General features: G+C 43.4%; 1 protein-coding gene across 2 annotated transcripts; it reads left to right on the top strand.

Moving 5' to 3' along the window:
- Positions 1-49,368: 49,368 nt before the first annotated feature.
- ACVRL1 (activin A receptor like type 1) lies at positions 49,369-131,049 on the top strand. 2 transcript variants are annotated; one of them, XM_075852238.1, is made up of 10 exons: positions 49,369-49,646; positions 80,179-80,284; positions 85,816-86,049; positions 89,520-89,719; positions 94,091-94,184; positions 100,334-100,480; positions 101,731-102,006; positions 102,979-103,176; positions 110,104-110,234; positions 129,450-131,049. In XM_075852238.1, the coding sequence occupies exons 2-10, from the start codon at positions 80,230-80,232 to the stop codon at positions 129,582-129,584; spliced, it is 1,470 nt and encodes a 489-aa protein (XP_075708353.1). In that variant the 5' UTR covers positions 49,369-49,646; positions 80,179-80,229; the 3' UTR covers positions 129,585-131,049. The 2 variants fall into 2 exon arrangements, with proteins under 2 accessions (XP_075708353.1, XP_075708354.1); XM_075852239.1 differs by lacking the exon at positions 49,369-49,646 and adding an exon at positions 56,214-56,303.
- The last annotated feature ends 13,130 nt before the right edge of the window (positions 131,050-144,179 follow it).

The following is a 144,179-nucleotide window of genomic DNA, read 5'->3' as shown; positions in this document are numbered from 1 at the left end:
GACTTCAATGACCTTGTACGGCCCTATAAACCGGGGAGCAAACTTCTTGGACGGGACCTTAAGGCACAAATTTTTAGACGATAGCCACACCAGATCCCCGACCATAAACAAGGGGTTAGCAGAACGTTTTCTATCTGCCTGAGTTTTTTGTATGCTCTGGGACGCCTCTAGGTTCTTCTGAACCTGAGCCCAGACTGTGCACAGTTCTCGATGAACGACCTCTACCTCGGGATTGTTGGAACTACCAGGTGAAACGGAAGAGAACCGTGGATTAAACCCAAAATTACAGAAAAAGGGGGAGACCCCTGACGAGTTACTGACCCGGTTATTAAGGGAAAATTCGGCGAGGGGAATGAATGAGACATAATCATATTGACAGTCAGAGATAAAACACCTTAAATATTGTTCTAGAGACTGATTAGTCCTCTCAGTTTGGCCATTAGTTTCAGGATGGAAGGCAGAGGAGAAGGACAGATCAATCTCCAACTTTTTACAGAAGGCTCTCCAAAACAATGAAACAAATTGTACCCCTCTATCAGAAACAATATTGACAGGGACCCCATGGAGACGCAGGATGTGTTTGACAAACAAGGTAGCTAACGTCTTAGCATTGGCTAGTTTTTTGAGGGGCACAAAGTGGCACATCTTACTGAAGCGGTCTACTACAACCCACACCACCGACTTGCCTTGAGATGGAGGCAAATCAGTGATAAAATCCATGGAGATATGGGTCCAAGGTCTCTGGGGAATGGGCAAAGAACATAGTAAACCCGCTGGTCGGGACCTGGGAGTCTTGGACCTAGCACAAACTTCACAAGTGGCGACGTAGGCCTTAACGTCTTTAGGCAACCCAGGCCACCAATAGTTTCTGGCAATGAGGTGCTTGGTACCCAGGATGCCTGGATGGCCAGATTGTGCAGACATGATTTTCCCTAAGTACCCTTAGCCGGAATTTCAGGGGAACAAACAGCTTGTTCTCAGGAAGGCTCCCGGGAGCTGAACCTTGATCAGCCGCAATTTCAGAGACTAAATCAGAATCAATAGCGGAAATGATTATACCTGGAGGCAAAATACAAGCAGGATCTTCCTCCGAAGGAGGGCTGGCCATGAAGCTACGTGACAGTGCATCAGCTTTAACATTTTTAGACCCAGCCCTATAGGTAACCACAAAGTTGAATCTGGTAAAAAATAACGCCCAACGAGCTTGTCTCGGGTTTAGCCTTCCGGGCAGATTCTAGGAAAACCAGATTCTTGTGGTCGGTAAGGACCGTTACCTGGTGCCTAGCCCCCTCCAGGAAGTGGTGTCACTCTTCAAATGCCCATTTAATGGCTAAGAGTTCGCGGTTGCCAATATCATAGTTGCTCTCAGTGGGTGAAAACTTCCTGGAGAAGTAGGCACAGGGACGGAGATGGGTGAAAGACCTGGTACCCTGGGACAAGACAGCCCCCACTCCCACCTCGGACGCGTCAACCTCCACGATAAATGGCTCCATTTGGTTGGGCTGAACCAGCACCGGGGCCGAGATAAAGCACTTCTTAAGGACCTCAAAAGCCTGGACAGCCTCAGGAGGCCAGTGGAGGAGATCAGCACCTTTGCGAGTGAGATCCGTAAGAGGCTTAGCGATGACCGAGAAGTTAGCAATAAACCTCCTGTAATAATTAGCGGACCCCAAGAAACACTGTAACGCCTTCAGGGAGGCAGGTTGGACCCATTCCGCCACCGCCTGGACCTTGGCGGGGTCCATGCGGAATTCATGAGGAGTGAGGATTTGACCCAAAAATGGTATCTCCTGCACCCTAAACACACATTTTTCGGTCTTAGCAAACAGTTTGTTTTCTCGAAGGACCTGGAGCACCTTCCTGACATGCTCAATGTGGGAGGACCAGTCCTTGGAAAACACAAGTATGTCATCAAGGTACACTACAAGAAATAACCCCAGGTAGTCTCTTAAAATCTCATTTATGAAATTCTGGAAGACCGCAGGAGCATTACACAACCCAAAGGGCATGACGAGGTATTCGAAATGACCTTCGGGCGTGTTAAACGCAGTCTTCCACTCATCCCCCTCTTTGATGCGGATAAGGTTATACGCCCCCCGTAGATCAAACTTAGAGAACCATTGGGCCCCCTGAACCTGATTAAAGAGATCAGGAATCAGAGGAAGGGGATACTGGTTCCTTACAGTGACCTTATTCAAGCTTCGGTAGTCAATGCATGGCCTAAGACCACCATCCTTCTTCCCTACGAAGAAGAAGCCAGCACCTACCGGAGAAGTAGAGGGGCGAATGTAACCCTTGGCCAGGCATTTCTGGATATACTCTCTCATGGCTTCACGTTCGGGACAAGAGAGATGAAATATCCTACCCTTAGGGAGCTTAGCTCTTGATACCAAATTGATTGCGCAATCATATTCTCTATGAGGAGGTAACACTTCGGAGGCCTCCTTAGAGAAAACATCGGCGAAGTCCTGAACAAACTCAGGTAGCGTGTTCACCACCTCAGGGGGAGAAATAGAATTAACAGAAAAACATGACGTCAAGCATTCATTACCCCACTTGGTAAGGTCCCCAGAATTCCAGTCAAACGTGGGATTATGCAACTGCAACCAGGGAAGGTCTAAAACCAAATCGGACGATAATCCCTGCATTAACAGTACAGAGCACTGCTCCAAATGCATGGAGCCAAGAAGGAGTTCAAAAACAGGGGTATGCTGTCTAAAATAACCATTAGCAAGAGGAGTGGAGGCGATACCCACTACCGGGACATGATATTAGCAGAAGACCCTGAATCCACGAAGGCACTGCCGGTAGCAGACCTACCACCAAAAGAGACCTGAAAGGGAAGCAAGATTTTATTACGTTTCATATTTACGGGAAATACCTGTGCGCCCAAGTGACCTCCCCGATGATCACTTAGGCGCGGAAGTTCTCCGGCTGCATTCTTACGCTTAGGACAGTTGTTCACTTGATGCTTGTCATCCCCACAGTAGAAGCAGAGACCATTCTTCCTGCGGAAATCTCTACGTTGTTGGGGGGACACGGAGGCCCCGAGTTGCATAGGTACCTCTGAGTCTTCCGGGGAGGAACGAAGCAACGGAACCTCGGGAGGCATCATGGGGGAGTCAGAGGAGAAAACATCAAGACGTTCAAGTCGTCGTTCCCTGAGACGTCGGTCAAGTCGTACCGCTAAAGCCATAACCTGGTCTAGGGAGTCAGAAGAGGGATAACTAACTAGCAGATCTTTCAGGGTGTTCCACAGACCCAACCTAAACTGGCACCTTAAGGCAGGGTCATTCCACCGAGAAGCTTTGCACCACTTCCTAAAGTCAGAGCAATACTCCTCAACAGGTCTCTTACCCTGACGTAAGGTCACCAGCTGACTCTCGGCAAAAGCAGTCTTGTCAGTCTCGTCATAGATGAGTCAGAGAGCAGAAAAGAAAAGATCAACGGAGGAAAGTTCAGGGGCGTCAGGAGCCAAGGAGAAGGCCCATTCTTGGGGCCCTTCCTGGAGTCGGGACATAATTATACCCACCCGCTGGCTCTCAGAACCTGAGGAGTGGGGCTTTAAACGAAAATAGAGCCTACAACTCTCCCGAAAGGAGAGAAAAGTCTTCCGGTCCCCTTAGAACCGGTCGGGCAACTTGAGGTGGGGTTCAAGAGGTGAGGTGAGGGGGACTACCATGGTAGCATCAGGCTGGTTGACCCTCTGAGCCAGGGCCTGGACCTGTAGGGAGAGACCCTGCATTTGCTGAGCCAGGGTCTCAAGGGGGTCCATAGTGGTGTCAGGGACCAGGGTAGACTAGGTATTGGTTTGTGATTATGTAATGACGGGGGTGGGGAGACAGACAAGTGAGCCCTAATCTACCCACCACTCAGTCCCTGCCTACTTGCAACGACCCGCCCTAGGCGACGGGGTACAACTGGGCGACGGTCCCTACGCTTAATAAGTGCACGACAGACAAACAGACATGGGTACACAGAGCTAGGGGGAGAAAGGGGCAGTTGTCCACGGCAAAACCATGAGCAACAAGAGAAGTGAACAAGCCGAGTCAAACCAGGAGTGTACGAGGTACCAAACGCAGAGCAGGAGAGTAGTCAGCAAGCCGGGGTCAATATGAAGCAAGGACAATGGTACAAGAAGCTGCAGCAGGGCCTGGAAACCAAACTAGAAGAATCACAAGCAAAGGAGGAACAGGAAAGGCAGGTATAAATAGACAGAGGGCGGGAGCTAGCTCCGTCTGGCCAGGCTGTGATAGGTTCTCCCACTCCTAAGCCTGCCACCCTGAGTGGTGGAAGATGGAGTCAGTCTCACAGACATAGAAGCAGGTGCAGACTAATTATCTATGGGCGTTAACCCCGAAGCTGTGCCTGGCAGATCCTTTACAGTGTATCTGCCAAATGCTGCCAACTGAGCCGCTGGACTGCATTTAGCGACACTTAAACTGGAAAACTGGATTGTTGAAATAAGCACGTGGAGAATTCTCTCAAATTTTAAACCTAGCGGTATTATTATTATACTAATGTAGTATTATTATAGTAGTTCAAATAACTAATTGATTAACAATAATTTTGTATTGCCCGTCAACTTCCCATTTTTTCTTACCCGGCCGAGTTTGAGACCCCTGCTCTAGGGGGAAAATGTTTTTTTTAACTTTTAATATTTGTATTTATTTTTTGACACAAAAAAACAACTTTATTTAACTCATTTTTTGTAATGACGGGGTAGGGATACAGACAGGTGAGCCCTAATCTACCCGCCACTCAGTCCCTTTCTACTTGCACGGCCCGTCCTAGGCGACAGCGTACAACTGGGCGACGGTCCCTACGCTCAATATTTGCACGACAGACAAACAGACAAGGGTACACAGAAGCTAAGGGAAATGGGGCAGTTGCCCATGGCAACACCGTGAGCAACAAGAGTAGTCAACGAGCCGAGTCAAACCAGGAGTGTACGAGGTACCAAACGCAGAGCAGGAGCATAGTCAGTAAAGCCAGGGTCAATATGAAGCAGAGGTCAATAGTAACAGCTGGAACAGCAGAGCCAGGCACAAGACAGAATCACAGGCAAAGGAAGAGCAGGAAATGAAGGTATAAATAGAACGAGGGCGGGACCTAGCTCCGTCTGGTCAGGCTGTGATAGGTTCTCCCACTCCTCAGCCTACCAGCCTGAGTGGTAGCAGATCGAGTCACTCTATCAGACCTAGGAGCAGATGCAGACTGATTAACCACGGGCGTCGACACAGAAGCTGTGTCTGGCAGATCATTTACACTGAGCCTGAATATTGGTGCAGCCACGCCTCCCTACCAATCACGCTTCTCCCTGGTTCAACTCACTTAAGGGACATTGAAAGAGACTGTAAAGGATCTGCCAGGCACAGCTTCGGGGTTAACTTCCTTAGGTAATGAGTCTTCACCTGATTCTATCTCTCTGAGACTGACTCCAGCTTCCACCACTCAGGCTGGCAGGCTTAGGAGTGGGAGAGCCTATCGCAGCCTGGCCAGACTCAGCTAGCTCCCGCCCTCTGTCTATTTATACCTGCCTTTCCTTTTCCTCCTTGCTTGTGATTCTTTCCGTGTGGTTTCCTGGCCCAGCTACAGCTCCTAACAATTTGATCCTGCTCCATTCTGACCCTGGCTTTCTGACTACTCTTCTGCTCTGCGTTTGGTACCTCGTGCTCTCCTGGTTTGACTTGGCTCGTTCACCACTCTGTTGCTCACGGTGTTGCCGTGGGCAACTGCCCCTTTCCCTTTGCTTTATATTCCGTTGTATGTTTTGTCTCGTGCACTTACTGAGCGTAGGGACCGCCGCCCAGTTGTACCCCGTCGCCTAGAGCGGGTCGTTGCAAGTAGGCAGGGACAGAGTGGCGGGTAGATTAGGGCTCACTTGTCCGTTTCCCTACCCCTATCATTACAGAGACATAGGAATCATTGAATGTACTATCTTTTGTTCTTGAATTTTATATGATAATCTTGCTAGCCCTCACATCCATCAGGGTCCATCCATCAGTTCCCCTTTGCTCCTGCTCTCTCCAGTACCCAGGCAACTGATTTCTGATGTTTATATGGCCTGCTGGTGATACCTGGACCCATCTTACTAGCACACCAAGACTTCCCTACTACAGAGCCTTGTCTGACCCCATACAGACCCTCCTGTACTATGCTGGATCTCTTCCTGCCAGGAGGGGTCCCCCCCCCAAGTGGTCTTTCCTCCTTGGGCATCATTAGCCAGGGGCACAGCTCTATTTCTGTTTTTCTCATGGGTCCACAGGACTGCATAACACCACCCCTTCATTTTTACTTTGCAACAGACTTTCTCTCAATGTGGCAGGGCCAAAATGTTATCCAGCCAGTCCCACTGTGAAGATCTAATGTATGCATAAATAAGGGCATAAAATGGGGAGTCAGCGGGAGGTGCCCACTTGTGTGATTGCCTCGATGGTCACTCTTTTGCTATTCTGATTTGGAGCGAATAAACACTGGGTCTCAATTAACTTCTCGATTTTGCACTATAGTACTGCCAAGACCCATACAGCTTCGTCTATGCCCAGACGCAAGCCATCCACCTCACGCTCTTCTTTAGCATCCATTTCAGCATGTTTCCACCAAAATACTATGGTGACACTTGCCCCAGATGGCAATGGAGATTTCTTAATCTCCACCCCACCACCCACAGGAGCAACCCAACAATTGTATGAAGTTTAACCTTCATATATACTCTAAGTCACAATGCTACCTGTACTAAACACCAAAAATGTTTCCCTTTCTGGGAGTTTAGCAATCCATGGTTCCCAGATCTGTTTGGATTTGTGCAGTTTTCTTTTTTACTTCAAAGCTACTGCTCATTAAAGGCGAGTTGCTAGGGTCTTAAAAGATATGGGGCACAAGCACGAGAGATATATTCGCCCCGGGAACATTTTTATTTTTTTTACATATATATCGGAGATAGCATATCTATAAGACTAAAGGCCCTTTTACACTGGCTGATAAGTGGCCGGTACAACTGAGCTCCGATCAACGAGACATTGTTGATCAGCACTCATTTGCTCCTGTCAGACGGATCTATAGATGGGGACGAGTGGTCGTTACCCCGATCGTTCGTCCCTATCCATTATTATCATGATAGCAGCGCGTCTCCATGTTTACACAGGGAGATGTGCTGCCGACAACGATAATATTTTATTCGTTCATCTGCTGATCGTTCTCCTGTTTACACAGGGCAAATATCGTCAACGAGCGTTATATAAATGCTCGTCTACATGATAATCTGCCAGTGTAAAACCCCCTTAAAGCTCCTATATCTACACCGCTGGATAGAATTGGATGCATTCCCTCAGCAGACAGTATCATACATGATAAGCTTAGATACATGGCCCCAGCCAACAGTTTCATACATGATAGACTTAGATACATGGCCCCAGTAGACAGTATCACACATGATAGGCTTAGGACTCATTCAGACGAGCGTGAATTTCCTCCGTGTGCTGTGCGTTGAAACAACGCAGAGCACATGGACCCATTGATTTCAATGGGGCTATTCACATATGCGTGAGTGTTCACGCAGCGAGTTTCTGTTGCGTGAAATTCACTGCATGTCCTATATTGATGTATTTCCCGCACCTGGCCGCCCATTGAAGTCAATGGCTGCGTGAAAACCACGGACAGCACACAGACGAGGGAATATATACGGTGCTGTCATGAGCTCCAAAAATCAATTACCAGTAAGTAATTCTTGTTTTTCCATCGCTCATGACTAGTAGTCATCAGGGAGGGACAACAGCATCTGCTCCAAAAAGAACCTGCAGACAATCATGTCTAAAAAAAAAAAAAAAATATGCAGAGAGCTCCACGTAGCTGCCTTACAAATTTGAGAAATAGAGGCTCCTGCTTTCTCAGCCCAGGAAGTGGCCACTGACCTGGTTGAATGAGCTCCAAACCCTACTGGTGGAGGCAGAGATAAAAACACAAGTTAAATGTATTGCCTGCTTAATCCATATGGCAATGGATACTGTAGAAGCCTTACTACCTCTATGAGGTCCCTGAGATTTTCATCTTTACCCCAATGAGAAGTAACCTCTAGATATCTCAGAAGACATGTCCTGACATCCAGGCAGTGGAATCTTTCTTCCTGAATGTTCTCTGGGTCAGGAAAGAAGGAAGTTGGAATGACATCATGCGAAGTATGAAACTTTGAAACTACCTTTGGAAGGAAGGAGGGGAGAAGTTTAATGATCACCCTGTTATCCAATACCTTAGTATAAGGGGGGGGGGGGTGGGGTGCTGAAAAAAGGATAGGCCATCAATAGCTGATGGGTCGGGGTCCAACTACCGAGCGCTGCTTCCCCTTATTTTTACTTGCTCACTGTGAATCGTCGACACAGATGTAGCGCATTCACTTCAATGTGAGAAGGCTGCAATTCTGTGAATCGCCGCTACATCTGGGTCGACGATTCACAAGTGAGAAAGTAGAAATGAAGGGGAAGCAGCGCTGCACTCCCTTCAAAACAGCTTCCTTTTTCTGCAGATTTAATGAATATAATACTTAAAGGTCTTTCTCAGCCCCTAAAAATTGATGGCCTATCCTCAGGATAGGCCATCAATAGCTGATGGGTCGGGGTCCAACTACCGAGCGCTGCTTCCCCTTATTTTTACTTGCTCACTGTGAATCGTCGACACAGATGTAGCGCATTCACTTCAATGTGAGAAGGCTGCAATTCTGTGAATCGCCGCTACATCCGGGTCGACGATTCACAAGTGAGCAAGTAGAAATGAACGGGAAGCAGCGCTGCACTCCCTTCAAAACAGCTGATCGGTGGGGGTCTGGATAGTTGGACCCCGACCCATCAGCTATTAATGGCCTATCCGGAGGGTCAGTGAAAAATTATTGTTAACTTACCTGCTGGCCTCACTTGCTTCTGGTTCTGCTTCCTCATTCCGGTCCCTGTTTTCCGGAATCCAAGATGGCTGGTGCTGTCTCAGACTTAAATATAGAAAACATTAACTGCAAGTCTGAGACATGGCCCCACCTTCTTCACTGCTCTCAAAAGGACAAGCACCGATGATCTCAGCGCTGTGTCCATCTCTTCTGACACTTGTCCTGCTGGCTTCTTGACAGGGTTTCTGGCTGCAGCAACATCCTCATTGACAGCGCGTCAGTGGAGGACGGAGGAAGACAGCGCCAGTGTTGGCATGAATCATCTTCTGTCATACACTTCTCTTTACAATGCCCAGTTGGTAAAAAGTTGAAAAGCGCCCAGTTGTCTATTAAGAAACGAATTAACATAAATCTAAAATTGTTCATAACTTGGTCAAAAATTATCGTTTTTCAAAATAAAAACTACTGTTGTTATCTACATTACAGCGCCTATCACATTATGTAGGAGATAGGGCACCTATAATGTGGTGACAAAGCCTCTTTAAGTATATCACATTGTATGCTTGTAACGGTCTTATATGTTTTATTGTCTGTTTTTTTTAAAGGTTTCCGTGTCTTGGACTACGTTGGATTACCGTGGGACAGAATTTTTACCAATAAAATGGTCAAAGTGGGCTGTAGAGGAGGCAGCACGTCCTTTCTTGTCGCGGTTCCACCTCTGACCACCCATCGAAATCAATGGGAGGCAGAAAAAGCATTTTTCGCTGCGTTTTTTGTCTGCTGTCCTCAAACGCAGCAAAAAACGCGGCAAGATAGTGTGGGTAGGTCAAAATCTGCCTCAAAATTTTTCAATTTTGAGGCAGATTTTTTCTGCCTGCAAATTAATCTGTGTGAACAGGGCCATACATAATCAGCACTTTCAGACACTTTACTCACTGTGCAGGAAAACAAAAGGAATGGAGGATCCAGCGTAGTAGATTAAAGTAGAACAAAGTTCCAATTTTATTAGGAGTATTTAAAACGAGATTAATCCCGAGTGCAAATACTGAGAGATTGATAGAAAGGTGCCTACGCGTTTCAGACGCACACCACGTCCTTCCTCATGGCTTATTGAGGAAGGACGTGGTGTGCGTCTGAAACACGTAGGCACCTTTCTATCAATCTCTCAGTATTTGCACTCGGGATTAATCTTGTTTTAAATACTCCTAATAAAATTGGAACTTTGTTCTACTTTAATCTACTGCGCTGGATCCTCCATTCCTTTTGTTTTCCTGCATTCAACACCGTGAGCCGTCACGCAGATCCAGGCTCATATTGCAGAAAACCTGCAGTCAAGGTGAGCTGGAGGATTCCTCCCACAGTTTTGTTTACTTTACTCACTGTGTCAGAAGAGCTGCTGGCTCCTGTTCAAGTCCTTGTTGTCAGGCGATGTCTTCCAGGCGATGTCTTCCAGGTCCAGTCCTTCACCTCCAGCCAGGCTCCAGAAAATGGCGGGGATCGGAGAACGCCTACCGCCGCGCTACAACTGGACTTCTCCCCCTCTCCTTACGCAGTTACGGTCTGGAGGAGCGGTAAGTTGTGTGTGCGCCGGTGTCCGTGTGTGCCCGCAGGTGCGTGTGGTTGCACGCGTCCGTCCGTAGGTGCGCGTGTCGTTTGCGGGTGCGCGCGGGCGTTCGCGGGTGCGCGCGAGCAGGCGGTGTTTGACAGCCCTCACGACATTCTTTTGGTGAAAAGAACGGGCCCCATTACAGGGGTCTGTTTTTTTCTGCCAAAGGCAAATCGAGGCAGTTTCCGGGCCCCCCTTTCAATTAGTTTTTGGCCGGGCCCCTTACACCAGTACCCCTAATACTGTCCTGATGGCGGCCCTGCTTACATATGCCCCCACATTATAAACTGAAATACCAGTAATATCCAAAATAAAACTTCTACCAAGCAAAATACACAATTCAAAAGCCAAATGGTGTTCCTTCCAAGCCTGGCAGTGTGCCCAAACAGCAGTTTCTAAACAAATATGCTTATCTATAAATGGGTTGTGTTTCTTCAGTGGCACAAGCAACATATTTGGCACTGAAATTATATATCTATGGAGAAATTGCAATTTTCACTCCACAACATCCATTGCGCGTTACTGTCTGAAAAACACTTGTGGGGTCAAAATGCTCACTACACCTCTAGATGAATACCTTGAGGGGTGTCGTTTCCAAAATTGGGTCACTTCTTGGGGTTTCCTCTTACTATTTGAGCTCAGCACCCCTGCAATTGTGTTCCAATGCTGCGTAAATCCCCAAATAATGCCTCAAATGCACACGGTACTCAATCCTGGGTTCTGTCAATAGTCCAGGCAAAATATTAGGGCCACATATAGGATGTTAATAAAATCAGGAAACGGCATAAAAATACAAGATCTGTCTTTTCACAGTGGCACAAACTAAAATGGCATATGGAAAAATTGTGGGTTTTTTTTTTTTCCGCTCTGGAACATTAATTGCACACTACTGTCTGCAAAACACATGTGGGGTCAAAATGCTCACTACACCTCTAGAAGAATTCCTTGAGGGGTTGTATTTTCAAAATGGGGTCACTTCTCTAGGGTTTCCACTTTACTGGGACATGGCACCTGCAACCCAATCTAGCAAAATCAGCGCTTTAAAAAACCATATGAGGTCTATCGTGCCATACTCGGGATAAATTGCGTAACAAATTATAGGGTGCATTTTCCCCTTTAGTCCTTGTGAAAACAAATTTAAACTAAAACTACAAATTATTAGCAAAAAAATGTTAACAGCCCAATTCTAAAAATTTGCTGACACACCGTTGGGTCCAAATTCTTACTATACCCCTAGATGGAGTCACTTCTGAAAACATGATTACAGTACGGGACAGTTGTCCGGCAGCGAGGCAGGGACTCCTAGCGTCGTACATAACTATGATGCTAGGAGCCCGGCTCCCTGCACTGTGTTCGGTCCGGTACTTGCGGCCGAAATACGTCCGTCAATTACGGACGCAATGACCTCGTGTGAACATACGCTTAACGTGGAGTTTAATTAGACATCTATGGGAGTTATGGGAATAGCCGAGCAAAGAAATCCTGTGTTTATGCCATAACAGCCTATAATGGGGTTGCCCCATCTAACATATATAAACCCTAATCATTGCATAAGAAAACAAAACTTTCTATTGTACTTTGTGCTTCATTGGCAATTTCAAGATATCTGGTTGCAATTAGGGTTGTCACGATACCAGAATTTGGGCTTCGATACTGATACTTTGTGTAGTGTTGTGATTCTCGATACTAAAATGATACTTTGGCAAAAATAATTTTAAAAAAAAGTTATTACATTTTCTGATGTGAGGCACGTGGTGTGATGAAGTTTGAACCTCCATGTGCCTCACATTAATAGTAATTAACCCCATCATGTTTCTCATAGTCATGATGGACAACATTGGGTTAATGTGTGAGGCACATGAAGGGGTTAATGACTATTAATGTGGGGCACATGGAGGTACTAATTTCATAACACCATTAAGAAAGAAAGCAGTTTTGTGTTTTTTACTGCGTACACATTATAAATGACGCTATAAATTTGTTGTGCAGGTTATTACGGTCATGATAATACTGAATATGTGTATATTTTATGTATTGAAACTTTTATTTTAATGTTTATTGTAAAAATTGTTTGTGTATTTTTTTTATTTTATTTAACATTTTTTTTTAACTTTAATGCAATAGCATATATCTATATACTGATAGTACACAGGCAGTTGTTAGGACATGCCTAAGCATGCCCTAACAACAGGAAATATGGTCAGACAGCCTTGGGGTCCTTCAATGGAACCTGGGCTGTCTGTCCTTATATGGTATGTCCCTCGATCGTGTCACAGGGATTCCAAGGGGCATCACCCTTCTAATTTACCCCCTGAATGCTGTGGTCAGCTTTGATTGTATCATTCAATTAGCGGCGAAGATGAGAGGTTTCTCTGATCTCTGCCGTTATAGCGGGGCTGCGGCTGTGTAACACAGCCATTGCCCCCCTCCTGACAACACGTGTGCAAGCGTGGTGAGCATGAGGTGATACGTCCGGCGCTGCACTAATAAGCGACATTGAAATAGTATCGATATTTCGATGCATCGTTCAACCCTAGTTGCAATTGTTGTATATAGTTAGAAAATATAGTTCAGATAGTGTAAGGCTATGTTCACACAGAGTTTTTTTACAGGCAGAAAATTCCGTCTGGAATTGTGAGGCAGATTTTGATCTGCCTGCACGCCGTTTGCCACGTTTTTCACTGGCAAAAAATGCAGCGAAATATGCTTTCTCTGCCTCCCATTGATGTCAATGGCAGGTCAGAGACGTAAATGCCCGAAGATAGGGCATCTCACTTCTTTCTCCCGTGAGACGGCTTTTCCGCTCACGGGGAAAAAAACGCCTCTGCCTCCCATTGAAATCAATGGGAGGCATTTTCAGCCGTTTTTTGGCGTGTGAATTGTCCCTTAAGGTCTGCAACGGATCTGTTAGAAAAAAAAACCAGTAGAATACTTTTATTTGCAAAGTCACTTTATTTATTACTATTTTTTTGCATTTGAGCAATAAAAAAATAACTTATTAAAAAAGAGAACATAGCATTTAACCTCTAGGCGCACCAGGACGCAACTGTACGTACAGATACTGCGTGGTTCCCGGTGCACACTGTTCGGGAAATGGGAGGTCAGCTGTCTCCGACAGCTGACACACCACTCTTGCCGGCCAGCCATTCATTGTCGCTGATTTCAGCAATTAACCCCTTAAATGCGGCGAACTATTGCGATTGCCGTATTTAAGGGGTTTGTAGCAGATCGGCAGCCCCCACGATGCAATCGCAGGTGTTGCCGATCGTTGGCATGGCAACTGGAGCCCAGACAATGGCCGAGGTGCTGCCATGTTCGAAAGCCTATGAGGACCAGCCTCAGGCTTCCTATTATGTCACTGTAAGTATCAAGCTGACTGTTAGAACACGTTACACTACCTAGGTAGTGTAATGTACTCTAGCAGCGATCAGTGCTGCAGGACTTCAAGTCCCGTAGTGGGACAAAAAAAAAGTTACTAAAAATGTTTTATTAAAGTGTAAAAAAAAAGTACACATATTTGGTATCACCGTGTTCGTAACGACCCAAACGGTGAATACCGCAATAAATAAAATAAAAAACAATGCCAGAATAGCTATTTTTTGGTCACCATCCCTCCCAAAATATAGAATAAAAAGTCGCATGTACCCCAAAATAGTACAAATAAAATCGACAACCTGTCCCGCAAAAAACAAGCCCTTACACAGCTTTTTTGACTGAAAAATAAAAAAGTTATGGCTCTCAGAATATGAAGACACAAAAAATTATGTATTTTAAGAAAAAAAGTAATTTTATTGTGCAAACGCTGAAAAACATAAAAAAACTATATACATATGGTATCGCCCCGTATTCGTATCGACCCACAGAATAAAGTAAAATTGTCATTTATAACCAACGGTGAACACTAAAAAAAGAGTAAAAAACAGAATTACTTGTTTTTGGTCACCTTGCTTAGCAAACTGCTCATTCAACCAAAAAATAAAAAAGTTCTGGCCCTCAGAATGTGGTGAAACAAAACAAATGTTTTTTCCGTTTCGTCTCAACAATTTTTTTTTTACGATTTTTTTAACAAATATTTTTTTCTTTGTAAAAGTAGTCAAATATTTTTTTAAAAATATATAAAGTTGGTATCACCGTAATCATATTGAGACACAGAATAAAGATAAGTTGTCGTTTTTACCGCATGATGAAAGCCGTAAAAACAAAACCCAAAAAACAATTGAGGAATCACAGTTTTCCAATTTCTGCACGCAAAGAGCTGTTTTTTCAGTTTCCCAGTACATTATATGGTACGTAAAATAGTGTCAATAGAAACTAAAGCTCCTTTAGTTATGGCTCTTGGAAGGAGTGGAGTGAAAAACGAAAATGAAAAAGCAAAAAATGGATCAGTCCTGAAAAGGTTAACAAAATTTCTAATGAGAAAACATTTATGACCACATATGTGGGGTATAGCCGTACTCTGGAGAAATTGCTTTACAAATGTTGAGGTGCTTTTTATCCGTTGTCCCTTGTGAAAATTAAAAAATTCAACATTTTAATGGAAAAAATGTTGATATTAATTTTCACGGCCTAATTCTAATAAATTCTGCAAAAGACCTGTGGGGTCTAAATGCTCACTATACCCCTAGATAGGTTTCTTAAGGGCTGTAGTTTCCAAAATGGGTTCACTTTTGGGGTGTTTCCACTGTTTTGGTCCCTATGGGGATTTGCAAATGCGACATGGCGCCGCAAACCATTCCTGCTAAATTTGAGCTCCAAAATCCAAGAAACGCTTCTTCCTTTTTCAGCCCTGCCGTGGGTCCAAACTACAGTTTATTACCACATAGCCGTAATCGGGAGAAATTGCTTTACAAATGTTGGGGTGTTTGTTCTGCTTTATTCCTTGTAAAAATTTTAGTTTTTTCAGAAACAAAGTAGATTTTCATTTTTACAGATTAATTCCAATAAATTTAGCAATAAACTGTGGGGTCAAAATGCTCACTATACCCCTAGATAAATTCCTTGAGGGGTGTAGTTTACCAAATGGGGTCACTTTTAGGGGGTTCCCACTGTTTTGGCACCAAAAGACCTCTTCAAACCTGCCGTGGTGCCTAAAATATATTCTAAAAAAAAGGATGCCCCAAAATCCTCTAGGTGCTCCTTTGCTTCTGAGACTAGCGTTTCAGTCCATGAGGACACTAGGGCCACATGTGGGATATTTCTAAAAACTGCAGAATTTGGGCAATAAATATTGAGTTGCGTCTCTCTGGTAAAACCTTCTGCGTTACAGATTTTTTTTTATTACAAATGAATTTCTGAAAAAAAAATTGAATTTGTACATTTCACCCCTACTTTGTCCTTTGAAACGCCTGAAGGGTTAAGAGACTTTGTGAATGCTGTTTTAAATACTTTCAGGGTGCAGTTTTTAAAATGGGGTGAGTTTTGGGGATTTTCTACTATATAAAGCCCTCAGAGCCACTTCAGAACTGAACTGGTCCCTGAAAACATATCCTTTTGAAATTTTCTTGAAAATGTGAGAAATTGCTGCTAAAGTTCTAAGCCTTGTAACGTCCTAGAAAAATAAAAGGCCGTTCAAAAAACGATGCATAAATAAAGTAGACATATGGGAAATGTTAACTAGTACTATTTTGTGTGATATTACGATCTGTTTTACAAGCAGATACATTTAAATTAAGAAAAATTTTTGGGTTTTTCACAAATAAATAATTTTTTTCACTAACATAAAGTACAATATGTCATGAGAAAACAATCTCAGAATCGCTTGAATATGTAAAAGCATTCCCAAGTTATTACCACATAAAGTAACACATCAGATTTGAAAAAATCGTCTCTGCATCAAGGCCAAAACAGGCTGCGTCCTAAGAGGGTTAAATAGTGAGCAACACACATTAAGGCCTCATTTACACGAGCGTGTGCGTTTTGCGCAAAAACGCAGCATTTTGCGTGCGCAAAAGGCACTTGACAGCTCCGTGTGTCATCCGTGTATGATGCGCGGCTGCGTGATTTTCGCGCAGCCGCCATCATAGAGATGAGGCTAGTCGACGCCCGTCACTGTCCAAGGTGCTGAAAGAGTTAACTGATCGGCAGTAACTCTTTCAGCACCCTCGACAGTGCATTCCGATCACCATATCGAGTAACCTGTTTAAAAAAAAAGAGGTTCGTACTTACCGAGAACTTCCCGGCCGTTGCCTTGGTGACGCGTCCTTGGTGACGCGTCCTTGGTGACGCGCCTCTCTTGACATCTGGCCCCACCTCCCTGGATGACGCGGCAGTCCATGTGACCGCTGCAGCCTGTGCTTGGCTTGTGATTGGCTGCAGCTGTCACTTGGACTGAATTGTCATCCCGGGAGGTCAGACTGGAGGAAGAAGTCGGGAGGTATCGGTAAGTCAGAACTTTTTTTTTTTTTACACGTTCACGTATATTGGGATCGGAAGTCACTGTCCAGGGTGCTGAACCAGTTTAACTCTTTCAGCACCCTGCACAGTGACTGTCTCCTGCCGGGTTCGGTCAAAACGAGTTCGGCCGAACCCGGTAAAGGTCGGTTCGCTCATGTGTAAGACACTCCGTTCGGATGTTTGTAAACAGAAAAGCACATGGTGCTTTTCTGTTTACATTCAGTTTGTCAGCTCTTGCGCGAATCACGCAGTTCGCACGGAAGTGCTTCCGTGCGACCTTCGTGGTTTTCACGCACTCATTGACTTCAATGGGTGCGTGATGCGCGAAAAACTCAGAATTTTAGAACATGTCGTGAGTTTTACGCAACGCACTCGCGCTGCGCAAAATTCACGCATCGTCTGCACTGCCCCATAGAGTAATATAGGTGCGTACGACACGTGTGAAATGCACACGCGTCGCACGCCTAAGGCCTCATTTACATGAACGTGATATACGTCCGTGCGACGCGCGTGCTTTTCACGCGGGTCGCACAGACCTATACAAGTCTATGGGGGCATGCAGACGGTCCGTGAGTTTTGCTCAGCGTGAGTGCGCTGAAAAAACTCACGACATGTTCTATAATTCTGCGTTTTTCGCGCATCACGCACCCATTGAAGTCAATGGGTGCGTGAAAACCACGAAGGTCGCACGGAAGCACTTCCGTGCGAACTGCGTGGTTCGCGCAAGAGCTGTCAAACTGAATGTAAACAGAAAAGCACCACGTGCTTTTCTGTTTACAAACATCCGAACGGAGTGTCTTAGACATGAGCGAACCGAACTTTACCGGGTTCCGCCGAACTAGTTTTGACCTAACCCGGCAGGAGACAGTCACTGTGCAGGGTGCTGAAAGAGTATAAACTGTTTCAGCACCATGGACAGTGACTTCCGATTCCAATATACATGAACGTGTAAAAAAAAAAAAAAGTTCTGACTTACCGATAATTCCCGGCTTCTTACTCCAGTCTGACCTCCCGGGATGACAATTCAGTCCAAGTGACAGCTGCAGCCAATCACAAGCCAAGCACAGGCTGCAGCGGTCACATGGACTGCTGCGTCATCCAGGGAGGTGGGGCCAGATGTCAAGAGAGGCGCGTCACCAAGGACGCGTCACCAAGGACGCGTCACCAAGGCAACGGCCAGGAAGTTCTCGGTAAGTACGAACCTCTTTTTTTTTAAACAGGTTACTCGATATGGTGATCGTAATGCACTGTCGAGGGTGCTGAAAGAGTTACTGCCGATCAGTTAACTCTTTCAGCACCATGGACAGTGACTGATGTCGACTAGCCTCATCTCTATGATGGCGGCTGCGCGAAAATCACGCAGCCGCGCATCATACACGGATGACACACGGAGCTGTCAAGTCCCTTTTGCGCACGCAAAACGCTGCGTTTTTTGCGCGCGCAAAATGCACACGCTCGTGTAAATCAGGCCTAAGAGTGATGCACCCATATTTCTCCCATATGCAGGTGTGGCAGAGTCATTAACAGGGCTCTGAAACCGTGTTCCCTTTTTTTTTACACATTCATATGGGTAGGAAAAAGGAACACAGGGGCATCATAAATGTGGTGTTCCTTCCTCAATGTATATTAAAATTTGCAGGACTTTTCTTTTAACCCCTTAAGGACGCAGCCACTTTTGGACCTTATGACACAGCCTCATTTTTTAAATCTGACATGTGTCACTTTATGTGGTAATAACTCTGGAATGTTTTTACCTATCCAAGCGATTCTTTTCTCGTGACATATTGTACTTTAAGTTACTGAAAAAATTTGGTCGATATATTCAATATTTTTGTGTGACAAACACCAAAATTTAGAGAAAATGTGCAAAAAATTAGCATTTTCTAAATTCAAATGTATCTGCTTGTAAGACAGATAGTTATACCACACAAAATAGTTACTAGCTAACATTTCGCATATGTCTACTTTAGATTGGCATTGTTTTTTGAACATGTTTTTATTTTTTTAGGACGTAACAAGGCTTATAAGTTTAGCAGCAATTTCTCACATTTTCAAGAAAATTTCAAAAGCCTATTTTTTTTAGGGACCTGTTCAGTTCTGAAGTGGCTTTGAGGGCCTTATATATTAGGAACCCCCACAAATCACCCCATTTAAAAAAAACTGCATTTAGAAAGTTTCTTAACCCTTTATGCGTTTCACAGGAATTAAAGCAAAGTGGAAGGGAAATTTGCAAATTTCATTTTTTTTTGCAGAAATTCCATTTTAATCCATTTTTCCTGTAATACTGAAGGTTTTTACCAGAGAAACACAACTGAATATGTATTGCCCTGATTCTGAAGTTTTTAAAAATATCCCACATGTGGCCCTAGTGCGCTACTGGACTGAAACACCGGCCTCAGAAGCAAAGGAGTACCTAGAGGATTTTTGGGCCTTCCTTTTCTTAAATTATATTTCAGGCACCATGTCAGGTTAGAAGAGGTCTTGTGGTGCCGAAACAAAGGAAACCCCACAAAAGTGACACCATTTAGGAAACTACACCCTTTGAGGAATTCATCTAGGGGTGTAGTGAGCATTTTGACCCCACAGGTGTTTCATAGATTTCATTAGAATTGGGCAGTGAAAATGAAAAATTACATTATTTTCCAATAAGATGTAGCTTTACCTCAAAATTTTTATTTTTTTCAACAAATAAATGAGGAAATGCACCCCAACATTTGTAAAGCAACTTCTCCAGAGTACGGAAATACCAAACATGTGGTCATAAACTGCTGTTTGGGCAAGCGGCAGGACTCGGAAGGGAAGGTACGCCATTAGCTTTTGGAGCGCTGATTTTGCTGGATTCATTTCTCTGCACCATGTCGCATTTGTAAAGCTCCTAAGGTACCAGAACAGTGCAAACCCCCCAAAAGTGAATCCATTTAGGAAACTAAAAAATTAAAAATCTAAGGAGGTATATTTTGAAACATTGTTTCATGCACAGGCCGGGATTTGTGGGACACGTCTCACATTGGTATGTGATGTCCTTACGAATGCCTCGCTTGGCGCACACACAGCATTTTTTTTGGGGCTTCTGTTTTTTTTCAGTGGGGGGGATTTCTTTGGGGAAATACTGGCCGGGAATTATCTTGCTGACGGAAGAACCCGGATGAACTTCCCTCCCCTTCCTGGTCACCAAATATCAGGGACTTGATGACTTTTTCCTGAAATTGCAGGAACGTATCCCCACTGCCAGCGTATCTGCAGAGGCCAAAGGCGTTGTATGCTGCCATCTGTGTAAGATGCACAGACAGCATTTTTATACCATACCCTGGTCTTGCGCATGGCGATGTATGGTTTTATAACCTGGTCGGACAGGTCAACGCCACCCATATGTTTGTTGTACTCCTGTACGCAGAATGGTTTGGGAACTTGGGTGGTGGATCCGCGTACAGGGACAAGGCTGCCTCTGCTGTCGTGTATGCTGGTCAGTATAAGGACGTCCCTTTTATCCTTATACTTCAGGAGGAGCAGATCGTCGCTGCAGACAGCTCTGCTCTCTCCTAATTTTAGGATCTGACCCAGCAAATTTTTGGGGAGGCCCTTCTGATTTCTGCGGATTGTTCCGCACGCCAAGGTGGATCTGGACGAGAGAACTTTTAGCAATGGGATGCTGTTGTAGAAGTTGTCCAGATATAAATGATATCCTTTGCTGAGCAAAGGATGGACAAGATCCCATACAATCTTTCCACTGATTCCTAGGAAGGGGGGGGCATTCTGGGGGATCTATTTGGGAGTCTTTTCCCTCATAGACCCTAAAAGAGTACGTGTAACCGGTGGCACTTTCGCACAGCTTGTAGAGCTTTATGCCGTACCGGGCTCTTTTATTGGGTAGATACTGCCGGAAGTGCAGTCTACCCTTGAAGCTGACTAGGGATTCATCCACCGAAATATTTTGTTGGGGGGTATAAACTTGGGAAAAAATTTGGGAGTAGTGGGCAATTAATGGTCTTATTTTATACAGCCTATCAAAATGTGGGTCCTGAGGGGGTGGGCACTGGCTATTATCATTGTAATGCAGGAACTTTAGGATGACTTCGAATCGCTTCCTTGTCATTACTGTGCGGTACAGGGGGGTGTTATATAAAATATCAGGGGCCCAATAGTTTCTAATACTGGGCTTTTTTATGATACCAGAACTTAAAAATATGCCCCAAAACTTCCGCAATTCCACTGGGTTTGTGGGGGTCCAATTTTGGCTTCTCCCATAATAAGAGTCGGGGTTCTGGGCGATAAACTGTTCCGCATAAAGGTTGGTCTGCTGGACAATTAATTCTAAAAGGGAGTCTGAAAAAAAAAGTTTAAAATAATCAATGGGGCTGAAACCGGTCATTTCAATTTGAATGCCTGAGGGGGCTGTAAACTCAGGCACCTGGGGGGCATAATTGTCTGCAGCTTCCCAGGTCAGCTCCGGCAGAGCAGGACCTACGGCTCTTCTGCGCCGACTGGGGGGTGCAGACTCAGAGTCACTGGATTCAGAGGAAGATGGAAGCACGAACTGCTCTTCACCTTCACTCGCGCTGTCCGTGTCGGAACACAGCATTTCATATGCTTCCTCGGCTGAAAAGACTCTTTTGGCCATACTAATAAACTCTTGCTACCACTAACGGGCAATTTTTTTTTATAACTTTTTTTGAAAATTTTTTTTTTACATTTTTTTTTACATTTTTTTTATCAAAAAATAAACCGCTACTCTCAACCATGGAATGAGAACAGACTCTGCTGTATTCAATTAGTAAGGGTACCCTACCTACCAGGGGAAAAACTAAATGAGACGTGGCATTGCTACCTAACAGGGAACTTGGGCAGTGGGCAATCTAGGGACACAGCAGGGCGATGGCGACCGGGTACTGCGACAGGTGACAGATCACAGCACGGCAGAAGGACACTGTGGGGGACTGAAATTATATATAATATATATATATATATATTGAAGAAAATATATATATACAGTGAAGGAAATAAGTATTTGATCCCTTGCTTATTTTGTAAGCTTGCCCATTGTCAAAGACATGAACAGTCTAGAATTTTTAGGCTAGGTTAATTTTACCAGTGAGAGATAGATTATATTTAAAAAAAAAACAGAAAATCACATAGTCAAAATTATATATATTTATTTGCATTATGCACAGAGAAATAAGTATTTGATCCCCTACCAACCATTAAGAGTTCAGCCTCCTCCAGACCAGTTACACGCTCCAAATCAACTTGGTGCCTGCATTAAAGACAGCTGTCTTAAATGGTCACCTGTATAAAAAACTCCTGTCCACAGACTCAATTAATCAGTCTGACTCTAACCTCTACAACATGGGCAAGACCAAAGAGCTTTCTAAGGATGTCAGGGACAAGATCATAGACCTGCACAAGGCTGGAATGGGCTACAAAACCATAAGTAAGACGCTGGGTGAGAAGGAGACAACTGTTGGTGCAATAGTAAGAAAATGGAAGACATACAAAATGACTGTCAATCGACATCGATCTGGGGCTCCATGCAAAATCTCACCTCGTGGGGTATCCTTTATCCTGAGGAAGGTGAGAGCTCAGCCGAAAACTACACGGGGGGAACTTGTTAATGATCTCAAGGCAGCTGGGACCACAGTCAGCAAGAAAACCATTGGTAACACATTACGCCGTAATGGATTAAAATCCTGCAGTGCCCGCAAGGTCCCCCTGCTGAAGAAGGCACATGTACAGGCCCGTCTGAAGTTTGCAAATGAACATCTGGATGATTCTGAGAGTGATTGGGAGAAGGTGCTGTGGTCAGATGAGACTAAAATTGAGCTCTTTGGCATTAACTCAACTCGCCGTTTTTGGAGGAAGAGAAATGCTGCTTATGACCCAAAGAACACCGTCCCCACTGTCAAGCATGGTGGTGGAAACATTATGTTTTGGGGGTGTTTCTCTGCTAAGGGCACAGGACTACTTCACCGCATCAATAGGAGAATGGATGGAGCCATGTACCGTCAAATCCTGAGTGACAACCTCCTTCCCTCCACCAGGACATTAAAAATGGCTCGTGGCTGGGTCTTCCAGCATGACAATGACCCAAAATATACAGCCAAGGCAACAAAGGAGTGGCTCAAAAAGAAGCACATTAAGGTCATGGAGTGGCCTAGCCAGTCTCCAGACCTTAATCCCATCGAAAACTTATGGAGGGAGCTGAAGATTCGAGTTGCCAAGCGACAGCCTCGAAATCTTAATGATTTACAGATGACTGCAAAGAGGAGTGGGCCAAAATTCCATCTAACATGTGTGCAAACCTCATCATCAACTACAAAAAAACGTCTGACTGCTGTGCTTGCCAACAAGGGTTTTGCCACCAAGTATTAAGTCTTGTTTGCCAAAGGGATCAATTACTTATTTTTCTGTGCACAATGCAAATAAATATATATAATTTTGACAATGTGATTTTCTTTTTTATATAATCTATCACTCACTGGTAAAATTAACCTAGCCTAAAAATTCTAGACTGTTCATGTCTTTGACAGTGGGCAAATTTACAAAATCAGAAAGGGATCAAATACTTATTTCCTTCACTGTATATATATTTTTTTTAACCAGTGGGCACCAAAGGGGGTGATCACTGGTTAGTGGGCAGAAAAGGGCAGAAAAGGGGCAGATCGCTGGGTTTTTTGGTTCTTTGTTTCACTTCTTCACTGTATTTGTTCTTGTCTCCGACTCTCACAAGCTCTCTGACAGGAATGAGCGTGTCAGAGACGGAGATGCCGGCAAACCACTGCTCCTGCGCTGTGGTTGGCCTGTCAGTACTGACTGGCCAATCACAGCTCGTACCAGCAGGGGACCACTCTGATTGGTCCTGTGCCCGTGAGTCCTGCTCGGCAACTGTCTATGACAGTTGCGATCGGGACGCTGTCACCATGACTGTTGACATGGTGACAGTTTGAAGCTTGGGGGCGTAACTGTACGCCCGAATGCGGGAAATCACTTGCATTTCGGACGTACAGTCCCGCCCGTGTGCGGGAAGGGGTTAAACATTGATTATGCTTTATTTACATGAATCTGGAAAATCCCTGTATTTGCCTATAGGATATTACTTATTACTTTTTCCAATTTTAATATATTTTATTTAATTATGTAAGCAAATTTAATGGAAAAAAGAAAATGAACACAAATTCAAAATTTGTTAACTGGTACGTATATTATGAACTTGTAAGGAGAGTCTAGCTAGCAGTCCATGGGAGCGGAAGTGCTCTGCTCCTGCCCACACCATCAGCATTTTGGCCTCATCCACCCTTATCAAGGACCATCTATGGGCATAAGTCCATCAGCAGGACCAGACACTGCTCCTCTTCCCCTCCTGCAGGCCCCCAATCCGGCCTCCTGCCTCCTCATTACAACTACAGGCAGCAAGCCCTCTCGGCGCCCATCTCTCCTCTTATAAACCCCATTGATGGGGGGCACAGCACCCTGCAACCACCGCTTGAAGAGGCTGCATGCCAAGACCCAGATAAGGCCTCCTTAGCAATGCGGCAAAGCCCCATGTGGCTGTGAAGATTAAAGCAGTCACAGTTCAGCAACAGGGATACCCTCATTATAGACCACTGCACCTTCTCTTCCCTCAGCCCTCTAAACCCACTAAAGAGCAAAGACCACCCTTAAAATTAAAGGGACAGCTGCAAAGGATCCAGGCCCTAGCAGATGGCAAGATCCCTCTATTGATGCCCCATCGTCTCAATTTGCTAAAGTCTCGTGGGCACCATCTTTAGAATCGAATTTGGAGGAGTCTGACTCTGCCCCCACCCCGAAATTCTCAGTTGTGGAAAAACTACATGCTGCAACTTCCTAAAAGTGATTTCAGAGCGCTTATTACTGAGGTCTAAGAAGCCTCCTGCTCTGAAATTGAGGAGGTCAGGAAGGACTTACAACACATTGCCTTGTGATTAGATACATGCCTCCAGACCGTTATTATCACACAGTCTGCCACCTTGTGTGACATCCAATGACACATTGAGCATCTAGAGAATAGGAGGTGCTGGAACAATATAAGGTTGCGTCGCCTGCTAGAGGCCACAAGAGAGGAGTGTGCGCAAACTAAGAGATATATATATATATAATTGTTTAGTTACATTTATATTTGTATTTCTATACTTGCATCTAACCCTGGAAGCCATCTTCATCCTTCTTCTGGGAGCATTAAATTAGACAGGGCCCACAGAGATCTAATAACCAAGTGTACCTCCTCTTAACTGAGGGATGTCATATGCTGTGTCCATGACTTCCACATCAAGGAAGAAACAATGGTGAAAGCGAGAAACGTAAGGAACTTTACGTTTCATGGTGTCTCCATTGAACTTTTCCCTGATCTCTCCTAGGTCCCTCTACAAAAGAGGAGACTTCTAAACCATCTAATCACCACTATCTGAGACCACAGTATAGTTTACCACTGGGGCTTCCCTTTAACCTTGACAGCCGGCAAGGATGGAAGTTCAACCACTTCTGTGACTTGGGGATCCCAGTGCCAAAGTTGCAGGATTCGGAGTTGAGCTCCCCATCGCCATTTCTGTACACTGGTGTGGCAGGCTGTCCGCTCCAAGCGACGATGACCCCTATCTTAGGGCTCACCACCTGCTCATTCCCTGCTAGCAGGCGCCTCTAAAGAAGCTTCGAACAGATAAATGTGCAGAGCACAAAAGAGTCCCCAATTTCCCAGCTGCTATAGAATTGTTGTATTAATTAAAATATAACTTTTATTGTTTAAATTAGAAACAAGTTGCAGCAGATAAGGTAAATAGTTGTACAATAGTTGGTTAGATTAAAATGTCTTCAGAGCTGGTTAGTCTAACGTTAGAGATCTAATGTGTGTTTAGATCTCAGTGTGTCAGGCCCCCCGACATGTTTCACTGCTACAGCCCTGAAATTACCCCCTGAGGACGCTGCTGTAGCAGTGAAACATGTCGGGGGGGGGGGGGGGGCTAGCGCTTTTTTAAAATCATTGCTGGTCTAACAAAGGAACTCCACTACTGTGTCATATTAGAGGCTGCCCGAGCAGTCTGCAGCTGCCGTCCAGCCTGACACACTGAGATCTAAACACACATTAGATCTCTAACGTTAGACTAACCAGCTCTGAAGAAATTTTAATCTAACCAACTACTGTACAACTATTTACCTTATCTGTTGCAACTTGTTTCTAATTTAAACAATAAAAGTTATATTTTAATTAATACAACAATTCTATAGCAGCTGGGAAATTGGGGACTCTTTTGTGCTCTGCACATTTATCTGTTCGTCTATTATAATCATCCCTGCCAGCTGCTAGGGTCTCTATTAATTTTTCTAAAGAAGCTTCAGCCCACTATATATGCGATGCCTCTTCTAGATTTAATTTCTCGCACCATTTCTTAATTGGTCCCCCTAACTTTTTTTCTCTCTTACTGAGGCCCAGCAATCTTTTTTTCTACCGTATTATGGTGGGGACGGGAAGTTACTGTACCAGACTAGTTTTATACTTACATCCCAATCCCTCTGGATTACTGGTTAAGCCTTGCCTGAGGGACCTCCCATAGCAGTTCTCTCCTAGCGTGAGAGTTGCTTTGTACTGTAATTTATTAGCAGGTTAGATTTCTTTCCCACTCCAGGTTGTTTATATCTGAGAATAGACATACTATATCTTGTGCTTTGATTCTTACATAGTAAAGTTATATTCTGTTTTCTTATCTATGGATTTTGTCCTTTCATTGGTCTCCACCCTCTTATATTTTCCTTCCTACTTTGTTTCCTCCAATGCACTTAGTGACAGTAGGCACAATCCGATGCGAGAGCAGCCTGATGGACCACCAATCAGGAGACTCTTGATCTTGGCGTCCTGGGACCCTTACATCAAAGAAAGCTACATTTACTTTTTGTCTAGACCCCTCTATATCCAGGGGTTATAGTGAGATGTGTCACACTAAATGTTAAAGGGCTTAATACTTATACAAAGGGATGTCTAGCCCTTTGGGCAAACGTGACTTTTTTACAGGAGATCCATTTGAACAATTCCGCATTACTGAATACCCCTACCGTGTACTGTTACTACCGTTTAAATGAAACACTAGGTAAAAACTCTTGGGGACTATCCTGGGGACTGCCACCTGGAAATCTTACGGCAAAGTCCATAGCTGGCCTGCGCCAACTCAATAACGGTCTAAGTCATGCATTTTCTCTGCATACTGCCATACTTCTTTTGCACTGCAATGCAACATACACCTGAGGCATAGCTAGGTTCTCCAGCACCCGGGGCAAAGATTCTGTTTGGTGCCCCCCCCCCCCACCTCTTTCCCGACATCTCCTGCCCCCTCGCCATGTTTGTTTTCTCTACCAATCAATGACGTGTCATTTCTTTTCCACATTTTTTTTATGTAACTCGAGCATAAAAACATTTGTACATTTTACAAGCAATATAGTTCTATACACAACACCAGAACTAAGCTACTTACATATATACAGCACCAGAACCAAGCTCATTACATATATACAGCACCGGAACACAGCTCATTACATATATACAGCACCAGAACAAAGCTAAGTACATATATACAGCACCAGCACAAAGCTCATTACATATATACAGTACCAGAACCAAGCTCAGTACATAAATACAGCACCAGAACCAAGATCATTACATATAAACAGCACCAGAACAAAGCTCAGTGCATAAATACAGCTCCAGAACCAAGATCATTACATATATATAGCACCAGAACAAAGCTCAGTACATAAATACAGCTCCAGAACCAAAATCATTACATATATACAGCACCAGAACAAAGCTCAGTGCATATATACAGCACCAGAACAAAGCTCAGTACACACATATATATATATATATATATATATATATATATATATATATATATATAACACCAGAACCAAGCTCAGTACATATATAAAACACCAGCACAAATACAGCTCAATTTAGTGCAACCCCTGCCATATAGGTTTGCACTAAATTGCATCCAGCACCCTGCATGGCCCGAACAATGGTAAGGATATGCTGGGAGTTGCTGTTTGACAAAAAAAAAATCATATCATAATCATACCACCCATCATCTCGCTGCAGATCATACAGTGACTACAGTACTGATTAGAGGCAGAATAAACATTTACATTAAGTGACTCACTGGTGACGTCTCAGATTCTAGTTCTTTTTCTCCAACCAGTGCACCCATGATGACTTCTCCTGGTCACAGCCCATTTCTGCAGTTTGCCGCTCAGATTTCCTCAGCTTCTCACTTTTCAAACATTTCTACACCTATAAACAAAGATAAAGTTCTCAATATACCACACGCTACGCCCCTAAATATAATAGTACCATACACTGCACCTCTAATTATAATAGCACCATACACTGTGTCCCACACACACACCGTGCCCCCTGTAGATAGTGCCTGCCATAGAGCCCCCTGTAGATAGTGTCCCCCATAGAGCCCCCTATAGATAGTGCCCCGATATAGCCCACCCCTGTATATAGTGTCCCACATATAGCTCCCCCTATAGTGCTCCGCAGATAGCCCACCCCTGTATATAGCCCTCCTGTAGATATAGCCCACCACTGAATATAGTGCTCCACATATAGCCCACCCCAGTATATAGTGCTCCACATATAGCCCACACCTGTATATAGCCCCCCTGTAGATAGAGCCCCCCATAGATAAAGCCCCCCATAGATAAAGCCCCCCATAGATAAAGCCCCCTGTAGATAAAGCCATCACCCGTAGATAAAGCCACTCCCCGTAGATAAGGCCACACACTTTTTTATTAGAATAAAAAAACAAACTATACAAACTCACCTTAATCCCATTTCCGCGCCATCCGGTGGCAATGGAGACCTGCTCTCTTCTGCGCAGGTCTCCTGGGGTTCAACGACGCAAGCAGCGCGATGACGTGATCGCACCGCTTGCGTCTATGAAAGGCGCTGATTGGCAGGGCAGAATGGCTTTCCCTGTCAATCAGTGCCTTTCAACAATGCAAGCGGCGCAAAGTATTGCACTGCTTCACTCGTAGAAAGGTGCTGAATGGCCATTCATTGGTTCTAATTGTACCTGTGTCCTATAGACGCAGGTACAATTATAGTGCATGAGGGGGTGGCGGCGGCTGGTTTCAGTGGTGCCGCCGACCCCTCGGAGAGGCAGCAGGCTGCCGTCATGGACAGTGCTGCTCTGGCACGCCCGGACGGTGCGGCCCTGGCACCCTCTCTAAGTTGCGTCCGGGGCACATGCACATGCCCCGCCTGACCCCCCAGCTACGCCCTTGTCATACACCAACAAGCCTGCATTGTGTCGCTGAAGTCTGTTCCCGATATGCTGTGTGACTCTTCATCACTGTCCCTGAGATATGACCCAAGTGCCGACTAAGCTAGCTGGGGACCACCATCCAGGTACGCTTGTGGGCTTATAGTCTAATACTAAGCACTGTGATTATCTGACATCTTATAATATCCATTCCCCTGAGGCTATATCCTCCCTGAACACTCCCGGTCTCGGAGAAGAGCTCCTGGATATTCATGAAGAATTGCTGAACAGCAAAGCATTTGGTCCTGATGGATTTACATAAATATTATAGTACGTTCCAGGAGGTTCTCTCCCCAAGATTGGTTTCATTGTATAACTCCTTTTTGCAAGGCTCTCCTATTCTGCATTCTCTTCAATACTTGTACATTACTAAAACTGTATAAGGACCCTGCAGACTGTGCAAATTGCAGGACAATTTCCCTCCTAAACTCAGACCTGAAGATATTTACGAGGTTATTTGCTAATAGTTAGAAATGAGCAAATTGATTATGCATAAATCTAATTCAGTCCGAATTTCTCAAAGGTTTCGGGTTCTGCAAAATTGAAAACTTTTGGGGTTTGTGGCGCACGATTGGGGGGGTTACCTGATTTTTTTTATATTAAACTACAGAACGCTGCTGATAAAATATTAAACTTTAATATGTTTGCTAAAATCAAGTTCTACGTTTGCTCGTGCTATATGTAAATGTCCTACCAGTGCTGAGGAGAACGGCACCCTGCTTCTTTACATGCTCATTCTGCCAGAGGCAGAGCTTAATTGGAGCCAGTAAAAATCACAATACAATCTTTTCCCATTTTTTTCCTAAAGTAATGAAAAATATATACATAATTGGTATCGCTGTGTCCGCAAAAGTCTGAACTATTCTAATATAATGTTATTTAACCTGCACAGTGAACGCCAAAAAGAAAAAAACTGAATTGCTGTTGTTTGGCCACCTAAGCTCCCAAAAGAATGGAATAATAATTTTCAAAAAGACAAACATTTTATCAATAAATACTACAGCTCACCCTGCAAAAATTGAGCCCTCAAACCGCTCCATCAATGGAAAAATAAAAAAGTTATGGCTCTCAGAATATGGCAACACAAGGCAAATTTTTTCTTAAAGAGGCTCTGTCACCAGATTTTCCAACCCCTATCTGCTATTGCAGCAGATAGGCGCTGCAATGTAGATTACAGTAACGTTATTATTTTTAAAAAACGAGCATTTTTGGCCAAGTTATGACCATTTTTGTAATTATGCAAATGGGGCTTGCAAAAGTCCAAGTGGGTGTGTTTAAAAGTAAAAGTCCAAGTGGGCGTGTATTATGTGCGTACATCGGGGCGTTTTTAATACTTTCACTAGCTGGGCGCTCTGAAGAGAAGTAACATCCTCTTCTCTTCAGAACGCCCAGCTTCTGACAGTGCAGATCTGTGACGTCACTCACAGGTCCTGCATCGTGACGGCCACATCGGCACCAGAGGCTACAGTTGATTCTGCAGCAGCATCAGCGTTTGCAGGTAAGATCGACTTACCTGCAAACGCTGATGCTGCTGCCGAATCAACTGTAGCCTCTGGTGCCGATGTGGCCGTCACGATGCAGGACCTGTGAGTGACGTCACAGATCTGCACTGTCAGAAGCTGGGCGTTCTGAAGAGAAGAGGATGATACTTCTCTTCAGAGCGCCCAGCTAGTAAAAGTATTAAAAACGCCCCGATGTACGCACATAATACACGCCCACTTGGACTTTTACTTTTAAACACACCCACTTGAATTTTTGCAAGCCTCATTTGCATAACTACAAAAATGGTCATAACTTGGCCAAAAATGCTCGTTTTTTAAAAATAAAAACGTTACTGTAATCTACATTGCAGCGCCTATCTGCTGCAATAGCAGATAGGGGTTGCAAAATCTGGTGACAGAGCCTCTTTAAGGCTGGATACATACAGGTCAAAAATGCTGCAGGTTTTCCATGTGGAATTTCTGTGCGGAAAATCCGCAGCGGATTACAGTCCCAGCCATTTAGATGAGATTTAAAAAAATCTCATTCACATGCTGATGAACAATTTCCGCGGGGAAATCAGAGCATGCTGCGGATTTAAAAATCTGCAGGGTGCTCATTCAGCCACTATACATAGAAGCTGCATAACGCAGCTGTAAGTCGAATTTGCCAGTCAGCTGGCGTTGACTGACAGCCAGGCTCCCGCTTCAAAGGCCAGGATCAGCCATAACTCTCATCCCGGCCGTTTAATATCGACTGCAGCATTTAAGTGGTTTGACAGAGGCGGCGGCTCGCAATTGCAGTTCGCTGATGGGGTGCCATGGCAGCTGGGGTCCTAACAATGGCCCCATGCCTGTCATGGCTATATGCATATTAGGCCATGCCAGAGGCACCTCCTAGTAGACTGCCTGTGAGTTTTACCAAAGCTTTATATAAGTGTCATGTAGCGGGTAGTGGACCCACTAGGCCGTACCGCCGTAGCGGGGAGGTAGCTGGCCAAACAACAGGAAACCCCAGAAATACAATGTCCCGCAGAAGGTTACCTGGATAGTCCAGACAGTGGCCGCAGCTCTGGCACTGATGGAGATGGGTGCAGCAGATAACGCCAAATGTGGCGGATGACACAAGTGCCTCCGGACGTGGCAGATGACACAGGATGCGGCGGATTCCTCTGGACGTGGCAGATGACACAGGACGTGGCAGATTCCTTTCGGACGTGGCAGATGACACAGGATGTGGCACGACTCGATACTAGAGGCACAGCATGGGAAACAGGAACAGGTAACATGGCACGGGTAACAACTGGAACGGGAAACACTAAGGGACCATTTGCAAGACAGACTGGGAAAACTAACAACGCTCAGGCAAGGATCACAAGGCCTGGGGCCTTCTTATAGACCAGGAAATAGTGGCAGTGATGATGATGATGACGATTTCCTTTGTGAGCGCGCTGGCCCTTTAAGGCCGGGCACGAGCGTGCGCGCGCACCCTACGGGACACAGCAGACCGGAGCGGAAGTGAGCGCTGGCGTCTCCTAGGAAGGAGATGGAGACCAGCGCTCACGGATCCATGGCTGCGGGCGTCGGGACGTGAGTAAACCCGACAGCCCGCGGCCATGGATGCTACAATAAGCGATCAAAAGATCGCATTGTGATGTCCCCTAGTGGGACTAAATAAATAGTTAGTTAAATGTTAATAAAGTTTATTAGAACAAGAAGTGCACAGTATAAAAAACAACAACATTTTTTTCTATAAAAAGTCATTTTATTTTGTAAAAGTATAAACAAAAAATAAAAAACTACATATATTTTGTGTGGCCGCAATTGTTACCACCTGAACAATGAGTAAATTATGTAAACTGTAGGATGAATGGCATAAAAAAAAAACCCGCAAAAAACAACGATTGATTTTCTTTTCCTATCTCCCTCCCCAAAAAAATAATAACAATAAAAGTGAATCAATAATATTGGTTACTAAGATCATTTTCCCCCATACATTAGCATCTTGTCAAATGACCGCATACAAGATCTGATCAGCAGACAAACAAGAGTTTGCTTGATCATCGGCTGATCACTCCCCTGTTTATATAGGGCAATGATCGTGAATGAGTGTTCGTATGAACGCTCATTCACCCAATTATTGGTCCGTGTAAAAGGGCCTTGATTACAGAGGATGACAGGCTCCAAGAGATTAAAATTATCCTATAATGAGGACAAACAACAATGCAATGTTATAGTATAGTATGTGTTTCCATGCAAGGGCAAATGCACTACACTTAAACTCTTTCTAAATAAATTAAATTTATTAGATAGTGAAATCAAAGTGGCAAAAATGGTTCCTGTGTGATTTGTGAAGGTGTTTTATTTGCTATTTGGTTATGGGGGCTCACAGGCATATAGCCGCTGAGCCAGGGACTGTTGCAGGAAAAGGGTTAAGCGAGGGTTAATGTCTCCCTCCCCCTCCCTGGTACTTGGGTTGAGTCAGAGTTCGGTAGGGGGCGTTAGGGGAGGAGAAGGGGTGGGCTTAGGGTAATGAGAGAAGGTATATAGGGGCTGGTTACCTGTAGTGCGGACCCTTTGAAAGGATTTTTCTTCTGGACATGGATCGTACTCAGCTTCTTCAGGCACTGCGCGCCACCATCGCCCCAGAAGGGAGCGACTGGCTGCAATCCCTGCTGAGGGAGTCAGCTGAATCTGCTCCTGCTCCTTCAACCGGGCGGCGTCGTTCGGCACGGGCCTCTCGTCCGCCAGTCCAGTTCTCTCCCTCCACTTCTGGTGAGGTGCGGCCGGCGGCGAGGACTGTGAGCGCGGCATGTGTGCCGGCCCCTCCCTCGTCGGTAATGCTGCCTCGACAGTGGATAAGGAGCGTAGACTTGAAAGGGGTGTGTTGAGTAAGCCTAGGGTCGTGCGGTCGTTCAATAATTGGGTGCAGGCCTTTGCTATTTTGGGGGGGGGGGGTGTTTAGTCAGGTCCGGCCTGAGTGTGCGGGGCAGTTGTTTGTGTATTTGGATACGATTTTTAGTGAGTATAAATCGCACGGTGGCACGGCCTGGTGGCGGTACGATGAGGAGTTCCGTCGGCGTCTGGCGCAGAGGCCGGAGGTGGGGTGGGATACGAAAGCGACTGATGTTTGGTTGCGCTTGATGATGGCGCAGCGGCCCTTTCAGCCCGCCGCCCCGCCTCTTCCCCTTCCGGTGGGGGCGGGGTTGGCGGGGGGGTTGGGGGTGTCCGCCGAGCAGGAGCCTGTTGGCTCTTTAACGAGGGACACTGTAGATTTTATGCCTCTTGTAAATTCCGGCACGAGTGCTCCTCGTGCGGAGGTTCCCATGCAGCGGTCAGGTGCTCCCGTCGAGTGGCGGCGGGCGCCTGCCCTGTGGGTGTTGGTCGAGGGGAGGACGCCAGTGCGCGTGTCCGCGATGCTCCCGTGGTTAAACCGGTATCCCAAGATGGCGGAAGCCGCTCTGCTTAGGGTGGGTTTTTGTTTTGGGTTCTTTATTCCGTTTACTGCTCAGGCGGACCCGGTTATGTCACGGAATTTGAAGTCGGCGGAGGAGTTTCCAGACGTCATTAGGGAAAAGGTGGAAATGGAAGTGGAGCTTGGCCGGATGGCCGGCCCATTTTCTGCATTGCCCTTCCCGAATCTTCGGGTGTCGCCCCTAGGGATGGTTCTTAAGAAGGAGCCTGGTAAGTTTAGTCTGATTCACCATCTGTCCCATCCTAAGGGGCGGTCGGTGAATGACGGGATTGACAGTGATTTGGCGACGGTCTCGTATGTTTCGTTTAATCGGGCAGTCGAATTGGTGTGCCGGGCGGGGGCCCTTATGGCCAAGTCAGATATTGCGTCCGCTTTCCGCTTGTTGCCTGTTCATGCGAATTGTTTTCATATGTTGGGCTGTGCGTTGGAGGGGTTTTTCTATTATGACATGTGTTTGCCGATGGGCTGTTCAATTTCTTGTTCTTATTTTGAGGTGTTCAGCTCATTTCTGGAATGGGCGGTGCGGGATCTCACCGGTTCTGGGTCGGTGACTCATTATCTGGACGATTTTTTGTTTGTAGGGCCCGGGTCCTCGGGGCAGTGTCAGTTTTTGTTGAGGTCCTTTCAATTTCTCGCTCAGCGTTTCGGGGTCCCCCTTTCTGAGGAAAAGACGGAGGGACCGGTGTCGGTGTTGTGTTTTCTGGGCATTGAAATCGACTTGGTTGCTATGGTCTTTCGCCTCTCCGCGGACAAGGTGGTGAAATTGCGTGCCGCATTGGACATGGCTTTGGCTGCGCAGAAGTTGGAGTTGCGGCAGATTCAATCGTTGTTGGGTTTGTTGGTCTTTGCGGGTCGTATTATGCCCATGGGACGGGTGTTTGCCAGGAGGTTGTCCCTAGCTACAGTGGGAGTTTCGGTGCCTTCTCATCATGTTCGTATTTCCAGGTCTGTTAAGGCGGATTTGCGCGTCTTGCGCACTTTCTTGGAGGACTACAATGGGCGTACATGTTGGAGGGCACCTTCCGTTTCCAGCGTGGACTTGGAATTGTTTACGGACGCAGCTGGAGCGGTGGGTTTTGGGGCGTTGCTGGGTTCAGCGTGGTGCGCAGAAGCTTGGCCCGATTCCTGGAAGGACAAGGGTTGGTGTGAAAATTTGACGTTGTTGGAACTTTTTCCCATAGTGGTCGCCGTTGAATTGTGGTGGGTGCGCCTCTCCAACAGGTCTGTGGTGTTTTGGACGATAATATAAGTGTTGTTTTTGCTGTTAACGAACTTACTTCTTCCTCAGGTCCGGTTTTGGCTTTGCTCCGTCATTTGGTGTTGCGGTGCTTGCAGTGTAACATCAGTTTTCGTGCTCGCCATATTCCAGGTGTTCATAATGTGGTTGCTGATGCCTTATCTCGTTTTCATTGGCAGGTTTTTCGCTATCTTTTCCCGCAGGCGGAGCGGGAGGGGACCAGCTGCCCGGAGTTTTTGTGGAGGCTGCTGGATCGGAGTTAGTGCCGTTGGTGAGGTCGTCCCTGGCACCCTCTACCTGGGCTACTTACGGTAATGCGTGGAAGGAATGGTTGAGTACTGCGGGGGATAGACGGGTGGGGGATGATCCGGTGCTGCGCACGACTGTAACGTTGGAGTATTTAACAGCTTTGCGCGAGCGTGGTGTTTCGGGGGTGGTAGCTCAGCGGCGTCTGGCCGGGGTTGCTTTCTTTTCCAAGTTAAGGGGGTGGTCGGACGTGATCAAGTCCTTTTTTATTTTGCAAGCCTTGAAGGGTTGGAAGAAGTTGGCCTCCAGGAGGGAGTCGCGTCGTCCGGTGTCCTTTTCTTTATTGCAGGAACTGATAGGGGCGCTGCCGGCGGTTTGTTCTTCTTCGTATGAATCTGTGTTGTTTTCAGTGGCTTTTCTCGTTATGTTTTTTTGGGGCTTTGCGGATTTCGGAGCTAGTTCCGATGGGGGCGTCTCGGCCGGGGTGTTGCTTTTTGAGGATGTAGTGGTTTCATCGGTGGGGGTTCGCTTGCGTATTCGTCGCTCTAAGACGGATGTGTTTGGTCGGGGTTGTTGGGTTTCGCTTCGGCCTGTTCCGGGTTCGGCTTGTCCCGTGGCGGCGGTGTCGACTTTCTTGGGGGTGCGTAGTGGAGGGGTCCAATTTTTATCGCATTCGGATGGGTGGCCGCTTACCAGGTTCCAGTTTTCTGCTATTTTCAGTAAGCCGTTGGTCCGGGTCGGTATACCGCCGGGTGAGTACGGTACTCATTCGTTCCGTATTGGGGCGCCTACGATGGCCAGCGAATTGGGGTTATCAGATGCGGCAGTGAGGCGCATCGGTAGGTGGAAGTCGGCCTGTTTTGCTGGTTACGTTCGCCCGGATCTTATTTTGCATTAATTCAGTTTTCGTTTTAGGTTCCAGACCATCGGTGTGGATTGTCGGGCACTCCTATGTGTTCTGGGCGGAAAGGAGGGCTGCCATAGGCCCTGGTGGAAGATGGTTGGGCTTTGCAAGTGCCGAAATCTATTGGAGGGGCCTCCGGGGCCTGCGCTGGTTGCAGGCACTGCCCGAAGTGGTCGACATCAGCCGGCATCGGCTGGTACCAACTGTTTTGGTTGTGCATTTGGGAGGCAATGATCTGTGTTCGGTTAGGTTGGGGGAGTTGATCTCGCTGATACAGTCGGACTTAGAGAGGTTCGCTTCCTTTTTTCCCCGGTTGGTGTTAGTCTGGTCGGAAATAGTTCCTAGGTTGGTGTGGCATGGGGCGCGGGATGTGAATGCCATTGAGCGGGCGAGGTGCCTCTTGAATACCAGGGTGTCCCAGTTCGTACGAGCTAGGGGAGGTGTGGTGGTTTGTCATCGGGAGTTGGAAGGTTACAACAGGGGATTGTTGCTGCCAGATGGGGTGCACCTGACGGACATTGGGCTCGATATTTTCTTGTCGGGGTTGCAGGATGGGGTTGAGCAGGCTCTGTTTTTGTTGGGGGTCGGTGAGCCGTGTAGTTAATGAGTACACGGTCACCTGGTGGCGGTAGTAGAAGGGGATTTACCTACATGTCCTTGGTTTAGGCAGGCATACAGGTTGTTTATTGACCTATGTTAAGGTCATTGTGTTTATATATTTTGTAAATATGTTATTTACATGTTTATTGTATTAATAAAGCTATGGCCGACCCCCGGATCAACTCCACTTTAAAAGAGAATTACATGTCGGTTGTTGTATTATTTTAGTATGGGGGGGAGACGCATGGGTTAAATGTTGCTATATGCATACAGTCTTGACTGGGATTATTCCTGACTATGTCATTTGATCACTACCTGTACTGACCCCTGCCTGATTACCATTTTGCATGTACATCACCAGCCCTGGCCTTGGTCTATTTCCCCTCAAATCCATATTTATTGATAATAAAACAAGGTTAAAGGTATGCCATATGGATATTTGAATCATATGGGGATTTTATGTATGTATTATATTTGGCTATTTACTTTCTCGTTCTGACAGGGCGATTTAGATAATACACAGGGGCAGTTGCATTGTGGGGGTCACACTTTTCGGGGCAGTTGCTCTGCTAGCAGGACCAGTACTTTAGGGCCTGAAAAAGGATACCCCCCTTCCCATAAATATTGTTTGTTTAGCTTAGTATATAAACTACTGTAGCGCCTGCGGCAGCTGGTCTCAATCACCTCAGCAGCCGCTAGCCTCCTTGTTCTCTGCGCCGGCATCTCCCTGCTCTGGGACAACGGCGTACACTGCTCCCTTCTCCGCTCTCTGCCCGTAGGGTGCACGTGCTCACTCCGTTCTTAAAGGGCCAGCACGCGCACCAGGAATATTGACCTCAACCTATCCTACCACACCTTGAAACTCTGCCCACTTCCTCATTGCCTGAGCAATGTTGTGTCTTACCCAGTGTTTGTCTGCAAAGGTCCACTAGCTGTATCCTGTATCCCGTATCCTGTATTACCGTATCTCGTTTCCAGTATCTGTGTCCGGTGTCCGAGCCTAGTCAAGTGTCTGAGACCACTGCACTATCTGTGTCCGGTGTTCGTGTCAAGTCAAGTTTCCGAGATGACTTCCGTGTTCAAGTCGTATGTCCTTGTCAAGTCAAGTGTCCGAGACGACTTCAGTGTTCAAGTCCAGTGTCCGTGTCAAGTCAAGTGTCCGAGACGACTTCAGTGTTCAAGTCCAGTGTCCGTGTCAAGTCAAGTGTCCGAGATTACTTCAATGTGCAACTCCGGTTATCCAGCTATCCAGTAAGCCTGCTTCCGATTGTCCGGTACAAACCAGCTTCCGATAGTCAGGCAAGGAGAACCTAGAGAGGGAGTTTATCATAAAGTCTACTTCTCCAGCTGGAGCTGGATTCGTCTTCGTAGAAAAGAAAGATGAATCTCTCTGGCCATGTATTAACTACCGTGGTTTAAACCAAATCACTGTCAAGAACAAATACCACTTGCCGCTAATCTCTGAGCTCTTCGACAGAATTAGTGGGGCCAAATTCACAAAGTTGGATCTACACAGGACTTATAACTTGATCGGTATCCGCAAAGGTCACGAATAGAAAACCGCATTAACCCCTTCCCGACATTTGACATATCCATATGCCAAAGTCGGGTAGGGGAAGTATGAACCCGCTCCATACGATACGGGTGTCGGCAATTTGTTGCAGCCGACACTTCAGAGTAATGAGCGACAATGTGCTTGAACGTGATCCCGCTCGTTTCAATAGCGACTGCAGCATTTAAATCGTTAGAAAGAGGGGGGCGACACCCTCTAACAGCTTATCGCGACCCCGGCAACGCAATCGCAGGGCACTTTGGTATCCGTAAGGACTTTATTTCTCATCATTACTGGTGGCCCACGCTGCCCAAACATGTTGTGGAATATGTCTCTTCATGTACCAACTGTGCCCAAATCAAAGCTAACCATTCGAAACCTGTGTGTCTACTCCAACCTCTGCCTGTTCCTGATGGTCCTTGGCAACAAATTGCCATGGATTTTATTACTGATCTTCTTCCTTCTGCTGATTGTACCACTGTCTGGGTCGTGGTGGATCGTTTTTCCAAGATGGCACATTTTGTTTCTCTGTCTGGCCTTCCCTCAGCTCCTCGTCTGGCAGATTTGTTTGTTCAACATATTTTTAGTCTACACGGACTGCCCCTCCATATCGTGTCTGATCAGGGTGTACAATTCACGTCTAAGTTCTAGAGAGCCCTGTGTAAGCTCTTGGATGTAAAATTGGACTTTTCTTCTCCATACCACACACAATCCAACGGCCAAGTTGAAAGGATCGATCAAGTGATATAAAATTATCTTCGTCATTTCATATCTTTTCAACACGAGTGAGTCTACTGTTTCTTCTCCATTTTTTATGGTTTACAGCAAACATCCATGTGTTCCTCTTCCTATACCTGCTACATCTTGCAGATGCTTTCTTCAGGTCTGGCAGCAAACCAAGTCTGCGATCCCGCAGGCAGTGAATCGCATGAAGACATATGCCGATAGGAAGCGAAGACTTCCTCCTCACTTTCTTCCCGGAGTCAAAGTCTGGTTGTCTTCAAAAAATATTTGTCTGAAAATTCCCTCCTACAATTTTGCTCCCAGAATTCTCGGCCCCTTTGAAGTTCTGCATCAAATTAACCCTGTGTCTTACAAGCTACTCTCAAAATTCCCAACTACTTCCATGTATCTCTCCTGAAGCCTGTGGTCCTGAACTGGTTCAATAAATCTCCTGGCTCTGCAATTGCTCACAGTGGTTCTTCTGATGTCTTCTAGGTCAAGGAGATCCTGGACTACAATAAGGTAGGAGGGAAGACCTTCTACCTGGTGGATTGGAAGAGTTTTGGTCCTGAGGATAGGTCTTGGGAGCCAGAAGAGAATGTGGATGCTCCAGCACTCATCAAAAAAATCCTCTTACGCTCTGTATCTAAGAAGAGGGGGCGTATGGGGGGGGTACAGTAGCACCAGGGGCCGCTGGTCTCACTCACGCCAGCAGCCGCCAGCCTATTTGTTCTTTGTGCCGGCGTCTCCCTGCTCTGGGATGCCGGCGCACTCTGCGGTCTCTACTGCTCCGTGCCCGTAGGGTGTGCATTCACGCTCGCCCCGTTCTTAGAGGGCTAGCGCGCACCAGGAATATTGACCCCAACCTATCCCAGCACATCCTGGACTTTAAAAGAAACTCTGCCCACTTCCTCATTACCTGAGCAATCTTGTGTTTTACCCAGCATTTGTCTGCAAAGGTTCCAGTATCTGTGTCCAGTGTCCGATCCTAGTCCAGTGTCTGAGACTACTGCACTATCTGTGACCGTGTCAAGTCAAGTGTCCGAAACTATTTCAGTGTTAAAGTCCAGTGTCTGTGTCAAGTCAAGTGTCTGAGACAACTTCAGTGTTCAAGTCCAGTGTCCATGTCAAGTCAAGTGTCCGAGACGACTTCAGTGTTCAAGTCAAGTGTCCGAGACGACTTCAGTGTTCAAGTCAAGTGTCCATGTCAAGTCAAGTGTCCGAGACGACTTCAGTGTTCAAGTCAAGTGTCCAAGACGACTTCAGTGTTCAAGTCCGGTTATCCAACACAAGCCAGCTTCCGATAGTCTTGTACATTTCAGCTTCCGATAGTCCGGCACAATCCTGCTTCCGATAGTCTGGCACAAGCCTGCTTCCGATAGTCCGGTTCAAGCCAGCTTCCCAGGTACTCTCGCCCAAGTATCTGTCACAGACTTTCCGTTTGACCAACTGCTCCTCCACTACGGCGGAGCGGCCCTGTGGATCCACATACCCCATAGTCGTGACAGCTGCACATTATCCCACTGAATTTGTGTCTGATACGCCACTGTTTGGAAGACTGTCTGCAATTAATCAGAGGATTCAAGACTTGAGAATACAGTGATATGTGACATTGCTCTTATGTTTAAATCCAATGGTTGACCTATTATATAAGTACCTATCAGAATAATTTATTTTTTGGAAATTCTTTATTTTTGTTGACCCATGAGGTCCATTTTATAACATAAAGGGAACATACAACAAGGTAATGTACATTTAGAATACATAATCCAAAGGCAAATGTACAGAAAAAACAATAAGTACATTGTTATATAATGGCATACTGAATGAAAAAGAGGGAATAACGACAAGGGAACACGAATCTCTAAAGTGTGGATGGAGCTAAGCTCCCAGACAAGAGAATGAAGAAAGAAGGGGAGAGCGGAAAGAAGAAGGAGAGGGGGGGGGACCCTCCACAGAATCCCACAGACCAGGGTGTTATTGCGGCCGATTAAAAGGATGCGGTTCTCAGATGATGTCTTTATAGAAGTTCGAATCCTGAAAAACCATCCATTGGGCCCAAGTTTGGCAGAACCTGGAGCTTGAGTCGTGGATAACGGATGTCAAGTCCTCCATATGCATGATGTCGTTAACCTGTGAAACCCAGAGGGATAGTGTTGGGGGAGATGGATCCTTCCATCTTAGTGGGATGCAATGACGAGCTGCCATCACTAGAAAGTGAAGCAGGGAACACTTATACTTGTTCGCTGGAATGTCGCAATGATGAAGAAGGAAAAGGGCCGCATCCATAGTTACATTTGTATTTGTAACTTCCATTATCACCCTCTTTACACCTTCCCAAAATGGGGTAAGGAGAGGACATGACCAGAAGGTGTGGAGGAGGGTACCACTGTCTTGCCCACATCTCCAGCACATAGGGGACACTGTGGGGAAGATGTTATGTAGGCGGGCTGGGGTCCTATACCAACGTGAGAGTAGTTTGAAGCTTGCCTCTTGGTATCTTGAGCAGATGGAGGTTTTTTGAGCCATAAGGAATATACGCTGCCCTTGTGCGGGGGAGAAGGATATCCCCAGGTCCTCTTCCCATTTTGACATGTATGTAGGAGTGGGCATATCTGGGGGGTCCATGAGAATTCTGTAAATAGCGGACAATGTATGTCTAATCGGGTCAGAGCCTGTGCAGAGGGTCTCTAGTGGAGTTTTTTCCTCCTGGTAGGACCTAGGGGATGGGATAGACGTCAAAAAGTGTCGCAGCTGCAGCGCACGCCATTGTCCCAACGGAGGGAGATCAGCAATCTGGGCCAGGTCTGCAACAGAAAGCCATTCACCATCCTTTAAGAACCGATCTGCACGATACCATCCCAAGGATTGCCATATACGGAAAATTGGGTCCGTCAAGCCAGTGGGAAAGGATGGATTGCCCAGTATCGGAAACATAGAGGAAGGGAGTGGCAAGCAAGATGCCCTTACCGAGGGGAGAGAACAGCATACTAGTGTTGGGACTATAGTAGGGTGATGATGGAGATGTCTGAGTTGGCTACGGTGCAGCCATGGAAGGGCCGATATTGGAATAGAGTAAAAACTCTGCTACAAAGACACCCAAGACTTAACGGTCGCATGTCTGCACCAATCAACTACCCGAGCAAGATGAGATGCAATGTAGTAAGTGCGGACATCAGGTAATGATAGACCCCCCCGATGCCCTAGATCGGCATAATAACGTGCGGGACAGACGTGGAGTCTTACCATTCCATACAAACTTAATCTGAAGAGAATTGACCGTCTTAAAGAACTGTGTTGGGATGGCTATGGGAAGGGTTTGAAATAAATATAGTAGCCTAGGGAGAGCATTCATTTTGAAGATGTTACAACGGCCCAACCAAGTAAAGGTACCTTTGGCCCATCTGGCACAATCTGCCTTAAGCTCAGCAAGGAGTGGAGGAAAATTTAGTTGGAAGAGATCTCTCAGGTCTGCTGTTAAGCGAACCCCAAGGTATTTCAACGCTGTTGGGTTCCATTTAAAACTGAAAGATTGTTTTAAGGTTGTGGAAAGATGAGGTGAAAGAGAGATGTTCAGGGCCTCGGACTTAGAGAAATTAATTTTAAAGTTGGATAAACTTGAAAACCGTTGGAATTCCCGCATGAGATTAGGAAGGGAGACAGTTGGATTGGTCAGGAAAAATAGCAGATCGTCTGCATAGGCCGCCACCTTGTTAGTTGAGGTATTCGTTTCTAGTCCCTTCACATCCGTGTTTGCACGTATATGGCGTAAAAGGGGTTCTAGTGTCAATATAAATATCAAGGGTGAGAGGGGGCAACCCTGTCTGGTGCCGTTGTGTATAGCAAATTCGTCTGAGAGAAGGCCATTTACTCGAACTCGGGCGGATGGGCATGAATATAGCGACATTATCCATCCCAGCATATGTGATCCAAGGCCCAGACGTGAGAGGGTTTCTTCCATAAAGGTCCAGTTAACTCTATCAAACGCTTTTTCCGCATCTGTAGATAAAAGCATAAGAGGTATATTGGAGATTTTGGCCTTGTGGATCAGATTGATGGCTCTAGTTGTGTTGTCTTGTAAATCCGTCTGGACCAGGTGCCTTTCCTGTTCTGGAGTGTTTTAAAGCGTATGAGAGTTCTTGTGTGGTAAGTGGTTCTTCCAGGCTAGTAATGTGATCTTCCGATAAGGCAGGTAGACCAGAATCCGCGATATATTTAGAAATTTTAGACCTGAATTCACTGGATGTCACAGACGGATTGGTAGAGTCAGTATTATATAGGGCAGTGTCAGGATTCTGTTGTTGTACTGCAAAATTACCACTAGTGGCCGCTGTTTTACACTTTGAAGAATTGTGCTGCACCTTTACTCCTTACCACTGGAGGCTGCTGTTTTGCCCTTAAACTTGCCCTTAACCAAGATGGCAAATGTTGCATCGTGTGAACCATCTTGTTTCCTGTTTGGGCCTACTTCAGACCACATGGAATACCAAACAGTGCTTGAGTATTGTGTCTTGTTCCAGTCTCCTGCTCCTGAGAACTGTCTTTGCCAGACTGTTCCTACTTCCTTGCTGCTACTACTACTACTCGTGTTCCACCCGCCAAGCACTGTTCCTGGGGACGTCTCACCGGGTTCTGCACTGTGCTCCGCTCGCTACTTCTGACCATAGGATTCCAGCAGTGTTCGCCAGTATCGTAACAGGCAGCGTAGAAATCCCGGAATGCGGAAGCTATGTCCAACGGCAAACGATGCCGTGTTTGTGAGGGGGATACTATGGAGGGTATGTAATTCTGGGTTTGTTGGGTCCGCAAGGCTCTAGCCAGAGACCTACTACTTTTGTTGCCATATTCGTAGTAATGACGTTTACATCTAGAAAGCGTAGCCTTTGCTCGAGCCATCAATAAGGTTCGCAGTTCCTCTCTTTTACGGAGGAGGGCAGTCCTACACTCCGGGTCATGGGAACGTTTATGTGCGATCTCAAGTACTTCAGTTTCAGACAGCAAGCGGACCGTGGCCACCGCCCTTTCTTTTTTCCGACGTGCACCATGTTTAATAAATATACCCCTGATCACGCATTTATGCGCCTCCCAGATAATGCGAGGGTTAATGGTCTCTGTGGCATTAGTTGCGAAGTAGTCAGCTATATTACGTTGGATATCAGCAGTAACCACTGAATCCGAGAGAAGCGTTGGGTTCAGTTTCCACTGAGATTGGCGGTATAGAGGGGAATGTAGAGAGAGGGTCAAGGTGACTAATGCATGGTCTGAAAAGGAAATCGAGTCAATGTCGGCCGCGCGTATAGAATGTAGCGAGTGATGTTTGACGAAAAAAAGATCAATTCTGGAATATTTGTCGTGTACTGCGGAGTAAAAGGAAAAGTCCCTATCTGCTGGGTGTAGGAGACGCCATGTGTCCACTAATTGGTGTTCGTGAAATGATTTCATAATGCGGCGCAGATGTGCCCTCGAGAATGAAGAAGAACCTACGGACGTGTCTAGTGCGGGATCCAACGCAACATTGAAATCCCCTCCCAGGACAATGGTACCCTCCCCAAACTCCTCCAGGGCATTCAGAAAGCCAACAAGGGCTGTGCATTGACCAGAGTTGGGTAGGTAAAAAGAGGCAAAAGTGTATACTTGAGAGTCAATAACTCCTTTGATCAAGAGCATTCGTCCCACTTCATCACTGCGAGACCCCCTGAACTCCCAAGGAAGAGATCTAGAGATCAAAATGCTTGTCCCCCTGGATTTCGTGTCCGGAGAAAGACTATGATATGCATTGGGGAACCATGCGTTAGAGAGTTTAAAAGGTTTTTGCTGACATAGGTGCGTCTCTTGGAGGAACGCCACCTGTATATTTTTGCCTTTCAGCAAATGGAAAAGTATGGATCGTTTTCCAGGGCTGTGTAACCCCTTGACATTTATTGAGCCAATAGTCAGGTCCGTTTGTGTATGCTGCGACATATCTGTCCTGGGCTGCGGTGGAGGGGGAGAGGGAGGGGAAAGCAAAGTAAAGGGCAAGAGGAGGACAGATAAAGATAGGAGAGAAAGAGAATAAGACGATACACAAGAAAGAGGCCCGCAGGCCGACTCCTATACGGTGTAAAAACCTGTAAAGGAAGGTTGTTAAATTTGTGGGGACCTGGAAAACCACCGCATACATAATCATCAAACAGTAAACCATTTCTTCCATCGCCTACCATTGGGGAGGCGACGGAGGCACAATCAATGATAGAACCGACGTGTATCTCTCAGCTACTACTAGCCAAGGGAGGTTAACCCAAAACCTGTGCTAATAGCCATGACCTCTGATGAACAACCTATAGCGACGCCACACCCTTCTATTTAAAGAGGCTCTGTCACCAGATTTTGCAACCCCTATCTGCTATTGCAGCAGATAGGCGCTGCAATGTAGATTACAGTAACGTTTTTATTTTTAAAAAACGAGCATTTTTGGCCAAGTTATGACCATTTTTGTAGTTATGCAAATGAGGCTTGCAAAAGTCCAAGTGGGTGTGTTTAAAAGTAAAAGTCCAAGTGGGCGTGTATTAGGTGCGTACATCGGGGCGTTTTTAATACTTTTACTAGCTGGGCGCTCTGAAGAGAAGTAACATCCTCTTCTCTTCAGAACGCCCAGCTTCTGACAGTGCAGATCTGTGACGTCACTCACAGGTCCTGCATCGTGACGGCCACATCGGCACCAGAGGCTACAGTTGATTCTGCAGCAGCATCAGCGTTTGCAGGTAAGATCGACTTACCTGCAAACGCTGATGCTGCTGCAGAATCAACTGTAGCCTCTGGTGCCCATGTGGCCGTCACGATGCAGGACCTGTGAGTGACGTCACAGATCTGCACTGTCAGAAGCTGGGCGTTCTGAAGAGAAGAGGATGTTACTTCTCTTCAGAGCGCCCAGCTAGTAAAAGTATTAAAAACGCCCCGATGTACGCACCTAATACACGCCCACTTGGACTTTTACTTTTAAACACACCCACTTGGACTTTTGCAAGCCTCATTTGCATAACTACAAAAATGGTCATAACTTGGCCAAAAATGCTCGTTTTTTAAAAATAAAAACGTTACTGTAATCTACATTGCAGCGCCTATCTGCTGCAATAGCATATAGGGGTTGCAAAATCTGGTGACAGAGCCTCTTTAAGTATACAAGGCTGCTATAACCGACTATCAACCAGAAATTCGACCTCTTAACTGCTAAGAGGATTTGAAAATTTAACACGCAACTGATGTAAGCCCGGCAAACATCGCATTTTAAAATTATCAGAGATACCGACTAACAGAATCATATGGAACTCCCCATATCCCGCATTGCAAACCTTTGTCTAATATATATATAACCAGCAAAAGGGTGTGGGTGGGGGAGGTACCAGTAGGCTAAATGCCTCCAGCGCTGCAGGTGATAGCTCATCCTCTAAACAACTTCGGACCCACACACCTCATGTGGCGGTCTATAATTGACTTTTAAACTAATACGGTATAAGCAGCACGTATTTCCTGAGGGCTAAGTGAAGGCCCCTTGCGGCCATTCTATCTATACACGAAACCTGAGTATCCTATGAAAAAACTGGGCAAAACACTTAGTTGCAAAAGAGCCCTTCTAGATAACCATCAAAACATTATGTGAGCAAAATAACATTTGACGACCTTAAGTCCCTTGAGCAGCAATGCTGCCGGCGGCCTAGCAAAACATTGACAAATAAAAGGATATTAGCAGGAAAGTCCTCTTTAAGCCTCAGGCGGGACCCGGCGGGAGAGGTCGATTAACGGCAAATGTGGTGCACCCGGGATGGATCTGCTTCGTATGGGCTGGTTAGTCCTGTTGAGGCGACGACGTTGAGGTTGTTCAATTCTGTCCAGGGCTAGCCAATCCGGGACTGGGAACGGCTCGATCTGAAGAAATCGAAATAGGCCCTCAAGATCCGAGGAGTGGCGCAGGAGATAGAAGCCAGAGTTGTTCTTCACGACAACATGGAACGGGTGTCCCCATCTATAAGTGGCGCCTGCGGAGTTGATTTTTTCAAGCAGAGGATGTAGGAGCCGTCTCATATAGAGTGTCCGTGGGGAGACATCAGGGTATATAGTAACCGTACTTCCTTCAACTGAGACCGGTCCATGTGACCATGCCCCCCGGATAATTGCATCTTTGTCGGTATAATAGTGAAGGCGACATAACACGTCGCGAGGAGAGGACAAATCGAGCGGGCCTGGGCGCGAAACTCTGTGAATTCGATCTAGGAGAAAAGTCGCTTCTGATGGTCGGTTAGTGAGCTTGTTGAATATAATAGATACTCTAGACACCAGCTCATCTCGTGGGCCGAGGTCTGGAAGGCCCTTCAGACGTACATTGTTTCTGCGTCCTCTGTTCTCCTGATCATCTAATTGAAGCGCCAAGGATTGTAAATGTGTTCTAGTATCCGTGGCAGCTTTTTCCAACGCAGTTACTCTAGAGTCAATGGCCGACACAGTATTCTCAGATGTAAGCGCCCTAGAATCTAGTCTGACCACATCCTGACGCAGGTCAGCTATGTCTTGCTGATGTGCCTGCTCAACCCTGGACACCAAAGAGTCAAGATCCTGTCGGGTGGGGAGGGCTTGTATCATCTCCCTCAGTAGTTGTAGGTCAGCATGTAAGCCCGATGGCCCAGCCTGAACTTCAGGGGCATATGTGTGTGGTATAATGGCGGGCAAATCTCTCACTGATGACATGTTGAGGGGAGAGACAAGGCTTACCGCATCCTGAGTGCTGCAGCAGGGAGGACTCGTATCAGCAGTCGTGGCCGCTTGTGCTAACTGCAACAGGGGAGCAGGAGGAGAAGGAGCCAGAGTGTCTGAGGCCGGATGTGGCGGCAATGCGTCCGCCATTGCTGCTCGTTCGTCCGCGGCCGATTGTGAGGAGGAAAGAAAGCGATCCATGCTCTTGCAACGGCCAGAGGAGCGAGGTAAGGACCGGGAAGTTCCAGGGCAGGTTCCCCTTCGTTTTCCTGGCATCGCCTGCCGGTTTTACCCGGGAAAGATGGCTGGTATTCAGCTGCTAGTGCGGAGCTCCCCCAAAACGCGTGCTCACGGCTCCATAGCTAAGCCACGCCCCCCATCAGAATAATTTATGACTCTCAGAAGAAACACTGAGCATGAGAGAATTGGCTAGAATCTTATCAGCGTACTCACCATTTTGGCGTGCATTTTAAATGGTTAACTGGTTATAACTAGAAATAGTTTTTAAGTGATTGCATTAAAAGTTATGTTTTATTTATATCAGACTTTTCCACTGTGAATAAAATCATATGGAAGTCCATTAATAGTGACCCTCGACATTTTCATGGTAAAGACCTTTAATTGCATTATGTGAAAGTGGCATTCCAAAGGTCACACTTTGGCGTACATTTGGCCTATAGAAAACAATAAGATACTTCACAGACACAATAAAATGTTTTCAAAAGGAAAGCAAGAAAACCTGGTGTGAAAGGGGCCTGGGCATTGATTTAGGGCTGAGTAGAGTCTGATCGTAGTGTCTGCCCCCATGATCACTACATTATCTCACACATCTACAGTTGTGGGTTATTCTTCCAGCATTTAAATACATATATGTGATGAAGTAGTATTAACATTATATTAAGGAATTGCTCCTTGACATATTTGTGAAGGTCCATCAAGGGCTAACCTAAATTTAGCATCCAAAAAATAGCAAATTGGATGGCAGATCAATTTTATTTTTTAAAAATGTTACCATTTAATTTAATTAAAACATTGGGCAGTTGCTTGAAAAATTTAAAACTTGATATTCAAGAGCCAGAGGCATACACATGCCACATACAATGTAGATCATTTCATCATGTGGATAGATGGCAGCTCCAGGACCTCTTAGTCACTTCTCATTAATCCATTTCGTTTGAGCTTTCACATCGGTGGCTGGACTCTGAAAAGGGAACTGTGTCATGTGTTGCATCCTGTATTTAACAAAAAAAAGACCAACAGGAAGTGCCGGGATTGGTAGCCAGAAAAAAGGACTGTTTTTAGAGAGAGGAAACTAAAGACATTAAAAAGGCATGACGCGGGTGTACATAGTTATAATGAAAACCATGAACAGGCACTGAAAGAAACTTCCAGCAGGAAGAAGGAATCACAGACGAGAGCTGAGGGAAAAAACCTAAATGGATGAATAAGGCTTTTTAATGATCTGCCTCCCAGTTCCAGCTGCTCCTGTCGCTCCTCAAGCCCTGTGCAGGTAATGTAGACTAAAGTTCTCTTCTTCTCAGACCCCCTATCTCTAATATCTCAGCTCTGACTTGTAGACAGGGCAGCTGCCCTCTGCCCAGAAGGTGACGGACATGATAACACACTCCCCGTACCCATCTGCTGGCTGCCTCACAAAGTGTCCACAGACCTTTTTATCATATTCCTTGTCTAGTACTCAATTTCCATACTATGGATATAAAGCCGTTAATATATGTGTAATGGATATGGATGTTACTAGAACTACCTTACTTGGACACATTTATCATCTAATGTTCCCTTTAGGGCTCATGCACCCAGCCGTATTACAGCTTCATATATTTCTTTGGAGAAGGCTTTCCTGATCATATACGACAGGATATAATTCCGTCCTTGACACAAAATATAAGATTCCTGCACGGAGACGTAATACAGCCATGTGCACTGAGCCTTACTAGATGGTTCGATCTTAATTAAGCAAAAACATTTAGGAACCCTGAATTTATTCCTCTCACAGGCCAAGATCACATATATGGGAAGCCCGGACTAGTGGAGAATAGCATCACTAGAGCTACTGTGTTTGTGGGGGCCGTTTATTTTTATTTAAAAAAAACAAAACTATTCTATGACGTGTTACCAGAACTATTTCTATAGAAAACTGCATCTTTACTACCACATGTAAGGGTATGTTCACACGAGGGCGTCCGTAACGGCTGAAATTACGGGGATGTTTCAGCCTGAAAACATCCCCGTAATTTCAGCCGTAACGGCATGTGCAGGCGCTTGAACGCCGCATCCATTACGGACGTAATTGGCGCTGCTATTCATTGGAGTCAATGAATAACGGCTCCAATTACGGCCAAAGAAGTGACAGGTCACTTCTTTGACGCGGGCGTCTATTTACGCGCCGTCATTTGACAGTGGCGTGTAAATTACGCCTCGTGTGAACAGACAAACGTCTGCCCATTGCTTTCAATGGGCAGATGTTTGTCAGCGCTATTGAGGCGCTATTTTCGGACGTAATTCGGGGCAAAAACGCCCGAATTACGTCCGTAATTAGTGCGTGTGAACATACCCTAAGGCCTCCTTTGCACAGGGTTCATGTCTAGCTTCTAAAACCGCATGGAAAAACACTAGCGTTTTTTAAATGTAACATGCAGTTTTTGCAGCGTTTTTACATGCATTTTGGTGTTTTTTTTTTCATTTTGTGTCGTTTGGAAATACATTTTTTCCTGCCTCTTTTGAAGTTCTATAACAAAGCTTATGGAGAAACATCCACCAACACTAAGCCTAAAAGACCCTGCTTAAAAAAAAAATGGGCCACTGACCCCAAAAATACAAACAAAACACCAAAAAACAAAATGCTGTGTATGTAGGCTCTCTCTTTTTTTTTTTTTTTTTTTTTACTATAGACTTTAGACTAACATCTGGCAGCAGCGTTTTTGGGAAAAACCCAATGCACAAAAAAATGAAGCTAAAATCGCCACTGAAAATGTGTCAAAATGATGTACGTGATTTAAAAATAAAAAAAATAAAAGTATCACATAGCATTGAAACAGAAGTAATGAAGGCAGATAATTATTTGTCTATTTTAAGCAACGGGCATCAAAAACATGTCTGTTATGTATAATAGAAAAACCAATGATCACCAGAAAAGCAAAGCCCTGACCCGCTGTGAAAATCATATAAATGGTGCAATTGTTATATTGCATTCGCTAATCTTGTTTGTTTTAAAATATATTGATTTTTGTCATAGCATTTCAAATATCGCCTCATGTTATTTAACTGTATTTTTTTATTTGCTTTATGTATAACAAAATAGCATTGAAATAAGGACTGATGCAGACTACCATAATAAGACTCCATACAACCTCAGAGTTGTACAGAGCGTATATGCCCCCATAGCAGTCTACTGTATCTCCGTATGCCTATCATTTCATATGGAGGTTTTTCTGTCAGATTCCATTGAATTTGAGAGCATTGGACGCCGTCTAATGCTGTCAAAATTATTGGATGCCGTATTACAGAAATATTCTCAGTGCCGCGAGGAGGCACCATTAAGTGGTATACTGAGAGTCCTATGTCTCCTAGTGTACTCCTGCCCTGAGTGCCACATATCCACATTTTCAGGTGCTGAATGACAGACAAGGACTGAATGTACTAGTTAAAGTGTAGACATATTTGTAACTATTGATGTTTCCTTTCATTTAAGAATAGACTTTGGCTTTTGTATTTTATGGTCTTTGTCTTAGCCTGTTGGCAAACAATGGAAAAATAGGCGTTAAATAAGGATTACTCTAAAGCAATAATATTCTAGGCCATTGGTTAACGTAGACAGATTTAGTCGGAATATTTAAATAGTAATTCTCCAATAATGTTATTGTCTGAACAGCCCCACATAGCAGCAAGCTTGTTCCTATAATAAGTCGCAGGACTAAAGGAAATGTTACTTTCCTCACCATTGCCCTGCGAGATAGTAGACTGTCATAAAACAGACTATCTGCTGACAGCTGGAAAGGGAAGCCCTTGGGAATTCGGATAGCCCTTGGTTACCCTGCTTTGCTACAGGGTTTCTCCTACTACTAAAAGGAGTTTTGTTAACATGAATACTATATAAGCAAATGTGAATATTCACTGTCATGTATGTTCACTAAAGGTGCTCGCACTGTGAGTAAATGAAATGTGGAATAAAGAAAGGAATACGTAGTGATCACAGTCTCAAACTAAATTTAGTGTTTTAATCCATCTGTATTCTAATGTCCATTCATCACAGTTAAATAAAAGAAAGAATGTACATTGACTATTACGGTTCATTCACATGTCCTGGTATCGCCAGAGAATAAAAGAAAACACGGAAAAAAACGTATATAAGACAAGTCATCTGACATTGTGTGACCAAACTTATGAAAATCCCATCGGTATCCTGCTATACCGCCGTGAAATATATTGGGGGTCATGCATCAATGCAACAACAGCACTTCCCTGGCATATGACCTTGTTCACACAACGGAATTCTAACGCTGATTTCGATGCGTTTTCTGTGTGTCTAAATCAGCATGAATTTCGTCAGTAGCAAGGCTACCATTGATGTCAATAGGAAATTGCTCTGTTGTTCAGACAGGGTAGAATTTTCAACGAGCGGAAAAGCATACAGCCTCGCTAAAAAAAAAAAAAAGTGACAGGTCACTTCTTGACGAGATTTCTTCTGCATATTCCGCAATGAAAACAGCGTTGGAAGCCACAAGCAGATTATCCCCATTGAATTGGGGATAATCTGCATGCGTAAAACACGGCAGGAATCTGAGGGTCAGTCTCGGATTTCTGCCACGGAATATTGGCAGAATACAAGCCAGATTTTTCCCTTGGAAAATCCGTCATGTGAACATACCTTTAAAGAGAACCTTTCACCTGCCCATACATGGACAGGTGAGTGCAGCATGTAATAGGGAGGGTTGTACAAACACTGTCTCACAATACATTTTTTTCCTATCCTCCGTTATTTAGATATCGGTGCCGTTATGTTTGGCACCCGATATTTAAACGACCCCCTGAACTCGCTTTCACTCACTCACTCATTCACGCTCTCACTCACTCTTCAGCTCTCGACAGACAAGGACAAGACTGTGTGATCTCTCGCGAGAGATCACACCGTCTTTGTTCAGCCTGCCTGCCGAGAGCTGAAGAGTGAGAGCATGTACGCGCATGCTCACAAAACTACAAGCTGCGCGTGCGCGCGCACACTCTCCTCTCTCCAGCTCTTGTTTTGACAATGTCCGTAGCTGATTGGACAGTGTCACAGCAATGTTACACGCCCCCTTGTCAATTACACGCCCCCTTTGACAGTTAAGGGGGTTATTTAAATATCGGGGCCCAAATATAACGGCACTGATATCTAAATAACTGAGGAGGATAGGAAAAAATTTTAAACTCCCGCAGGGTTTGTGAAGCCCTGCCCATTACATGTTGCACTCAGCTGCAGATGAAAGGTTCTCTTTAACTGTAGTAAAAAAAAGGGTCTTCGAAAACTGGTTTGTGTAAAAAAAATGGGGCATGGTTTTTCGACCACTGATTTCCTAAACATTTTCTTTTTAGAAGAGTGGTGGGGTACACCTGGTACAACCTAACATTATTGAGTATCGTGTGCTGTATTCCCCAGCAGGTGTACACTGTGTTGGAGAATACAGGACATGGTAGACTAGTTCTTTAGATTGGCACAAGGTTCACTAGTATATAAATGTGCCTCACTGTATGGTTGCATTGAGAAATAAGTTTGATCTGCAATTTTAAATGCGTCTTTGCATACTAATATCCTACAGTATGCTATATTATTCCAATTAGCTAGGCCTCACAGCTCCTTTATTCATATAGTTATATGTCCTGACCAACAATTCTTGACTTTAAAGGTTCAAATACTTCAGTCAGCTTACCTGAATAAAACTCAGACAACTGTTGTGGTGAAAGGCCATAGCAGCCATATTTATTAACATTTTCAATCAAATATGCCAATTCAGCATAATCATAAATATATAAGTATAACATATAAATATCCAATAAACAAATAATAACATAATGGCATATGTCAAAATATGGGAGGGAGGAAGAGCTCCTAGAAGGCAGTCTTCAAAACAAATTTTACCCTTGGCCGTCCATACCTGACCCAAAGGCACCGTATATAATTTGTAAACTGCTCCTGGGGACTCCATCCCCCCAGGAACTCCACCTGGTGTATTTTACACCAATCTGATGCCCGCCCCTTTTCGTGCACCTTACCATCAATTTTCTGCCTCCAAGGAACCCCTTCTCCCCGCAACACAAAACAACCGCTGCCATGACAAGAACGCTCCAAGCCCTAAAAGAAAAAAGATGTTAGCACAATAAAATAATCAATAAATACAATTCCAAGGACGGGAGGGCGGGAACTTATCCCTCTGTGCGCCAAACTGCCTCACTTCCTCATTTAAAGAAAACCTTTCACCTCCCCAAACATGTGCAGCTGAGTGCAGCATGTTATAGGAAAGGCTTCACAAACCCTGTCTCATGTAAAATTATTTTTCTAACTCCCTCCGTTATTATATTTGGCGCCCGATATGTAAAGAAGCCCCTGAACAGTCAAAGGGGCGTTTCTAACTAACTAAAAGGCAAGGGGGCGTGATGTCTCCGCTCTGCGTCAAAGAAGTGCATGTCACTTCTTTGGACATTTTTGGAGCCGTTTGTCATTGACTCCATTGAAAAACAGCTCCAATTACATCCGTAAAAGACGCCGCGAAAAACGCGAGTACATGCAAAAACTTCTGAAATTCAGGAGCTGTTTTCGCCTGAAAACAGCTCCGTAATTTCAGACGTATTTTGTTAAGACATGTGAACATACCCTAATACTGTCATTTAAGGAGATGAATATCAACAACAGACTTGCGTAAGACTGACACATATGGGAATTATTGTAGATTAGACAGCAATGCAGGCCAGTGATACACCCAATGTTCAGATGTAAGCTCTTTCATGCTGTAAATATTTTAGGGAATGAATTTTCCACAGTATCTCTTCACCACAGAAAACATAGTACATTGCTGGCAGTATAATAGCTTTCACATGTTTTACATTTTCATTTTAGAGTGTGAGGCTGGTTTCATACGTGGCATATTTTTTCTGCTGCGGATTTGTCGCAGCGAATCTGCTGCTAAATCCATTTAAATTCTGCATCTGTTACATGCAGATTTTGCAGCGCATTCGCTGCAGCGGAAAAGTACGCTACGTGATTATCAAGCCTAAACCCCACTATATTGAAAGTTGTGGAATCTCCTGTAAAAATTGTAAAGATTGAAATTCTGCGGACTTTGGATGTGGAAAATCCAGCGGTATAGATGTGCAAATGTTGGTGCAGATTCGGGGCAATTACGGAACGAATCTGCACCAACATTTGCATATTTGACAGATAATTCAGTTGTTGCAGATATCACAGCGGACTTGCCACAGATTTCATTTTTTGCACTGCAAAGGCTGAAATCCGTAGTCAAACTCTGCTTCTTCTCCGCAACATAATGTGCATGCTGCGGAGGGAAAATTCTGCACCGCAGCCTATGGTTCGCACAGTTATTTTCCGCAACATCTGAACTAAGTTTCCTAACAATGTATAGAAGCAAATGTAAAAAACGGCTGCTGCAGAATTCCACTGCGGACTGACTGCAGCGGAATTCAACAGCAATTCCGCCACGCCTGAATGTGGCCTAATAGATGCAGATTTTGCAGCGGATTAGCTGTGGCCAAATCTGTGGTGGAAAAGTATGCCACGTATGAATCAAGCCTAAGGTACATCTACTTAGTTGCAGTGGGCAGGGCCGCCATCAGGGGGGTATTACTGGTACTCCCGTCAGGGGCCCGGCCACATGGATGTAGAAAAGGGGCCCGCCGGGCTGCCGTCGCCCCCCCCCCCTCGGACTGTTGCCCCCCCACCCTCGCAATGCTCACGGGCCCCCCCTTGCAAAGCTCACGGGCCCCCCCTCGCAACGCCCGCGGCACCCCCCTAGCGACCCCCCCTAGCAACACTCGCGGCAGCCCCTGCATACCTGTTGTAGCTTCACTGGAGGGGAAGATGCAGCATGTGCTGAAGCTGCGTGTGGAGATCCCGCCCCCCAGCCAGCTCCTCTACACTGCCGACCGGACCTGCAGGCTGGTGAGTATTTTCCCCTATCCTTCCTGCTTCCCATCCCCCTGACCCCATTTGTAGATTGTATAAAGTTGGTTAAAAAGTTTTTTGGTATTTTTTCGTTTTCCTAGCGTTTTTTGCCGCGATTTTCGTAATCGCGGCAAAAATGGCGCAGTTTTGCCGCGATTATATAAAAATCGCGGCAAAACCGCGTGATTTGTGCCGCAATTACGAAAATTGCATAAAAAAAAGATATAAAACATGAAAAGTGCTGTTAGGATATATTCTCACAGTGCGGTCAAGTCACGTTTTTGCAAAAATTGTGGCAAAAAAATGGGATTTCACCGCACTGTGTAACTAGACTAAGGCCTTATTCAGACGGCCGCATTCGGTCCGTGACATACGGAGCGTGTATCGGCTGTATCTCACAGGCTGACCACAATTCATGGAGCCGGACTCCTAGCATCATAGTTATCAGTGTCGCAAAACTCGGCAAAAACGGCCCGAGAACGCCTCCCATTGATTTCAATGGGAGGCGTTGGCGTCTTTTTCCCGCGAGCAGTAAAACTGCCTCGCGGGAAAAATAAGCGACATGCCCTATCTTCGTGCGCTTCCGCCTCTGACCTCCCATTGACTTCAATGGTAGGCAGAGAAAGCGTATTTCGCGCTGTTTTATGCCCGCGGCACTCAATGGCCGCGGGCGAAAAACGGCGCGAAAATCTGCCTCAAAGTTCCAAACGGAATTTTGAGGCAGATATTCCTCCCCCAAAATACTCCGTGTGAACATAGCCTAATGATGCTTTCAGTACGGGACCAGGGACAGTATTCCCACGGGAAGGGAGGGACTATGATCATAGATAACTGTGATGCTAGAAACCCGGCTCCCTGAACTGTGGTCGGTCCGGGAAATATGGCCGATACACGCTCCGTATATCACAGACCGAACATGGACATCTGAATAAGCCACTTACTTGTAGGGATGTCACAATACCAGAATTTGGACTTCGATACCGATACTTCGTTTAGTATTGCAATTTCGATACTTTTGGCAACAGTAATAAAAAACAAAATTCTTCCGTTTTCTGATGTGAGGCGCGACGTGTGATGAATTTTGAACGCGCCTCACATTAAAAGTAATCCCATCATGTTTCTCAGTCATAATTGGTTAATGTGTGAGGTACATGATGGGGTTAATTACTATTAATGTGAGGAACATGGAGGTTAAATTCATCGCACCTCGCGCCTCACATTAATAAGTGAATGAAAGCCGTGTTTATTTCATTTTTTTACAGCGTACACATCATAAATGATGCAAAAAAATTGTTGTGCGTTCCATTACTGAATGTGTATATTTTATGTATTGAGACTTATTTTAATGTTTATTGTAAAAAAGGTGAATGTGTATTTTTTTTAAAATTTTAACAATACTTTGTTTTTACTTTATTTTTAAACTTTAATGTACTGACATAGATCAGATATACGCCAGTACATTAGCCTGTGGACGGATAGTACACAGGCAGTTGTTAGGACATACTTGGGTATGTCCTAACAACATGAAATATGGTAAGACAGCCCTGGGGTCCGTCAATAGACCCTGAGCTGTCTGCCCATATATGGTATGGCCCTCGATCGCGTCACAGGAATTCCCTGTGACGCGATCCAGGGGCATCCCCCAGCTCATTTTCTCCTGAATGCTGCAGTCAGCTTTGATCGCAGCATTCAGGGGAATAACGGCGGAGATGAGAGGTTTCTCTGATCTCTGCCGTTATAGAGCGGGGCTGCGGCTGTGTAATACAGCCATTGCCCCGCTCCTGACAGGAAGTGCGCGCGCAAAACGGACACGTTCGTGTGAATAAGGCCGAAGGCGATATTCAGACCAATGTGTGTGAAATCAGACGTGAAGAACGGCCGTTTTTTGTGGCCGATTTGCAGCCGTGCGGGACCCGTTTTCACAGACTTGAGTCTATTGAGGGATCCGTGAAAACGCACAAAAATAGGACATGTCCTATTTTTTTACAGGCCCTTCACACGATCCGTTAGAACAACAACCGTGTGAATAGCCCCATAGAAATACATGCAGCCGTGTGACGGCCATTAAAAAAACGTCCTTCACGATTAACACGTTAGTCTGAATAAGCCCCAACTCATGTGAATGGGGTTTGTCAGAACGTCATGCACGTGCAGCATTTCACCCCACAAATAATTTTTTTTCAGCTTCCCACTACATTATGCGGTACAATAAATGGTGCCATGAAAAACTACAACTTGTACCGCAAAAAACAAGCCCTCAAGTAAAAAAAATTATAGCTTTTGGAAGGTGGAGAGGAAAAAACAAAAGTTAAAATCCAAAAAATGGCTGAGGAGGGAAGGGGTTAAATAAGCTGCATGCCTATTAGCCCTTATTCACACGACAGGGTTTCCCGGCCGGGTGACGGCCGTTCATAAATCAGCCGTCATCCGGCTGCAGTAGGAACAATAGACCCCTAAAGGGCTATTCACACGACCGATTTTTTGACGGGCCGGGAAAACCGGCCGTCAAAAAATGGGACATGCCCTATTTTCGGCCGTTTACCCGGCCGCCCGGCTCCCATAGAAGTCTATGGGGCCGGGTAATACACGGCCATCACCGGAATGTGTCCCGAGTGATGGCCGTGTCTACCGTCGCTCGCTCTCTCCTCACAGCGTAGAGTGCATGTGAGGAGGAGGAGTGTATCTCATTCAGAAGAAGCGCTCTATGCTGGAGGTAACACTGTGGGGGTACTGCTGTAGCGACGTCCCTGCTCTGCTATGTGCAGGGGTACTGTGTGGCAGGGCTGAGGTGTACAGCAGGTGGAAGGGGGCGCTGTGCTGGCTCCCTTCCCAAATCGCCCTGGCCCGGCGAATCAGCCTCCTTTCCGCCCTGTTGCTTCTTCAGGCATCGCTACAGCTATAGCAGCCATACGGCTGCTAGCAGCAACACCTACCATGGCCGATGGCGCCGCTAGCAGCTGCTGCGGCTGCTACTGCTGTAGCTTCGTCCCTGCTCTGCTATGTGCTAGCCCCACTTTAGCTCCCTGAAGGAGCGGAATCCCTGTGTGTTCGGGTATTCCGCTCCTGGACAGAGCGCTTGATGTCTCTGTCCATATCTGGGCAGTGACATCAGGGGAAACTCCTGAAGCGGAATCCCCGAACACTCTGTGATCGGGGATTCCACACCAAGAGAAGCCAGTAACGTTCAGTGTCCATAAATGGACACAGACGACGGGGGCTTTTCCTGAAGTGGAATCACCGGCCACATGGGGATTCCCCTTCAGGAGTTGCCCCTGATGTCACTGTCCAGATATGCCCGGCCCGGAACGGATGCAAAACGAATGCAAACCGGCCGGGGAGAACGGCGGGACACTGTCGTGTGAATAAGGCCTTAGGGTATGTTCACACAATTAGCAAAAACAGTCTGAAAATACAGAGATATTCAAGGGAAAACAGCTCCTGATTTTCAGAAGTTTTTTAAGCAAACTCGTGTTTGCTCATCCACTTCTCTTCGTTACCACCCAGCTTCTGGCAGTGCACAGACACACAGAGTGTCCTCGCGAGATCACGCTGTGACGTCACTCACTTCCTCCCACAGGAACTTCATCGCGTCGGACGAGCTAGGACACGCTGTGTGTCTGTGAATTGCCAGAAGCTGGGTGGTAACGAAGAGAAGTGGATGATGCTGATTCGTCCGCATCATACACTTCCATTCACAACGCCCAGCTAGTGAAACAAGTAAAAACGCCCAGATGTACACACACAATACACGCCCAGATGTACACACACAATACACGCCCAGATGGACATAACTTTAAACACGCCCAGTTGTACTTAAGAAAGGCTCATTTTCATAAATATAAAAATGCTCATAACTTGGCCAAAAATGCTCGTTTTTGAAAAAAAAAAACGTTACTGTAATCTACATTGCAATAGGAGATAGGGGTTTGAAAATCTGGTGACAGAGCCTCTTTAAGGCCCCTTCACATCGTATTGTTGCCCTAAGTTTATCGTGTAGTCAGGAAATCTCCTACCTTACAGTATAAACAACGTAGATGATAATTCACAGGGCTCCATTATGTCCTTTTAGCCTCCGGGCTGGTGGACGTCGGTTTACCTTCTTTTTGAAGGATGAAATGGCGTAGTAAACTTTGTTATTCCGGAGTCCCCAGGCAGCATCACAAGTGCTCTACCCGTGGATTTTGTCCCTGGGAGCTCCTGACATCACTGTCCATATATGTAAAGTGACATCAGGGGATTCTCCAGGGACGGAATCCCTGGCCAGAATGTTGCCGACGCTCCGGCCGTGTACTCAGGCTTTGTGCAGCTTCGGACGTCACTTTATGTATATGGACATCAGGAGCAGCGCCATAGTCCCTGGGCAAAGCGCTAGTAGAAGGCTCCAGCCCTGTTAATGGACAGTGACTTCAGTAGTTTCCCCTGGGCCATTCCCCAGGCGACGTATCCCACTATATGCCATACAGTCGTATACGTTTTAGCTAAATAGATCAAAATCCGGAGCATGAATCGGTCACTGCCGGCTCCATGGTTTCCTTCACTGTAATTGACATCTGCACCAAAATCATTTAATGCGAATAACGTACAAACGTGAGCGCCACACTTTCCGTTGCCCACCCCCGGTAATGGAGGGGCCCAGACATCATGGCTGTATGGGGCCCAGAAATTCCTGATGGCGGCCCTGGCAGTGGGTGTACACTGCATGTGTGTAACATGCAGATTTTACTGTAGATTTTAGCCTTCATAGTGTAGAATCTGCTGTGTCAATTTGCAAGAGATAATTCAGCGAATTTTAAAATCAACACTACAGGTCTATTTCTACAGGTCTGAGGAAAAATTCTGCAGTGTGTAGATGAGATTTGTTCTCATCCACATGCTTGGTACTGTAATCTACTGCAGATTTTCCAAGCACAAAAAATCGACAGCATTTCCAATACGTGTGCACTCACCCTTAGGCCTCATTTACACGAGCGTGTGCGTTTTGCGCACGCAAAAACCGCAGCGTTTTGCATGCGCAAAATGCACTTAACAGCTCCGTGTGTCATCACCATATGATGCGTGGCTGCGTGATTTTCGCGCAGCCGCCATCATTATGACACTTTGTTTGGATGTTTGTAAACAGAAAAGCACGTGGTGCTTTTCTGTTTACATTCAGAGTTTGACAGCTGTTGCGCGAATCACGCTGTTCGCACGGAAGTGCTTCCGTGCGGTGCGCGTGATTTTCACGCACCCATTGACTTCAATGGGTGCGTGATGCGCGAACAGCGCACAAATATAGGACTCACGGACTGTCTGCACTACCCCCATAGACTAATATAGGTGCGTACGACACGCGTGCAAAGCACGCGCGTCGCACGGACGTATATCACGCTCATGTAAACGAGGCCTTACACTGCCAAACCTCCCTTTTTCTGTTGGCCTCAATGTAAAAATATGTGGTTCATTACAGAGTTAAAAAGAATAGCACCTAAAAGTTCAGTAGATTTTTTTTTAAATGGACACACGTGGAAAACATTTATGCATTTGTGTAATTAAAGTGTAGCTAAACATTTAACAAACTTCTGACATGTCATAGTGACATGTCAGAAGTTTTGATTGGTGGGGGTCCGAGCACTGAGACCCCACCAATTGCTAAAACAAAACAGCTAAAGCACTCGTGTGAGCGCTCAGCCGCTTAGTTTCTGCTCGGCTTTTTCCGGATATCCGATGTATTGGATTATGGGCTCATACGCTCAGCTACATTGATTTCCAGAAAAAGCCGAACAGAAACTAAGCGGCTGAGCGCTCACGCGTGCGCATCTGCCGCTTAGTTTTAGTAATAGGTGGGGGTCTCAGTGCTCGGACCCCGACCAATCAAAACTTCTGACATGCCACTATGACATTTCAGAAGTTTGTTAACGTTTAGCTACACTTTAAGCGCTAGCCCGGCAAGGAACCACATATATATTTTTGGCTGATGGTTTTGGATCATACCATGAAACCCTTTCATATTTCTCATTCTTGCCATCTTTAAAAAATGACCGGTCCCCATAGATCTATATAACAGTTTTTTTTGTAAATCAATCATCAATTTATATAGTAATATAAGGCCGGTTTCACACAATTTTACTGTAGACAGTACAGTTAAGGTTCATTTACACAAACAGATATTCGTTTTATGCTCGCATAAACAATTATTTTCACGATCAGCAAGCTAGTCGTTCAGTCGCTGCACCTATTTACATTAAGCCATTATTGTTCATGATCATTCCTTTAGTGGTGGAATCTGACCGATTATCTGCTCATGTAAATGGGCCTTCATGCCCGCATCCCCTGCATTTTTACTGAACTTAGATTATATAGGGTTCTTTGGGGCTCTGGTTCCAGGGTTTGTGTGGTACAGCCGTAATTCAGACACTAAAATGTGTCAATATTACAACTATGTGAATCCGGCTTTAATCCTTATTTAAGCTGTAAATACCCCATGGCTATCAGCGGGTTCTAGTTCAAGTCCGGAGCTCATTCATGCTAGGGAAATTCTCCACCTGTGAGTTATTGACTTTCTCCTAAGAGTATGGTCCCACGTAGCGTTGTCTGCGTGCGGACGAAAATCAGAGCATGCAGCAGATTTTAAAATCCTCAGCATGCTCATTCTGTTGTAGATGTTCCCAGCGGTTTTCGCCCTTTTCAATGAAGAAATGGTGAAATCCGTGGAAAACCCGCGGCTTGGGATTACTGTAAAAATCTACTATGGAACAATCCGCCATGGCCATGTATATTATGTTTTTTTACTTTCATAAAAGTTATGCTGTCATTTAAGGAGTAAGGGCGGGTTCACACATAGCGGAATTTCACTTAAATTCCGCTGCGGACACTCCGCAGCGTTAATCCGCAGCGGAGCCGTTTCTCCATTGACTTTCACTTTAATTTAGCAGTGTTCGTTTACACGATGCGTACAATTCCGCTGCGGAGCATAGGCTGCGGAGCGGAATTTGGTGTCCGCAGCATGCTCTGTCTGTTGCGGAGCAGTGGCGGACTGGTTGCGGACTCATGGCGGAATTTCTCCATTGACTTCAATGGAGAGTCAAAATTCCGCAATGAAGTCCGCAGATCTTATGTGTGCTGCGGAGCGTATTGTTTTTACTACCATGACATTTCTTCATTCTGGCTGGACCTATGTATTTCTAGGTCTACAGCCAGACTGAGGAAGTCAATGGGGCTCCCGTAATGACGGGAGCGTTGCTAGGAGACGTCTGTAAATAGTCACTGTCCAGGGTGCTGAAAGAGTTACGCGATCGGCAGTAACTGTTTCTGCACCCGGGACAGTGACTACCGATCTCAATATACATGTATCTGTAAAAAAAAATATAAGTTCATACTTACCGAGAACTCCCTGCGTCTGTCTCCAGTCCGGCCTCCCAGGATGACGTTTCAGTGTAAGTGACGGCTGCAGCCAATCACAGGCCAAGCACAGGCTGCAGCGGTCACATGGACTGGAGCGTCATCCAGGGAGGTCGGGCCGGATGCCGAAAGAGGGACGCGTCACCAAGACAACGGGCGGTAAGTATGAATTTCTTTGACTTTCACTAGGGAAAGTGCTGTCCCTTCTCTCTATCCTGCACTGAATAGGGAGAAGAGAAGCACTTTTCCTGCAGTCCGCAGCGGCCAGTCCGCATCAATTTTCTGCACATTTTGTGCAGATCCGCTGCAGAATCTGCAACGCAGATTCTGTGCGGCATTGATGCGGACAGTTGCGGAGGAATTCCGCCATGTGTGGTCATGCCCTAAGACTGACACATATGGGAAATGTTGTAGATTAGACAGTAATGCAGGCCAGTGATACACCCAATGTTCAGATGTAAGCTCTTTCATCCACCAGTGAGTTATTGACTTTCCGCTAAGAATACGGTCCCGAGTACGGTCCATACTTCACCCCTGTTTTAAATATTTGTGCCCAAACTGTACATCTGTGTTCCTCCAATTTCATACTTATGGAGGACTTTTCTCATTGATTCGGATGTAATCCCTGAGAAAAAAAAAACCATGGCATGTTCCCCCTCATATCATATTGTGCTGCTATGAGGGTCCGTGCACCCGCCTATGTCTTATGCTGCAACATTACTGAATGAGAAACATGCCATCCTGTTCAACTTTTCTTTAGTCCTTACAATGCTGTCTGTAGAGAGTGATCATTTTCTAATTGACAGATCCGCTTTTAATAAGGAATATAGGCTGCTGTTTATGGCAAACTGCAATCTATGAATGGGAGTCGGGACACTGCCTTGACTGATAGGGAAGCTGCTAAGAAATGGAATTCTCTCTGCTGCCCTGCTATATGATTGGACCGTTCATAATGCTGAGTGATTTGCCCTTCTTCATTTACGAAAATGTTTTTGTAGGACATATCTTTTTAAATTACAGTGCCATTTCCAGATGACCTAACAGATAGGAGCAGTACAAACTATATATAACATCTGATAATAAAACCCAATATAATATCACATCAAACCCCAAAAATTTTTTAGTCATGCACAGTACAGTAAAATGTCTATAGCATGTCACTCAATGGTCTGGAAATCCCCAAACAGTCCCAGATTCAGTTATAATCAGGAATCATCTCATTGTCTGGAATTTTCAGGGTCCAAACACAGAAGTAAAAACATCAGAAACTTCGGACCAGCATCAAAGAGTGACTTCAAACTGTTTTGCAGAGTCTAGGTATTCGCTATTATGTCTCCATAAACAGGGAAAAAGTAAAGTAAGTATCTGGGAACGGAAAGGAGGCTCAGCAGGGTAAGGAATATCTATGGTTACTCAGTATACAAAAATGAGTATAAAAAAAGTCGCCTTCATTTTTGACTGTGGCACCTTACCAGAGGAAATAATTCCGAGAACCCCTTTCTGCAGATTTAGAGAATATGTGCCAGTCCACTTTTAATTGCTTCATATACTCTGTTGTTATCATTGCAAGCACATATTGAGGTAGATTTACTCCTACAATATAATATTATTTAACACGCATAGTGAACGCCGTAAACAAAAAAAGTAAAACGCGAGAATCACTGGTTTTTGGTCACCTCACCTCCCAAAAAAATGTAAGAAAAAGTGATTCAAAACTCGCATGTACCCCAAAATAGTACCATTAAAAACTACAGCTCGTCCCGCAAAAAAATAAGCCCTCATACTGCTCAATCAACGGAAAAATAGTTAAAGTTACGGCTCAGAATTTGGTGGCACAAAATACGTTTTATATTTTACAGTTAGTTTTTTCCTTGTAAAAATATTAAAATATAAAGAAACTTTATAAATTTGGTATCGCCGTAATCGTATTGGCCCACAGAAGAAAGTTAACATGTTGCTTTAATTACACGGTAAACATTGTAAAAATTAAGCGCAAAAAAACATGGAGGAATCGCTGTTTTTTTCACTTTTCACTTTTTTCACTTTCCACCCCACTAAGATTGTTTTCCTAGTACATTGTACATTATATGATACTACAACTCGTTCCGCAAAAATCAAGCCCTGATACAGCTGTATTGGAACAATAAAAAAGTTATGACTTCAGGAAGGTGGGAAGGAAAAAAAACAACAGCAAAATGGCTGCGGCGGGAAGGGGTTAAAGGGGTTTTACAGCAGATAAAAGTTGATGGCCTATCCTCAGGATAGGACATCAATAGCTGATGGGTTGGGGTCTGACTTCCGGGACCCCCACCGATCAGCTGTTTTGAAGGGGCCACAGTGCTCGTATGAGCGCTGCCTCCCCTTCATTTCTTCTTGTTCACTGTGAGTGTTCGGCACACATTTAGTGCCGATTGACAGGTATTGCAGTCTTCTCTCCCATTCACTTCAATGGGAGAAAAGGCTGTAATACCTGTATGACTGTCCCCATACTCGTTCCTTGTGAAAGGAGAAAATGAGCGCCAATCAACGAGCTGTCTTGTTGATCAGCGATCATTTACACGGCCCAGGACGAGCAGCGTAAGATGACCTTTACTCTCACGCTGCCTTATAGATGTTCAGCTAAGCTGTTAGGGATGTGCCTGTTGACAACCTTGTCAGTTTCCAATAAACATTATTTTTGAATGGAGTAGTAAACTATAATAATAGAGCCTAAAACTCAGGATCAGTGCAAGGTAAGAAATGTAATCTATATACAAAGATACTAAACTTTTTTGTAGATTTTACCTACATACTTCGTAAAATGATGTTCAAGGATTAACATACCCATAATAAAATCTGAAAATTACAGCTAGCCTACATTGCATGAAGTAAAAGTGTAATTAAAATAAGTGAAGACATTAAAGACGGTATCAAAGAGTGTGTCTCGCTGCTTCACCATTCAGTTAAAATTATATCAATGTGGTACCTTACTCCAACCAGATTTTAAAAAAACTAACAGATTAAAGAGGCTCTGTCACCAGATTTTGCAACCCCTATCTGCTATTGCAGCAGATCGGCGCTGCAATGTAGATTACAGTAACGTTTTTATTTTTAAAAAACGAGCATTTTTGGCCAAGTTATGACCATTTTTGTATTTATGCAAATGAGGCTTGCAAAAGTCCAAGTGGGCGTGTTGAAAAGTAAAAGTACAACTGGGCGTGTATTATGTGCGTACATCGGGGCGTTTTTACTTCTTTTACTAGCTGGGCGTTCTGACGAGAAGTATCATCCACTTCTCTTCAGAACGCCCAGCTTCTTGCAGATCACGCTGTGACGTCACTTCCCCAGGTCCTGCATCGTGTCAGACGAGCGAGGACACATCGGCACCAGAGGCTACAGTTGATTCTGCAGCAGCATCAGCGTTTGCAGGTAAGTAGCTACATCGACTTACCTGCAAACGCCGATGCTGCTGCAGAATTATCTGTAGCCTCTGGTGCCGATGTGTCCTCGCTCGTCCGACACGATGCAGGACCTGTGAGTGACGTCACAGCGTGATCTCTCGAGAACACGCTGTCTGCACTGCCAGAAGCTGGGCATTCTGAAGAGAAGTGGATGATACTTCTCGTCAGAACGGCCAGCTAGTAAAAGAAGTAAAAACGCCCCGATGTACGCACATAATACACGCCCAGTTGTACTTTTACTTTTCAACACGCCCAGTTGTACTTTTGCAAGCCTCATTTGCATAAATACAAAAATGGTCATAACTTGGCCAAAAATGCTCGTTTTTTAAAAATAAAAATGTTACTGTAATCTACATTGCAGCGCCGATCTGCTGCAATAGCAGATAGGGGTTGCAAAATCTGGTGACAGAGCCTCTTTAAACTGAAACAACTGTCAGGCTGGGTTCACACGACCTATTTACGGACGTAATTCGGGCGTTTTAACCTCGAATTACGTCAGAAAATACGGCTCCAAAGCGCCGGCAAACCTCTGCCCATTCATTTGATTGGGTTTTACGATGTACTGTGCCGACGGTCATTTATTTTACGTGCCGCTGTCAAAAGACGGCGCGTAAAAAAGACGCCCGCATCAAAGAAGTGCATGTCACTTCTTGGGACGTAATTGGAGCCGTTTTCCATTGACCCCATAGAAAAACAGCTCCAATTACATCTGTAATGGACGCTGCGAAAAACGCCTGCACATGCCATTACGTCTGAAATTCAGGAGCTGTTTTCTCCTGAAAACAGCTCCGTAATTTCAGGCGTATCGAACGTGTACGTGTGAACATACCCTTAGCGGTGTCTAGAAGAACTCGGAAATAACCACCATATGTGGTGGCTCTGTCTAAACTTCAAGCCTTTTTGGACAGAGGTCATATCTCTTATTCAGAAGATATTCTCTTTTAGTACGTCTCCCACGCCGATAATTCTTCTAATGAAAACATCCACCTCCCACCCATGACAAAATACAACTGAATTTTTTTTTCATACTTTCGTTGGCAGCTAAGACTAGGATTCCCCTGAAGTGGAATAATCGATCCCTCCTTCTTTAGCACGTTGGCTCCATAAAGCTGATCACGTTTATTATATGAAGGAATTATCGGCCTGGGAAACTCAGACTCTTCATATATTTCAAAAAGTGTGGAAACAGTGGGTAACATACCGTTCTTCCGTTTTTTTTGTTATATATAGACTAAGGCTAGCCATACACATTAGATGTATGTCGGCCGAACGCGCCGATTTCTGCGGGACCGGCCGGCTAATGTGTATGGTGTCCTCCCGACTCCCCCTCCATGGCAGATGTTGGGAGAAAGAAGGGTCGGGCATGTTGAATTTCAAGTCTGACAGCAGCTTTCTCTCTGAGAACACATGAACGCTCGGCCAGGCATACATGTGTATGGGGAAGTCGGGAGGGATAGCTGTCGGCTGAACAACCGTTCGGCCGACAGCTATCTAAAATGTAGGGCCAGCTTAACTGTTATTATCCGATTTTTCTCGGATTGGTAAAATGAAATTAATACTTTCATGTACCTGTTCTTGACTCTAAATCCCCTCCTATATCCTCTTTCCAAACTTTATCCCTCCTGAAGTCTAAAGTATAACTTGTTACTGTGTAACAAGTTGTCCAGTGACATTGCCATTTTTTATGTGTAAAACAGACAGAAGATGATATCAGTAACAAAAATATCTTTTGGAATGTGATATTTTCTGCTGGTGTCGCAATGCTTTAACTTTGGCTCATGCCACAATACTGAGATGGAAATAGCACTTACTACAATTTTATATATACACAAAAGCCTTATCAATTGTAATTCAGCTATGAAGCTCAGACACTATAGTCACACAACACTGTACGAGTGTTCTATAAATACAACACCCCCATATGCAAAAAAGGATCATATGGATCTACTAAGGACAGCTTTACACACTGAGATTAGATTTTTTGTTATTTCCAAATGCTAGTTACTACATGTCAAAATGTTTTAATGATCTGTAGCAATCACTTACAAGTGATGATAATTGCCGCCATCATATCTGAAAATATCCTGAAAGGTTCAAAATTTTCTTCTGTTTTGTGTCAATTGTTGTTGAGATTTTTTTCAGTCTTCGGCATAGGAAGGGCTGGCCTCCCATCATCAATCTCTGATTCATTTTATAAATCTATCTATATATCTAGATAAAGTGTCAGTCAGGGATATATCACACAAGAATCCACTTATGTACATTTCCAATATTTTTGTGTATCTATCAAAAAACGTTTTATCATATGTCATACAATGACCATGCCCCAACCCAATGAAATATGTTGCATGCTGCTTATGTATATGGAATAAGTATACAACATTGCCCACCACCAGCACTTTTTAGAGATGAGTCCCCATATCTATGTCATTTTATTATAATGTCAGATAAGGCCTTATTCAGACGTAGAATAAGTTCGTGTGATGGCCGTTACAACAACGACCATCACATAGACGCATGTATTTCAATGGGGGCTGTTCACACGGCCGTTGTTTCAACGGACCGTGTGAAGTATCTATTGAAAAATAGAACATGTTCTATTTTCTTCCGTTTTCACAGATCTCTTCATAGACTCAAGTCTATGGGGATCCGTGAAAACGGGACCCGCACACGGGCAACGCGGATGTGAAAAACTGCCGTTTTTCACGTCCGAGTTCCCCCACGTCTGAATAAGGCCTAAGTCTACAAGCAATGTTTGAATAGATTTGGAACGAAATATGCAACTAATTATGATAAATATAATTTAAAATGAACACAGATTTTGGAATTTTACATAAACATCTTACAGAATCTGCAATGTCCTAAATGACAGTAGAAATAACACCGAAACGATTAAAGCTTAATCTCTGAGGAGCCTAAATATGGGGCTAGACTTGTTTAATGACCTATCTGCCTTTTTTTGGTATGTAGGAACTATGTGAGCCTTTGCATACAACAGACGTACCATATTTAATTCATTACATGGGAGATATGATTTGGATGGGACTGGAGCCAAGAGCTAGCAATAACACAGCTTGCTACAAGAACAATCTGAGCAGCAGTAATATTCTAAACACGGCCGGGATTGTGGGAATAATATAAAAATGACTGCTCTGAAGTCATTCCTCTGTATCTCTGGCTTTAATCACTTATTTTTGAAGGTTGTGATTACATTGACTTAAATGCATGGGAAACAGCTGATCGGGGTAGGCAGATCAATACATCATCCTGTCATCTACGTGCGCATGTTCTGCTTGGTCATATCATGTTACTGATGCCTTATTAGTTTCATTGTAGTGTCATATATGGTCGCTCGCTCATGATGGTCGCTCGCTTGTCATCAACTTAGAAGATAATTGTGCTGTAAGTGTGCCTTTAAATACTTGTGAGGCCTGAACGTACAGGGTTAACCATATTTTCCTGCTTCTGCTCAGATTCAGAGCAGTTCAGAGTGCGTGACTGAAATTCTCCATCACTGCCAAAATCTAAACAATCTTGATTCCTGAACTTGCTTCCCCAGAGACAGGCGGGTGCCTCAATTCAATACCAGGAAGCCTTGGACATCTAGACTTTTTTTCATACGTTTTAAACAATACTTTTTTCATTTACAAATACTTTGGTACGGCCATTCTCTTATTCTAGCACACTAGGGTGGGTCTGTCTACATTTCCATTCTTGCAGTGGGCTTTGCAATGTACAAATACTACAGTACATATTGTCAGCTCCCTCATGGCTTTTTTTGTGCAGACTGGGGCTGTTATGTTTGTCTGTAGATGGAGGTGATAAGGACGTCCAGCAGACTAAGCATGTAAGCAACATGTCTGCCAGCTGATGACATCATCACATAGTTTAGCTACTAATATGTATATTTATATACTCAATTCTGAGTGCTATTGTTATAGATCCATTCGATATAAATAATAATAGGAATTTTCACTGAAAAAAACTACCATCTGACACCCTAAAGCAGCATGGTGGCGCAAATGTCAGCACTGTTGACTTATTGTACTGAGGTCGTAGGTTTGGATATGACCTCTGGAAACATCGGCATGCAGTTTGTATCTACTCTACATGTTTGTACGGATTTTCCACACTCCAAAAACATACTGATAGAAAAAATGGCTTTGTATGATACTAGCCGCAGTATGGGAGTCTGGGACTAGTCAGGGACTGATGTGAGTAAGCACTAGTTGTGAACAGTGGAGTGGATTATGTTACCACAATGTAAGCAACTGGAAACTGTCAATAAATAGGCTAGTTAGAGTAATGCACATTGCGTGTCTCCATGTGTAGCATCATCCTGTGAAAACTGTGTTACAGGAAAGCTTCATTTTACTTTTGAGGAAACATAACAAAAGCAAATTCACCCAAACGTATTTACCTCACATCATTCCTACTGTCACGATGCGTGGGTATGTGGACCCACTAGGCCGCACCGCCGTAGCAGAGTAGCAGCTGGCTAAACAACAGTCCTAGTACAAGAGTACCATTGATAGTCCAGACAGTAGCGGAGGCTAGGCACAGATGAACTTGAAAACAGATGACACCAGACAAGGTGTGGGAGAGCAGGCGTGACAGTTGGCACAACACGACTCCAACACTCTAAGGCACAGGAACCAGTATAGCACGGGATACAGGATACAGGTAGCAGGGCACGGGAACAACGGGAACAGGATAACACTAAGGGACAAATTAGCTAAGACTAACATGGGTAAACACAACAACGCTCAAGCAATGAGTGAAAGGGCAGAGCCCTTTTTATAGTCCAGGGTGATCATGGGCTTGCACCCTAAGGGAACCAGCATATCGAAGCAGAAGTCAGTGCTGGCGTCTCTCAGGAGGGAGATGCTGCCCAGCACTCACACGTCCATGGCCGCGGCCGTCAAGGGGTAAGTCAGAACGACGGTCTGCGGCTATGGACGTTACATCTACCATTTACCAGGGATTCAGATGTGGGAAAATTGCATATATTACAGCTCTTAGGCCTTCTTCTGTTTTGTATGAACCCGGAATAGGGCTGACCCTTCATCCAGAGTCATTTGAAGCTTATTCTCTATATGCTCCATTGCATTCCGAATGTACGGAGATATTCTCTCCATGCAGCATGTCTTATCTATCTATCTATCTATCTATCTATCTATCTATCTATCTATCTATCTATCTATCTATCTATCTTTCACACGGCAGTATTTAGGTCAGATTTTGCATCTGTATTTGTGAGACACAACCAGGAGTGGTTACAAAACACGGAAGAGGTGTAAAACTTTCCATTATACTTTTTCTCTGTGCAGGTTCCACTCCTGACCTTGGCTTATAAATACTGAAGCAAAATACTGACCTAAATACTGACATGTGAAAGTGGCCCTAGTGTGCAGTCACACATGGCAGATTGTAAAAATCAGTTCCATTCTGAATGTGGTTGTTTCTGCGGCAGGTGGATGGATTTCTGCAAGTTCCATTCAGATGAAGGAAACAGATTTTCAGTGGCAGAAATTGCTGCAATAAAATCTGTGACTTCATCCTTATTGGAACCATTACCATTAGATGCTAGAGTGTTTCTATAATAATATAATTTAACCTGGAAGCTGTGGGGAATTTACAATTGCTTTGAACTTGTGTTGCTGGACCATCCAAAAGCTGTCATTTCCAAGTACTGTGATGGACCACAGACTGCTATAAACAAGGCCCAAGGAATTTCAGGTACGCCCTAGCCCCACAAGTTATAATGGAAAACTATCCTCACGATAGGGACCATTGCGGATAAAAACATATATAAGGGAGCATACGTATCCTGGTGAATTCCTAGTCTCTTTTGTGAGTCAATAACATCATATATCAGTACATGTCTCATGACTTCTTAGCTTTTGTTGCCACGTCCTTCGGTGCGCGTTGGCACCAGGAAAAAAGGGTTTTGTTTTGTCCTTAGTTTTAAGAAACAAATTCTGGTAATGAAAGAAAACCCAAGCACGTTTCTTAGGCAAGGCTCTGAAAAGGGAAGTTTGACTTCCTCCAAAATTTTCAGCACTCTGCCCACATGGAGCCTCATTGTCTTTTACATAAATAGCTCAAGAAAAATAGAGAGAAGCATTATCTTTGTGTTGGTATTATAATTATCAGCATAATTTTCTTCATCATCATCATTACTTTTTAGGTACTGTCTATAGCACTGACATAGTATACAGTACTTACTGTAAAGTGAATTTACAAATAGCTTTCTGAGACAACTAGCCCAGTCTAGTTCTACAGTAGTCACAACAAGGACTTCTGTTTAACCCTCTTCCTTAGAGCACCTGGTTTGGACCCTTGCATTTTCAGGTAATTTTATTCCCATTTTGCTGCACCTAAAACATTCCATCTGCTATAGCTGTATTTGGCTGGTGAATTATAATTTGGGTGCCATATAAACTATGCAGGATAAATAATATAATGCTGAATTAATATTTTTGGTGGAATACTGGGTTACAATCATGGTAATAAAGGCACCTGAATTCACACATTGGCATAGCTATAGTGGTTACAGAGGAGGAATCTATGCTTTGGAAGCTCTCCATGACACACTGAGTACAATGTTGCTCGCAAACGCTGGACTATGGCCACTATTAGGGCATGGCCAGACGTGGCGGAATTGCTCTGGAATTTCACTGCGGCCATTCCGCTGAGGAAATCCGCAGCAGACATTTTCTCCATTGGTTTCCACACCTTTTTAGTTAGATTTGTGCACACATGGAGGAAAACTCCGCTGCGGACCATAGGCTGCGGTGCGGAATTTGGTGTCCGCAGCATACACTGGCTGTTGCGGACATGTTGCGGACTCATTGCGGAATTTCTCCATTGACTTCAATGTTCAATGTTTTAAAAGAGAGCAGGATGTACTCTTCACCTGAATACGCAACGGCTAATCCGCATCAATTTCCTGCACATTTAGGCAAAGCCGCAACAGAATCTGCAACGCATATTATGTGCGGCATTGATGCGGACAGTGTCGGCAGAAATACGCCACGTCTAGCCATGCCCTTACAGGAACCATTGCTGTCATCAACAGCAAGGAGGGGCCAGTCGTAATATACTTGCTGAGGTACCCGCTAGTGACTACAGCTCCAAGGTCAGACTAAATAGTTATTTGAAAGTAGGTGACCAATGAGGGTGAGCTACCTGGCATTGCTCAAATCTTCTTTTACTGCTTATTGCCAGTGATATGTCACTTCCAGACATTGTGAATATCTAATGATGTAGTAGAGTTCTGATTTTGTTCAGTCAATTTGTAACGCTATTTTAATGCGTGCTGGAAAACGAGTGTTTGGGACCACTGCTTTAGCTGGTTATTCTTTAAATTCTATACCGTGGTGAACTAGAGATGTGTCCACCCTTACTTTTGCTTGAATTTTTAGTTAAGGACTCCAATTTATCATGAAACCATTTCAATCCAATATCATGACATGCTAGCCAAATCTTTGACAGGCTGCAATTCACATCTAAACCACTGGGTGGCCACACATATGGCATAGACATTTCGTGAAAGAGTATCGCAAAATTTTGTTGTTGTTTTTTTTTGAAAGCTAGTCATCTTGCGAAACACATTTCAGGATATGTTGAGATAAAAGGAAAGGTAAGGAAGGACACATATGTATCATACAATATATTTGTGCTTGTCTTTTTTTATAAACTGGTCTGAGACTGTTGTCAAACCAGAAGTGTGCAATGTGGCTAGCACCAAATGTCCCTCATAGGGAACGAATGTACTATTATGTGGCCACTGATATGTCTGACACTGTTATATGGGAATTAATAAAACTACATCTATTCCATGGGCACTGATGTTGTTGTTTGTATTATAAAGGTCATATGTCTGCAGAAACTGTATTTTAGTGTTTGAATTATTCAAACTATTCACGTATGTCTGGATTTCAGTGTCCAGTTTAGTAAATCTATTTAGGGGCATCATTAAGGAAATCACATGGTCTGCTCTAAAGTTTTTCCCAGATGATAAAATCTGAGCAGCACATGGTGTAAATAACAAAAAAGGAACATCTACAATGCTACAATTGTATTCAGTCTAGGCAATCTTTTGATCTAAATACATCAGCTGCACATATCTCTCTCATGTCTTGATAGTTTGCTTGCCAAGTATAAGTGTCCTCTTACAGGGCCCGACGTGGGCCGTGTAAATGACTGCCGATCAGCGAAACAGCTCGTTGATCGGCGCTCGTTTGCTTCATTCATCAACGATAATATTTTAGGCTGCTTTAAACAATACAAACAGCCGATGAACGAGCGTTTGCTCATTCATCAACTGTTCATTGCCCTGTTTGCCCGATAGTTGTCCCGTGTAAAAGGGCCTAAAGTGTAAGTAAAATGGTCATGACTTTGCACCGTTAGGGTATGGTCACACGTAGAGTAAATACTGCAGATTTTTCTGCAACGTATTTAATTGCGGAAAATCTGCAGTGTAATACAGTATCAGCAGAGTGGATGAGATTTGAGTAAGGGTATGTTCATACGCTAGCTGTCATTTACGGCTGAAATGACAGCCTGTTTTCAGAAGAAAACAGCTGCGTCGTTTCAGCCGTAAAAGCAGCTCCTCATAATATACGAGGCGTCTGTGACGCTCGTATATCTTGAGCTGCTCTTCATTGAGTTCAATGAAGAACAGCTCAAATTACGTTGCAAAGAAGTGCCCTGCACTTCTTTGCCGAGGCAGACAATTTACGCGTCGTCGTTTGACAGCAGTCAAACGACGACGCGTAAATAACAGGTCGTCTGCACAGTACGTCGGCAAACCCATTCAAATGAATGGGCAGATGTTTGCCGACGTATTGTAGCCCTATTTTCAGGCGTAAAACGAGGCATAATACGCCTCGTTTACGCCTGAAAATAGGTTGTGTGAACCCAGCCTAAATCTCATCCACATGCTGCGTAAATACTATGCAGAAATGAATGTTCATAAATTGACCTGCGATTTGTTTTTTTATCCGCAGTATGTTAATTTATGCTTCAGAATCACTGCCTTTCTGTTGCGGGTTTTCCCCATTGAATTTTACCCTGCTCTCTATTCTTCTCCGTCCAGGCCAGCCTCCTGGGATGTCGTTTCATCCCATGTGACTGCTGCGGCCAATTATGGGAAATTCCACCTGAAGTACTGCATCACAATTTGGTGCAGTTTTTTGGTCGAAATTCCCTGCGGGGTCCAGGGCGGATACACTGTGTACTTTTACGCAGCATATCAGCCCTGCCCTGTTTGAACATACCCTTAAGATCCCAAAAGATTGAATAGACTGCATGGATTTTCAGCTGCTGACTATTTAAACAAGGATATTTTCATTCACTGACGCCAAGTAGAGATCATAGAAATGACAAGGAACTGGCGCACAAAGTATATCAAGTTGTGTATATTTCCATAGACAATTATGTTTTCTTGAAGCTCTCTCGCCTTACATATGCCCAGACGTGCGTCTAAACCAGACATGGGCAAACTACGGCCCGCGGGCCACATACGGCCCGTTAGGCTTTTTAATCCGGCCCGCCGAACTTGTCCAAATCATAGTAAAAACCTCCTTTTTTTTCCCCTTTCCCTGCAATGCCCACGTTTTCCCAATAGATGGCGCACTCAAAACACATTGACCGTTGTTAATTAACGCCGAAGGACGGATATATCCGTCCTCAGCAGCTGCTAGTTCGCGCAGGAGGACGGATATATCCGTCCTGTGATGGCGCGGGTACTGCCAGTGTACCCACGCGATCAGCGGCAGGAGCACGGCTGTTATACACAGCCTGGCTCCTGCTGCAACTGCCGGAATCGAAGCGCGCTCCGATTCCGGCAGTTTAACCCATTAAATGCCGCTGTCAATAGTGACAGCGGCATCTAATGTGTTTGACAGAGGGAGGGAGTTCCCTCTGTCACCCGATCGGCGCCCCCGCAAACAAATCGCGGGTCGCCGTCGGGTTTCCATGACAGCCGGGGGTCTAACAAAGACCCCCAGGTCTGTCTTCCGCAACTGCCTGTTTGGCGATGCCGGAGGCATGACCTAACAGGTTGCCTGTCAGTTTTACACTGACAGGCAATAATGCTTTGGTATACTAAGTATACCAAAGCATTATATATGCGATCGGCACATCGCATAGTGAAGTCCCCTGGTGGGACTTAAAAAAAAAATGTCAATCAGTTAAATAAAGTTTGTTGAAAAAAAATAAAATAATTACAGTCAAAATCAAATAAAACTACTTTTTTTGCCCAAAAAGTGGTTTTATTCAGTAAAAGTGTCAAAACAAATAACACATACACATATATGGTATCCCCGCGATCATAACAACTTGACCAATAAAATGAACACATTAATGAAACCGCCGGATGTACGGCGTCCAAAAAACCCGCAAAAAACAACGGCAAAATTCTCTCTTTTCTCCCATTCCCCCCATAAAAAATAAAATAAAAGTTAATCTATAAGTCCTATGTACCCCAAAATAGTACTAATGAAAACTACGCATTGGCCCGCAAAAATCAAGCCCACATACGGTCACATCGACGGAAAAATAAAAAAATGACGGCTCTTGGAACGCGGCGATGCAAAAACAAGTAATTTTTTTCTAAAAGGGTTTTTATTGTGCAAACATAGGAAAACATATAAAACCTTTACATATTTGGTATCCTCGTAATCGTGCCGACCCGTAGAATAAAGGTAACATGTTATTTATGCTGCATAGTAAAGGGCATAAATTTATAACGTGAAAATTAATGCTGGAATAGCTGCTTATTTTCAATTCTCTCCTAAAATAAAGTTAATAAAAGTTAATCAATATATTGTAAGCATCTAAAAATGGTGCAATTACAAAATACAACTCGTCCCGCAAAAAACAAGCCCTTATACGGCTATGTCGACGTAATAAAAAAAAAGTTACGACTCTTGGAATGCGACCATGAAAAAACAAAAAATAATCCTTGGTCATTAACGTGCAAAATGGCCCGGTCATTAAGGGGTTAATGTGGCGCGTATCTCTCTTTATTTCACTTTAATTTTCACTTCGTTTCACGTCACCATTAAGCCCTTCGGTTTTCAAAGAGTACAATATCAGCCGTCACTTTGCCACGAAGCATGCAAACTATGCTAGCAAGCAGTCAACACAAGAACGGGCGGCTACTGCTCAGAGGTTGGCAGCTAATTTACAGAGTCAACAGAACTTTTTTCTTGATAAATCACAGTGCGTATGTTATTTTAATCTATTTACATTTCCTCCTCCCAGTATCTGCGAAATAGTATGTAAATGCCATATCTTGCATATTCCTTGAGACAAATTTATTAACTGATAAGGGCTATTTTTCACATTTGAAAGACAGTTAATAAATTGGGTTGTAGTGTTCTTACTGTGCTATGAGGTTTGCACACACTACATTTAATGCTTTAGTATATCCGGCCCAAACACTCCCTCCAAATGCTCCTGGCCCGGCCCCTCTGTCAAATTTTAGAACCCATTGTGGCCCGCGAGTCAAAAAGTTTGCCCACCCCTGGTCTAAACAGTTGCAAATTCTGCCATTGACTGTCATTTAAATAAATATGCCGCATGCTATAAAAAAATTGTGTATACAGTTTTTTTCAATTTTTAATAAAATCGAGTCTGTGGGATCACAACATTATACTGGTCATCCTTTTGGCATCTGTTTGACGATAACAGTCCATGTCAGCAAGATCTTCCTGGTGTATACGACCCTGCACCTCAGATTTCTCTCTAAAAACTACATTCAGGCAACAAATGGTCACTGCTAAATTCCAAAAAGTCAAGGCAGAAAATCATTTTAGCAGTAAATTCATTGCTTCAGTGCCCAAGTGATCGCTTTTTTGTGCTTTTAGAAATATGAAGACTGGCAGATGTCTTACTATACGTAGGTGTCAATGAGTGATCTGCCTGTACGTAGCCACAGTTTATTATATCTGACTCATACGGCATATTGTAATCGTATTAGCCAACAAAGTCATCTATTTGGTAATCAGCACAGGGTCTAACTTTGTTAAAGTCAGTGTGAGACTTGATATGAGAAAGATAATTGAGGAAATCTTATTGAGACTTATTTACTGGAAAGAGCAGTTCCCTTCACACCACAAAGCAACAGTGAACAGGTAATGTAGAAAAATGGGGTTAAACGTTCCCATATGAAATTTACCTCAAATTAATATTATAAACTGTATCATCTGTCGAGAGATTGTGCTATTTTCCACTGACAAATAAGGGTATGTTCACACAGCTTACTTTCAGATGTTTTTCGGGTCGTAAACGGCAGAAAGATCGGAGGTAGAACGCCTCCAAACATCTGCCCATTGATTTCAATGGGAGAAATGGCATTCTGTTCCGATGGGGTTTTTTTTTTTTACGCGGCCGTTTTTAAAAATTTCCACGTAAAAAAAAACGCCCGCGAAAAAGAAGTGCATGTCACTTCTTGAGCCGTTTTTGGTGCCGTTTTTTATTGACGCTATAGAAAAACAGCTCCAAAAACGGCCGTAAAAAATGCCGCAAAAAACGGCTGCAAATCAGGAGCTATTTTCCCTTGAAAACAGCTCTGTATTTTCACATGTTTTTTAGTAAGCGTGTGCACATACCCTCATACTGACAGATCTGGCACACCTGCTTCTCTTGGTTTTTTGTCTCATGGACCAAACCCAGAATCAATGAGTGGGATAAGGACTGTAGTGTGCCAGGAACCAGGGCAGCAGACAACAGTTGTTTTGCAGAAGGGAACAGAAGGCACAATTATGAAACAGTATTTTTTAATGACTTCCTTCCTGACGAAGAACACAAATTAAAATTTTCATTTAGGGTGCAATTAAACAAATAAGTGTCTCTATGTGAATCCAACGATTTTACAAAATAATTGGGTAAAGGAAACTTGGCAGTGTTTCTCATACATCATGAAATCTTTATTTTCTAGCTCAACCATCGATTACTTAATCCCTGAGCAAAGTATTGAAATATTCTCATTTTATTTAGGCCAGTAGAATGATAATGAGAAATGTATATTTTTTTTCATGCAGGATAAGCTCTCTTGACCACGGCTGAGCAAGTACAAAAATAAGCCCGGCAAAATGCTACAAAGAAACATTTGGGTGCTTTCACTGGCAATTGTTACTTCTGCAACGGGTAAGTAAAATACATTTCTAAAATATCCCAATTCCTCCACTAGCCATTGGAGTACAGTGTCTTTTGAAGCTTACTTTTTAGGGACATGGTCAGCAGTGTCGTCTCATTATCATTAGATGGTAGGCATTGAAAGATAGGTGACAGCTTTCTTATACTGCTAAATACCGAAATAACTGGGGTGTCTCCCGGGCGACACCTGCAATAAGGGGAGACTTTCAGGCCCCACTTTCATTTGAAAACTAGCGCAAAGCAGCTGCAGAGATGGGAGTAGCTGCAGGAGGTCAGCGCAGACTGGGCTCATTAGGTTGGTGCTTTCTTGTTGTTTTAGGGGATTTTATGTAAGGTATTGTGACTGGCATGTGGGTATTATGGCTCGCATAAGGGTCATTGTGGATGTCATGGTGGCATTGTGGTCATCTCAGGTGGCATTGTGTCTGGCTTTAGAGTCAACTTGCCTGGCATAAGGGACTTTGCGGCGATCATTGATAGCATTGTGGCTGCCATAAGGTATATTGTCGCTGTCATGGGGGGGGGGTCTACATTGGGGTATGTGGTGTAAGGGAGAGGAGCCAAAGATGACTGGTCAGAAAACTGTGTATGATCTTTACTGCATTTACCAGTCTGGTGTATTATAGTAATCATTTTAATCATTTTACAATAGTTTTTTTTTTTTTTACATTATCTATATGTTTAGCGGTATAGCATACATAATTATAATAGGGAAATTATTTTAGCTAGGGGGAAAGTGGGATATATGCCTTTGGGGAAAAAAATTGAATGCGCATAGTATTGCCCTACAACACAAGAAGGTGTGACCTCCGGGATCCCCACTGATCAAGACAATGAAGGGTCTGCAGCACAGAATGAGTCGCTGTGACTTGTAAAAAATTAAGGGGACTGATTGCAGGAGTGTCGCAGCACCATTGTTATTCTGATCAACTGGGGTCCCGGACGAACCCTTTCCCTCTTTGTATAATTTTTCATTATAAAATTATAAAACTTGAATTACATATAATCATAGGCTCTGGTTTTAGCCACATTTTAGTGTCCATATTACATCCGAAACACCCAAACTCCTCCCAGTTATGTGCAAACAAATTTAGATCTGTAATGAAATCTAAAACCAGGTTCGCAGGGGTCGGATATGCAGTGTAAAACTACACAGCATGTCCGACCTAGAACCTGCAGCACATTCCAGTCCGAAAATCCGCACCAGATTGTGGTGCAGTTTTTTAGGCGGAATTTCCACTGCAGAAAGCAGCACTAAAAATAAACCAAAAACATTCATACTAACCTTAGTGGTCGTGCAGTCCGGCCCCCTGGGATGACGCTGCAGCCCATGTGACCGTTGCAGCCTGTGATTGGCTGCAAAATTCACATGGGATGAAACGTTTTAATATCCCCATTTAATTCAATGGGTACAAGCCGCAACAGAAAAGCAACGAAAATGCAGCATAAATTTACATTTATGAAAGTTTTTGCTGTGTTTTCTTTCCACAACGTGGGCATGAGATTTTCTAAATCTCATCCTCTTTGCTGCTACTGTAAATGCTGCGGAATTTCCGCACAGAATTCCGTTGCAGTGTTTAGACTACGTGGGAATCTAGCCTAAAGTTATCTGATTTCAGTTCAGTAAAACAGTGCGGTGGGTCAGGGTGTTGTAGGCTTGCGGCTGTAATAAGGACCCTAATGATGGCCCAATGCTGAAGAACCAATAGCTTACCCACAATATGACATTTAAAGGGAATGTGTTGTTAGAATTTTTTTTATTTTTTTAGTTAAACAATTATTATTTAAGTGATTACACATTGTTTTATTTTTTTTAATTTTTTCACAAGTCAGGAAATATAAATTAGATTCTAATTTTTAACATATCCATGTGCTGGTCACTAGAGGGAGCAGTACCCAAAATTGTAGCATGGTCAATGTGGTAAAGCAGCCTCATTGCTTTATGCTGCAGATTTGGGGTAGACACACTCTCTCTAGTGTCCTCACACAATCCCCCATCCCTTCTTCTGGCTAGTGCCAAGAGAAGGAGGGGTTTGAATCTTCAAACCTCCTACACTGTGTGCCGCCATTTTCTGAGCGACTGCACAGTGTAGTAGGATTAGATACAGTGCTGAGCAGAAAGTATCACACGAACATAATACACACATCACATACACGAACATAAATTACCTGCCGTCGCCGCCTCCGCTGGTCTATGCACCTTTTCCTTGCACCTTCGCTTCCTTGAACATATGGCCGGAAGCCGCGGCCGGAAGTCGTCATCTTACTGTCCGGCAGCGGCTTCCGGCCCACCTGAAAATGGCGCCGGATTTCGCTCTGCGAACGAGCTTTGTTTTGGTCTGTGTGGGTGTGGCGCATGCGCAGTTCCCACACAGACGGCGTACGCTTCTGAGAATGGAATGGCTCCTGTTCGCATTCTCTATGGGGTTGTATGTGCCGTATTCCATCTCTGTATGTGTCGTTAATCGACACATACAGAGATTTTAAAAAAAATGGCGGCCCCCATAGAGAAGTAAAAGTAAGAACAAAGTAAAAAGTAGAACACGAGAACACAAATAAATAAAATTTATGTTAACATATTAAAAGCAATATGATAAAAAAAATAATTCATGACACCTTCCCTTTAAGAGCAGACTGCTTCAGACACAGAACAGTATAAACTGCAGAGCCTTTAGATCTTAGCCCTAACAGTGGACTTTTATGCTATGGATAGTATATATATTAGCTTAGGTGGTGACAGATACTGTTGGAAAACTGAGGTGACAAAGTCCATTCAACATCTGAAGCTGGCAGACATATCCCATGTCAAGCAACACTTGGATAAACAGTAAGGTCAAAGCAAGAGAGTCAAAAATAGATAGCACTAGGCATTTCAAAAGGAGACTTTATGAGTGATTTCATTCTCCAATGTTCTCTGTCTGTAACAGTCAACAATATTTCAAACCACCGACCAACGATCAGTAGTTTAAAAAATCTAATAGACATTTCCATCAAAACAATTATCTTAGAGGGGATGCCCTATTTGGACAATTCCTTTTCATATTCGTGTGTGTGCGTGTGTGTGTGTGTGTGTGTGTGTGTGTGTGCGTGTGTGTGCGTGTGGACACTACGACCTGGCACGTCATGTATTTTACAGATGGCTCACAAATTTAAGAATCTGAAGGCTTATTACTTTCTTTAAACAAAAAACAATAAACCAAAAAACTATCCAGGACATGGCAAGCACTCATCTAGGTATAAAGATCAAGTATAAAAGTATATGGGAAATAGATTTATTTATAACCGTCTCTGATGAAGTCCCAGCTGGGATGAAACGCGTAAGACATATGTACGGTGGTGAGAGACGTCATCACACCGTTTCCTTCGGGCGTGGTTGCCTGTAGCTCCATGCCACAAACCACGCTTGGTTTGTTATGCACTATACTGGCTGGCATTTTACAACCTTGTTCCTGAAATTAAGAGAACTAACCTCTGCTATTTACGAGGAACAGGACTTAATCCTAAAAGGATATTAACCCGCGGCTCTACAACCTGAAGCAAGTTACTGATCTATCCAACTGTACTTTATTCAGTGTATATATATATATATATATATATATATATATAGCAGAAGAAAATTTGCAGCACTCCAACATGAAAAAAATGGTGGTTTATTCAATCCAAACTAACAGCAACGTTTCAATCCTACAATAGGATCTTTATCAAGCCTAGTGACACATCTACTCAGCAAGTTTATATATGTTTGAGACTCTTTTACATAATTAGTCTCATTATAAAACAATCAAATACAAAGTGTATGAAAACAAACATCATATATTGTGTACGGTATCATCATAAACATAGACATGATACAGAAAATACAGAAGTGTGTATGTGACATCGTGAATAACAATACATAATAACAAAAACATTAAAAACAACTGATTACATTATAATCATTTATGCAGCAGTGGTGTAAAATCCATTGGCATATCCTCACTCACCAATCAGAACTTCAGACTCAACTACTCCATTCAAGTGTGTTACAGCACTCTGCTGCATCCCTCGTGGTAATTGAAATTCGACACATCAGTGTAATCCCCCGAGGCGGAAGTAAATCATCACTCCGCATATTTATATATAGATATATTTTCCAAGTGATCGCAGTTTTTCATCCAATGATTGTAGTGAATTTTCCTGTCCTGTCCGGTTATTATATTAACCGGCTAAATTTTCACAAATTGATATTATATATATCTACGTGTGTGTGTGTATATATATATATATATATATATATATATATATATATATATATATATATATATATATATATATATATATATATATACGGTTGTAATTCCTTGCTCTAACTAAATTTATTCCTGGCCAGGTAGTTTTTAAATTGTGTTTCTATTACTGTATAAGGAATTTTTATGGGAATTGGTTCGCCAAATTTCCTTCTTTTTTCTACAAATAAAATTATTATATATTTTCATACCATATTATCTATAAATAAATTTACCATATACTTTTATACTTGATCTTTATACCCAGATAAGTGCTTGCAATGTCCTGCATAGTTTTTGGGTTAAAGAGGCTCTGTCACCAGATTTTGCAGCCCCTATCTGCTATTGCAGCAGATAGGCGCTGCAATGTAGATTACAGTAACGTTTTTATTTTAAAAAAAACGAGCATTTTTGGCCAAGTTATGACCAATTTTGTAGTTCTGCAAATGAGGCTTGCAAAAGTCCAAGTGGGTGTGTTTAAAAGTAAAAGTCCAAGTGGGCGTGTATTATGTGCGTACATCGGGGCGTTTTTAATACTTTTACTAGCTGGGCGTTCTGATGAGAAGTATCATCCACTTCTCTTCAGAACGCCCAGCTTCTGCCAGATCACGCTGTGACGTCACTCACAGGTCCTTCATCGTGTCAGACGAGCGAGGACACATCGGCACCAGAGGCTTCAGTTGATTCTGCAGCAGCATCGGCGTTAGCAGGTAAGTCGATGTAGCTACTTACCTGCAAACGCCGATGCTGCTGCAGATTCATCTGTAGCCTCTGGTGCCGATGTGTCCCCGCTCGTCTGACACGATGCAGGACCTGTGAGTGACGACACAGCGTGATCTCTCGAGAACACGCTGTGTCTGCACTGCCAGAAGCTGGGCGTTCTGAAGAGAAGTGGATGATACTTCTCATCAGAACGGCCAGCTAGTAAAAGTATTAAAAACGTCCCGATGTACGCACATAATACACGCCCACTTGGACTTTTACTTTTAAACACACCCACTTGGACTTTTGCAAGCCTCATTTGCATAACTACAAAAATGGTCATAACTTGGCCAAAAATGCTCGTTTTTTAAAAATAAAAACGTTACTGTAATCTACATTGCAGCGCCTATCTGCTGCAATAGCAGATAGGGGCTGCAAAATCTGGTGACAGAGCCTCTTTAAGTTACTAGGACGGCATCGTGTGGCATTCTAGACACAAATCTTTGGGTTTTTTGGATATCTTTTTTCTACCTTTTGTTATTACTTTCTTTACAGATATTCTCTATTACAACTGTACCTGTCAAGGGGCTCACTGCTTGGAAAAGACCTGTGTTGGAAGGACATGCTTTGTGACAGAGGAGATACTGAGTGACTCTGGAGATATCTACAGAGTCCGAGGCTGTTTTAATAGCAGTATAAACGAGCAATGCTATAGCAAGACAGAGATTACACGAGTACAGTGCTGTTTTTTCGATTTCTGCAATGAAAATATCACCATCTTCAAAACTGGTACAGTAACTCTCATATTGCCCGAAACAGTAGATATCCTTAAAACGTCAAATACACTACTATTGTTAGGGCATTTTTGGTTGATATAAAGATCCATGCAAGAGAAACTTTACAGATCATAGAAACTATTTGCAAATCATACACTATAGACTGCACCACTATTTTCAGAACATTAAGGACCATCATCACTATGTGTGTTTTGATGGCCAAACTTTCCTTTACGTATGGTTTATTCATATATTGGCACAAAACCTGTCCACCCAACTCTAATAAGCAGATAACTAATGCAGATAATCCAAATCCATAGCTATAAAGGTCAGAAAGAGCTGCTGGTAGATAACTTTCTTTGTAGAGGACAAGAGCTTTTTCAGTGTCCCGTACAGTACACACAATATAGAGTAAAAATAAACTCGAGACACCTTCACCCGGTGTCCGAAGGAACAGCTTATCCTGCCACAAAGAGCAATACGGTACATGTAGTACAGGCAGAGAGTGGTACAGTACATATAGTACAGGTAGTGAGCAGTGCAGTACATGTAGTATAGGTAGAGAGCTGTACAGTACATGTAGTACATGTAGCAAGTAGTACAATAAAGGTAGTACAGGTAGAGAGCAGTACAGTACATGTAGTACAGGTAAAGGGCAGTACATTACATGTAGTATAGGTAGAGAGCAATACAGTACATGTAGTACAGTACATATAGCACAGATAGAGAGCAGTACTTTACATGTAGTATAGGTAGAGAGCTCTACAATATATGTAATACTTGTAGAGAGCAGTACTGTACATGTAGCACAGGTAGAGAGCAGTACTGTACATGTAGCACAGGTAGAGAGCAGTACAGGACATGTAGTACAGGTAGAGAGCAGTAAAGTACATGTAGCACAGGTAGAGATCAGTGTAGGACATGTAGTACAGGTAGGGAGCACTACAGTATATATAGTACAGGTAGAGAACAGCACAGTACATGTTGTACAGGTAGAGAGCAGTATAGTACATGTAGTACAGGTGGAGAGCACTACAGTATATATGTCACGATCTGTGGGTATGTGGACCCACTTGGCCGTACCGTCGTGGCAGGATAGCATCTGGCCAAACAGAGTACCAAGTCAATGTCTATAGTTCAAGTAAGGGTACCTGTGGCAGCTCAGACAGTAGCGATGGTTAGGCTTGTATGGGACCTTGGCAGCAGCCACTAGGTGAGGTAACACAGCAGATGTGATCGGAGACACAACACGACTCCAACTCTCTAAAGCACAGAAATAAGGTAGCATGGGATACAGGATACAGGTAGCAGGTACGAGAACACTGGGAACTGGAAAACACTAAGGGACCATTTTCAAAGACTAACACGGGTAAACACAACAACGCTCAGGCAATGAAGGAAGGGGCAGGGCCCTTCTTATAGTCCAGGGTGAGTATGGGCTAATTTACTTAATGTGCGCACGCTGTCTCTTTAAGCCTACGAGACATAGTAGAATGCATCGAAAGTGAGCGCTGGCGTCTCCTGAGGAGATGCGGGCCAGCGTTCACAGATCCATGGCTGCGGCCGTCGGGAGGTGAGTAATCCTGATGGTCCGTGGCCATGGGCATTACAATATGCAGTACAGGTAGAGAACAGTAAATGTAGAACAGGTAGAGAACAGTATAGTACATGTAGTACAGGTAGAGAGGACTGCAGTATATGCAGTACAGGTAGAGAGCAGTACAGTACATATAGTACAGGTAGAGAGCAGTACAGTACATGATGTACAGGTAGAGAGCGGTATAGTACATGTAGCACAGGTAGAGAGCAGTACAGTATATGTAGTACTGGTAGAGAGCAGTACAGTACATGTAGTATAGGTAGAGAGCAGTATAGTACATGTAGTACAGATACAGAGCAGTACAGTACATGTAGTACAGGTAGAGAGCAGTACAGTACATGTAACACTGCAACATACCTCTAATTATATGTGCTGCAGATTGGCATTTCTGGGGCATTTTTTTTCTTAGAATATTTTATTTGAATTTTACAATATACCAAGAAATAAAAAATGTGAAGAAACACAGTATCAAACAAAAAAAAAATACAATCACTCAGCGTAGACACTACAGTTTATTTGGAGTAACGCATGTAGTACAGGTAGAGAGCACTACAGTAGATGCAGTACAGGTAGAGAGCAGTATAGTACATGTAGTACAGGTAGAGAACAGTATAGTAGATGTAGTACAGGCAGAGAGCAGTACAGTACATGTAGTACAGGTAACGAACAGTATAGTACATGTAGTACAGGTAGAGAGCAGTACAGTACATGTAGTACAGGTAGAGAGCAGTACAGTACATGTAGTACAGGTAGAGAGCAGTATAGTACATGTAGTACAGGTAGAGAGCAGTATAGTACATGTAGTACAGGTAGAGAGCAGTATAGTACATGTAGTATAGGTAGAGAGGGTTACAGTACATATAGTACAGGTAGAGAGCAGTATAGTACATGTAGTACAGGTAGAGAACAGTATAGTACATGTAGTACAGGTAGAGAGCAGTACAGTACATGTAGTACGGGTAGAGAGCAATATAGTACATGTAGTACAGGTAGAGAGCGGTATAGTACATGTAGTACAGGTAGAGAGCAGTACAGTACATGTAGTACGGGTAGGGAGCGGTATAGTACACGTAGTACAGGTAGAGAGCAGTACAGTACATGCAGTACAGGTAGAGAGCAGTACAGTACATGCAGTACAGGTAGGGAGCGATGTAGTACAGGTAGAGAGCAGTACAGTATATGTAGTACTGGTAGAGAGCAGTACAGTACATGTAGTATAGGTAGAGAGCAGTATAGTACATGTAGTACAGGTACAGAGCAGTACAGTACATGTAGTACAGGTAGAGAGCAGTACAGTACATGTAACTCAGCAATATACCTCTAATTATATGTGCTGCAGATTGGCATTTCTGGGGCATTTTTTTTCTTAGAATATTTTATTTGAATTTTACAATATACCAAGAAATAAAAAATGTGAAGAAACACAGTATCAAACAAAAAAAAAAAATACAATCACTCAGCGTAGACACTACAGTTTATTTGGAGCAACGCTATTGTACAACTTCAGATATAAAACTGTCAGATCTGTTTTCTTTTTACTTTTCACTGTTTACAATATACATTGTGTAATTTACGCATGGTTCTAGATTAAATTGTCTTTGGCATTTTAAATTGCGGCCACTGTAACTTGAGGGTCAACAGTACTTGGATTAAAAACCTAATATACAAAAAAAAGCAGCTTTCCTTACTCTATTACATGTAGGGAAACAATTATGTAGTGAGGGTGGCTGCGTCTTTCAAGATGACGTCCATCACTTCTATGTAACGGTTGAGTTGTCTTTTTTAGTTATACTATGTTTTTATTCTTTAATTTGAATAGCTGCAAAACATTGTTTGTGATTTGATGAGTTACACATAAGTAACAATATGTTTCTTTTCTACAGAAGTAGAAGAACCAGAAGTGACAAGTCTCCTTCTAGTGACTGTCCTCCCCATAGTTCTCTTTGTGATCTTTCTGATGTTCTTTGCATTCTTATTCTGTAAAATGAAGCAAAGCAGCCGGAAGAAGTCCTTGCCAAAACTCATTGACTTTGGCCATGAAGACATTGTTAATGCATCAATAGTTGGTGACAGCACATTAGGGGTGAGTCATTTGAAGGATGTTAAAGATAATTCTATGTAGAAGTATTTTTTCTGACTGTGGTTCTAATCATTCTTAGAGCAGTGTTTATACTTTTTACAGTTCAATATTCTGAGTGGCCACCATTTAACATGAAAATATCAAAATATATCTGTTTCTACTCAAACAGGGAAATTCCATATCTTTATTTTTATGCACAAGATGCTTTTCAGAAAATTCATTTGAGCACAATATAAGGACTTTGGATTACCAATATAATGTATTTATGTATGATGCACTGTACACAAAGTTATACACCGATCAACCATAACATTTAAAACCACCTGCCTAATATTGTGCAGGTCCCCCTCGTGCTGCCAAAACAGCTCAGACATGTCGAGGCATGGAATCCACAGAATCTCTGAAGGTGTCCTGTGGTATTGTAATGGGAGGCTTGGGTGGTGTAAGACAAATGCAGCGTAGTCATGGAAAAAATAATATCGAGACCAGGAGTGATGGCAAAGCTAAGTCTTTACCCAGACCGGTGTTGACCTACAACACTGCTCAAAAGAAAGGCACAGTTCTTAAATTATACAGTTTTCAATTGGTTCAGGCAGGCTGTGATGAGTGGTTTACCAGAAGAACAGCCATGGACACTCCGCTCGGATACAGGGGTAAATCACAGGGGATTGCTTCACCCTACGTGCTTGCTTGCTTACTTGTTGCCTGCAAGAAAGCTTCTGCCACAGTCACCAGCCAATATCGCTGTCTCTAACAGGGAGGCTGCTGCCCAACACCCGACCGAGAGTATTCTACAACATGTGTGGGGGGGGGGGGGTTACTGTCAGTCTCCCACCGATGCTCCACAGCCACTCACGTTTAGTGCCTTCACTCGTGCCACTTTGTATCACTCTCAGCACAGCAGCTTACAGCACAGCTCCTTCTCTATGGGTACAGCCTGCGCACTGAACACCGTTAGGCGGGAACAGCGGCCTTATAAAGTACAAGCACCGCCTCCAGCATGAGAGCACAGCGTAGCTATGCTGGTCTTGACCTTGCTGCTGTTATGGAGCGGCAACCCTCCAAACAAGATGACATTCGGAACATTTCTCCCAGTGCCAAGCAATTTTAAAGTCACAGTAACATCCAATATTGCCTGAAGCTGCAAAAAGCAAACCACATTGTGTGAACATAACTTATGCCACGTCCTTTGGGATAAACACTCCTGGGAAGGGAAAAACAACACACCAACATATGACATATTTAAAGGAACAGTGCCCATTTTCTTGGCACACCATATTTGGCACAATATGCACAATAAAAAATAAGTTCACTCTCACATTCTTACAGTATCTGGCACCAAGTTGTTAGCAGCAGATCCTTTGAGTCCTATAAGTCGAGAGGTCTGGCCTCCATGGATTGGGCTTGTTTTTCCAGCACGTCCCACAAATGCTCAATCGGAGCTGTGTCCGCGTCATCACTTGAGGGTGTCAACTGTATTATACAGCCAAAACCCCTCTCTAACGACCAGGATAAGATAGAACTTCGATCCTAGCCTTTTAACCCATTAGTTGCAGTCAGTGCTGACTGCGGCATCTAGCTGGTTAGACAGAAAAAGGGGAAGTCCCCTACTGGGACTAAAAAAGTTCATAAAAGGTTTTAGGAAAAAAAGAAAAGTACAAAAATAACAAAAAAAAACTTTTTCCCCTTACAAAGTCCCTACCAACTACACATAATTGGTATCCATAATGACCCGTAAGATAAAATTAACATATTATTTATCTCGTGCGGTAAAAAAACAACTTAAAAATTATGGCAAAATAGTTTTATTTGTTCATCCCGCTTAACAAAAAATGGAATAAAGAGTGATCAAAAAGTCCTATGTACCCCAAAATGGTACCAATGAAAACTACAAGTTGTCTCAACAAGTTCAGTCGATGGAAAAATAAAAATTTTATGGGTCTGAATGCAGCGACACAAAAGCAAATTATTATTTTTTTAAAAAGTGTTTTTATTGTGTAAGATCAGGAAAGCATAAAGAAAACTATGATAATTTGGTATGGTCGTAAACGTAACAACCTATGAATAAAGTTATCGTGTAATTTATAGCGCACGGTGAGCGCTGTGAAAACAAAACCCAAAAACAACGGCAGAATTGCTGTTTTTTTACCACTTTCCTCAACAAAATTGATAGAAGTTATGTGATACATTATGTACCCAAAAATGGTGCTATTAAAAAACACAACTCGCCCCCCCCAAAAAAACAAAAAAAAAAACCCTCTTACGGCTACGCCTATGAAAAATATAGGGTTATGGATTTTAACATTTGGAGATGAAAAAACAACTAGGCTGTGTCCTTCAGGGGTTAGGAGCAGCATTGTATGGGGACAGGTCCACTCTACTATTAACCCTGAGTACAGAAGACTCATAGTTCATGAGGGGAGCTCTCCCCTTGCTCTTTTTCCCAGTGACTGGCAGCTGCTAAGTATACATGCAGATACAGGGCAATCGTCGATCACTGCTTTGAGAAGCGGGGGAGCGCTCCCCTCATGAATACAGAGGAAACATAAGGATGAGTCGGCTGCATTCTGCGAGAGCCTCTATTAGCCAATATTTTTTTCTGCCGTTTTGGTTAATAGTACAGCAAACCTGTCCCTATACCGAACAGGGCAGCATTGTATGATGACAGATCCACTTTGATGATTTCACATGAAAAAAACAAATACAATATATCCCAATAAATAACTAATTCATGAAAAAATACAATAAAAGATGTAATGACATGCTGGCAAAAATAATAAAATTAATTGCTTTTATGAATTCATGTTGTACAGTATATCGAGCTATTCATAATAAGTTCATGAATGTAGATGTGTGAGAAATAAGTTCTCTGGTCCTGCTTCTCCATATCACATAAGAATAAGGATCTGTTCACACTTGTTTTGGTGGGTTCCATTGGGGCTTTATAACTTTTGACTGCAAGATTGCAAAATTCCCTAAAGCTAGACAGAACACGAGAGACCCCATTAAAGTCAGTGAGGTCCGTCGGTGATTCTTTGTATCTATTGGACTGTAAATTAGTCATTGTGTTTTGGCTTCCATTATAAATCCTAGGTGTAAATGCATATTTAATACATAAAAATAATTGTCAGACAACATGGCCAAGTTATAGTTCAAACCAGTATTTATGGACATATTCGACCTAAGTCTAGTGTAAAGCAGTTAGTTTAATGATCGACATACATACACACATACCAATTTTCTTTTTTACATAATTTATGTTAAAATTATATAATAAATGTATTCTGCACTATGAGAAAGTTATTGTCTTCATATAACTAAGGCCCTGTTCACATCACGTTTTGGCCTACCTTTAGCGTGCATTGGGAAAGCTCCCTAATTACACGCTAAACGTGTCCATAGGGCTCCATTAGCTTGAGAGTCCAAAAGAGTGTCCTTTTTTCTTCAGTCGGGCTGGTATACGTTGGTATATCTTATTTTTGGAGGATGTAATAACGTAGTATACTACGCTATTCCATCCTGAGGGATCCCGCAAAAAAAACATATACCGCACAGTATACATTTTTTTTACATGGAAGCCTGTGTGTGATGGATGCCATTGTATGGCATCCATCACAGGTATATGTTAAACATATACTTTGTGGAGCTTTCCCAGGGCTGTGATCCCCGAGAGAGCATCAGGTAGAACTCGGCCCAGGGATTCCAGCCCCATGGAAGCCCCTGACATCACTGTCCATGTATGGGGCTTTCAACTATGGAGTTCCCAGCCAGAGCACCGGTAGCGCTTCGGCCAAGCACTTTGGGAATGGAGAAGTGCCTGACATCACTGTCCATGTATGGACAGTGACGTCAGGGGCTGCTCCAGCAGCAGAATCCCCGGCCAGAGCCATTCCGACATCTCAAAGCCAAGGGCATTGCCGAGACAGTAGTCCGGGACTCCATATTTGAAAGCCCTTGACATATCACTGTTCATATATGGACAGTGACGTCAGGGGCTTCCCCGGTCTCAGCATTTAAAGTAGCGCTGTACCTAGGGATTTCAGGTGACGTATCCCACTGTATGCCTATACAGTGGGATACATTGGTATCGTCTGTCAGAGGTATACATAGGGACTCCTCCCAGCGTATACCGTTGACGGAAGTGAAAAAACGTGATGTGAACAGGCCCTAACATTGTAATCCTCCTAAATTTCATCTGTGCACCTTAATAAAATTATTTTTTCATTAGAGTTACTGCTTTTTTTAGAATATAGAATTTAGCAGCTTCCTCCACATGCTGATAGGTGATTGACATTTCACGTGACCTCACACTCTTGATGTCTATGATGATCCACACTGTGCATAGTATAACTGGATATGACTTCATTTTGGCAGGATCTCCTGGACTGCACTACTGGTAGTGGCTCAGGGCTTCCATTCCTGGTACAAAGAACTGTAGCTCGTCAAGTTACACTTGTGGAATGTGTGGGTAAGAGACAAAAATATAAAGTAATAATTGTCAAGACTGATAAGACAAGGGATAAAAATAGAGAGGTTGCCTCGGGTTTCACTCTATTTGCCTTTCAGCTATATACCTAGCTGCCTCATGACTTTTTAATTTTTTTGATGCATATATGTTGAATATATTCCTTGTTTTGGATTTCTCCCGACAGTCTGAAAAAATGCAGCAAAACGTCTCCAACCTAAAAGAATTTCTTTACTCAAGGTCCTATTAGACAGAGCTATTATCGTATGGATTTTTGTATAATCGTTCAAATGTAAGAGATAATTGCCATGTGTAATAGCGTGCAACGATTGAACTACCACATCCCCTCATCTAATCAGAAATCTTAAGATTTGTTTTAAAAAAATGACTAAAGGCCCTTTTACACTGGCCGATTATCGGGCCTGTGTAAACGCTTGTTCATCAGCTGATCGTATCGTTTTAACCCCTTAACGACCAAGGACGAAAATGAACGTCATGGTCGGCTGCTAGTTCCCGCACCATGACGTTCATTTTCGTCCGCATTTCAAACTGTCACTCTGTGTAAACACAGAGTGACAGACCCGCGCTGACAGCTGTCCTAGACAGCTGAGACATCAGTCTCGCCGGACAGCGGACCATCGCCGCTGATTTCGGCAGTTAACCCCTTAAGTGCGGCGACGGATTGCCGTCGCCGCATTTAAGTGGTTTGAAGCACATCAGCAGCCCCCACGAAGTGATCGTGGGGGCTACCGATGCTTGTCACGGCAATCGGAGGTCAGATAATGACCTCCGGGTTGCCATGTACGGAATCCTCGGAGGAACAGCCTCCGGCCGTTCCTCCTCTGCTTCCTGTCAGTGTGACAGTAACGTCACAATGACAGTTGGAGTACATTACACTACGTGTGTAGTGTAATGTACTCTAGCAGCGATCAAAGCTGCAAGTCTAAGTGTCCCCTAGTGGGACAAGTTAAAAAGGTAAAAAAAAGTAATAAAAATGTTTTAAAAAAAGTGTAAAAATAAAAGTTATAAGTTCTATAAACACAAAATGCTTTTTTTCCCTATAATAAGACTTTTATTATAGAAAAAAAATGAACACGTTAAAAAAGTACACATATCTGGTATCACCGCGTTCGTAACGACCCCAACTATAAAACTGTAATGTTATTTTTCCCGCACGATGAACACCCCAAAAAAAATCAATAAAAAACTACGACAGAATCGCAATTTTTTTGGTCACCACCGCTCCCTAAATAAAGAATAAAAAGTGATCAAAAAGTCGCCTGTACCCGAAAATAGTACTAATAAAAACTTCTATCCGTCCCGCAAAAAACAAGCCCTTACACAGCTTTTTTGACTAAAAAATTAAAAAATTACGGCTCTCAAAATATGGCGACACAGAATTTTTTTTTTTTATAAATAAGTCATTTTATTGTGCAAACGCTAAAAAAAAGGACCAAACCTATATACATATGGTATCGCTGTAATCGTACAAACACGCAGAATAAAGTAAAAATGTCACTTATAGCGTACGGTGAGCGCCGCAAAAAGAAAACCTAAAAAAACGGTGTCAGAATTCCTGTTTTTTGCTCAGGATTGCAAAAAAATTGAATAAAAAGTGATCAAAAAAAATCGCATGTACCCCAAAATGGTACCAATGAAAACGACAGATTGTCCCGCAACAAATAAGCCCTCACGCAGCTCTATTGATGGAAAAATAAAGAAGTTATGGCTCTTGGAAAGCGGGGAGTGAAAATCTAAAATAAGAAGGCAAAAAATGGATCAGTCCTGAAAGGGTTAATTCATTTCTAATGAAAAAACGTATGACCCCATGTGGGGTATTTCTGTAGTCGGGAGAAATTGCTTTATAAAAAATGGTTGTTTTTTTCCTCCTTTATTCCTTGTGAAAATGAGAAAATGCAACATTTTAGTGGAAAAAAATGTAGATATTAATTTTCGCGCCCTAATTCCAATAAACTCTGCAAAAGACCCGTGGGGTGTAAATGCTCACTATACCCCTAGAAAAATTCCTTGAAGGTTTTTCCAAAATGGGGTCACTTTTGGGGGGTTTCCACTGTTTTGGTCCCTCCAGTGCATTGCAAATGCGACATGGCACCGAAAACCATTCCAGCAAAATCATAAATCCAAATGGCGCTCCTTCCCTTCTGAGCCCTGCTGTGGGTCCAAATAGCCGTTTATTACCACATATGGGGTATTGTCGTAATCGGGAGACATTGCTTTACAAATGTTGGGGTGCATTTTCTTCGTTATTCCTTGTAAATAATAAAAATTTCTATGTTGTTTCAGAAAAAAAGTACATTTTAATTTTTACAGACTAATTCCAATATATTTAGCGAAAAACCTGTGTGGTCAAAATGCTAACTATACCCCTAGATAAATACCTTAAGGGGTCTAGTTTTCTAAATGGGGTCGTTTATGGGGAGTTTCTATCGTTCTGGCAGCTCAAAGCCTCTCCAAATGTACAGTGGGGCCTAAAACATTTTCAAGCAAAATATGAGTCCTGAATGCCTCCGGGTGCCTCCTTCCTTTTGGGTCCTGCCGTGTGTCCAGGCAGCGCATTAGGGCCACAATGTGGGTATTTTTGAAAACAGGAGAAACAGGGTGATAGATTTTGTGGTGTGTTTCTTCATTCTCATGGTCGCTTTACAAAGAAATTGGTCTTCAAACTGATACTTTTATGAAAAAAAGTGACATTTTTTTTTTCACCTGCTGTGTATTAAATTTAGCAAAAAACTGTGGGGTCAAAATACTTACTATACCCTTAGGTAAATACCTTAAGGGGTCTAGTTTTCTAAATGGGGTCATTTGTGGGGGTTTCCATCACTCTGAGACCTATGAGCCTCTGAAAACCTGGTTTGGTGCAGGAAAACAAAATGTACTTCAAAATTTATAAAATTATTATTCAATTTGTAAGTCCTCTAAATTGCTGAAAATGTATTTTATTTCTTCAAAAGTGCTGCCAAAATAGAGTAAAGAGATAGAAATATATATTTAATTAAAAAAATTGTGCAGTATGTGTGTACATATGTGACATATTGCAGTTAAAAATAGGGGAAAATGGTAATTTTTACAAAATTTCTTCCATTTTTCTATTTTTTAATTAATTTCCGCAAATCGTATCAGTCTACTTTTACCACTAAAATAAAGTACAACATGTGACGAAAAAACAATGTCAGAATTACTTGGATATTCAAAACTTTCACAGAGTTATTCTCTGATAAAGTCAGACATACCAGATTTGACAAATCTGGCTTGGTCATTAAGGTACAAACATGCCCGGTCATTAAGGGGTTAAATGCTCAAAATATTATTGTTGTCGATATAATAATGTGTGTTGATGAGCGAACAGAGTAACGAGTGCTCGTCCCCATACTGGCTCCTTGTGAAAGGAGCAAATGCCAAAATTGGCTCGTGTAAAGGTACCTTAAAGGGAATGTGTCGCTAGAAATTATTTTTTTTTTTCTTTCAGTTAAACAATTAGTATTTGAGTGATTACACTGTTTTAATTTTTTACATTTTTTCACAAGTCAGGAAATATTATAAATTAGATTCTAATTTATAACATTTCAATGTGCTGGTCACTAGAGGGAGCAGTTCCCGAAATTGCAGCATGGTCACTGTGGTAAAGCAACCTCATTGATTTATGCTGCAAATTTGGGGTGGACACACTCTCCTCTAGTGTGTTGAATGTATTTAAACCTCCTACACTGTGTGCCGCCATTTTCTGAGCGACTGCACAGTGTAGGAGGATTAGATACAGGGCTCAGCAGACAGTATAACACGAACATACACGAACATAATACACTAACATAAATTACCTGCTCCTGCCGCCGCCGCCTCCGCTGGTCTACGCTACTATTCCTTGCGCCTTCGCTTTGTTGAACATATGGCCGGGAGCCGCGGCCGGAATTCGTCATCTTACTGTCCGGCAGCGGCTTCCGGTCCACATGAAAATGGCGCCGGATTTCGCTCTATAAACGAGCTTCGTTTTGGCGTATGCTTCTGAGAATGGAACGGCTCCCGTTCGCATTCTCTATGGGGTTGCATGTCCCGTATAGCATCTCTGTATGTGTCGTTAATCAACACATACAGAGATGAAAAAAAAAATGGCAGCCCCCATAGAGAAGTAAAAGTTTGAATACAGTAAAAAGTAGAAAGTCACAACACTAATAAATAAAATTTTTGTTTATATTTTATTAAAAGCAATATAATTTAAAGAAAATTAAAATCATGACTCCTTCCCTTTAAGGGTATGTTCACACGCACTAATTACGGACGTAATTCGGGCGTTTTTGCCCCGAATTACGTCCGAAAATAGCGCCGAAAATAGCGTTGGCAAACATCTGCCCATTGAAAGCAATGGGCAGACGTTTGTCTGTTCACACGAGGCGTATATTTACGCGCCGCTGTCAAATGACGGCGCGTAGATAGACGCCCGCGTCAAAGAAGTGACCTGTCACTTCTTTGGCCGTAATTGGAGCCGTTATTCATTGACTCCAATGAATAGCAGCGCCAATTACGTCCGTAATGGACGCGGCGTTCAAGCGCCTGCACATGCCGTTACGGCTGAAATTACGGCAATGTTTCCTCCTGAAAACATCCCCGTAATTTCAGCCGTTACGGACGCTGCCGTGTGAACATACCCTAAGGCTGAGATCTGTTCCATATATCTGATGTATGGGACAGTTTTCTGCAACAGAAATCTTCCACGAGTGAACAAGTCAGTCTATATAATCCAATTATCCAGGTGCCATGAATGAAGATGTGACCCCACCTTTGTCTAGGGATGGCTGTTCCAGTTTGATTCCTTTTGCGAACCAAATTCCTTTTTTATACAAAATGTGCCTATTGGTTTGTAACTTCTGTCGGCCTGGCTGGGCCCTACAATTACTAAGAGGCTATTGCATAGGTATTGTATAGGTAATGCACTCTCAGTGACTCAGTAATCCACAGTGGTATTCATTTTGGGAGAAATTTCCTACCATTCATCTGAACTGAAGAAGGACATAAAATTGCTATGCAAATTGAAAAAAAATGTTTGGAACTTGTGAGTTCTGCAGCCATATATTTGGTATGTATACATTTAAGATAGGGAATGCTATAGATTTTGAAATCTGCATTTAAATCATACTCTTAAATCTTATTTTGTATGCAGAATGTGAATGGAGTTTTGTACATTTCTGCGGAATTGGCCACAAATGTCAACATTTGCATTGCACTGGGTGAAATTTGTAGTAACACCAGAAGAATTCCACAAAAGATAGGGTCTGCTGCAGATTTTTAAATGTCACCAGTTTATTAATTCCCTATCTCATAACTAATCTAATAGGCGCTTTGATGCTGATAACTACAGTGTGATTTGTTTTAAAAAAAAAACAAACGTTTATTTGCAAAGTTATGAGCATTTTTCTAAATATGCTAATGTGGCTCTAATAGCCAAATAGGAGGTGACACTTTCGTTTCTCTCCGGGTGGTGTAATGTTTTCTGTATGACGCTGTCCAATCAGCTTACAGCTTCTCCCCCTTTCCTGCCCAGCAACACAGTGTGATTATATAGTATACAGCTTCCATTCCCGACTGTGTATTCAACTGGTGATATCTCCGGTTATGTCACAGCTAGAACTGCGATCCTGGTGTCATATGAAAGATTAGAATCCCCTCTTTCATATGCCACTGATAATCGCTGTGGTCCACAGCCGGAGATATGGCTGTTTGAAGCGATCCCCCTTCCCTCCAGCTTTAGTTTCAGACTGTGTGTGAAGCAGCTTCATGCTGATTGGACAGTGTCAGAGGCTGTGAGGTAGCTCCACCTCCGGAGAATCACTGGTGTTACCTCCCAGTTGTCAAATAAAGGCTCATTTACATATTTAGAAATAAGCTCAGAACTTTTAAAATAATAAACTTTTTGGGACACAATTTTCACTAGTATTATCAGTGTGACAGCGCCTATCAGATTAGCTAGGAGATAGGGCGTTACTAAACTAGTGACAGAGTTTCTTTAAATCTTTTTTTTCCCCCACATGTGAATGGGCTTTTGCAAAACTCTGTTTACGCACATTGTACTATACTTTCTGTGTGCCGCTCTGCAAAAAACACACCACGTCAACGTGGCCTGATTGTTTTTCCGTTTTTAGGTAAAGGGCGATATGGAGAAGTATGGAGAGGCTTGTGGCAGGGGGAAAATGTGGCTGTCAAGATTTTTTCTTCTCGCGATGAACAATCATGGTTTAGAGAAACAGAAATTTACAACACAGTTTTGCTACGTCATGAAAACATTTTGGGTAAGGTACCGTATAGTTACTTTGTATTTGTATGTTTAGTTGCTGCAATATATTCCACTCCATTGTATAATCCTGGAACATTTTCTATAATCCATTTCAGTTAGCTTCTCATTAATTATATACGCACTGTGATAATGGATGGATGAAATTACTGTCAGGGCTGCGTTCACTAGTATTGATAAAACCACACTCTTAAATCTAGACTGTAGTCTAGACCCACCAAAGACCATGCGTTGCACCACAGGGAGTCTGAGCATTTTCAACATACTGTACATTTGAGAGGAATTTCTGCATGTGACTGGACAAAAACGACTCACATTACCACTTTTTTTTTTCTACTTATTGGTTTCCCTTTCTGTGTATTCCCCCAATGTAGCCCAGGACTGGAAGCTATCTTCCATAACGGCTTCTGGCTTCATGGGTACAGCTTTCCTGCCCTGTTCTCTACCAGGCCCCTATGTCAATTATTCGTTAGGAGACTAGAATCAGATGCAGACAGGAGGACATATATTTTGGAGCAAAACGAGGCATCATATAGGATTTCAATCCATTTACATGGAACACTGATCTGTTACATAAGTCAAATCTTGTTTTGTCACTGAAGGTAGGCTATAAAACCACCAGAGGAGGTTATTATGAGGAGCCACCATCAAGCTATACAGAACTCGTTTCAATCCAGTTCACAGATATACACAAAATTTCCAGGTACCTAAGCCTGTTCTTGGAATTTGGGAGGAAATAAAAGTATCCAGAGGAAACCTATGCAAACAAAGAAGAATAACATATATACTCAGTGATGTTGGTTGGATTAGAACCAATTGACCACCCTATAACCCATCATACCACAAATTTCATGCCATTATTTTTTCACGTGGGTTTGCTTCATTTTGACTTTCGTCTCCTCTAAATACATTTTATGAATTGGATTTTAAATTTTCATTTTACAGAAAGTATTTCCTTTGAGCCATTATTTCAATGAGATATGCCACAGTATCTGTGAAATGATGAATGACTGCCTATAAACAGATCGAATGTTTTTCTATACTTAAAGATGTCCAGTTTCTCACAATCCTTCTCCAAATGAGCTGTTGCTTTACGCCAGGCATTCTATTCATATGTATATAGTAAAGAACTACAATTAAAACAGCTAAATGATTTAGCCCGGAGGTAAACATGGCCAAGAAATTATTCTGAGAAGTGGTTTAATGAAGCTGGATAACCTGTTCAGCATCTCCTTTTACCATTTGTAGGCTTTATTGCATCTGACATGACTTCTCGGAACTCCAGCACTCAACTTTGGCTCATTACCCATTATCATGACAATGGATCTTTATACGACTATCTCCAGAGGACAACTGTTGATCCAGAAAGTTGCTTACATCTTGCAGTATCTATTATTTGTGGATTGGTGCATCTTCATGTGGAGATATTTGGCACTCAAGGAAAACCTGCCATTGCACATAGAGACCTGAAGAGCAGAAACATCCTCGTGAAATCCAATAAACAATGTTGCATTGCAGATCTAGGTATGGGCTATCGGTAATATGGGTCCATATGTTGTTTTTGTTTTTGTGCGCTGGACCATTCCCCTCCGGCTTCCCCTGTCTGGCTCAATATGATTGATAGGTCTCTCCCTATTTGTGTATAGGCAGAGACATGTTATATATAGTGAGCTTAGGGCAGCCGTCCAGCTGAGCTCCTTTCTGTTCACAGTATATAACTGATCCGGGTGTGCTGAAACTCATCAGCTCTAGCCCTTACCGGGCACCCAGCAATCACTTGATTTGTCACGTGATTGCTGACATGAATACAGCAAGAAGCATTGACACTTAGGCTACATTCACACAAGCGTATCAGATTCACGCATGTGAAAAACCCGTGTGAATCTGGTCCGTATTCACATGCTCGCAAAGCACATATTTTTTTTACTTTTTTTCAATTGAATTGATGCGCAAATCATGCACCGCACACGGATGTGCATCCGTATCCGGTGCATGGTTTACACGCACCTATCAACTTCAATGGGCGCGTAGGTGAGTGAAAACGCACCAATATAGGACTCTCGCTGCGTGAAAACTCCTGCATGTGTGAACGGCCAACTTGAAATCAATGGGTCCGTGTGCTGAGCGTGATTTCCATGCGCAGCACACGGACGTTATTCACGTTCGTATGAATGGGCCCTTAATGTATGATGTACACGGAACTCACTGAGCACCATGTATTGAACCATGAAGAAGGCAAAGACGTTAATAACCAGCCCTACCTTACCTATCAGAAGTCCAGCTGTCTCTAACAGGACACTCACCCCTCTTGCAGTCACATTTTTTATTGTCGTACATTTTAATCTGCGTCATTTATAAACTGTAGAGTCATATGCCGGTTGGCAAGTGGTTAGCAAGTCCTGGAAGACGCTTCTCTAGCTGTTTCTGTTGTCGAGTAAATTATGCTATGTTGTTAAAATTTATAGTAATAAAATAAGTGTAATTTCATGTTTTCAGGCCTTGCAGTGGTGCACACACAGAATGGTGACTACCTTGATATTGGTAACAATCCGAGAGTTGGCACCAAACGATACATGGCGCCAGAAGTCCTGGATGAAACAATCCGCACAGATTCATTTGAATCTTACAAGCAGACAGATGTGTGGGCATATGGATTGGTATTATGGGAAATATGCAGGAGAACGATTATAAATGGTGAGTTCTGAACATAAATAATCATTTTCTAATTTTCATGGATGTGCTAGCATCTTTAAGTCTAGTGCCAATAGGGGGCACTAGAACTACCTGTAATTAATCAAACCTTTTTTTTAAACAGTCTCAATATATAATACCCAGCATACACATGATAATCCAGTACACCTTGGTGATAGCAGTAAGGGTATGTTCACACAGCCTATTTTCGCCTGTTTTTCGGGCCGTAAACACCCGAAAAACAGCCGAAAAATCGGAAGCAGAACGCCTTCAAACATCTGCCCATTGATTTCAATGGGAAAAATGGCATTCTGTCCGGACAGACCGTTTTTTTACGCGGCCGTTTTGAAAAACGGCCGCGTAAAATAACGGCCACGAAGAAGTGCAGGTCACTTCTTGGGATGTTTTTGGAGTCGTTTTTAATTGACTCTATAGAGAACAGCTCCAAAACCGGCCATAAAAAACGCAGCGAAAAACGCGAGTGGCTTAAAAAACATCTGAAAATCAGGAGCTGTTTTCCCTTGAAAACAGCTTCATATTTTCAGACGTTTTTGGTTAGGCGTGTGAACATACCCTTAGGGTATGTTCACACGTAAACTTAAAAACGTCTAAAAATACGGAGCTGTTTTCAAGGGAAAACAGCTCCTGATTTTCAGACGTTTTTTCGCTGCGTTTTTCGCTTCCTTTTTTACGTCTCTTTTTGGAGCTGTTTTCAATAGGGTCTAAAAAAACAGCTCCAAAAACGTGCCAAAAAGTGACCTGCACTTCTTTTTCACGGCCGGTTTTTAAGCGCCCATTTGGAAAAACGGCCGCATAAAAAAACAGCCCGTCGGAAAAGAATGCCGTTTTTCCCATTGAAAGCAATGGGCAGATGTTTGGAGGCGTTCTGCTTCCGATTTTTCGGCCGTTTTTCAGGCGTTTACGTCCGAAAATAGGCTGTGTGAACCTACCTTCATTCAAGGCATTCCAGGGTCGAGGGTAAGATATCTTTTTTTTATGCATTTTACTCCAAAATGGTGTGCGACATATTTATTAACCATTTGCACCAGAATTTAGTGCCATTTGTACCATGCACGTCACTTTGAAAAGTGGATGTGGCTCAATGACTGGCCAGGATTTAGACAGATTATTTAAATCTACTCCACAAAGAACCTGGCATGGAAAACGTGCCGACATTTTAGCCACTCTGAAAGTTAAAGGCAGTGATATATATTGTGACAGAATTATTAAAGAAGTTGAATGCAGTCAGAAATTTGTCGCAAAATTTGTCAATACTTTAGCCGAGCTTTAACTTGGATATTGACTGAAATGGGGCCACATTTGATATATGTAGACCATTGTGTCTTAGGCCTCATTTACACGAGCGTAATATACGTGCGTGCGACGCGCGTGCTTTTCACGCGTGTCGTACGCACCTATATTAGTCTATGGGTCAGTGTAGACGATGCGTGGATTTTGCGCAGCGCGAGTGCGTTGCGTAAAACTCACGACATGTTCTATAATCGTGCGTTTTTCGCGCATCACGCACCCATTGAAGTCAATGGGTGCGTGAAAACCACGCATGCCGCACGGAAGCACTTCCGTGCAAACTGCGTGATTCGCGCAAGAGCTGTCAAAAGGATGAATGTAAATAGAAAAGCACCACGTGCTTTTCTGTTTACAAACATCCAAACGGAGTGTCAAATTAGAGATGAGCGCACCGAACTTCACCGGGTTCGGCCGAACGCGTTTTGACCGAACCCGGCAAAAAATGTTCGGGTACGCGACGGCAGGAGACAGTCACTGTCCACGGTGCTGAAAGAGTTAAACTGGTTCAGCACCATGGACAGTGACTTCCGATCACAATATACATGAACGTGTAAAAAAAAAAGAAGTTCTGACTTACCGAGAACTCCCGGCTTCTTCCTCCAGTCTGACCTCCCGGAATGACAATTCTGTCCAACTGACAGCTGCAGCCAATCACAGGCCAAGCACAGCCTGCAGCCAATCACAGGCTGCAGCGGTCTCATGGACTGCCGCGTCATCCTGGGAGGTGGGGCCGGATGACAAGAGAGGGACGCGTCACCAAGGCAACGGCTGGGAGACCGGACTGGAGGAAGCAGGAAGTTCATGGTAAGTATGAACGTCTTTTTTTGATTCACAGGTTGCTGTATATTGTGATCGGAACTCACTGTCGCGGGTGCTGAAAGAGTTACTGCCGATCAGTTAGCTCTTTCAGCACCTTGGACAGTGACTGACGTCGACTAGCCTCATCTCTATGATGGCGGCTGCGCGAAAATCACGCAGCCGCGCATCATACGCGGATGACACACGGAGCTGTCAAATGCCTTTTGCGCGCGCAAAACACAGAGTTTTTTGCGCGCGCAAAACGCACACGCTCGTGTAAATCAGGCCTTACAATGATATAACTTCACAATAGAGGAGTAACTTGAAGTTCCTAGTTGCTGATGCATAATCTCAAGGGCCCCTCAACTTCACATGCAATTTATTCACCAGTTCTCAGGTGCAACTGCAATTTCCACACCTCATATATTCACGCACATAAAAATGCACTTCACAGAAATCATTCTTAGGCCTTATTCACACGAACGTGTCCGTTTTGCGCGCGTAAAAAATGCAGCGTTTTTCCTGCGTTGCAGTTCCGTCTGACATCAGTGTATGGTGCTTGTCAGCGTTTTTTATGCGTGTATGTCACGCGTTTTATACGGCAGCAAAATAAACTGAAAGAGGCGTTTTTCTTTTCTCATCATTTCTTTAGCAACTGTTGCGTGAATCACGCACAGCACACGGATGTGCGTCCGTGTGCTGTCCGTGATTTTGACGCACCCATTGGCTTCAATGGGTGCGTGATGCGCAAAAAACGCACAAGTATAGGACATGCAGTGAGTTTCACGCAGCGGACACACGCTGCGTGAAAAACAATGAATGTCTGAATGGCCCCATTGACTTGCATAGGTCCGTGTGACGTGCGTACACGGACGTGAAATACGGTCGTGTGAATAAGGCCTTACAGTTAAGTCACAGAACATGGATACACACAATGATATCCGACCCTAGTGATAAAAAAACATCAACATTGAAGTAACAAAACAATTACAAGAAACACAGTGATGTGACAATACAGATATAATAAATACAGTGAAGTCACAGTTCATGGGTAATAAACAAGGTGAAGTAACAGCAATGAATGACGTATAATTCTTTGAGCAAGGTTGAACTTGGTGGACCTGTGTCTTTTTTCATCCTATGCAACTATGTAACACCATAGGAGTAATAGCCACAGTGATGTTAAAGTATAGTGCACACAGGATAAAGCACACAGTAACCATGGTCATGGTATATCATAATACAGTCATAATGCACAATGTGATGACACAAAACAAGAAACACAAATCATAATGTCACAATACATGAATAGTAAACACTGTGAAGGAAAGGATTATCGCACACAGTGATGTCACAGTATGGGAATAATGTACACAGCGATGGTACAGTATGGGAATAATGCACACAGCGATGTTACAGAACAGGGAAAATAAAAACAGTGGTGTCACAGCTAAGGGTATGTTCACACGGCGGGGGTCCGTAACGGCTGAAATTACGGGGATGTTTCAGCCTGAAAACATCCCCGTAATTTCAGCCGTACCGGCATGTGCAGGCGCTTGAACGCCGCGTCAATTACGGCCGTAATTAGCGCTGCTATTCATTGGAGTCAATGAATAGCGGCTCCAATTACGGCCAAAGAAGTGACAGGTCACTTCTTTGACGCGGGCGTCTATTTACGCGCCGTCATTTGACAGCGGCGCGTAAATATACGCCTCGTGTGAACAGACAAACGTCTGCCCATTGCTTTCAATGGGCAGATGTTTGTCAGCGCTATTGAGGCGCTATTTTCAGACGTAATTCGGGGCAAAAACGCCCGAATTACGTCCGTAAATAGGCCGTGTGAACATACCCTTATAGCTAAGAACAACAGTGAAGTCACAACACTAGGATAATAAACGCAGCGTCATAATACAAGTATTATGCACACAGTGACATCACAGTACAGAGGTAATAACCACACCGTGATTTCATAGTACTGGAGTAAATAATGAAGTGATATCACAGATTGGTAGTGAGCTATGACAGGTACTACCTGGTGTTGCTTAGTAGCTGTGCCAGATTCTTTAATATGGGCAAACAATACAAAAAGTCCATACTGGCGTATCGCTCAGTTGTATGTCACTATTAGTAAATATGGCTCAATAAAAATTCATAAAAATGTTGAATTTGGAACATGCTGCATTTCATAGTGGAAAAAAATTTAGTTAATATAAGAATTAATAAATTCCCAATCACTAACATTGCACACCTGACATGACCTGTGGTAAGGCCCAATGCACACGACCGTAGATTTCGTCCGTAATTACGGACACATTAATTTCTATGGCCATACTTTATAATGGGATCACGGTCAGCAAATGTGGACGACTGTCTGCGGCCCGCCGTGCCCATAATTACGGACCATGATTACGGGTACAGTCGTGTGCATGGGGCCTAAAATAACAGTGGCAAAACTGCCAGAAAACACCACGCGTAAACCTGGCATTATTCATAGATTTATAAACTTGTCTATGCGTAAGCCCCGATTTTTATGTTTTGACAATAAATACATTGCTGTGCCCCCAGCCTCAGCACATTTGCTCATTAAACTGGAAATAATCGAAGAAATGATTAGCTTTATTTGACTAGCGGATCAGGTCGGATTGTGCAAATCAGCAAACTTTGCTGTAATCCAGATTCCAAATCAATTTGCTCATCTGTAATTGTAATGTGTTAATAGGGTATTAGGCTTAAATCTGCTACATCTTGTAAAACATTCATAGCAGTGCCACTAATCCTCTCTTTCACATATGTGGCAGCTTGCACGAACCTGTAGATCTGTTTCACACTTCCACACTAGTGAACTATTTCTTATTACACATGACAATTAATTGCTTAGCTAAAATAATCTGAAAAGGCAGAATTTGCCGCTTCCATTGGAAAAAAAAAAAAGGGCACCGCGGGCCTGCTAATCAGCCCTTTGATTTCAACTGGTTTTGTTTTCCACAAAGGATTAGCTGTAAATTATAAACACTGTAATCTGGTGTCAGCGCCCAGGTCCATGATTAAAGCAGCCATTACATTCAATCAGCACTCTGTTTATTCAACACTGATTAGGAAACTAGCCGCATCAGAAGAGCCTGGCACGCTGCCATGCTTCCTGCAGCCTCTTGCCATAAATCTAAAATGCAGGACAATTTCCACCAGAAAAGAGTGGCACCAGAGCACACAATGCATGTTGTGATGTGGAAAATAGGCCCTGCCAGGGGTTCACTTTGACACAGAGTCTATTCCAGCTTTGCAGTTCAGTCACAACACTGATACGGAGTCTGACTTTCACCCTCTGAATTCCTCCAACCGTAATGATTCTAGAATGTCTGGTGGGCGTTAATAGCAGAAAGAATAGAAGAGAGCCAAATAATAATAATAAAAAACACATTAAGCGAGAACATGTGTGTTCTTATGTGTAGCAAAGGCGTCACAAGCTGCAAGATAGCGCAACCATCAAAGACAGAACAAGCAGGACAGTCCCAGATTATAAGCACTGTTCTGTAGTTATGTCTTCTCTGCCTTGGAGGAGACATTACTAGTGTAGCCAGTAAATGACAGTATCAGTGGCAGAGAGCGTCAGTCAGGTGCCACCTGCTTAGGAAGCTTCGACATAACTGTTTTGGGGGCCACTGTATGAGGGCCCTATAACTGCCACTATTATTGAGGCACCTTGAAAATAGACACAAAGAATGTCCCTCTTCCCCCAATTCATTCAGATATAGGGTGGTATTGTATTTTGCTGTCAGATCTAGCAGGTACAAGTGCAGGGAATTTTAAATTCCTTATAACCCTGCAGGTTATACCAGCTTGTTGCATAGTGGGTTAAAAAATATGTTCATCCTTATATACAGATAGTAATACCCACATCTCCGCAGCATTTACACTACGTGGGAACCCAGCCTGAGGGTTGGAAACAATAGATATAATCACAAATTCCATATGGTTGCAGGATTTTCTTAAAATTTTGAAAGAATCACCTATGACATATCGCGCCGCGTAAAAATGGATAGAATACAGAGGAGTATTAAAGGCTATGTAAACCTCTGAAATCATTTATTTTTCTAATAAAAATGTCTATCAGTGTGTTTTGCGCAACTTTCTAAATACTTTAAAAAAAATATATATATATTCAATAAATTTAATAAAAAAGCATGACGAAAAACACTGCTTGTAAAACAACAAATCACCAACAGGGGCACTCTATTGAATTCTCATCCAAACACAAAAAAAAATCATCAGATAAATAAAGTAATAGATAAAGATATTAACTTGGAGTCATAGTAATTAATATTGTATTGTAATAAGTAATTAAATGAGACGGTACTGGAGAGCTGTTACCACTGGAAGGATTATTCAATTTAGTTTGCCCACATTAAAACTTTAGGTTCTACAGCAATAAGGAAAATCTCTGACTAAAAGTCTTCCGCCAATTCTCTCACTGTACTACGATTCAGCTCCCATGCTCATCTCCATCATCCTCTCCCTGGCAGCCAGAACACAAAGTGAAAATAGTCTGTATATATTTATCTACCAGCAATTCATTTCAATGTGTATGGCAACACCTACTCTAATCTTTAGAAGACCGCGGACATCCAGGGTTGTCATCCATGGGATACATGCTTTGTTTCTAAGCAACCCCAACACAGTCACTTAACAAATGGTACATGCCAAAGGTTATTTATTAGAAAAATGTCCCATCTTGTACAATAAATAACATTTATTCTCATTTGTTGTACCTCACAAGGCATGCACGTTAATATTTTGTACTTTGTTCCTGGATTGTGGCTGGTCTAGGCATAGTGGAAGACTACAGGCCTCCATTCTATGACATGGTTCCACATGATCCAAGTTTTGAGGACATGAAGAAAGTTGTTTGCATTGACCAACAAAAACCAAATATTCCTAACACTTGGAGTTCAGACAAAGTAAGTAAAGCAATAATAAGTATTATTGTGTATCTAGCTTGAATGTATACAAAAATAGCTTCTGTAAGATTTAACAGTCAGGTGGAAGTATAATTGATATGGGGTGTCAGCGACCGCTGGACTACCCCAGAGAGGTGTTCGATCAGTGTTGTGTAGCAAGCAATTCCGCTTTTCGTATCATGTGACCACACTGTTAGGAAAGTCAATTTCTTTAACGTTGTCATGACTACTAGCCTAGCTTTTGGGTGGCTCTGGGTTGAGTTGCAGAGCCAATCCCATTTCTCTGTTTTCTTCCTATCAGATTCTAGGGTGGAGTATTTAAGTCTGGTCAGTTCTTTCATTGTTGCTTGTGAATATCTTTGTGTATGCAAGTATCTGATCAAGCTCCTGATTACACCTTGTATCGCATGACTATTTGGATTCTTGGAACTGGCCCTCGGCTCTGTCTTTAGATTAACCCTTTGCTTACTGATTTGGACATTTCTTCTCTCGGCTGGTTTTGACCTCTGCAACTCCTTGCATTCTTCTGTTTACTGATTTGGACTTACACTCCCTCCTGGTAGTGAACTCTGTTGCTGTTTACCCTCTGGCTGTTTGGTTTTCTGTTCTGGTATTGCCTGCATTGCACCTGTCCAACACCGTATTCTGTTAATGCAACCTAGTGTCACGAGGCGTGGTGTGGACTCACTGGGCTGTACCGTGTAGAGGGATGGCAGCTGGCCAAACAGCTATGGTACAGAGTCTATAGTCCAGAAAAGGGTACCTGAGGCAGTGTAGACAGTAGCAAGGCAGGCTCGGCTGGGACCAGGCAGCAGGTAGATGTCAGGCGTAGAGTAGTAGAACAGGCGTGGAGATGCAGCACACGACAACAGCTCAGCACGGCAGTAGACCAGGATGGTACAGATAGCACGGGAAACAGGATACAGGAACAGGAAACACTGGGAGGCTGGAAGACACTTAGGAGACCATTTGCAAGACAGACTAAGGGCTTATTTAGACGAACGTGATATACGTCCGTGCAACGCGCGTGATTTACCCATTAGACGTTTATGAGGGACAGTGTCAAATGCCTTTCCAAAGTCCAAAAACACTATATCCACAGCGGCCCCTCTGTCTAGGCTTCTGCTCACCTCTTCATAAAAACAAATCAGGTTGGTTTGACAACTTCTGTCCTTAGTAAAACCGTGCTGGCTGTCATTTATAATACTATTTATTGGCACATAAGCCTGTATATAGTCCCTCAATAGCCCCTCAAACATTTTCCCCACGTTGGATGTTAAGCTTACTGGTCTATTATTACGCGGGGAAGACCTAGAGCGCTTTTTGAAAATAGGCACCACATTTGCCCTGCGCCAGTCCCTTGGCAGTATACCAGTCACTAGAGAATCTCTGAATATTATGAAAAGGGGGTGTAAGGCTGGATTCACACAAGCACATTACGTTCGTAATGGACGGACGTATTTCGGCCGCAAGTCCCAGACCGAACACAATGCAGAGAGTCGGGCTCCTAGCATCATACTTATGTACGATGCTAGGAGTCCCTGCCTCTCCGTGGAACTACTGTCCCGTACTGAAAACATGATTACAGTACGGGACAGTTGTCCGGCAGCGAGGCAGGGACTCTAAGCATCGTACATAAGTATGATGCTAAGAGCCCAGCTCCCTGCAGTGTGTTCGGTCTGGGACTTCCGACCAAAATACGTCCGTCCATTACGGACGTAATGTGCTCGTGTGAATCCAGCCTTAAGGATCTGCCAGACACAGATTCTGTGTCGACGCCCGTGGTTAATCAGTCTGCATCTGCTCCTAGGTCTGATAGAGTGACTCGATCTGCTACCACTCAGGCTGGTAGGCTGAGGAGTGGGAGAACCTATCACAGCCTGGTCAAATGGTTCTAGCTCCCGCCCTTGGTCTATGTATACCTTCATTTGCTTCTTGTCTTTGCCTGTGATTCTCGCTTGTTTCCTGGCTCTGCTGTTCCAGCTATTACTATTGACCTCAGCTTCATTTTGACCCTGGTTTTACTGACTACGCTCCTGCTCTGCGTTTGGTACCTTGTACACTCCTGGTTTTACTCGGCTCGTTCACTACTCTTTTTGCTCACGGTGTTGCCGTGGGCAACTGCCCCATTTCCCTTAGCTTCTGTGTACCCTTGTCTGTTTGTCTCTCGTGCACATATTGAGCGTAGGGACCGTGGCCCAGTTGTACGCCGTCGCCTAGGGCGGGTCGTGCAAGTAGGCAGGGTCAGAGTGGTGGGTAGATTAAGGCTCACCTGTCTGTCTCCTTACCCTGTCATTACAGGGGGACAGAAATAACTGAACTAAGCTCTTTAAGAATTCTAGGGTGTATCCCATCTGGTCAAGGGGCCTTGTGCACATTTATTTTATTTAATTTAGCTTGGACCATATCTACATTAATCCAATTCAGTATATAAACTGATATATTAACAGCACTGGCACCAGTTACATCAGCTGCTCTTTCTTCTGCTGTATAAACAGAGCTAAAGAACCCATTTAGTAACTCTGCCTTCTCTTGATCCCCTGTGACCAACTCCCCATTACCACTATCTAGGGATCCTACATGTTCAGACTTTGGTTTTTTTGCATTTATATACTTGAAGAATTTTTGGGGATTTGTTTTACTATCCTTGGCCACCTGCCTTTCATTTTGTATTTTTGCAGATTTTATTACATTTTTACAGATTTGATTAAGCTCTTTATATTTTACAAAGGCTACAGATGTACCCTCAGATTTGTCTTTTTTAAATGCCCTTTTTTGTCATGTATTGCCCCTTTCACAGAAGGTGTAAGCCATGTGCGATTTAATTTTAGTCGTTTATACTTACCTACAGGAATAAATTTTGCACTATAATTACCCAAAGTAGATTTGAAAATCTCCCATTTATCATTTGTCCCATTATTTAACATTAGTTCTTCCCAGTCTATATCCTGAATTGCAGCCTTCATCCTGGGGAAATTGTCTTTCTTAAAATTAAATGTTTTTGCCCTCCCAGCCTGTGTTTGTTTTTTACAGTATAGGTAAAATGTAATTATATTGTGATCACTGTTACCAAGATTTTCACGAACATTGACATTCCCAACAAGATCTGCATTATTAGAAATGACCAGATCCAACAGAGCTTCACCTCTAGTCGGGTCTTCCACAAACTGGTTCATAAAATTTTCCTGCAAAAGGTTGAGGAAATGTCTCCCCTTTGCAGTTGAAGCCGAAACATGGCACCAATTAATATCCCGGAAATTAAAATCTCCCATTATCACTACAGTACTCGCCTGTGCAGCCCGCTCCATCTGTTTATATATTTGTCCTTCCATCTCCTCAGTTATATTGGGGGGGGGGGGGGGTCTATGGATTACACCAAAATTAATTTTTTCCGTGATTACCTCCATTTCTAGTTCCACCCACAAGGTTTCAACCTCCTCACAGTCTTCACCCACTATTGTCTCTTTCACACTCGCCTTCATATCACTTCTCACATACAGTGATACACCACCACCTTTCCTATTTGTCCTGTCTTTCCGAAACAGTGTAAAACCCTGTAGATTTACAGACCAGTCATGTGAAGAGTCTAGCCATGTTTCAGCAACACCAAATATATATATATACACTACCGTTCAAAAGTTTGGGGTCACCCAGACAATTTTGTGTTTTCCATGAAAACTCACACTTATATTTATCAAATGAGTTGCAAAATGACTAGAAAATATAGTCAAGACATTGACAAGGTTAGAAATAATGATTTTTATTTGAAATAATAATTTTCTCCTTCAAACTTTGCTTTCGTCAAAGAATGCTCCATTTGCAGCAATTGTTACAATTACAGCTCGTTAATTTGCTGAGGTAATCGGGAGAAATTTCACCCCATGCTTCCAGAAGCCCCTCCCACAAGTTGGATTGGCTTGATGGGCACTTCTTGCGTACCATACGGTCAAGCTGCTCCCACAACAGCTCTATGGGGTTGAGATCTGGTGACTGCGCTGGCCACTCCATTACAGATAGAATACCAGCTGCCTGCTTCTTCCCTAAATAGTTCTTGCATAATTTGGAGGTGTGCTTTGGGTCATTGTCCTGTTGTAGGATGAAATTGGCTCCAATCAAGCGCTGTCCACAGGGTATGGCATGGCATTGCAAAATGGAGTGATAGCCTTCCTTATTCAAAATCCCTTTTACCTTGTACAAATCTCCCACTTTACCAGCACCAAAGCAACCTCAGAACATCACATTACCTCCACCATGCTTGACAGATGGTGTCAGGCACTCTTCCAGCATCTTTTCAGTTGTTCTGCGTCTCACAAATATTCTTCTGTGTGATCCAAACACCTCAAACTTTGATTCGTCTGTCCATAACCCTTTTTTCAATCTTCCTCTGTCCAATGTCTGTGTGCTTTTGCCCATATTAATCTTTTCTTTTATTAGCCAGTCTCAGATATGGCTTTTTCTTTGCCACTCTGCCCTGAAGGCCAGCATCCCGGAGTCGCCTCTTCACTGTAGACGTTGACACTGGCGTTTTGCGGGTACTATTTAATGAAGCTGCCAGTTGAGGACCTGTGAGGCGTCTATTTCTCAAACGAGAGACTCTAATGTACTTGTCTTGTTGCTCAGTTGTGCAGCGGGGCCTCCCACTTCTCTTTCTACTCTGGTTAGAGCCTGTTTGTGCTGTCCTCTGAAGGGAGTAGTACACACCGTTGTAGGAAATCTTCAGTTTCTTGGCAATTTCTTGCATGGAATAGCCTTCATTTCTAAGAACAAGAATAGACTGTCGAGTTTCACATGAAAGCTCTCTTTTTCTAGCCATTGTGAGAGTTTATTCGAACCCACAAATGTAATGCTCCAGATTCTCAACTAGCTCAAAGGAAGGTCAGTTTTATAGCTCCTTTAAACAGCAAAACTGTTTACAGCGGTGCTAATATAATTGCACAAGTGTTTTCATGTGTTTTCTAATCATCCATTAGCCTTCTAACACAGTTAGCAAACACAATGTACCATTAGAACACTGGAGTGATTGTTGCTGGAAATGGGCCTCTAAACACCTATGTAGATATTGCATTAAAAACCAGACGTTTGCAGCTAGAATAGTCAGTTAGCACATTAACAATGTATAGAGTGTATTTCTGATTAATTTAATGTTATCTTCATTGAAAAAAAACCTGTGCTTTTCTTGCAAAAATAAGGAAATTTCTAAGTGACTCTAAACTTTTGAACGGTAGTGTATATTTTCTTCCAGTATCAAGGCCTCCAGCACCCCCATTTTGCATGCTAGACTTCTGGCATTTGTGAACATACACTTTAACTTGCCTTTCAGATTTTCACTTTTATTATCAGAAATGTGATTTGACATTATTTGGGCATTTTTATTTACACTGCTGTTTTGTAATAAAAGGATCTCCTTATCCTGTTGTCTAGTCCTCTCCCCACAGTCTGTTTCTCCCCTCACCAATAAAGTCTGACCCCTCTCTAACCTGACTAACCCTTTTTTTTCTACATGGACCTCCCTCCTCAGCCCTAGTTTAAATACTCCACCACCCCAGCTAGAATTCTCTCCCCCAGCACAGCTGACCCCCTTTCATTTAGGTGCAAATCATCTGCAGAATACAGTTTGTACCCCAATGAAAAGTCAGCCCAGTGCTCTAGGAACCCAAAGCCTTCTCCTCTATACCAAGACTTAAGCCATGCATTTAACTCCCTGAGTTCCCGCTGTCTTTCCTGTGATGTGCATGGCACAGGCAGTATTCCTGAGAATACAAACTTGGAGGTCCTTCCCTTCAGCTTGTAGCCTAGTTCTTTAAAATTATTCTTAAGGCTCCTCCACCTACCATTTATTCTGTCGTTGGTACCTACATGGACCTCAACAGCTGGATCATCACCAGCCCCTCCCAGCAATTTGTCCACCCGTTCCACCACATGCCGAACCCTGGCACCAGGGAGACAGCAAACCATTCGGTTGAGGCGGTCTTGGCAACAAATTATTCTATCCGTCTTCCTGATTATAGAACCCCCTATAACTATCAATTGTCTTGGCTTACCTGCATTACCATCCCGCCGACTACTAGCTGGGCTGTTCTCCCGGCTGTTAGGGAGATCAGTATCCACTAGGGCTGCCATTTCTGAGACCGACACCCTCGCATCATCACCCAACTTGCCAATTTTGCTTGGAATGTCAGAAACAGGATTGGCCTTTCTTTTCTTGGACCGCTTTCTACTGCCCCTAACTACATTAACCCAGCTACTTGCCTGATCTTGCTCACCTATGTCTTCACCTTCCAGTTCTAACCCACTAACTTCATGCTCCGTAAGCAGCATGCTCCGCTCAAGATTGTCTATCTTCCTCAGTGTTGCATTCTGCTCCTCCAGATCTCTAATGCGAGCTTCCAGGTGACCTGGAACTCAGGCTCCAGTCGTGCATACATATGGCAAACTGTGCACTGAAGAAAACCTCCAATCTTGCTATCCATTATCCCGGTTACAAAAAAAAAACAGTGAACAGTTGTTAATGCAAAAGAAAATAAGAGTAATTACTGGGACTTTAACTCCTCTTTTTAACTCCGGTTTTGTAACTCCACTTGATATACAAACCACTTGTTTTACAAGCCCATTAGAGCAGGCTCTCTAGAGTCCATGAGTGCTAATTTATACCACCTGGGACCAGTTAACCCCTCCCCCTAGTCAGCTGCTCAGCAGGAGGTAAGCTGCAAAGAAAAAATGGTTTTAAATTGTGTCAGTTTTGCAAACTTCTTTTAGCAAGCAAGCAATCAATTCATATATCACTTACAATGGCCCCCACTTTGTCACACACAACACAGTAAGTCAATCCGGTTTTGTAACTCCACTTGATATACAAACAACTTGTTTTACAAGCCCACTAGAACAGGCTCTCTAGAGACCTGAGGGCTAATTTATACCACCTGGGACTAGTTAACCCCTCCCCCTAGTCAGCTGCTCCGCAGGAAGTAAGCTGCAAAGAAAAAATGGTTTTAAATTGTGTCAGTTTTGCAAACTTCTTTTAGCAAGCAAGCAATCAATTCATATATCACATACAATTTATTTCAGTAATTCAATTAAAAAAGTGAAACTCATATGTTATATAGATTCAATACACACAGAGTGATCTATTTCCAGCATTTTTTTCTTGTAATGTTGATGATTATGGTAACAGTTAATGAAAAGCCAAAATTTTGTGTCTCAGAAAATTATAATATTATATAAGCACAATTTCAAATATGATTTTTAATACCGAAATGTTGGCCTACTGAAAAGTATGTACAATATATGCACTCAATACTTGGTCTGGCTCCTTTTGCATGAATTACTGCATCAATGTGGCGTGGCATGGAGGCGATCTGCCTGTGGCACTGCTGAGGTGATATGAAAGTCCAATGTTATGGAAGCCCAGGCTAATAACTGTTAGCCATAATCATCAACATTAAAATAAATAAATGCTGGAAATAGATCACTCTGTGTGTAATGAATCTATATATATGATATTCTAATTCATTGAGAAGGACTAGTAAATCCAAACCCCAGACCATATCCCAAAATTAATCCAGACTCCACACCAGACCCCTAAATAAATTCAGACCTTAGCCAAGACCCAAAGGTTAATATAGACCCCAGACCAGACCCCAAAATTAATCCATACCCTGAGCAGATCCTAAAATTAATTCAGACTCCATTCCAGACCCCTAAATACATACAAACCTTATATCAGGCCTCTAAATAAATCCAAATTCCAGACCACAGTCCAAAATAAGTCAAAACTTCAGACCCTTAAATAAATCCAGACCCAAAAATAAATTCAGACCCCCACACCTGACAACTAAAATTCATTACCAAATTAATTCAGAGCAGTGTAAGTAAACAGAGGTTGGACAGCAGTGGAGTTACTGTTGTGACTAGGACCCATGTAGTCTCATCTAATGTAACAAAATGACTCCCGGTGGGCCCCTCAAGCCATACTACTATGATGACGGCCCTGTGCATCCATCAGCCTGTTATATAGTGATGTAAGATTCATCACTCCAGTGGACACATTTCCACTGCTCCAGAGTTCAGTGGTGGTTTGCTTTACACCACTCCAGCTAACTCTTGCATTGTGCATGGTGATCTTGGCTTGTGTGAAGCTACTTGACCATGGAAACCCAATTCATGAAGCTCCTGATGGAGAGTTTTTGTGATGTCACTTCCAGAGGCAGTTTAGAACTCTGCAGTGAGTGATGCAACAGAAGATAGGAGATATTTACATGTCACTCACCTTAGCACTCGGTGGCCCCGCTCTGTGAGTTTGTGTGGTCTACTGCTTGATGGCTGATCTTGTATTGCTCCTAGACACTTCCACTACACAATAATAGCAATTACAGTTGACCAAGACAGAGCAGAAATTTTATGAACCAACATGTGGCAAAGGTGGCATCCTATGAGAGTTCCACATTCAAAATCACAGTGCTCTTTAGTACAACCCATACTATTACCAATTTTTATTGTCTATGGAGATTGCAAAGGCTAACATTTTATGGATGCTGCTGTGTGGATCCATCCATCATTTGTTTTTATAAATATATTGATGGGAGACTATCCATTGCACTGCAATCCTGTGAAAGGTAATGAAAGGGTTGAATCTTCTATAAGGGTAAGGCCACACGGTGCGTTTTATATTGCGTTTTTAAACTGCAGCGAGTCATTTTTCAATAGAAGTGAATGGTGAAATGTTTGTTATGGACAGACTGCTGCTATTATATTACAATGTGTTTTTTGTGCAGTTAACGGCATCTTCATAATGTCCGACCGCATGCAGTTACTGACCGCGCTGCCGAAGTTGTTGCTGAACTGCTTGCGTTTTTGCTAACAGTTCTGCAATGCATTGTAAAGAACTATATACAGGAAGCACCTAACAAACTTCATCACGGGTGAAAACTATGTCCATCAATGATTTCCTTTAAAAATGCAACAGAACGGCAGCATTACAGAGACAAAAAACGCATGCAGTTGACGGCATGCGGTTTTCAAACGCAACAAAACCGCGTCAATGACGCACCGTGTGGCCTTACCCTTATGTGTTTGGTGCCTGAATACTCCACATTGCTGGTCTGGCTTTTGTCCTAAAATACAAGTACAGCATAACGTAGCAACAATTTATTTTATATTTGTAGAACAGTTTATAATAATATTTTCCATCTTTCCCATCATGAAGCCTGATTCTAATAAAGTTACATAAAACACTGCCAATGCCTTTTGTTAAGGGTTTTGCACTTATAACGACATATTATTTAAACCTTGGTGTGGTTAGAGGAAATGGGAGCTAATAGCAAGGAGTGACTTCCCACGTTGGAAAGAAACTGTCTTATAATAATTAGTTTTTAAAGGCACAATGAAATACCAATATATCTTGAAATTAACATTTAAATTAATTTGAGAACATTGCTACAAGAGTCTGTCTCTCGCCTCCCACTCTCTAGCTCTACTCTCTCTCTTCTCTCTCCTCCCTCTCTCTAGTCTCTCTCTCTCTCTCTCTGTTCTCTTTCTCCCCTCTCGCTCTCTCCCTCCACAAAGTTTGTCAGCACATCCTAACAAAATGACATAAATGTGCAGGTGCACGTCCGCTGTAACTGCAAACAATACAAAAAAGAAAATCAATGCAATAGCCGAGACCATAAATTACTGTATATAGATTATTTTAAATTGCATAACTGCTATATTTATTATACTTACAAATGTGATGTTCTTAGCACGCATTTTGATCAAACTGTGAGAGTACACTTGCCACAAAAAGGCGACCTCTTTCAAGTGGGTATTATTTGCAGTCACAGCGCACATCCACCCACACATTTATATACTTGGTTGTCCCTTTGACCACTGAGCCCCCATATTAGGCTGACACTTCCTGTTCTGTAGGGATCACTTCTCAGCCGTCATCTCATTATCATCACAGGCATGATTACTATGAAACGTAACACCTCTATTATGCAGATAACACAGGATCCATCATTGAAAATGTGTGATGATACTGCTCCCATTCTCCCCTCCCTGCACAGTGCATAGTTGCCAACATATGAGAAATTTTCCAGGGACACTAAGGGTATGTTCACACGTAGTCAACAAAAACGTCTGAAAATCCAGAGCTGTTTTCAAGGGAAAACAGACCCTGCTTTTCAGACGTTTTTTTACCAACTCGCATTTTTCGCGGCGTTTTCGCAGCGTTTTTTACGTCCGTTTTTGGAGCTGTTTTCATTGGAGTCTATGAGAAAACAGCTCCAAAAACGTCCAAAGAAGTGTCCTGCACTTCTTTTGCCGAGGCTGTATTTTTACGCGTCGTCGTTTGACAGCTGTCAAACGACGATGCGTAAATAACAGGTCGTCTGCACAGTACGTCGGCAAACCCATTCAAATGAATGGGCAGATGTTTGCCGACGTATTGTAGCCCTATTTTCAGACGTAAAACGAGGCATAATACGCCTCGTTTACGTCTGAAATTTGGCCGTGTGAACATACCCTTAGGGATTTACGTTTTTGATGGGTGTGTCTTATGGTGGGTGGGCATTTCTGGTGGATGTGGCTAGTGGGCATAGTTTTCTTTCCAGAATTTCTGCATACAAATAACCAAACAAAAAAAGTCTGCACTAGTTTGGCTGACAACTACTATGGTGGCCAGTATCTCTCACTGGTTATCTGGTTATTTACAGGCAGGTGATGTCTCACTTTATCACTAGGGCTAGGCGATATGTGTTGACTACAACTGGCAGCGTAAAAATCAGCGTACATAGTTCCACACTCCGTTCCCCTTATAGATGGTGCTCCACGTAGATATTGCCATGCACTGCTCTCTGTAAATAATGCCACAGTGCCCTCTTTAGATAGTGCCACAGTGCCCTCTGTAGATAGTGTCACAGTGCCCTCTGTAGATAGTGTCACAGTGCCCTCTGTAGATAGTGCCACACCCCCTGTAGATGATGCCAAACAGCCACCCTGTAGATGATGCTTCACAGACCCTCTGTAGATGATGCCACACAGCCCCCTGTAGATGATGACACACAGCCCCCGTTTATGATGCCATATATTCCCCCCTGTAGATGCCACATACTCCTCCTGTAGATTATGCCACATACTCTCCCCTGTAGATGTGTGCACCACACACCCCCTTGTAGATAGCGCCACACACCCCCTCCCTGTAGATAGTGGCTCTCATTATGGCTCTCTCTAAGAGGGGAATCCCCAGCCAGAGTATTGTCAACTCTCTGGTCACGGACTTCTCTCCTGGAGGAGCCCATGGCGTCACTGTCGATATATGGACAGTTAAGTCAGGAGCTCCTCCAGTAACGGAATCCCGGCCAGAGCGTCAGCAACACTCTGGGCGGGGATTTCGGCGCTTCAAGAGGAGCCACTGACTTCACTGTGCATATATGGACAGTGACGTCATCAAGGACTCCGCCTATGAGCGGAGTCCCTGGCCAGAGGGTCGGCAAAGCTCTGGCCGGGGATTCTGGCTTTTCAGGAGGAGGCCCTAAATTCACTGTCCATATATGGACAGTGACATAGTCAGGGGCACCCTCTATGAGCGGAATCCCCGGCCAGAGCATTGGCAACATCCTGACCGAGGACTCCGCTGCAGGAGGAGTGAATGGCAGAGCAGGAAGCGGATTGTTTCCTAGTCTGCCATAGTATTCAATTGTATCTGCGTCCTGAGGACGCAGAAACAATTGAATGTGGCAGCTGCTGGGAAACGTCCCTGGACGTAGTTTGCCGGGACTGTCTCTGTAAATTCGGGACATTCCTGGCAAATTCGGGACTGTTGGCAGCTATGACCGTGACCTCTGCACAGGTTGCAGAGCATTGCTCTAAGGGTATGTTCACACGCAGTGAGCAAAAACGTCTGAAAATACGGAGCAGTTTTCAGACGAAAACAGCTCCTGATTTGCAGACGTTATTTTAACAACTCGCGTTTTTCGCGGCGTTTTTACGAGTCAATGAAAAACGGCTCCAAAAACGGCCCAAGAAGTGTCCTGCACTTCTTTTGACGAGCCGTCATTTTACGCGCCGTATTTTGACAGCAACGCGTAAAATAAAGGCTCGTGTGAACAGAACATCGTAATTCCCATTGAAAGCAATGGGCAGATGTTTGTAGGCATATTAGGGACGTTTTTTCAGGCGTAATTCGAGGCGTAAAACGCCAAAATTACGTCTGAAAACACTGCGTGTGAACGTACCCTAACACTCTCCCATAGAAGTCAATGAATCATCTCCAGACTACAGATTCCTATGGTCCATGAGGCTGATTTAAAGCAAATCTCTGAATGCTGTTAACAAAGCAGAGCAATTGCTCAAGATAAAGATGGCTGATGCTATAATCATGTAAAAATAGAACATAAAAATCTTCAATCAGAAAATAAAAACAGATGAAAAAAAGAATGTTTCACAAAAAACAATATGATGAGATATATGCCAACGTGTGAAAAAAGTTTTTTTTGAAGGTGGAATTAGTCCCTTTAAGGGCTTATGCACTCGACCGTTGTTTTCTTCAGTGTCCTATTCTTTTTTTTTTTTGCGGATAGCATACTGAACAATTCATTTCTATGGGGCCATGCACACATACGTCTTTTATTGCGGATCCATGTGTCCGTTCCACAAAATTATACAATATGTCCTATTCATGTCCGTGTCTGCGATCTGTCCCACCCATTCTAGTGTATGGGTCTGCAAAAAAAACAGACGGCACACGTAAACCGCTAGGATCCGTGTTTTGCGGTCCACAAAACGGAAGAGGTCATATTCATAATCCCTAATGCTGGGACTCCACTGCGATTTTTTTGTAACTGCACTTTTCAATTTTAACTATCAAACTACATCTTCATTTCTGAGGAATATTTTGAATTGACTGCAGCTGTCACTTGATTGGAAGACTGCAGGTGTCGCATAAAATTGTTAAGTCACGATACAGAAAGTCGCTGTAAAGCCCTGGCCTAATGATGATGGAAGATCCTTCATCTCCAAACAGTAATGTCTTTGTGAATCCTGAGTGACAGTATGGGTGCCACCTGAACCAACGATTGGCAGTAATACCATTTTTGATATGTCTCAGGATCAAACACTTGAGAGATAGCTTTGTAGAAGAAGAAATGTTAAGGACCGGTACCCCTTCCATTTATTTTTCATTTATTAAGCCCTTAAAGGCTATGGACACCTTTTAAACCTTTTTGCGTTTATCTTCTGCAGTTTGCATGTATTCCCATATGTGGCAGGCTGCTTAGTTCCGTTCAGTGAGAAATCCGTCAGTGGAGCTGCTTGATGGCTGGCTCTCCAGCCACTCCAGACTTTTCCTGAATTTTCATCTAAGTGGTATTCTGATTAAAGTTGATAAACTTTGATTTGATCAGGATACCGCTTAAATAAGCGGAAATTGTTCTACAGAGATTTGAAATCTGCACAGTATTTTTTTGTGGATGGGATTTTGAAAATCCTATCCACATGTATACTACTGTGAATTGCCATGGATCCACAACCAAAATTCACAACAAATCCATCATGTCAGAACCTGGATTTAGAGTTAGGCTGGGTTCACACGACCACATTAACGTCCGTAATGGACGGACGTATTTCGGCCGGAAGTCCCGGACCGAACTCAGTGCAGGGAGCCGGGCTCCTAGCATCATAGTTATGTACGATGCTAGGAGTCCCTGCCTCTCCGTGGAACTACTGTCCCGTACTGAAAACATGATTACAGTACGGGACAGTTGTCCTAAGGGTATGTTCACACACACCAGATTCGTTGAAGAAATTTCTGCATTTGAAAAACCCATTCCATATACACTGTTCAGCCAAAACATTAACACCACATGCCCAATATTGTGTAGGTCCCCTGTGCCACCGAAACAACGCTGACCCATCGAGGCATGATCTCAGCAAGACTCTGAAGATGTACTGTGGTATCTGGCACCAAGGTGTTAGCATCAGATCCTTTAAAGGAGTTGTCCATGATCGGACAACTGATGACCTATCCACAGGATAGGTGATCAGTATATGAATGGTCGGTGTCTGACACCCAGAACCCGCACCTTTCAGCCTCCAGGCACAGGACGTCCATGCCGGAAGCAGATAGCTTCGGTCACAGAATAGCGGTCGAGTTGCAGTACTGCAGCTTTGCTCCTATTCAATTGAATAGGAACAAAGCTGCAGAGCAGCCACTATGCAGTGGTCGGAACCATCTGCTTCCGGCTCCAACTACTGCATACCCTTCAAAACATCGGGTGCCCAGAGGCAGTTGGAGCAGCTGATCGGTGCGGTAATTTGGGTGTCGGACCCCCACCGATCATATACTGATGACCTATCCTGTGGATAGGTCATCAGTTGTCCGGTTGTGGACAACCCCTTTAAGTCCTGTAAATTGTGAGGTAGAACTTCTATGGATCGGACTTGTTTTTCCAGCACAACTCACAGATGCTCGATCAGATTAAGATCTGGGGAATTTGAAGGCCAAGTCAACACGTTGAACTCTTTGTCATGTTCCTCAAACCAGTCCTGAACAATTTTTGCAGTGTGTCAGGGCACATTATCTTGCTGAAAGAGGCTACTGCCATTAGGGTATATCGTTGCCATTAGGGGATGTACTTGGTCTGCAACATTTAGGTAGGTGGTACATGTCTAAGTAAGACCCACATGAATGCCAGGACCCAAGGTTTACCAGCATCACACTGCCTCCGCTGGCTTGTCTTCTTTCCATAGTGCACCCTCTTCCCCAGGTAAGCAACATACGCACCCGGTCGTCCACATGATGTAAAAAAAAAGTGATTCATCAGACAAGGTCACCCTCTTCCATTGCTTAATTTGGTCAATTTCTGATGCTTACATGCACATTGAGGGCGTTTTCAGCAGTGGACAGGGGTCAGCATTGTACTCTGACTGGTCATCTGCTACATAGCCCCAAACACAGCAAGCTGCCATACACTGTTCTGAGACCTTTCTATCATAGCCAGCATTAACTTTTCAAAAATTTGTGCAACAGTAGCTCTTCTGTGGGAGCAGACCAGACACGCTAGCCTTTGCTCTCCAAGCATATCAATGAGCCTTGGGCACTCATGATCCTGTCGCTGGTCTACCTATTGTCCTGCCTTGGACCACTTTTGTGGGTACTAACCACTGCATACCAGTAACACCCCACAAGACCTGCCATTTTGAAGATGTTCTGACCAAGTCTTCTAGCATCACAATTTGGCCCTTGTTAAAGTCGCTCAGATCTTTACGCTTGCCCAACAAATCCACTTCAAGAACTGATTGTTGACTTGCTGCCTAATATGTCCCACCTCTTGACAGGTGCCATTTTAGCAAGATAATCAATTCAAACCCCATTCTGATGAATGGAACAGTCACAGAAATTTCTGCAACAAATCTGCCGCGTGTTAAAGAGGCTCTGTCACCAGTTTATAACTGCCCCATCTCTTACCTAACCTAATAGGCGCTTTAATGTAGAGAACTACTGTGTTGTTGTTTTTTTTGACAAACGTTTATTTTTGACCAAGTTATGGGCATTTTAAGATTTATGCAAATATTGTTCTTAATGCCCAACTGGGTGTTTTTTTTCTTTTCACCAAGTGCGCATTGTAAAGAAAAGTGTATGATGCTGACCAATCAGCGTCATACACTTCTCTTCATTCCAGCCCAGCTTGATTCACAGCACATCGTGATCTTGCGAGATCACGCTATGATGTCACTTCATTCCGCGACTCCTTCACTGGAGCGATGGAAGACTGAACAGACATCGCCTCCAGCCGCTGCAGATTCGGATAAATGTCCTGGCACGGCTGGAGGCAATGTCTGTTCACTCTTCCGTCACTCCGGTGAAGTGTGCGAGATCACACTGTGCTGTGGCTCAAGCTGGGCTGGAATGAAGAGAAGTGTATGACGCTTATTCTTTAGAACGCACACTTGGTGAAAAGTAAAAAAACGCCAAGTTGGGCATTAACCCCTTAGTGACCAACAATACGCCTTTTAACGTTCGTTACTAAGGGGCCTTAGGCTAGGCTGACGCCTTTTCACGTGAGCCTAGTCTAAGTCTTGCACGGGTCTCCCGTGCAGGCTGGAGCCGGGGCTCAGCTGTCTGATGACAGCTGAGCTCCTGCTCCAACGCCCGCGATCGATCGCGGCCGTTTAACCCGTTAAATGCCGCCGTCAATAGCGACCGCGGCATTTAACTTTGGGAATCAATAAGTCCCATGCACCCCAAAACAGTACCAATCAAAACTACGTCTCGTCCCGCAGAAAACAAGCCCAAAAATCACTACATTGATGGAAAAATAAAAAAGTTACGGCTTTTGGAAAGCGACGATGCAAAAACAAATAATTTTTGTTCAAAAGTGTTTTTATTGTGCAAAAGTCGTAAAACATAAAAAACCTCTACATATGTGGTATCGCCGTAATCGTACCGACCCATAGAATAAAGGTAACATGTTATTTACGCCGCACAGTGAACGGCGTCAATTTAAAAACGCATAGAACAATGGTGGAATTTCAGTTTTTTTTTTATAATCATTCACTGTATTTTAACGATATATATTGTGCTCCCACAAATATGAACATTTGGAAATTCACTGAAGTGATAAATGAGTAAAATGTATAATTTTTATTTCATAGCTATCTAAAAACAGGGGTACAATCACCACTGTGAAAAGCCCAACCGTATATTTAAAAACATATTAAACAGAATACTCCCAGTCCTAGTTCGTTTGCGAACCCTTAATGACTGGGTATGTAAACAGAGATATCAAAATATGGAATCAGCGTATAACATTGGTAAAGCAGTGGTTTGGACCCTCGTTCACACAGGAGCCTGCGTTAACCGCACCAGATTCTCCCAATGTACAGATGCACAACAATGCCACTGCCCCCTACGCAAAATTCCCTCACTTCACCCGACCCTACGCGTTTCTATACTTATCATCAGGGGTCTGTCAGTCTGGCCAGGATGCCAGCGATATATCTTCAGCAGCAGATATTCTACTGCACAACACGGAAGCATGCACGCATAGATGTCAGCGGCATGCTTCACTCTGGGACTCTGAGTCACTATGAACTGAATACTCCAGCAGCATACATCAAACAGCCAATCACACTGGCCCAGCACATCCATGATGCTAAACCATGTGACTCCCGGCTGTCAGCTGACATACCCGGAAGTAACAATGTAAACAACACAGAGCATGCGGACTCAATGGGAGGCTGTAGAAGTATCTATTTACTACACAAAGCCTCATGCTATTCAAGGATGGAGTATAAGGGCGGGTTCACACATGGCGGAATTGCACTTAAATTCCGCTGCGGACACTCCGCAGCGTTAATCCGCAGCGGAGCCGTTTCTACATTGACTTTCACTTTAATTTAGCAGTGTTCGTTTACACGATGCGTACAATTCCGCTGCGGAGCATAGGCTGCGGAGCGGAATTTGGTGTCCGCAGCATGCTCTGTCTGTTGCGGAGCAGTGGCGGACTCATGGCGGAATTTCTCCATTGACTTCAATGGAGATTCAAAGTTCCGCAATGAAGTCCGCAGCTGTCATGCACATGTCATGTGTGCTGCGGATGCGTCTTGCTTTTTTTACTTGACATTTCTTCATTCTGGCTGGACCTATGTATTTCTAGGTCTACAGCCAGACTGAGGAAGTCAATGGGGCTCCCGTAATGACGGGAGCGTTGCTAGGAGACGTCAGTAAATAGTCACTGTCCAGGGTGCTGAAAGAGTTAAGCGATCGGCAGTAACTGTTTCTGCACCCGGGACAGTGACTACCGATCCCAATATACATGTATCTGTAAAAAAAAATGAAGTTCGTACTTACCGAGAACTCCCTGTTTCTGTCTCCAGTCCGGCCTCCCAGGATGACGTTTCAGTGTAAGTGACGGCTGCAGCCAATCACAGGCCAAGCACAGGCTGCAGCGGTCACATGGACTGGAGCGTCATCCAGGGAGGTCGGGCTGGATGCCGAAGGAGGGACGCGTCATAAAGACAACGGGCGGTAAGTATGAATTTCTTTTACTTTCACTAGGGAAAGTGCTGTCCCTTCTCTCTATCCTGCACTGATAGGGAGAAGGGAAGCACTTTTCCCGCAGTCCGCAGCAGCTAGTCCGCATCAATTTTCTGCACATTTTGTGCAGATCCGCAGCCGTAATCCGCAACCCGGATTAGGTGCGGCATTGATGCGGACAGTTGCGGAGGAATTCCGCCATGTGTGGTCATGCCCTAACACTATAAGGTTGGATATATGTTGCGGATCAGCTCAGGGCCGCAATTGGACTACCACGATAGGAGCACCTACCCTGAAAATACATAATATATGGATAGAAGAACGACGTAATTGTAAACCTCACTTAAAACATTTGACACATTTCAGGGTTTTTTTATAATCCCCCCAAAAAAAGTTAATAAGAGTTAATAAAAAAATTATATGTACCCTAAAATGGTGCTATTAAAAAGTACAACTAATCCCGCAAAAAACAAGTCCTCATACAGCTATGTAGACGAAAAAATAAAAAAGTTATAGCTCTTTGAATGCGACTATAGAAAAACGAATAAAATAGCTTGGTCATTAGGGCCTAAAATGGGCTGGTCACTAAGGGGTTAAGAACAAATGTGCATAAATCTTAAAATGTTCATAACTTGGCCAAAAATAAAAGTTTTTAAAAACAAAACAAAAAAAAACAGTTATTTACATTAAAGCGCCTATTAGATTAGGTAGGAGATGGGGCAGTTATAAACTGTGACAGAGCCCTTTAACATATTCATATACTGATTGTTTAGTAGAGGTCCTGAAGTGGGACCTTGGTTCAGCCAAACAGAATGAGTGTATGACCATAGAGATCTGAAAACCGTAGTTATTAAAACTGGTCTGCAAATATAGGAAGGAATTAGTTCTGTCTCTGTTATATTCAAACAGTAATGTCTTACCTTTACATTAGATGAGTAGTTTCCGAGCCTCGCTTTGATTTCCACTGTGACAAGTACATGAGAAGCAATAGACTCTTACAGGCTATTTGTTTTTAATGTTTTTGTTGTTTTTTTTTTCATTTTGCTTGAAGCACTGAAACAGCTTTTTGAAATCTATCAGAACCTGATATCTGCTAGTGTGGATTAGTTCTTATCTGGAAAACACGAAAAATATTCTGTTTCCTGAAATCAAAATATAAATGATGTATAGAAAATGTAACATATTTACCATCTATTCACTAGATATTATCAGCACTTATGAAGATCATGAGAGAATGTTGGTACCAGAGTCCATCGGCGAGGCTTACTGCTCTGAGGATCAAGAAAACCTTAAACAACCTGAAGAATTCTCTGGAACAAAGGAAACAAGACTGTTGATAAAACAAATGACCAACTATGTGATTTGCACATTCTTACAATTCAAGACTGAAATGAAGACAAAGGCCCCACACACACAAACGTATTTTTGCGGCCGCAATTCACCCGCAAATCTACGGGTGAATTGTGGCCCCATTCATTTCAATGGGCCCATGATGCACACGACCGTGGTTTCCACGGTCCGTGCATGGCCCAGGAGCCTGGACCACAAAAAGAACGGACATGTCTTATTACGGCCGTATTTTGCGGTCCAGGCTCATAGAAATAAATGCACGCATATCACAAATGATACGTTCCAGAATCCATAGCCTAGCACCATCTATGAATTCCTACCAATGCACCAGCCTTTCACCAGCATTCATCCCGGCATACATAGCTATGCTAGAATAACAGAACAAGCACCTTTACTGGATACGAGAAAGCTGTATTTCCTAGATATTGTTGGGTATATTACACAATATTGAAACTAAGCTTTTACATTTTCTTTTCATGTCCCGTGTATCTGTACTACTGAGTATCGTATGAGGTTAGAAAGATTTCAGGAAATGACTTGATTTCAGTTTTTATATATTCGTTATTATACATTCAGTAAAAGGATAGAATGTTCTTGTGTTACTCAGATATAGGCCATTATTAATTCATATACAATGGCATCCACCTTGTTAGTAGGTTATGGCTTTGGCAAATGTGCTGTGCAATGCTCAAATAGACATACAATTAAGCTTCACCAGGTTCATCTGCTGAGAGAAGAGTTTATGTATCACGTAAAGACAAATGTAAATAATAATGTAAACACAATAAGAATTTGTAATATATACATGAAGTTGATTGCAAAATTTTTATAGCGAGAAAAAATATTTAGAGAAGTATAATCTTACTCATCGTGCTACTCGGCTGTTTCTTAAAATTCAGCTAGTTAGTTAGGTCCAGTCATGTTGCCACTTGTATACATTGTTTATTTAATGAGTGATGCATAGCACCATCTCTTAGGGTATGTGCACACGAGAAGTGGCTTTTACGTCTGAAAAGACAGACTGTTTTCAGGAGAAAACAGCTGCGTCGTTTTAGACGTAAAAGCTCCTCGCATTTTGCGAGGCGTCTTTGACGCCCGTAATCTTGAGCTGTTCTTCATTGACTTCAATGAAAAACGGCTCAAATTACGTTTCAAAGAAGTGTCCTGCACTTCTTTGACGAGGCAGTCCTTTTACGCGTCGTCGTTTGACAGCTGTCAAACGACGACGCGTAAATGACAGGTCGTCGGCACAGTACGTCGGCAAACCCATTCAAATGAATGGGCAGATGTTTGCCGACGTATTGGAGCCCTATTTTCAGGCGTATATCGAGGCATAATACGCCTCGTTTACGCCTGAAAATAGGTCGTGTAAACCCAGCCTTATATCGCCACATACAGCCCAATTCATGCCGATTCAACAACTTGATCTGAATCTCAGAAGTGTCTGTATAACACAGGGAAAATGTACTTTCTTTATTATTTGCGGTCTTTTAAAGTAGTTTTGAAACTGATTTTCTATACTCCGCCTAGAACAAAAGCCATGTCCAGTAATTGCTGTGAAATGCTGACATAATACTTACATAAAGGCATTGTTTCCCTACAGAGATCATCTACTGTCTCACGACAGAAACCCCTGTCCATATGCCCTATCAGGGAATATGGACGCCATAGAGGGGTTCCCCTACTTCCCTGTAAGAGCAACTCCTGCAGACCCAGCGACTCCACTTCAATTGAATGGCCGCCATGTAATGCTGCATTTGCCAAATTTGTACAAATGTATGGCAGAAGTGTTTTTTTTTTTAAACAGTTATCTTTGTGAGAGGTGAGATCAATTCTGACAAATAAACGATTTCCCTAACACTATATTAGGCTCTGTTCACACTGACATTTAGGTTTCATTTCATCAGATTTCCAATGCTCCTGATTGGTAGAATGATGTAGTCTGCTGTGCTATTCACTAATTTATGTTTAAAAAATGGAAACCATGACGTAAACATCCTATAATAATACTGATAGAAAAATGTATCATTAATGTTACAATGTTAATATTAGCAAACATCAGTATCACCATGATCACACAAATACATTACGTGGGGGAATCATGCAAGCAACATGAGGGTGAATTCTGCCAAATCCGCAGCATATAGGACATACTGTGGTTTTAAATATCCATATTTTTCCCTAAAATCTGTGCACATTTTTTCTGCTGCATATGAATGGTGTTTTTTTTTTGTAAAACTCCTTTCACCTCATTGTGATTTTTTTTTTTACTGTTATTTGTTGTGGATTTTTGGTGCAAACTCTGCACCATAAATTTCAATCAAATCCCCAATGTCTGAATATACCAAAAAGGTTATTTGTTTTATAATGAAATGTTATACAATATTCTAATATAATTTCTGTATCAATTCCTCACATTTTTCAAGATCTCTGCTTGCAGTCAATCAATAGGAATCTTCAGTGTATGTTTTAAGTGGATGAAAATATGTCCTGGTCATGTGATAGACACACAGGTGCACAGCTTGTTGGAGTTCCAGTACAGATATCGGAGTTCTCTCTTGTCACGAGCCCTGCACCTGTGTGTCATCACATGCCTAGTACAAGCTTCTATCCACTGGAAGTAAACAATGAAGGTTCTTTTTGAATTTACTGCAAGCAGAGATCTTTAAAACCGTGAGGAATTAATACAGAAAGTATGTTGGAAAATGTTATAACTTTTCATTATATAAATCATGACATTTATTTGCTGAAACCAGACAACCCCTTCAATAACAACAATATCCAAACAAGATGACATAATTTCTCTAGTATAATCAAAATCAAATGCTTGTTTGATTATTATGAGCAACCCCATCTCTACTACAAATGCTTTTTATAAAACTCTAGTGCATTGCTCATTTAAAGAGGACCTGTCACCTGCCCAAAAAACTTCAGTTGACATCTCAGTTAGATTGCAGGCACCTCACAGATTCTGATGCTTTTTATTTTTTTCTTCTAGCCCCCACCATTCCTGAGATATCGGGGCCGTTAGTTCTGGTGTCCGATATGATAAAGAGGCCTTTGACTGTCAAGTGGGCGGTTACCCTTTATCAAGTGACAGGCGTTACCCGCCCATTTGACAGCCAAAGGCATCATTTGCATATCGGACACCAGAACAAACAGCCCCGATATCTCAGGAACGGTGGGGGCTAGAAGAAAAAAATAAAAAGAGGCAGAATCTGTGAGGTGCATACAAACTAACTGATGTGTCAGCTGCAGTTTTTTGGGCAGGTGACAGGTTCACTTTAACCAAATAGGCTAAAAACTGTAATTTTGATTTGGTTTGTTCATAAATATTTATTTAAAAGGTAAATTTTATTGCAATTAAATCACTTTTATCATTTTATTTAGCTGTTTAGTTAAGATAACTGTTGAGAAAAATAAGTTGGGGGGAAGGGAGGTCTGAAACAGAATGTGTGCTTTAATAAAATGACATCATCATCATTCAATCTGCCATTTCAGTATAATAGAAGTATTTTTTTATTTTTATTCTACGGCTGGCCTGTACATTGTTCATGTTAATCACATTGTAAAATAAAGTTGACGGTGTGTCTGGGGGCACACATTAATACTGTAGGCACAATCGATCCCACTTTAAAAGTATATCAAATTTAATTTTGGCAACTGAAATGCAGACAGATAAATAAACTAGCTCTAGGCAAACAAGAATAAAATGGATAGATAAATCAATTATAACTCAACATTTTTTACATTTACATTTTGTCCGTACAGAAGCAGCCACTAAAACACATATCTAGTCACTTGTTTTAGATTCATGTTCACTTGAGCATCTGGCATGTCCCAAGGGACAATACCACAGAAACACAGTATTCGTTGTTTTTATCAGTATTGTGTGTATCTAGTAAACACAGGATTATGTATGCATTGATTTATACTCCAAATATAGATCTTAATTTATTGATGTAAACAGTGATTTTTTATTTTAATAAATGATTCATCATGAATAATCCAGCTCCTTAGGCTGGGTTCCCACTGTTTGTTTTTAAAATGCGCTTGTTTATTTTGGTATATTAACTCTTATGTCTCTCAATGGGAGTTCATCCATCAAAAAAAACCGCATGTTAAAAACGCAACAAAATGCTCAGTGTGAATCCAGCCTTAGAGAAAACAATTTACTCTTTCATATGTAGTTTGTTTTGTTTTGGAATCTCTTTCAAAAGGTAACTGAGAAAGCTACTGATATTGTTAATGTAATATAAGGTAAGAAGTGCACAGCATGTGAAGAAATAGCAGGTCTAGAGCACAGCTGTGGATGTTTTCAGACATTGCCTCTGACTACTTTTCAATAAAAGGAATGAGGTCAAGGCCATAATGGAAGTAAAATACCCTATACCCCCTTCTGGGGCACAGCATCCATGCCCTGCTTATGCCAGCTCAGGACAAGTAGTTTTATTACTGGGATCCAGCACATACTGCGCAACATTTGCTGAATATATGTTCTGTAGTATTACAAGGAACCGATGATTGAACTTCTTCCAGTATGGAGGGGGTGGATACAGAAATATCCTTGGCACCTGTATTTCCTCTAATTTAGTGGAACAGTAAGGGTAAGTTCACACATAGTGTAAATGCTGTGGATTTTCTGCAACGGATTCACGCTGTGTAAATAAGTCTGTTCAAAAACTGTTGATAAATTGACCTGTGGTTTAATCTGCAGCATGTCAATTTATGCTTCAGAATCGCTGCTTTGCTGTTGCGGGTTTTCCGCAACTCAATGGGAAGGTAACAACTAGCAAATGATGCCATTTTTGCGGTAAAAAATATGTAATTCCGCCGCAAAAATCGCAACTCAGAATAAAGAAAATAAGCTTATACTTACCCCGTTCTCTATACTTCTCTGTCCAGGCCGGCCTCCTGGGATGACTTTTTATCCTATGTGACTTCTGTAGCCAATCACAGGCTACAGTGGTCACATGGGATGAAACGTCATCCTAGGAGACGGGCTGCGCGGACATCAGAGGGACGCATCACCATGACTGTAGAGACTGTAAAAGCTTTTTCTTTTTTTCAACCTGCTGTTTTCCGCAGCGGACATTCCGGCCCGAAAAACTGCACCACAATTTGGTGCGGTTTTTCGGCAGGAATCCTCTGCGGGTTCCAGGGCAGAAATGCTGAAACTTTTACGCTGCGTATCCGCCCTGTGTGAGCATGGCCTAACATTGCAAACGCACAATAGGAAGTCATTTAGTGAACTGATTTATTGAGCAAGGATCAATATTATTGTTTCCTGTGTTCACTTGCATACATTTAACCTGTTGCATATCCTGAGTTAGAACTATTGAGCAACAAAGTTTCCCTGCCAGAGAAAGTGATTGCATATCTTTAGGTTATGCAATCACTTCCTGATCGGGGGAGGTTAATAGCTGCGGGTTCTTCACAGTTTTTCCCGACACGGGAGCATCACCGTTTAGAGAAAAACGTAAGCAGGAGAAACGTTGAAGGGACTTTGGCCCCTTTATTCTGGGGATCGGTGGTGGTCCTAGAGGTCGGAGCCCCACCAATCATAATGTTATGGCATATTTTAGCAATATATCCTAACATTAGATGGGAATATCACTTTAACTGAAAGCTCTAAAAATTCTGACATTGTGGGTAAATGTCACTTTCTGCAAATATCAGCTATTCTGACAATCCCACTTTGCGACATTTCAGCCCACCATTAGAAGCATTCACTATCTGTACAGCTTTTTTGAACATTTTGCTCATAGCTGTATTCATTCTACTGAAATTCTGACTCTCAGGAGAGGGAATTTATTGTCCATATGTTACATCCCAATGAGATTTATTCCACTGTGCCTCTGTTGTCATATAATTCTCCCAGTTTGCATTTTTTTCACTAGCTGAGACTTATTCTCAGCAGTTTTTAGGTATTATGAAAACCTAATTTACTCCAGTGTTGGAACATTATTACTTTGTCTTGATACTAATCAGTAAGACTGCTTAAAAAGAAATTAGCCTGAAAAGGTTGGGAACATTTTATTTAGAAATAATTATTCCTCTAAATCACCAATGAAGCATACTGTGCTAATTTCAGTCTAAGCTAAATTACATATAAGCATATTCTGTAATCCACAGTGAAGAGGGGGCAAGGTGCTCTGGCACCCTAGGTAGTTGGAAAAATGAACTGGGATTGGCAAATACATGTGAGCACTGTTTCCCACTCGCCTACACATTGGCTGCTTCCTGTTCTTGGTATCTAAACACTTGCATTCATTTTACAAAGTGAATTTGAAAAATTGCAAATAAAGGACTACACAGCAGCGAGTGACATTCATGAAATGGTCTTCTAAAGCAGAAGTCTGCATTAAGTCATATCATTTTCAAAATTAAAGCTCCTCGCCATTTCCCCATTTTTTGATTCACAATTCACGGGTGGAAAGAGTTAATTTTTACATTTGTCCTGGTTTTTCTCTAAGGGTATGTTCACACGAGGTCATTACGTCCGTAATTGACGGACGTATTTCGGCCGCAAGTACCGGACCGAACACACTGCAGGGAGCCGGGCTGATAGCATCATACTTATGTACGACGCTAGGAGTCCCAGCCTCGCTGCCGGACAACTGTCTCGTACTGAAAACATGATTACAGTACGGGACAGTTGTCCGGCAGCGAGGCAGGGACTCCTAGCGTCGTACATAAGTGTGATGCTAGGAGCCCGGCTCCCTGCACTGTGTTCGGTCCGGTACTTGTGGCCGAAATACGTCCGTCAATTACGGACGTAATGACCTCGTGTGAACATACCCTAAGGCTTCTCTATGGCTCCTTACTACGGAGCTATGGGTACACCATGTACCAGCATATGGTGCCTCTGTACTGCAATGTATTATGGAGATATTCTACTCTGAAAATAATGCATCTAGGGGAGAATACCTCTGTAATGTGTCCTAAGTCAGTACTGGTATTCTGGACAACCCTTTGCAACATGCAGCTTTGTGCCTTACCGAACATAGCCCTCAACTATAGTGGCAGAAGGAACCTTTGGAATGAACAGGATCATTGCTGAGCATCTGCAAACATTGTGGACAGATTACCATTATTGACCTGAATATGCAGTTATTGTAAACTTGAATGACCTTATTCCTTGTCCCTAGATGTGAAGAGATAGATCACATCTATTTTGCTTGCAATGTATATGGTCATATACTGTCCCCAAGACTTTTGTTACTGAAGTTAGGTATAAGGTATTGAAAAGGATCAACTGCATGGCAATTTCTCTGCTTTGACCACAACACTGAAGCTTTCTCTGTGGTATTTCAAATAATGGATTGTATATTTGTATTAACAGGTTGTAAATAGGAATGATATAATCAGTGTTTACTATGTAATAATATTACTTAACTTATTTATATATCAGGATTGTTCTGTTTTATATAATTTTTGCTGAGGATATGCTACTGTTTGTACATCTTTACAATAAAATTTACACATATACCTTTACAACATTGAGTGATAGATTCTGTGCACAGATAGATTAGTATGCCTGGTGGAGATGAATGGATTTTGGAACAAGCTCTAATGACCATAATGTTTATGTACCTTATAATAGTAAATTATATGTAATTTCTACACATATAATATCATATTACCTTAATGATTATAGTTCAGGGATGTGTACGATAATACAAAAATATTATTCAAGTCAAATCTTAGTACCTGTGTAGTTCAACCATAACATTAAAACCACCAGCCTAATATTGTGTAAGTTCCCTGTGCTATCAAAACAGCTGTGATCTGTTGAGGAAAGCATCACACTGCCTCCACCAGCTTACCTTATTCTCATAGTGCAAACTGGTGCCCTCTCTTCCCCAGGTAAGTGTCACACGCGCACCTGGCCGTTAACATGATGTAAAGGAAAACGTGATTCATCAGACCAGGCCACCTTCTTCCATTGCTCCACGTTCCAGTTCTGTGGCTCACACGGCCCTTGTAGGCGCTTTCGGGTGGTGAACAAGGATCAGCATGATCACTCCGACCGTCTGCAGGTACGCAGGCCCAAAACGCAGCAAGCTGTAATGCACCGTGTGTTCTGACACCTTTCCCTTATAGCCATCATTAACTTTTGCAATTTGTGCAACAGTAGCTCTTCTTTGGGATCGGACCAGACAGGCTAGCCTTCACTCCCCACACGCATCAATGAGCCTTCAGGGCCCATAACCATATCGTTGGTTCACAGATTTTTCTTTCTTTGGACCACTATAGGTAGGAACTAACCACTGCTCACTGTGCACACCCCACAAGACCTGACGATTGGGAAATGCACTGACCCAATTGTCAGATTCTTACGCGTGCCCATTTTTCCTGCAACCAACACATCAACTTCAAAATTGACTGCACACATGCGGTCTATTGTCTAATACACTCCTCGACATTGAAATTGCAACACCAAGAAGGGCAAGCCGTAAGGTTATGCAAATCGAGGAAGTAGCAGGTGTCGCTAAGATCTGCAAATGATCAAATGTTCAAGCACCTCGCTGCGATCTATGGCATGGGGGGGGGGGGGCATAAAAGCCAGATTGAAAGCAAAGTTTTTTAGCCACATAAATCCTCGAAAATCGGATCAAGTGGTGTGGGATGATTGTGTGATGCCTCCTGTTCGTCGACGTCCCTGTCATCGCCACTTGTCGCAAACTGAGAGGGACAGAATCCTTGAACTGAGAGACCTTGGTTTATCACTCCGGCAGATCGGCCGAGATGTCAGCACTGTTCAACGTTGCGCGTCCCGGAGGTTGGGAGAACAACAACAAACGGCAATGACAGCAAGAGGTGCGCGCAGATGAACCTCTATATCGACGGGTTGTCTGATTGGAAGAATTCCCTGTAGTGATCCACTCTGTACTGCAACTGAAATTGGATGTCACATCCCAAGCCTAGGGCAGCAACCAATGTCGACATAAACCATCAGAGGGCTTTTGCATGACATTGGGCTACGAGCCAGATGTCCAGCTGTTCCTTTGACCATACACCAATGCTCTCAAAGGCCATCATGTTGCACAACAAGATGGCAATGGATATCTATCCTCTTCAGCGATGAGTCTCGCTTTAGTCTCGGACGCTATGATAGCCAGAAATTGGTCTGAAGACCACGTGGGCAACGCCACAAAGAAGCCTTCACAAGAGAACGTCACACATGTCCTACTCCCGGGATTATAGTGTGGGGTGGCATAATGTACGGTAGCCAGACCCCTCTAGTCTTCATTTCAGGTACACTAACAGCTCTGCATTACATTGATTTGGTCGTGGAACCAGCGTACCGGCCATTTCTCCAAAGTGTCCCAGAACCCGTTTTTCAACAGGACAACGTCAGGCTGCATGTTGCTCGTGCAACTGTGGGCAGCATGCGTGGCATAAATGTACTACCATGGCCTACAGCGTTTCTGGACTTGTCTCCATCTAGCACATCTGGGACGTCATTGGTCGGCAATTGCAAGGGGAGCTGCCAGCAGCCAATCTTGAGGATTTGCGTGCCCAAGTGCATTCAGTGTGGCATACCATTCCTCAGACAACCATTAATAACCTCATTAATAGCATGCCAAGGTGTGTAAGTGCGTGTATTTCTGCGAGCGGCGCTTATACTCTATACTGAATAAATCAAGATGTTTGGAATATTTTGCTTCCATCTTCTTTATCATTTGCATATCATTAATATGTCTATCGATCCTGTGATTTCTACAATTCCAAAATTTTTCCTTCTTAGTGTTGCAATGTCAATGTTGAGGAGTGTATATCCCACTCATTGATAGGTGCCATTGTAACTATTTATCAATGTTATTCACCTCTCAGTGTTTCTAATGTTATGGCTGATCGTGTATATCCAAACAGAGTTTCAGTGTACTGACACTTAAAAAAAACCTTAAAAAGTAGTAAATGAAGGTTGGGTAAGAAGGGATGAGTAGGCAAACTAAGTAGGTATGAAAAGTAAGTACACTCTCAGTAAAAAATTGCAATAAACACGTCACACACTTTGGAGTCATGATTAGAGCACTTTTTTTCCATTAACATTATTGTGGTCACATTATGAACATATGTTAACCCCTTAATGACCAGCCTATTTTAAACCTTAATGCCCAAGGTTTTTTCATCGTCGCATTCCAAGAGCTATAACTTCTTTATTTTTGCGTCGACATAGCTGTATAAGGTCTTGTTTTTTGTAGATGTATTTTTGAATAGCATCATTTTGACGTACATATTATTTATTGATTACGTTTTATTAACTTTTTTTGGGGGGGGGGAATAGAAAAAAACCAGAAGTTTTGCCACTCTTTTTTGCAACCTAAATCTACACTGTTTACCATGTGGTATAAATAACACAATAACTTTATTCAGTGGGTTGTTACGATTGCAATGATACCAAATTTTTACACAGTGAAAACGCTGTTTTTTCAAAATTATTTGTTTTTGTGTCTCCATATTTGAAGAGCCATTACGTTTCTATTGTTCCACCGATGCAGTTGTATGAGGGCTTTTTTTGTGTGGGAAGACTCGTAGTTTTTATTGGTACCATTTTGGAGTAGATGCGACTTTTTGATCACTTTTTATCACATTTTTTTTAAGTCAGGATTCACAGAAAACAGCAATTTTTTTCATAGTTTTTTATTTAATTTTTTACGGCGTTCACCGTGCGGGTTAAATAATGTAATAGCTTTATAGTCGGGGTTGTTACAGACGCGGCGATACCAAATATGTGTAACTTTTTTACTTTATTTTGGTTTTTTAATAGTAAAGCAGTTTGTAAGGGGAAAAAGTGGGTTTTTAATTTTTGTTTCACATTTTTTTTAAATTAACTTTTTTTTTTTTTTTTTTTACTAGTCCCACTAGGGGACTTTAATATGCGATTCTCCGATCGCTTTTATAATACACTGCAATACTTTTGTATTGCACTATATTACTGCCTGTCCATTTAAAACGGACAGGCATGACCTAGCAGGCATTTACTACAGGCAGACCTGGGGGCCTTTATTAGGCCCCTGGCTGCCATCCTAGACACAGACACTCTGTGATCTTATCTCCGGGTGTCAGTGGGAAAGAGAGGGAGCTCCCTCCCTCTCTCCAAAACAACTCAGATGCGGCGCACGCTATTGAGCGCCACATCTGAGGGTTTAAACGGGTGAGATCGATACTTATATCGATCTCACCTGTTCGAGCAGGGATGCCCCCAGCTACCTCTGGTAGCTGAGGGCAGGGATACTTAACGGCTCCCTACTCTGGTTATTTATTCTGATGCAGCGTCTGTGGCCCCAAAAGCCCCAGTGCCTAGGATTGGTTGAGGAGACAATCCATGTTGACCAATCCTGTGACCATAGTATTCGGCGAGAAGACGCACCTGGTTTCTGCCTATCTGGACTCCGGGTCCGCGGCAAACTTCATCCAACAGGAGCTAGTGGATCATCTCCAGTTGCCCACCGTTCCCCTGGAGACATCTTTGGCTGTTGCCTCGGTGAATGGACTGCCTCTGCCTGATCCAATTGTATCTAAGACCAAGCCGCTGAAGCCCCAAGTTGGAGCCCTTCATTCGGAACTAATTTCATTTCTTGTTTTGCCCAAAGCCTTCAATCCTGTTTTGCTGGGCCTGCCTTGGCTTGCCCCAGTCCTGGACTGGAGTTCTGGAGAGGTTCTCCAATGGGGCTCCAAATGCCTCGGTCGCTGTCTGTTGCAGATCCATCATGTCCAGCCTCCTCTACCTCAGTCATTGGCAGGATTATCGCCCCATTTCACTCAGTATGCGGATGTCTTCAGCAAGAGGGAGGCTGAGACGCTACCTCCACATCGGTCTTATGACTGCCCCATTGAACTGGTTTCAAATGCTTCTCTTCTCCGTGGACGGGTATATCATCTCTGCTTGCCAGAGACTCTACCCATGTCGGCCTATATCAAGGAGAATTTGGAGAGGGGTTTCATACGAAAGTCTTCCTCCCCAGCCGGTGCCGGGTTCTTCGTTTAAAAGAAAGACGGATCTCTTCGACCCTGCATTGACTACCGGGGTCTTAAACAGATCACGGTCAAGAACAAATACCCGTTGCCACTTATATCCTAACTGTTTGACCGTATGCGAGGAGCCAGGATTTTTTCAAAATTAGTCTTGCGTGGGGCTTATAATTTGATCCGAATCAGTCAAGGGGACGAGTGGAAGACGGCATTCAACACCAGAGACGGGCATTATAAATACCTGGTGACACCCTTCGGACTGTGTAACACTCCCGCGGTCTTTCAGGAATTCGTCAATGATATCTTCCGAGATCTCCTCTATGTCTGTGTTGTAGTCTATCTCGATGATATTTTGATTTTCTCCCCAAATCCGGCGACTCATTGGAGGCATGTTCGTCAGCTTCTACTGCAATTAAGGGAGAATCGTTTATATGCCAAGCTGGAGAAGTGCGTCTTTGAAAAGAATTCTCTGTCCTTCCTGGGCTACATCATCTCAGATCAAGGTTTCAAGATGGATCCAGAGAAAGTAAAGTCTGTCCTGGAATGGCCACGTCCTCAAGGCCTGAGGTCCATACAGCGTTTTCTGGGATTCGCCAATTTCTACCGGCAGTTTATCCCAAACTTCTCATCACTGACTGCGCCCATCTCTACCCTTACCAAGAAGGGTTTGAACGCCAAGGTGTGTACTCCAGAGGCAGAGTCTGCATTTATTAGCCTCAAGAAAGCTTTCACTTCAGCCTCGATCCTCCATCATTCTGACGTGTCTCGGCAGTTCTCATTGGAGGTGGACGCTTCTTCTGTTGGTGCAGGTGCACTTCTGTTCCAGAGGAGCTCCAAAGGAAAGGCAGTAGTATGTGGCTATTACTCAAGACTTTTTTCTTCTGCAGAGCGCAACTACTCTATTGGGAATCGGGAGCTACTGGCCATCAAATTGTCTCTGGAGGAGTGTAGACATCTGCTAGAGGGCGCAGCTCACCCTATCCTGATCTACACCGACCACAAGAACCTCATCTATCTCCAGTCGGCTCAACGACTAAACTCCTGTCAAGCCAGGTGGTTACTGTTCTTCACCCGTTTCCAATTTGTACACCACTACCGTCCCGCTTACAAGAATGTGAGACGGATAACACGGTGGAGTCCCTTTAAAGTATCATAGACCCGTCCTGCATTGTCACTGCCAAACCTTTGCAGGTTAGAGACATCCCTCCGGGGAGGACTTTTGTTCGGTTGGCATACAGGAGAAGAATTCACCACTGGGGACACAGTTCTAAACTGGCAGGGCACGCTGGTGTTCGTAAGACCCGAGACATGATTTTTCGTCACTTCTGGTGGCCCACGCTACCCACAGATGTTGTGGACTTTGTCTCTTCCTGCACGGTGTGTGCTTCTAACAAGGTTGCTCACTCCAAGCCTGCCAGCCTGCTCCAACCTCTGCCTGTACCCCAGGAAGCATATAGCAATGGACTTTGTCACAGACCTCCATCCCTCTGCTGGATGCAGTACAGTCTGGGTGGTGGTGGACCGATTCTCGAAGATGGCTCATTTCGTTCCGCTGACCGGTCTTCCTTCTGCTTCTCGACTGGCCAACCTCTTCATCTTAGGGCATGACCACACGTGGCGGATTTCCTCCGCAACTGTCCGCATCAATGCCGCACAGAATCTGCGTTGCAGATTCTGCTGCGGATCTGCACAAAATGTGCAGAAAATTGATGCGGACTAGCTGCTGCGGACTGCGGGAAAAGTGCTTCCCTTCTCCCTATCAGTGCAGGATAGAGAGAAGGGACAGCACTTTCCCTAGGGAAAGTAAAAGAATTTCATACTTACCGGCCGTTGTCTTGGTGACGCGTCCCTCTTTCGGCATCCAGCCCGACCTCCCTGGATGACGCACCAGTCCATGTGACCGCTGCAGCCTGTGCTTGGCCTGTGATTGGCTGCAGCCGTCACTTAGACTGAAACGTCATCCTGGGAGGCCGGACTGGAGACAGACGCAGGGAGTTCTCGGTAAGTATGAACTTATATGTTTTGTACAGATACATGTATATTGAGATCGGTAGTCACTGTCCCGGGTGCAGAAACAGTTACTGCCGATCGCTTAACTCTTTCAGCACCCTGGACAGTGACTATTTACAGACGTCTCCTAGCAACGCTCCCGTCATTACGGGAGCCCCATTGACTTCCTCAGTCTGGCTGTAGACCTAGAAATACATAGGTCCAGCCAGAATGAAGAAATGTCATGGTAGTAAAAACAATACGCTCCGCAGCACACATAAGATCTGCGGACTTCATTGCGGAATTTTGACTCTCCATTGAAGTCAATGGAGAAATTCCGCCATGAGTCCGCCACTGCTCCGCAACAGACAGAGCATGCTGCGGACACCAAATTCCGCTCCGCAGCCTATGCTCCGCAGCGGAATTTTACGCCTCGTCTAAACGAACACTGCTAAATTAAAGTGTAAGTCAATGGACAAACGGCACCGCTGCGGATTAACGCTGCGGAGTGTCCGCAGCGGAATTTAAGTGAAATTCCGCCACGTGTGAACCCGCCCTTACACATCTTCCGCCTGCACGTCTTACATCTGCATATTGCGTCTGATCAGGGG

This window comes from Rhinoderma darwinii, chromosome 2 (genome assembly GCF_050947455.1).
Source record: "Rhinoderma darwinii isolate aRhiDar2 chromosome 2, aRhiDar2.hap1, whole genome shotgun sequence".
NCBI classification, from domain to species: Eukaryota; Metazoa; Chordata; class Amphibia; order Anura; family Rhinodermatidae; genus Rhinoderma; species Rhinoderma darwinii.
The sequence above is the reverse complement of the archived record's forward strand: the minus strand, read 5'-3'. Positions and strand labels throughout refer to the sequence as shown.

Coding starts and splice junctions, on each gene's coding strand:
- ACVRL1 (XM_075852238.1), top strand. CDS start 80,230: ATGCTACAAAGAAACATTTGGGTGCTTTCACTGGCAATTGTTACTTCT. Junction 80,285..85,815: donor AATTGTTACTTCTGCAACGG/GTAAGTAAAATA, acceptor CTTTCTTTACAG/ATATTCTCTATTACAACTGT. Junction 102,007..102,978: donor ATGTTGCATTGCAGATCTAG/GTATGGGCTATC, acceptor TCATGTTTTCAG/GCCTTGCAGTGGTGCACACA.